General features: G+C 42.6%; 5 protein-coding genes across 10 annotated transcripts; 2 read left to right on the top strand and 3 right to left on the bottom strand.

Moving 5' to 3' along the window:
• Nucleotides 1-45,193: 45,193 nt before the first annotated feature.
• On the bottom strand, nucleotides 45,194-51,947 carry PSMB1 (proteasome 20S subunit beta 1). Its single transcript, XM_079971386.1, has 6 exons — nucleotides 51,767-51,947; nucleotides 50,295-50,402; nucleotides 48,417-48,498; nucleotides 47,850-47,979; nucleotides 46,602-46,708; nucleotides 45,194-45,482 (listed from the first exon to the last, which is right to left on the bottom strand). Exons 1-6 carry the CDS (start codon nucleotides 51,871-51,873, stop codon nucleotides 45,297-45,299), a joined length of 720 nt encoding a protein of 239 aa, XP_079827512.1. The 5' UTR covers nucleotides 51,874-51,947; the 3' UTR covers nucleotides 45,194-45,296.
• Nucleotides 51,948-52,612: 665 nt separating this feature from the next.
• TBP (TATA-box binding protein) lies at nucleotides 52,613-70,599 on the top strand. 2 transcript variants are annotated; one of them, XM_079971379.1, is made up of 8 exons: nucleotides 52,613-52,777; nucleotides 58,399-58,631; nucleotides 64,565-64,890; nucleotides 65,873-65,960; nucleotides 67,929-68,020; nucleotides 68,214-68,381; nucleotides 69,370-69,464; nucleotides 69,828-70,599. In XM_079971379.1, the coding sequence occupies exons 2-8, from the start codon at nucleotides 58,578-58,580 to the stop codon at nucleotides 69,905-69,907; spliced, it is 903 nt and encodes a 300-aa protein (XP_079827505.1). In that variant the 5' UTR covers nucleotides 52,613-52,777; nucleotides 58,399-58,577; the 3' UTR covers nucleotides 69,908-70,599. The 2 variants fall into 2 exon arrangements, with proteins under 2 accessions (XP_079827505.1, XP_079827506.1); XM_079971380.1 differs by lacking the exon at nucleotides 52,613-52,777 and adding an exon at nucleotides 52,793-53,227.
• Nucleotides 70,600-71,079: 480 nt separating this feature from the next.
• PDCD2 (programmed cell death 2) lies at nucleotides 71,080-80,357 on the bottom strand. Its single transcript, XM_079971372.1, has 6 exons — nucleotides 79,980-80,357; nucleotides 77,515-77,757; nucleotides 75,330-75,479; nucleotides 74,385-74,500; nucleotides 71,878-71,994; nucleotides 71,080-71,305 (listed from the first exon to the last, which is right to left on the bottom strand). Exons 1-6 carry the CDS (start codon nucleotides 80,272-80,274, stop codon nucleotides 71,147-71,149), a joined length of 1,080 nt encoding a protein of 359 aa, XP_079827498.1. The 5' UTR covers nucleotides 80,275-80,357; the 3' UTR covers nucleotides 71,080-71,146.
• Nucleotides 80,358-82,278: 1,921 nt separating this feature from the next.
• On the bottom strand, nucleotides 82,279-102,842 carry GNPAT (glyceronephosphate O-acyltransferase). 4 transcript variants are annotated; one of them, XM_079971349.1, is made up of 16 exons: nucleotides 102,655-102,842; nucleotides 98,381-98,572; nucleotides 97,620-97,796; nucleotides 96,175-96,304; nucleotides 94,644-94,771; nucleotides 94,337-94,412; nucleotides 93,997-94,148; nucleotides 92,718-92,848; nucleotides 91,064-91,287; nucleotides 88,506-88,751; nucleotides 87,145-87,224; nucleotides 84,919-85,059; nucleotides 84,008-84,107; nucleotides 83,822-83,915; nucleotides 83,560-83,621; nucleotides 82,279-82,842 (listed from the first exon to the last, which is right to left on the bottom strand). In XM_079971349.1, the coding sequence occupies exons 1-16, from the start codon at nucleotides 102,703-102,705 to the stop codon at nucleotides 82,799-82,801; spliced, it is 2,028 nt and encodes a 675-aa protein (XP_079827475.1). In that variant the 5' UTR covers nucleotides 102,706-102,842; the 3' UTR covers nucleotides 82,279-82,798. The 4 variants fall into 4 exon arrangements, with proteins under 4 accessions (XP_079827475.1, XP_079827476.1, XP_079827474.1 ...); XM_079971350.1 differs by having other exon boundaries at nucleotides 98,381-98,569; XM_079971348.1 differs by lacking the exon at nucleotides 102,655-102,842 and adding an exon at nucleotides 99,384-99,534 and having other exon boundaries at nucleotides 98,381-98,569.
• Nucleotides 102,843-102,898: 56 nt separating this feature from the next.
• On the top strand, nucleotides 102,899-113,416 carry FSAF1 (40S small subunit processome assembly factor 1). 2 transcript variants are annotated; one of them, XM_079971377.1, is made up of 7 exons: nucleotides 102,899-103,124; nucleotides 104,492-104,850; nucleotides 109,674-109,730; nucleotides 110,519-110,614; nucleotides 111,473-111,559; nucleotides 111,836-111,888; nucleotides 113,212-113,416. In XM_079971377.1, exons 1-7 carry the CDS (start codon nucleotides 103,004-103,006, stop codon nucleotides 113,339-113,341), a joined length of 903 nt encoding a protein of 300 aa, XP_079827503.1. In that variant the 5' UTR covers nucleotides 102,899-103,003; the 3' UTR covers nucleotides 113,342-113,416. The 2 variants fall into 2 exon arrangements, with proteins under 2 accessions (XP_079827503.1, XP_079827504.1); XM_079971378.1 differs by having other exon boundaries at nucleotides 102,902-103,124; nucleotides 113,215-113,416.
• Nucleotides 113,417-118,792: the final 5,376 nt, after the last annotated feature.

Below are 118,792 nucleotides of genomic sequence, written 5' to 3'. Positions count from 1 at the left end.
TGTGGTTGTGTTTATTTTTATTTTTTTAAGAATGATCAATAAAACTGGAAAGATCAGGACACCTAGGACTTGGCAATCCCTGTTAATTAGTGTTCTTGGGAAAACCTGCCTGTGATGAAAATAAAGCCCCTGTCGTTAAAACCCACTGCATTTCCTTTTGTGCAGCTGAATGTTGTTAACAATGTTGCATTCTGGTTAAGTAAAAATCTAAAACTGCACTGAAGTGTTAATAATTGGTTCTTGAGCAGATTCCCTAATGCTATTCACTTTCCCCTGCTAATCTTCCTGTGTGAGCTATAACAATGCAGCACCAAGTGAGAAGGAAATGTCAGGTTATGTTGCAGGGCCAGCCTCCTGCCCACCCTCCATCTGTGCTGATGTCAGTGCTTATTGGAACATATGCTGCCTGTTGCTCACTGGCCATCTGTTAGCTGAGCTGATGAAGTGTTCCAGTTACTGTGGCAACGGAACCCTTGATTGCTAGTGGCACCACAAACATTTTCTGCTCGGGTTTCACTTTTATCCCTGCTCAGGAATGGCAGGAAAGGGAAGGGTGTGCGTTACAACTGCCCGGCCTCTCCACATCTTCCAGATCCCAGGTTAAAATAGTTATTAGGGCAGGAATTTAAGGCACATGGTTGTAAGGTACACTGCAAACCTTGGAGCCATTAAGCTGTTTTTTAAAAGCAAGGTGTTTATATTTCTTGCTTTCCTAGTTGCAGTTATCACCTAAGAAGCACCACAGTCATTGTAATGGAAAGATACCCGCTGGCCTCCAGTTCATCAAAGGCCTTCCACCCATGGAAAGTGGTTTCTAAGCACAGAGTGATGCTCCTTTCGGATTCAAGACTACTCATATAAAAGGGTGCTGTGCAATACTGTATATATATCCTTGGGGAAGGCACATGATCCTTCCAACACCCCACATATATCACAAAACAGATGGCACCTGTTTCCTTCTCCCTGAACAGGTGATCGTTGCTGACAATGCCAATCACTTGTTCATTGGGGAGAACCCTGAATGTACAGTTGTTGTCTTTTTGGTTCCTGACCAATATTTTTCATGTTTAACGTATGGAGTAAACAGTTACAAAAGACGTGATTCTTTGTGGGATCTGTTTTGTTCACCAGACTTTTGAGAAAGTAACTAGGTCCCATGTTTTGGCTTCACTACTCCGACACTTCCTAATGTACAAAGGCCTTCTCTCATTTTTCTCATAGTAACCCTAGGTAAACCAAGACCTACAGTAGCTATCACAGCTTGCTTATGGCTACCCAAGGCCATGTTCCAGTATGACAAAGAGGCAAAAATTCTAAATACTCTAAAGGACTGTGCCCTAGAATGGAACTGGCTGGATGGGTACACACCCTGGACCTGGAACAAGATGTAAGTGTTGTTGAACTGACTGGGAACAGTGACCACAGTGCTGTCAAATTTGGCATATCTTTAAGTAAGCAATTGCCAAGGAAATCCAACACAAGTACCATATATTTGACTTCCAAAGAGGAAACTTCTCCAAAATAAGGAGATTGATAAAAAGGGAAGTTGAAAGGCAAAGTCAAGAGGGGCAAATCTCTCAAAAATGCTCAGCTAGAATGCATGCCAGAGATCAAGAAAGGTACCACTAGGGCCAAGAGGTTACTTAAGATTAAAATCAAGGGTAACAGCTGTATCCAACACTGCAGCCCTCTTGCCAGCCTCCCCCACCCAAGCACCCTCAAAATCAGTTCTGGAGGTTTAGGGGAATACCAGAACAGATTTTAGAGCTATGCTCTAAGCCAGGCATGGCCAAACTTGGCCCTCCAACTGTTTTGGGACTACAATTCCCATCATCCCTGACCACTGGTACTGTTAGCTAGGGATGATGGGAGTTGTAGTCCCAAAGCAGCTGGAGGGCCAAGTTTGGCTATGCCTGCTCTAAGCTGCTTTAGAGCTATTTTTGTGTGTGTTGGAAGCCGCCCAGAGTGGCTGGGGAATAATAATAATAATAATAATAATAATAATAATAATAATAATAATAATGCTGCTGCTCAGGGAGGAGAGGGAAAAGAAGTGCTGTTGCATAAACATTGGATGCACCCCCAAGTCTCCCCATCTCTGTGTTCGGAGGGATTACCTCTTAATTAAATATATTTCGAAGTGAAGCCAAAATTCTGTTATTGCTGTTGTTATTTTGCAAGTGTACCATACCAATCCCCCATTATGTACATTGTACTTGAATGGTCTAAAGAACAGACAGTACCCCCTTCTTTATCTTTAGAGCTCTCATTGGCACCAAAATTGGGTGCTTCAAGCAAATATTAGATAGAATGCAAGTCCTCCGTTGTTTCAATACGACAACACGAAAAAGAAGAGAGGGGTACATCCTGATTAATGAACCTTGCTTATTGACCCAGGTGATTGTGCTAGACGATAACTTTCCATTTACTCTCTGCTGGTGCTCCTCACTGCTCGGTTCACAGTTCTTCCCCTTTCCCTTCTGCACTACTGCCCTTTGCATGACCTCATCTGCTCTGATGATCTTTCGTGCCACCACCACTTGATACTCCTCGCTCTCCTCCTTGCTCCCCCCTCCCGGCAATCACTTCTTGAATGGCTTGCTCCTTTTTCCTGCTGCTTTCACACACAAGGTGCTCAGTTTTATTCCTAGTCCTCCTCCCTACCCCATCCCATTCAGGAGAAACCATTTGCTACTAGGCTAAACGCTCCCAATACTCATCTTGTATGGAACCGAGCAAGATTGGGCACCTGTGGCAGGTCAGCTAAAGCAGTATGTAAGTTGGCAATTGCATGGGCGTTTCTACAGGATCAGAAGTCACAACGGAGATTCAAACACATGATCATTTACATTAGGTTATAGCAGTCCTACCACTGGAGTGAAGGTAATGAATTGGGCACTGTGTTATATCTGGCCGCTGTGAAGTAAGTGGTTCATTTCCTAACCCAGGGTTTCCCAAAGTCAGCCCTCCATATGTTTTGGGACTACAACTCCCATCATCCCTAGCTTTCAGGACCACTGGTCAGGGATGATGGGAATTGTAGTTTCAAAACATATGGAGGGCCGAGTTTACCTATGCCTGTCCTAAAAGAGCTGGATTTTAAGTTTGGGAAACCAGGTTCCAACCAATGGTTTGTCTTCAACAGAACCCCCTAGACAAGGGGTAAGGAGCAAATGTGCCCCCCCCCCCCGGCCTTCTCCTTTTAGCTCTGACAATGGGCATTCATTGTGATCTGCTTGCAGGGTGTTAATATGCCTTCCTGTTAATCATTCATTCAGCCCATACTTTCATTTCCCCCATCACTTTCCTAACTGCAAAGAAGTCTGTGTTTGCTTTGTCTTAAGTAGATCTATCATACTAGGGCAGCAGAACATTTTAATCCACTTTAATTGCACAAACCTACATTTCCAGTGTGAGGTTGAATTTCTTTTGTAAAATAGTGACAGTCTGGAGGCACCCCAAGTAAGCCTGAAAGCCATGCCTGTATTTAGAAAACGGTTACTACAGCTGCAGGTCATATTTAGAAGGCAGCACATATCATCTGGAAATCAACCCTGCCTGCTATCTCCTTTTTATTTCTAATTTAGTAGCAGCTATGCTTTCTCACTGGCTTAGATATAAGGGCAAAGGTCCCAGTTCACTGATCTGAGAGATCACCTTATTTGACTATAAACCAAGTGTACATTTGGAGAGCTGTCATGAAGTTGATTATAAATATAACAGAAGTTTTTTTATTCACATTTTTGTCCATTGTTTCTGAGCAATGTGTTTAAATGCAATAAACAGACTACTTGAAAGGCCTTTCTAAAGATTAATGGATGTTCATTAGTGTTTATAATAAGTTTGTTTTTATGTGGATATTAGTTTTTGTTGTTGTTGTTGTTGTTACAGAACATGACCCATAGGGTGTTGTTAATGGATGGTTAATGAATGTCAAAATGAATACATTAAAAAGGATACATTTGGGAGCAAATCTTGGATTTGTTGACATCATTGAGTCAATTAGCATTCATTACAAGTGCAAAAATTTTCTCAGTATTGCCTGATGTAGGAGTGGCAGACAAATTGCTGAAACCCCAATGACTGCATCATCAACACATTGTGAACTGGTAAGTTACAACTAAATTGTTTAGTCTGGTCCCTGTCATTAACAAGGTTTGCATAACATTTTCATGTTCTTGTTATGGCAGCCTGCTGTTGGTGAACATACCCCTAGGCTGCAGTCTCAGGTAATCCTAAACCTACCTTGGCATAAAACCAGTTAAATTCAGTGAGACTTAGGGTCAGAATTAATCATCATCATAATAATTTTTTATTTATACTCCACCCTTCCCGGTTTAGAAACCCAGGCTTAGGGTGGCTAACAACAAATTTAAAACACTTAATTGTAATACAACATAAAAGCAGCATAAAATACAGTATAAAAGCATGAATAATAATAAAATTCAAAGTTCAAAAATCAATTTGAGGGAAATCCATCCAATAAACATTAGATAGTCACCAGCAATTCTGAACATCCTTACCAGGAAGCAAGTCCCATTAAATCCAATGGATTTTACTTCTGAGCAATTATTATTATTATTATTATTATTATTATTATTATTATTTCTATATCCATCTGACTGGGTTTCCCCAGCCACTCTGGGTGGCTCCCAACAGAATATTAAAAACACAATAAAACATCAAACATAAAAAAACTCCCCTAAACAGCCTTCAGATGTCTTCTAAAAGTCAGATAGTTGATTATTTCCTTGACATCTGGTGGGAGGGCATTCCAAAGGGTGGGCGCCACTACCGAGAAGGCCCTCTGCCTGGTTCTCTGTAACCTCACTTCTTGCAATGAGGGAACCACCAGAAGGCCCTCAGTGCTCAATCTCAGTGTCTGGGCTGAACGATGGGGGTGGAGATGCTCCTTCAGGTATACTGGGCCAAAGCCATTTAGGGCTTTAAAGCTGAGCACCAACACTTTGAATTGTGCTCGGAAATGTACTGGGAGCCAATATGTATCCTTTAAGACCAGTGTTACGTGGTCCCGGCAGCCGCTCCCAATCACTAGTCTAGCAGCCGCATTCTGGATTAGTTGTAGTTTCTGAGTCACCTTCAAAGGTAGCCCCATGTAGAGCGCATTGCAGTAGTCCAAGCGGGAGATAACCACTCTGTACCACTCTGGCTAGACAGTCCGCAGGCAGGTAGGGTCTCAGCTGGCGTTCCAGATGGAGCTGATAGACAGCTGCCCTGGACACAGAATTAACCTGCACCTACATGGACAGCTGTGAGACCAAAATGACTCCCAGGCTGTGCACCTGCTCCTTCAGGGGCACAGTTACCCCATTCAAGATCAGGAAGACCCCCACCCTCACCCACCCCTGACCCCAAGAACAGTACTTCTGTCTTGTCAGGATTCAGCCTCAATCTGTTAGCCGCCATCCATCCTCCAACCGCCTCCAGACACACAGGACCTTCACTGCCTTCACTGGTTCTGATTTAAAGGAGAGGTAGAGCTGGGTATCATCCGCATACTGGTGAACACCCAGTAAACTGCTTTGAGATTTTTTCTTAAAAATATAATGCAGTATAGAACTGATGATGATGATATAATAATAATAATAATAATAATAATAATAATAATAATAATAATAATAACAACAACAACAATAACAACAACAACATGCATCGGATTGTGCAGTTAGGCTGGATGACAGCTTCTTGCTACATCTAATTACCTTCTTAGAAGTAGACCTATAGCTAGGCATACACAAGATACTTTTTAGTATAGTACCCAAAGTTAAACAAGATGGGGCCTCTCAAATTTCAGCAGGGAGAGAATTCCATAGACCTATACAGTGGTACCTAGGGTTAAGAACTTACTTCATTCTGGAGGTCCGTTCTTAACCTGAAACTGTTCTTAACCTGAGGTACCACTTTAGCTAATGGGGCCTCCCACTGCCACCGCGCCGCCACCGCACAATTTCTGTTCTCATCCTGAAGCAAACTTCTTAACCCGAGGTACTATTTCTGGGTTAGCGGAGTCTGTTACCTGTACTGTCATTAAGAAAGCTCACCTTTGCATTACCAGAAGCTGATAAGCATTGGACCACAGCAAGGCTCATCAGGTTCCACTGGCTGATCTGAATACCTTTACACCCTGTAATGGAGGGGAAGGCTGCAATCAAAGCCCTCTCTGTGCCAGGCCAGGTGAGGGGTTGGATGAGGCAGATGTAACCCTCTGCCGAGCCTTGACAGTCTCTCCCTGCTGAATGGGTGAGTGGTCAGCCCTCAAAAAGCATTTTAAGGGAGGAGAAGGGCTTAGTTGGCCCTATCCTCTTGGTGACTATGGCACCTGGAGTTTAGGTTTTATTGGAGAACTCTATGTCAGGTTACCTGAAAGACTCAGTATCATGGGCCAGGAGTCAACTTCGTTTGCTGAACAGCCTGAAGGGTGAGAAGGCAGAATTACTCCACCTGCAGCTGCTCAGCCTTCAAGGACACGGAGAAGAAGGCACTGGCTTCAGTCTTCTTACGCCGAGCTCTCAGCAGCAGTCAGAGGCTGGAAACAACACCTGTGGTTCATGGCCCTACCTTGCTGCTTCCAGCTCTCCATCTTTCGGCTCTGTGATCATCTAGATTCGCTAACCTCTGGACTGTCTGACTTTGTATGTGGATTCAGGCAAGTGTTCCTTGGAGATTCCTAACTCCTGCTTGCCCAACGGGACTCGATCGGGCAATGACACCCACACTGGCTGGGGCGGATGGTGAGGAGGGCAGGCAAATTGCTGGCACAGTGATTGAGCTTGGGTTGGACCTGATTCTATCACAACAGCAGTAGGGACAGGTCAAGATCTAGCAGATCCTGGTCTGACTCTGACTCTCCCCAATTGCAGGATGCCAAGTGCCAGATTTAACAATAAGCTAAACAAGCTATAGCTTAGGGCCCCACTCTCTTGGGGGCCCCCCAAAATTTAAAAGTATTTCACTATTAATATACTTCTTCTTAATTGTATTTCAGTTCAACAATTACTTTGATAAAATACATATTTTGTTATGTGCAAATGGCTTTAGATACCTTTTAGATCCATAAATTACTATACAGCATATATTCAACACAAAAAATAGTGACAATTTGTTGTTGACAAAGGACAGCTGGACATGATAAAGGGCTCCATTAACTTCAGTAGCTTGGGGCCTCATCAAACCTAAATCCGGCCCTGAGGATGCCTCATTTTAGGGCTTTTATAAATATTTCTGTATTGAGCAGAGGGAGGTGGGTTGGGCAGAGGGAGACTCTCCCCACTCCAGCTCTATGCGATGCTCTCCCTGTTGAAATTCAGGAGACCTCATCTGCATTGACATTCCAGCAGATCCTGAAGAGACACCTGTTTACACAGTAATTTTCCTGACCCCTTGACCCAGAGCTCCTGTTTTTACTGTTGTGTTACTTTTGTGACACTGTTTTATTGCGTCTTTTAATAATGGATTTTAATTGGCTTTGTGTATTTGACTTTTATATTGTGTAACATAGAAGCTGGTTCAGGCATTAAGCAGGATATAAATTATTATTATTATTATTATTATTATTATTATTATTATTAATCAGGAGAAAGGACCTCAAATGAATGTGGATCACTGTCTTCCATAGCCACCAATGGAAAGTCTTAGTCACAACCATCTTTCCCCCCTTCTGGTTGCTATACCAACTAACTCATATGTAGCCAGTGCCCCAAGATCACATTTTCATCAGTGGAAGAGATTGCTCCAGATTTACTGATGTAAATCTGTACTGACTTAACAAAAGTTGAGAACCTGGCTCCTAAGGCTTAAAGACTCACTCTGCCTCCCAGACTGGACATGAATGTGAAATAATAAGGTGCATATTAAAATATTAATTCTGATATAAATGCCATATTGATAATAGACATAGCTGATGACTTTGATCCTGCAGTTCCTTTTTCATGAGCATGCCACAGACATTAGTGGAAGTATTTGCAAGTCAAGTTATCGGCTTTTTAATTGCATATATCTGCGCAACAACTAGCAAATGAGGCAAAATAGCTTCTGATAATACACCCGGAGGGTTGGGTGATCCTTAGATTTTAAACTTGATCAGGGTGAGAATAAGAGTAGATGGAGCCTCTATGAGAGACTTAAAGAAAACCAAAAACCCTATCTGCATTCAGTGCCATCTGGTCAATTCCAAAGAGAAGCAGGGGGAAGGGGGGGGGAACCTCTATTCATAACTCATCTCCTGCACAGATGCTTTGCCATTATCCTGATGTGAACTCCATCAGCAGTAAATTATTCCAGACTTACCTGGAACAATGCACACAAAGTGTTTAGCTGCATGACTGAGAGCCCTCGGCTGCAAATTTATATGGCTGTGTGCTTAATATTACACATACATACATCGGTGCACACAATGTACAGTCATTTTCTACACCAGAAAAAAAAAGACTTCTGGCAGAAATCTAATTAATTTCTCCCTTAGTGGTCCTGACTTGATTTAAGCTTCAGGATCTTTGTTATTCTAGTGTGGGCTATACCTCTAACGCAGCCTTGGAAAGAGAAGTGTGAAGCAAAGTTCTTGGCCATTTGTTATTAAAGACCTTTATGGTACTTTTCACAGCAGTGGAAGTGTTAGGTGAGCTCTAACTGTTTGGCCTAACTCCCAATTTGGGCTCTTAGCTATTTACATTCCCATGCATTTTACATTCCTTTACTTCTTTCATCACATCCAGCACATGTTGAACTTCTGCACTTTCGTTTTTGATGTTTTAGCTGCAGAACGTAACAGAAGGGCAGGAAAGCTTCCTCTGATAACTCTCCTAAAAAGCAAAGTTAGTGTGTTGACTCACGAGAAAAAAAAACCTCCTTCAAATTCCTTTATTGTTGGGACCAACCCTGCCAAAATGGCACAACAGTGTGACATGCTTCTGAGTTCTCCAGAACTCTTCCAAAGAATGTAAGACAAGCCTGCTGGATTAGGCCATCTTCCCATATCACAAGCTACATCATCATCATCATTATTATTATTACCCCACCCATCTGGCTGGGTTGCCCCAGCCACTCTTCAGCTTCAAAAGCAGGTTGTCATGTAGCTTGAGGGGCCAGTGTTGGAGAAGTTCTTCCTTCCCCCTGCATCTTCCAGAATAGCAGGGGAGGTGTCTGTCTATCTCTCCATCTACCTGTCTCCAACCCTAAAACAAGCAAGGGACAACAAGCTAAGTGTGCAATGATTGGTTTATTTATGATGCTACTGGATGAAGCGCTGATCGCATCTTCTTAAGTGTACATGGCATTGCCTTGCCAGCCTGTGTCTAGAGGGATCTTGAGAGCTTCCTCATCATTTCTCTAATGGATAGCGGTTATGCCCAACGGCTGCCGAGTCCTGTAGATTTAGATGTAGCTCCTTACCCTATTTTCCAGAAATGCCTTTGATTACATGGGAGCAGCATTGCACAGAGCTGCCCCATGATGCTCTGTCTTCGTGGTTAAGGAATTGTTGCTGAGGTTCACCTTCAGGCCTTCTCCAAATAAAGGTAAGCCTGTCACTTGGCATTGCTGTTTGTTGTAGAAGGATCATGAATGCACAATGGTTTTAAAACTGTTCTGGTGTGGTTCATTGGAAGGCTTTCAGGGGCCGCCTGAACCAAAAGGTCAGTAATGGTGGGCAAGCAAGAGTGTGTCCTTCTCAGCTGATCTTCCCTCACACTACACAGCCATGGGATGGTGCTGTGTTCTGGAGCTTGTCTCATGGCTCATGAATGCAGCATGCCACAGAGCTTTCTCACAGACAAATGAACCCCACAGCAGACAACTTCTGGTGAAGATGGTTTGCTGAAGACTGAAAAGTTTGTAAACCTTAGGCCCAGTGCTTTCACCTGAAGATCAGAGTAAGAGAGGATGTTCGTCTCATGCACCTTCACCATGACCCATAGCCCTGTACCTTGGTTTTCAAACAGCCTAGTTCTCAAAACGTTTTGGCTTCCAAACGATCGAAACCCAGAAGCGACTGTTCCGGTTTTTTTAATGTTCTTTTGGAAGCCGAACGTCCAGCGGGGCTTCCACGGCTTCTGATCAGAAGCCGCACTTTGGTTTTTGAACACTTTGGAAGTTGAACGGACTTCCAGAATTGATTCCGTTTGACTTCCAAGGTACAACTGCATTAACTTCTGTATCTCTTACAGCCCATAGGACTGGGCTACCAGAAACATCCCCCCCCCCCATCTCTACATTTCTTTCATCACTACTTATGATAATATTATCTAGTATGCTTCTGCCCCACTTTTCCTTTAGGGAAACTCAGAATGCATTATTCAGGGGCTCACTGCCATATCCTCACAGATCAAATGGACATAGATACGTTGATTTTTACTGAGACAGATTATTGGGCTAGCCGGTTCCCTAGCCCAGTATTGTCTGTGCTGATTGACAGATGCTCACCAAGGTCTGCAGCAAAGCCTGTCCTAGCTTTGCATTTAACTTGAGGTGCTGGGGATTGGACCCTTCTGTGTGGAAAGCATGTGCTCTGCTACAAACCTCTGCATCCTCTTAGCTTCAAAAATGCCATGGCATTGGGTGTTCACCAGATAAACTTTATTTCTCCACCACCACCTCTCCCTGCTACCATAGTTCTATCCTCCATGTTCTCAAGGAGACTGCAAGTTTCCAGAAATGTGCTGGTACCACCAGGTAGTTGGCTTTTTTTTTTTAAGTGTGCAGGTGAGAGCTGTTGCCCCCCTACCAGTCTCTCAGAATATCCTAAGAAACAGTTGGAAATCTGAGAACAGTTTTCTCAACTCCCTTACCACGCCGAAGGATTTGGGTTTGGTTTCAAATTCCCTCACAAAACCCACAGAATGTTATAGCACAAAGCTGTTGCGGACTCTTCTGTAGCGGAAGCCTTTTTAAAGAGGGCAAGATACCTTTCCTTGGGGGAGTGCTAGCTCATATTGCAATGAGCCAACCCGTTGATAAAAGGCCCCAAACGCCAGAGAACATGGGCTGTGCTGTCACTGAGATGCTTTTCAAAGAGGCATCTGTGCTTAGCATATGGCAACTATTTATTATAGCTGTTGCATTGAGAAACAACAATTCCCATGACAATTGTTTCTCGTATATCAAGATGCTTCCATCTCTGTTTCCCACAACATTCTGCTTGTCTGGGATGCGTGTGCCAACGTTGCTACGGCCGTAGCAGACAGTTGTCTACGTTTTGTCATTACTGAGAGTAAACAGACATGACTTGAGTAGGGAGGTGACCTGCTAATTTAGTCTGGCTTTAATAAGGAACTGTGAATGAGGTATTTGAATAATTGGTCTGCAATATTTACCAACCTCCCTTTTGCTGCCACCACCCTTTCCTCCAAAGCATGCATTGTTTCTGAATCTTCATGCTTATTATTTTGCCAGAATGTGGTATAGAGGCACAATACCGGGGGAAACGTCTCGTGTGTTAGAGGTTTCTTGGCAATTAATCTTTGTAGTGATTTTGCCACCAAAGATTGACTATGTTCCATTGTGGTCGGAGTGCAAAGACAATACTCCAGATATAAAGACCTTGGTTCTGTGGTTGAGATCCACATGCGCAGCTGATGCAAATACGCACTGCTGTGCTCTGTTGCTTCCCACTAACCTTGGTGGACAGGTCTGATGTAGAGGGAGGAGGGTGTGCATGTTCAAGGTCACGAATTGCATACAAGAAATCTCATCTGGAGCCATCCTTGTTTAATCTCTAAACAGTGGGGCCATGGCTCCAATATTGTCCAGTTTATGAAGCTATTTTTATTCCGTCTGGTGTGTTATTAGGGAACAACATAAAGGTAAAGGTAAAGGGACCCCTGACCATTAGGTCCAGTCGTGACCGACTCTGGAGTTGCGGCGCTCATCTCGCTTTATTGGCCAAGGGAGCCAGCGTACAGTTCCAGGTCATGTGGCCAGCATGACTAAGCCACAGCGCACGGAAACATCATTTACCTTTCTGCCAGAGCGGTTCCTATTTATCTACTTGCACTTTGATGTGCTTTTGAACTGCTAGGTTGGCAGGAGCAGGGACCGAGCAATGGGAGCTCACCCCGTCGCGGGGATTCAAATCGCAGACCTTCTGATCAGCAAGTCCTAGGCTCTGTGGTTTAACCCAGAGCGCCACCCGTGTCCCTTCTAGGGAACAACATAAACAGGGAATAATACAGTGAGCCTGTTTTGCTAACAGTGATCGGCAGATTTTGTTTCTTGATCTCATTTGCCCAGTATCAAAAAAAAGCACCTATATTTTAACAGAGACACTTTTTAAAATTAAATTGATTATTTAGGAACATAGGAAGCTGCCTTACACAGAGGTTGTGTACACAGAAGTGGTTTAAATAGGATTTGATGTGTCCCATGTGCATGTTTGTTGCATCGTTCGCTCAATGTAGTCTTCACCCAAGTGGCAGCTCACACTCCTGCTCCCTTAATTTAGATTTTCTCAGTCGACAGATAATGCAGCAATGTGGAGGGGGCGGGGAAATCCAACATCAAATCACATCAATTGTAGATAGGCGTTGCGATGTTTGGCTGGGTACCATCTATCATCGCCACACACTCTGTATCCATTGCAAAGGAACTCCTTGAATGGCTGCTGGTGGGTGTGTCACACACATTTTTTAAATAAAAAAGTTACCTATGCTTTGTGCAAGTCTGGTATATCTTGTATTTTTATTTTTTTTAATGGTTGCACGCACAGATAAAGAAATTCCTGCCCACAGTGGACCTCAGCCAACTGAAGAGAGGAATCAACAACAAATTTTGCAGATACATTCCATGAAGCTCCACCCACCAATGTAGATGGGGAACATTGAGACCGAGTTCAGCTGAAAGTGCTGTGTATGGACAAATGTTGGCAGAAGGGCACACGGAAAAAATGGATCTGGGCCCATATGTGTACTAACGCTCTGGTATGTACACAGGCCAGGCCATTTGTCCATGTAGCTCTTGTCTTCTCTACACTGACTGTCAGCAACTCTCAGAACTTCAAGGTCTACTCTAGATGACAGCCTCTTTCTGTGGTTTGTAGCAGAATTGTCTTTGCTGCCATGATGTCCGCAATTGGTGTGGGGAAGACTGAGGAAATGAACACAGGAGACTCTTGTTGAGTTGAATAAGGCCAGGAAAGAGTAGGTTTGGCTAAGGCATTGGGCATGCATCTGGCATCAAGCAGCCCGCATGCTGGCTGAGAGGAACCCAGCGGGTCGACCCTGTGCTGGGGAGTCACCTCTGGCATGGATCAGGTGCCATGACCCCTTGGGTATTTTGGTGTATCAGACTCCCAGACAGTCACCCCCTCCTGGACCCCTTTAATGGGGTACCCTTATCTACCCTTGTGACTTGATCTTTTTAACTGGAGTAGTCGGGGATCCATTTTGGGATCTTCTGCATACAAAGTGTATATGCTAAGAACGTAGAAACCTTCCTGGATCAGACCAAAGGTCTGTCTAGCCCAACATCATGTTGACCAACAAGTAAGACATGAGGGCAAGAGACATCTGTTCTGCTTCAGTAACTGGAATCCAGAGGTGTGTTGCTTCTGATCCTTGAGGGTACCATATTGGCAACATTACTTATAACCATAGATAGAGCACGTTGATATCCTTTGATACACAGTGAGCACATTGCTCTATCACTGATTCCTCTGATTCATAAAATGACATGATGTTTGCAGGGAAGGAGAGCGTATCATTGAGAAAGGGCATAATGCAAACAGCAAAAGGACTTAATAGCAAGTGGCCCACTGTCATTTTTGGTTCCATATTTGATATTCAGTGTTAAAGGTAGCAGGTCTAGATCTGCCTGTCTCCTATTGAGTTAATCTCATAACATGACATACGTTAAGCCCGTTCAGCTCCGATACACTTTGGGGTGGGAGGGGGGTGACTGCCCATTTTTATTCTGTGTCTCAGTATGGTCCTACATTCATGCTTAAGTATGGGATCTGAAGGCAGCAGAAGAGCCGTTCTACTTGGCACAGTGCAAATAGTTTTCACTGGAATCGGCGGCAAAGCTGCTCCGCGAGGCGGGATGAATATGTAATCAGTAGAAATAATGAAAGCAATAGCCAGTCAGCTGCAAACTGCTGCCTGGTCCCAATATGCACATGGCACTTTGTTTTGCTGGCACATTGCTGAAGTCTATTAAGTCAAATTATGAGAAGTGTTTTGAGGCCTTTCAAACAAAATGGTGAAGCTTTTGATTCCTTATTTACATGTGACAATGTATATGCATGGAAGATTTTCAACCCACGAATTAGCTCCAGAGAAAAACAAGCTGCAAAATAGACCCCCAAAAAGAGGCTGGGTTGTGGTTGTTTTGCTTTGTTTTGGGTTTTTTCCCCCCTAATCCCAAAGCAAAGAAACATCCTCATAGAATTTTCCTGATTAATTTATTCAAAGAGCTTAATTGATGTATCGCAACACGACGGCCTAATTTACATGGCATTAGAAAATGTAATTGCAGAGTTCTTCACACTGACAAGCAGCCAGCTGAGTGAACCGTCTACCATGTTGGCTTTGGAGGGTCATTTTTGTGAAATCATCAAATGCGCCATTCTTTCAACCTCGCCCCATACTGCTATTTTTAATAGCATGTGCAATGGGGAAGCAGTGTTTTAAATTGAAATCTCAGGCCTCTTCATGAATAGGTAATGTCCTTTCTGACGACAACTGTGGAGACTCCTAGAATAAGGTATATGGAAGGGTCATTTGTTTTATTATATTTATTGGCGACCTTTGTGAATCATCTTTCAACGAGAGTTATCAATGCTGTTTGTAGAATAAAACAACGAAAAACATAACTGAAAACCTAAAAGCAGCTTAAAACACAAATACGTGTGCACACAACTGAAACAAACCACAACCAGCTCTCAAAGCTTGACAATTATGATGTTTAAAGTTGTTTCCAAAATGAAATAAGAGAAAGAAAGGAAAGGAAAAGCCCCAAGGAGAGCATTTTGAGAGCCACCTCAGTGAAGACCATGCTCCTGAGAAATTACAGTTGGACATCCATGCAGAATTATGCTTGGCGAAGGCTGGGCTGATTTTTATTGGGGATGGGGGGTTAACATGGGGGGAAATCAGCCTCTTATATAATTACTGACCTATTAAGTTATTTGAAAACTGGAAAAAGGTGGTGGTGGCTTCCTTCTGCCATTTATCAGGCAGCTGTATTCTGTACTTTTGAAGTTTATATCATCTGAACTAAGCAAAGAGTACATAACCCAGGAGTTTCAACACACCCCAGTTCAAGCACTTCAGTATTGCCCACCAAGGCTGGGCAAGGCCTATCTTACTATTATCCTGTCTTCTGAGATACTTTCACTGTGTGTGTGTGTGTGTGTGTGTGTTTAGATTCATTTTTTGTTTTGTGTGCAAGAGATTCTGCTTTAAACACCACCCTCTGGTTCTCCCTGCCCAGCTGTGCTGTTTGAGTTGTTCTACCTAGTTTAGGATTTAAATTACGGCTTTCAGTTTTTGTTCCCATAAGTATGGGCTAGTCTCTATGTTTAGAAAAAGCACGGGACTGTAGCACTTCAGAATGCAACTAGAAGATAATTTGAGTGCACTTCCATCATGAGTTGAAGCATAGTCAGAGCGCAGAAACCCAGGATGGTATGATAGTTTGATGTGGGAAGCTCATGTACAAGTCACCATGGTTCTAAGCTATAAAGTTCTAACTGTAGGATTACACAAGTCTAAAATGCCATTTTGAGCTCCTTTAAGGAATCATAGGGTGCAAATGTAACCAACACAAGGATTTGAAATATATGACCCCAGCACTGTTAAAATATGTTCCTGCCACTTGATCACAGCCAACATAAATAGCTTCATTGCCTTCTTCCGCTACTTTGGATACATCTTTCTGGGTTCAAATCAGGAGATGAAACTTAGGTTGTAAATGTTGTCTGCTGCCCTCCTTTCACACTTGGAGGAGTTAAAATAAAAAGCACAAAAAGGCAGGCAAGTCCTCAGCCCCCAACTAAAATCTGTGGTGCTGACCACCATTGTTGAAGGTGTTAGGGTAACATTCTTGTGCTGATGGCTTTTCTCTCTCCTTGAGATCCCTTCAATGGAGGGGGGAACTTCCAGGGCTTTGAAATGCTTCTCCTCTCTCCTGTCACACACATGGCAAGTAGATTATTAGAAGTGGAAAGAGCAAATGCAAAATTGGGGGCGGAGTTCTGGATGTCACACTTCCAAATAATCTAATAGTAGCATGGCCGCCTAACCAAGACTTGTCACAGCCTAGGCCTAAAAAATGGCAAGTGGAACAGAAAAAATGAGTGGGAAGCAGAGGATAAAGTGAGAAATACTCTTACCATGAGGAATTAGAACTGCTCTTGGAAACACCAGCAGTTATAAAATGCTGGTTACAGGTTGCTGCTTTGCACGGGATGAGTAGAGCATGTCATTTGTATTTTGCATGATTTGCACTGGCTGCCCACATGCTATCCATCTCTGGTCTCAGTTCAAAGTTCTGGGTTTTGTTTTAAAGCCCTAAATCAAGTTTGAATACCTTAAAGGCCACCTTCCCTCAGATCTACTCTACTGAGATCTCTGTTGAACGTCTGAGGCCTTGCCTTATCAACAGGTAATGAAGGTTGCAATCCTGCCAACACCTACCTGCAAGTAAGCCCCAGCGAACATAGTGGGACTTACTTCCCACTACAAGACAAACTACAAGAATTATAAGCACTATAAGGGGGGGAAGTGGGATTGTGAAAATTATAGATACATTTGGATTGGTAGCTCTCCACATGAAAATGGTTCGCCAATCTCCTTACAAAACAGAAGTAGAATTTGGAATTATGATAATAGGAGATTGATATTGGAGAGTTGGAGGGGTCCCTGAGGGTCCAAGCCCTGCAGTGGAGGAGTCTCAGCTAAAGCATCCATGACAGATGGCCATCCAGGCTCTGCTTAAATACCTCAAATGAAGGAGAGTCCACCAACTTTGGGGGAGTCTGTTCCACCATCAAACAGCTCTTACTGTCAGAAAATTCTTCCTGATGTTTAGTCAGCATTTCCTTTCTGATAACTTGAATCCATTGTTAAGAGTCCTACCCTCTGGTGCAGGAGAAAACAATCTTGCTTCATCTTTCATGTGACAGCCCTTTAGATATTTGAAGATGGCTAACACATCTCTTCTCAGTCTCCTCATTACCAGGTACAGTGGTACCTCAGGTTACGAACTTAATTCGTTCTGGAGGTCCGTTCTTAACCTGAAACCGTTCTTAACCTGAGGTACCACTTTAGCTAATGGGGCCTCCTGTTGCCGCCGCACCGCTGGCGCACAATTTCTGTTCTCATCCGGAGGTAAAGTTCTTAACCCGAGGTACTACTTCCGGGTTAGTGGAGTCTGTAACCCAAAGTGTTTGTAACCTGAGGTAGCACTGTATATGAATGGAATTGAGGTGCTTTTAACTTGACTACTGTGCTGTTTGCATCAGACAGTGGTGAGGGGTAGGAGCTCCAACCTTACCACCACCTGGCCTGGCCCTTGCCCCTCTACCTGCATCAATGGTGCACCTGACTTGAGGTTAGGTGATCATCATACCATTCACTCCTGATACTCTTCCTCAAGGGTGTTTCTGTGAGCTGGGAAATGGCTTTTTTTTCCCCTGGGCCTTGAGGCCCAGAGCAAATGCCCTACAGCCTTCCACGGTAAGGTCTTCACAGATGATGATGTCGTCGTCGTCAACATCATTAGAATTTATGTACCGCCATATACTCATAGAATAAAATCAGAATATAAAACCACAAAGTACATAATGTCCATAATGTCTTCTACACTGGAGTAGAAGACTATCTTGGAGGACAATGATAGACAACTGGCCCTAAAACACTGCATAATGTGGTGCTGCTGAAAATGAAAGTGTGAAACACAGTAAAGCTAAATTTAGTAAAAAAAACCCTCGTTTTGGTGGCATTACAAGGGCGGCTTCATCTCTCCCAGCCTGCAGTAAAGCTAACACAGGTTCATTTGTCCTTCCTTGAGTAAAATTAGAGGGAGGGTGGCAAGCAGAGAAGAGGTGTCCGGCCCATTATAACTTTATCATGACTTTCTAAAGAGGCTCTGCTCCCTGCTGTGGGGCTGTTGTCGCTTTAGTGTGAACAAGCAGCAACCTGTCACCTGCAAAGCCTTTAGGTGAGTGTCTGGTGACACTTCACTATTCACAGCACTCTGGAAAAACCAAAGGGGATTAGGGAGGAGGGTCATGCACACAGAGAAAAGAATACTGCAAAAAATGCCTATTAAAAGCTTCCATTGTCGTCCCTTTATTAATGAAGGGAAGGTGAGAGAAATGTTTGAAGGGACCCCCCAAGCAACTTCACATGGCAGATCCCTCAGATCTCTCCCTGCTCGTTCTTCTCTGATAATAAAGACTGGCCAGAGCTGGTGTGTGCAAGATGGCCATTCATGGGAGGCTGAATTCGTGAGCCTTATGAGAAGATCTGAATGATGAGCATAACAACAATGCACCTTACACTATTGTTGTAAGGTAGGGGAGAGCAACCTGTGTCCCTGGAGCCAAACAGAGGCCTCAGGCAACCCTTAGTCTACTTCTACTTTTATCTGGGTGGCAAGGAGGGTTGAAATGAGGAAAACAGGGGTGCCCCCCCACCTATGTTAGACTCTGACCCTGCCCACCACCAGAATGCTGCCCTGACAGATTACACCCTGCGAGAATGCTGTATGTCCATTCACCCCTGCTGTAAGGATTTGTTTAAGATATGTTAATATTGCTTTTCAATCAGTGTTCCCAAAGTGGAGCACATTTTTTTTAAAAAAGGAGCATTCCAGCTCTCCAGGGCTACAACTGAATAAATATATGCTATAAAGTAAAATGGCATATTAGAATACATGTTAGCTTTAGACAGGCTGTGGGTAATCTTGCCTAAACAAAAATGGTTTTAGCAGGCACCAAAAACAGTTTGGAGTGTTGATGAGTACGGAATTTCAGAGTGCAGGTGCTGCCACTCTGAAAGGGCTTGTTCTGCAGATCGAAGACACGTATGAACCAAAGCAGTCCCTCAGGTAAACAGGTCCCAAGCTGCTAAGGACTTTATATTGTAGCAGTAACACCTTTAATAATGGCTCAGTATAAAAATCAGCAGCCAGTGCAGATCTCTGAGCAGAGGTGTAATCCATCGTCAGTGCCAGATTTACGTATAAGCTAAACAACTCTCTTGGGGCCCCCCAAAAAAATTTAAGGGAAAAAACCTGGATGTACATTTCCAAAATATAAGATAAAAAACAAATAAAATAAAACCTACATACAGCAACCATGTTTTATGTTGTGTAGGCTCCTATTTGTTATGTGCAAATGGCTTTAGATACTTATTAGGTCCATAAATTACCATATAGCATATATTCAACACAAAAACAGGAGAATTTGTTCTTGACAAAGGACAGCTGGACATATAAAGGGCCCCATTACCTTCAGTAGCTTAGGGCCTCATCAAACCTAAATCTGGCCCTATCCGTTGTGCCCACTGGGACTGGAAGTGCAAAGGACAGGGAAGCTAAAGTGGGCAGGGCAAGATGCACCTTAACACACATGGGAGGCCAATGTAATATGGCTCCTGGAGGGCAAAGAGTGATCACCACAGCTACAGATTGCTCACACAAGGAAGTCTGTAGATGGCCAATAAGAGACCTATATGCCACAAGCAGAAAAGGCAGCAGAAAAGGTGACACACTTAAAAAGGAAGCATACTCGATCCTGGCTATGGCAGGAAGTCAGATCTACATCACTGCTTGCCCTTTCCAATGCTGTGTAGTGTCTAGAGTAAAATCACTCTGAACCAGGTATCTGTGTGTTCACTGTTGCACACATTAGGATGGTACTTTTTCACACTTTGTAGTTGATTTGTGGCATACTTGCCAGACAGATTGGCCCCTGCTTTTCTGTTTTCTTAACCCTGAGGCTTAGGTTTAGGATGATGCTGTTCATCTCCCCAAACCCAGTTCTATTTCTTTGGATTTCACTGAGATTATGGTATAGCCCCCAAGTACGCCTAGGCATCTCTTAACCATTTTAGTGCTTCTGATTCTGGTCAATGCATGAAGCTGACAGCATGATGTGTACAGCCTAGTAATCTGTACAGTTGTTTGTATACTTTGTGCTCAGGGCTGTAGCTGTTCTTGGTTGCCCCCAACTGGATGTGCAGGAAGCTGCACCCTGCATACTGTATGGAGCACTGTTTTGCTAATTCATCAATCTAACAAGCTTGGTGAGATCAGAGCAGGTTAGACATGTTCTTCATAAGCAACAGCAGCAGCAACAAATAATGATTTTAATCCACGCCTATAAACCAGTCCTTTGCTTCTCTTAGGGATCTGCTCTATTGTCATAGTTGGCCTCTCCTGGAGGTACTCTGAGAACTTTTCACATCCTTGTTAAATGCTTTTGGCCACAAAGCCTGCTATGAGCTCCCTTGATCATGTCATTGCTATGGTGTAAAATTGAATTACTTTTACAATGCAAGTTGTACCCAGGCAAAGAGGATTTTTTCCCACACTTGACAGAGAAGGAGCCAGCAAAATGGGTGCCTAAGGTTGAAAAGCCGAAGTAGAAAATTGCATTTAAAAAAAAAAACATAAGGAAAATAGTACTTAAAGGTTCAGCTTGAAAGATAACTTGAAACAGAGAAGTAAGCAATATTATGGGAAACAAGACTAGTGCCATCTCACTTGTCTTCTAGAGCAGCTTCTTTTCTTGAAGGGTTTTAGGAGAGGAGGTGCAGCTTCTTGTTGTGGAAGGAAGGAAATATTAAGATTGTTCTTGGAAAGTGGTGGAAAGAGAAGATTGTAAGGCGACCGTTCTCCATTACACACACCCCAACCCATTCCTTCAATGTGACCTGAGATTAGATGGCCCTTATAGTCTCTCCCAAATCTACAGTTCTATGATTCTAAGTCTTTAGACTCTTCTGAACACAACTGGGGGGCAAACATACCATGGGAGAGCCAGAGGCTAATAGTAGTAATACGACGGGGTGAGCTCCTGTTGCTCTGTCCCAGCTCCTGCCAACCTAGCAGTTCAAAAGCACACCAGTGCAAGTAGATAAATAGGTACCACTCTGGTGGGAAGCTAAAAGGCATTTCTGTGCGCTCTGGTTTCCGTCACAGTGTTCCGTTGCACCAAAAGTGGTTTAGTCATGCTGACCACATGACCCAGAAAGCTGTCTGTGGACAATGCCGGCTTCCTCGGCCTGAAAGAGAGATGAGCACCACACCCCATAATCGCCTTTGACTGGATTTAACTGTCCAGGGGTCCATTACCTTTACCTTACCTAGTAGTAGTAGTAATAACTGCAGCCAAAATGTTGGCTTTGTAATAAGTCCCTGAAAATAATGATGCCATCATCACTCTCTCCCTCCTTCCTTAGCCTAAGGGGCAGCACTGATTGGAGGCATTTAGCTTTTTAGGGGGCAATAACAGTGACCACATGCTGCTGCTTTCGTTCTGTTGACTTGAATGACAGGACTACATTAGTCAGTGAATTTTCCCATAAGCCTCTTAAAGAACAGTTAACCATAAAACTGTTAAATATATACAAATCCCACATACCAAATGGCAGACTGTAATGAAAAGCCGGAGAACTGCTGTTCAGCAGCTTAATCTGTGTAATTTTGATAATTTCATCGGATATCAGGGAATTGCTGTATGTGTGGCTGAAGGGCGGGGAACATTCTACCAGCTGAGGGCAAGAAAGCAATACCAAGCAGGCAATCGGAAGATTAGGAGATTTTAAAATTCTGGCCAACGCTTACATGCACACACATACAGCCACAGAGAGAGACTAAAAGAGGATATTCTTGTAATCTATATTTATAGAAAATGAATGTTAAATATTGAAGGCGTGATTCAGTCATAGTTTAAACACTTCAAAATCACATCTGTTTTGATCGGCAAGCTCAGTATGTGTTTTGCTAGGTCCCATTTAAATTAAAAGGGAGACAATAAAACAGTTAGGGTGCTATCCTAAATTAATCCAAAGTACACTCCCTGAAACCAGTGGGCCTTAAGTAACCTATTCTATTGATTTCAGTAAGCCTACTCTCAGCATGATGTAGTCAGATATCACCCTAATACAATAACAAAATGCAAATAAAAACAAAGCTTTAAAAACTGAAGTAGCAAAGGAAAGTTAAAAAAAAAGGTAAAGGACCCCTGATAGTTAAGTCCAGTCGCGAACGACTCTGGGGTTGCAGCGCTCATCTCATTTTACTAGCCGAGGGAGCCGACGTTTGACCGCAGACAGTTTTTCCGGGTCATGTGGCCAGCATGTCGCGGCCAGCAAGCCACTTCTGGCGAAACCAGAGCAGTGCATGGAAACACCGTTTACCTTCCCACTGGAGCAGTACCTATTTATCTACTTGCACTTTGACATGCTTTCGAACTGCTAGGTTGGCAGGAGCAGGGACCAAGCAACAGGAGCTCACTCCGTCACGGGGATTCGAACCACCAACCTTCCGATTGGCAAGCCCTAGGCTCAGTGGTTTAGACCACAGCGCCACCCACTTCCCCGTAGCAAAGGAAAGTAAAAGGTAAAGGTAAAGGTACCCCTGCCCGTACGGGCCAGTCTTGGCAGACTCTGGGGTTGTGCGCCCATCTCACTTAAGAGGCCAGGGGCCAGCACTGTCCGGAGACACTTCCGGGTCACGTGGCCAGCATGACATCGCTGCTCTGGCGAGCCAGAGCCGCACACGGAAACGCCGTTTACCTTCCCGCTGGTAAGCGGTCCCTATTTATCTACTTGCACCCGGAGGTGCTTTCGAACTGCTAGGTTGGCAGGCGCTGGGACCGAGCAGCGGGAGCGCACCCCGCCGCAGGGATTCGAACCGCCGACCTTTCGATCGGCAAGCCCTAGGCGCTGAGGCTTTAACCCACAGCGCCACCTGCGTCCCAGCAAAGGAAAGTACCCCCCACAAAAAACCCACCCCTCCCTATTTAAAGGGCACTGGAAAATAAGAACATTTATTGGCACCAAAACCTCACCAGAGGCACCAGGTGAGCCTCTTGAAAGGGGAAAAAAATCCATCATCAGGGTGCCACAACATAAAAGGTCCCGCTTGGTTTGCTGCCCACCATCTCTGCACAGGTGGGGTCACTTGGATAAGTGCCTCTCATTAAACAGGCAGGTTCATGCAGAGTTATGTGGCCCCTCAGGTGCCTCAATCCCACGCTTGGAAAGGAGCAGGCAGTTTAGATCAGAGACATGGCATGGGAAGGAAGGGTTAAGAAAAAAAATCTTCCTCAGCATGGTGGCTTTGAAGTTAAAATAAAACCCATGGGAGATCCTGATTATTGATCTCCTGCGTCATGTTCAGTCGGGTGATGGTAAAAGCATGAGCTGGTTCCAAAGCACAAGTCCTGCATTTAAAAAGAAAACAAACAAATGCTACCTCTTGGGAACCTATATAATGATTTTTGGTGATGTTTTTTGCTTTGTGCTCCTAAGTCTGATATGCGTGGCCCATTTTTACTATGATAATAGATACCTCTCTCTGGGTGAGCCCTTTGAAGTGAATGAGAGGCGTACAAGACAACTTCCCAGAGGACTGGACCTTTAGCAAAATAGAAGATGCATTTCTAAGCAGGGTGTTTTGCTCAACACTTTCCAGAATCTGTTTCAATAATACTGTTATAAAGAAGCAAATATTGCCATCCTTCTGCCTCTTTAAGGAGCATAGAGGGTATTCCCCCTCCAAACAGATAGTGTTTCTATACTGTTTAAACATCCACCGTTTCCAAAGCCCATTAGCAATGGTAATGCTGTGCTGGCTTTTGTTTTGTAAATATTTTTCCTCTATTATGTTCCCAGACTATCTGAAGGCCATCAACACATTGCTGATGATGAACTAGGAATCTTCACCTACAATCATCACCTTTCAAATGACCCATGAAAGAGTCTTTGGAGATCAAAAGATCTGCCTCTACCCCCCCCCCACCTCTCATACCTCTTTGACTCAGATACTGATGGGATTTAGCACCCATGTGGGACATGGATATGGCCCAGGAGCTGAATTACCTGAAGGGGGGTGGCAGAGGAGATGCTGTTGGATTTCTTTCCACTTTGGCTCCATAGTATCACTCGCAAAATGGTTAGAAACCAAAAGAAGAAGGTATTTGCATCATATAAATCTCTTAGTACGTTAGTTCACTCTGAATTGTTGATATTGGCTAGTCAATGGAACCTCATGCAAATTTATCTGTAGCAATATTACGTTGCATGTTTAACGGCTCATCCACACTTCTGCTTGTCCCGTACCTAGAAAGCACAGGTCTCAGAGGTTTTCCACTTTTCGCATGCCTCCTACACATGGGTCTGAAAGGTTTCTCATTTGCCCCACATCTTTCCTCCAGAAAACCTGCTTTTTACTGCTGAGCTGGAACAAAAGGCAACCCACAGAAAACCCGGTTGCTGTTTGTTGTGATGCAGCAGTAAAGGGTAGGTTTTCCTTGGGGGAAATGGAAGTGTGGAGGAGCCCTAAGATTCCAAGGTGTGACAGAAGTATTTCGGGTGAATTTTAGTTCGCCTTCTCCATTCATTATATGGTACATAATGGTCTAGGGTGCTTTTTGCAGTCCTATACCCTGGGATGTTTGGAGGTATCATGTAAGGGGGAGGGATGGCTTTGTTACACTCTGCTACAGCCGTAGGTCCAATTGCTGTAGGTTAAACTTCTCACAGATGCTTTATAGACTTTTACAGACATGCTCTTAGGATAGCAGCCTTAATGTTTATTTAAAGGATAGACATATAATCAATTCATGTGACCTAATGCTGGCCCTCATCAAACAGCTTAGTTCACATTACAGCTGCCTGTGCAGCAAAGTTGTTATCTGATTGTTCTATCACACAGATCAGTTTTCACTGCACTGTGAAGTGAGTGGGGAAAATTACTCCAGAGCATGTCCGTAGGACCACTTAAGGCAAGCATTTGGGGGGCTCCTGCTTGTTTGGCTGATCTCTCTCTTTCCAAAAGCACAGGCTATATCCACACACCTTATGCTATCCCTGTGTTTCCAGGGGGCTTGAGTCCTCGCGTTAAGGAATGAGCATGCAACTGTTGTTCTGGTTTAATTAATCCTGCATAAAAAGAATATGACTGTGGAGTGTGTCTATGTGAGAGATGGAGTCAGAAACACAGAGTGAGAGAGAGATGTCTTGGGCTGTGGAGCCAACTTTACAACATTTAAGGAACCGGGAAATCTGAAATAAGGTGCCTTGGCTACATCGTGTTTGATGAAGCTGCCATGTTTGGATAACAGGAACCATTCAGTCAAAATATGAAAGGGTAATTGAAGGGAACTGAAAGATGTTAAGTCTCAGTCAAAGACATCACTCCACTGAAGGAATTGCGTCAATGTTGGAGGCTTCTTCTATCTCTCTCTTCTTTGGCGATCACTCGTAGCCGAGTAAGATTATCTTCCATGAACACAGTCTTAACAGTGAGTCCATAAGTGACTGTCGAGGTCAATTCTGGATCCACAAATCCTTCCACAGCGGGGCCATATATTTCTTGGCGGAAGTTGATCAAGGTTTGCCAAATGTGCCTTCCTCTTAGCACGTTTCTCCCTTTCGTCCTGAGCTTGAGCATCTTCAAAGTCCATGACATCTTTGGCAAATGCTGTTCTCCAGTTGGAGCACTCGCAGGCCAGTGTTTCCCAGTTGTCGGTGTTTATACTACATTTTTTAGATTTGCCTTGAGAGAGTCTTTAAGCCTCTTTTGTGGACCTCCAGCATTACGCTTTCCATTCTTAAGTTCGGAATAGAGTAGTTGCTTTGGAAGGCAATAATTGCTTCAATGTTGGAGGCAGTATGTACCTGAATACCAGTGACTGGAAACCACAGGAGGAGGGAATGTTATTGTCCTTGAATCCTGCTCATGGGTTTCCCACAGGCATCTGGTTGGCCGCTGTGAGAACAGGATGTTGGACTAGGTGGGCCTCTGGCCTGATCCAGCAGGCTATTCTAATGCTTTTCTGAAAAGGTTAAGGGCTACATTTTGTAGGAAGCATCTCCAGGAAGCAAATATATATGGAAGCAAATATATATGGAAGCAAATATATATAGAAGCAAATATATATATATACCAATAAGCAAATGTATAGAGGAGCCCATAGTCGGCCACTTGAAGTCTGGGCCACGTTCTGTACAAGACATTGTGCATCGGCAATGACGACATTCCATTGGCTTTTAATAGAGAAAGAGCTGGGGGGGGGGAGGGAAGAACTGCAGTTATTCCCAGCCCAGCATGCCATCTTTGTATGTGGCCCCCACCCCCCAACAGAGGACAATGGTTCCCCTTGCTGTGAGAATCCCTGGGAAGCTGGAGTCTGACAATACTGCCCCATAGCTGCCGAGGGAGAGAGAGAGAGAGATTAAGTTAGGAGTCATCAGTTTTTACCACTTTCCTTTTATACCAGCCTCCTCCTCACTCGCCGCCCCCCACATTTCCCCCCTTTGTTGGCACAGGGTTGCCATCTACCAGCTGTTCCCAATTCCTTCACCCTTTTTTGCCTTTCAGCACCACACTACCATGAAATACACTTAAGAGAAATTGCTTCCACTTCAGCAGGCCCCGCTGCTTCCCCTGCCCTATTGAGCTGATTTAATAATAATAATGATAAAAGAAGACGAAAACCCTTTCTCGTTTCCAGAGCTGGCTTCTCCTAAAGCCACTTCCTAACTTGCAGGGGGAAGTTATTATATTTGCTATCGTAGCACAATTCAGATTTGCCCGTCTGTCGTCTTCTAATTGATTTAGATTGATCTCTTGAGTGTTTCTCACAGTCTGGGACTGTTTGTTCTCTCCTCCGCCTCTCGCTGGTGAGCTGACCTCGCCCACAGAGTGAGCATTGGCGTTTTCTGAAAAAGGTTTCTCCCACCGATTCATGAAACAGAGGTTTTCTCGCACGCCAACAAACTTATCCTTTTCTTCTCTCTCCCCTCCTGCTCTGGTGGCTTTTGCGGCATAATCGGATTATAATTCAGACTTGAACTGTACTCGGGTCTCCATCAGTCACACCTAAAGAAAAGCAGCTTGGGAGAAAATGGATAACCAAGAACCAATTGCCAGCTCTCATAGACTCATAGACAAGATGACCAGCTGCAGGGCGACGACACCTATAAACGTATAGGATGGTCCTGAGACTAGAGTGGCACCTGTCATTTTAGTAAAAACAACAACAGATTTGACAACCTGAGTAGGACCCAAAGAACTAGCTCCAGGTTCCTCAAAGGATGCCAGGCTTATGTTTCATGAACAGCAGTATCCCATGTCACATGGCAAACACCTTTTGAAATTGAGGTGAGTTTGCAATGTACGTAGCACAGGAATCTGCTGTTGGCTATGTACAAACCCATACATCTAAAGCACCCCCAAATAATCTTGGAAATTGTCCACCTTTAACAGTGCTACAATTCCCAGCAGCCCTAACAAACTGCACACTACACACACTCTACCTTTAAAGCACACACGGAGCACATTATTTCCCTCTGGGAAAATTCTGGGCGCTATAGAGTTACTGGGAATTGTAACTCTGTGAGGGGTAAACTACAGTGCTTGAGGGAAAGAGTGCTTCAAATGTGCTTTAAATGTATAGTGCAGGTGTCACGAACCTTTGGCTTTCCAGATGTTGCTGAACTACAACTCCTATCAGCCCCAGCAAGTATGACAAATGGCCACAGACAATGGGGTTTGTAGTTCAGCCACATCTGGAGGGCCAAAAACTCCTGACATCTGGTAGAGTGTGTACACAGCCTCCAGTTCCCAGGCTTTGGGGTTGTGTAGGGGTGTGATTTAATGCACTTTACATTTCTGGTATGTGTGCAGCCATAATTAAACCTGTCAAAAATTCAAAAATCAGGCATTGCCAAAGCTGAAGTGCTGCAGAAGTCTGCCTGTCACTCTCTCATTAGTATTAGGCTGAAAGCTGGTGAGTGCAGGAATGTCACTTGATGAGCATTGTGACTAAGAGTGGACTGGAATACACACACACACACACACACACACACACAGAGAGAGAGAGAGAGAGAGAGAGAGAGAGAGAGAGAGATATGCATGTGGTTTATAAATGGTTTTCCTTCCACTAAGTGGCAAGGCAGAAGAGAGTACTACTGTGGAAGAGGCGAAGTAACTAAGAAGGCAGAATAATCTTTTTGCTAATAGCATTTTCCAGAGGAGGATAATATTTCCATTTTCCATAGGTTCCATGGGTCCACTAGAAATCTCAACTTGCGGTAATTGTGTATCTGGCACTTCATAAAGACAAAGAACTTCAGTGGTGATGACTCTGTGAAATGAAGAATCGAGGTGTCACAGTAGCAAAAAAATCAAAAGCACAAAGGGAAGGAAATCGTCATTCACATTTGAGTGCAGAAACAAATATGTATATGCAGATGACAGGATAGAGATGGGCAGCGCACTTGAAACGTGCTCGATTATGCATATGCTGCTTCATGCACATCTGAAGCCAAAGGCAAGTGGATCCGCTTTCCTCTTCCACAGAGGCCACTCCAGTTTTCCATAAACAGCAGGATTCTATATTGGGTTGCATGCGCATAAAACAGATTAACACTTTCCCTGCATGCATGCAGTGGAATTGTGTAGGTCTGTGGGTGCTGCTATACCATCCTCCATCCTGCAGTTGTTTTGGAGTACAACTTGAGTCAGCCGCAACCAACACAAATGTACAAAACATCTGGAAGGGCTCATGTTGGCAAAAACTACGCTTTTGCAACTATTCTGCCATGCATCGTCAGGGGGCAACTGGTTGCAGCGTACCATTTTCCTCTAGTTTTTGTACAGCATATAAAGGGTTTTTTGTATACAGCACCCCCACATATCTGAGTTTCTGATCTTACAAACTGTGTCCGAGGTGGGATGTGAAGAAGTAGAGTTTGTATTACAAAACAGAAAGGGGCAGTAAGATGTCATAATCTGTGCCTTGTTTCTGCACTGAAAGCCTCAAATGTTGGTATTAACAAGAAGCTTGTTGTGTAAAAGTAGACTTGTTTCCATTTATCTTAGTACCAGGAATATGGAGGAAAAAATAATATCCAGGGTTTTTCTTTGGGGGTGGGTGGGACACGTGTGTGTGTGTGTGTGTGTGTGTGTGTGTAAAAAATGACTCAGGAAAATTATAACTTATTAAGCCATGTGTTTAAATCAGTAAATGGAATGGGTGAACACTAATTTAAAACAGTTCTGGGAGGAATCTCATATTCTTGGGAAATGACCCATTGAAAGTGGAACTCTTGGATGGAAAGCAGCTCTCCACTATTAAAAATTTCCTCCGGTTTTTCTTTTAGGCACAAATACAAACACGATAAAGTTTTCCCCTTTAGGAACACAAAACTTAGATATGCCATTTGCGTGTGGCTGCCATGTTCCACTCCGCCAGTTTTGATCCTTCTGTGCTGCGGTTGTGTTCTGGAGACATTCTGCATCTCCTCCTCCTCCCCTCCATCACCCGCCTCACTCCCCTCTTTTGTCTTTTGGTAACAGCATTTGGCATTTCCCGGACAGCCCGGACTCCATAAGGCCTCAGAGTTTGAATGCTAGAACGGCTTGAACATTGCCTGCTGAGACTGAAGAAGAACTTGAGTGAAAATAATCCTCTCCTTTGTTCTGCTTGGTTTGCTTTTTGTTTGCCTGACAGATGTTCGGCCCCTGAGCGTGTGCATGGAACGGCTCCTCCGAAGAGTCGCCAGGCCCTGTGATCAGTCAGCTTATTGATTTCTGAATATCCCCGTGCTGCTTATTGCCACCACTCGGCCCAGGACAGGCTTCTGGGCCTGAGACCTCTCTCTCTCTCTCTTTCCCCCTCCCCGTTTTCCCACTCTCCCTGACATACACAGACTGACACACAATTTGGGAGACCTCCCATTGCAAAGCTCCAGAGGAAAGCAGGTCTTCCTACTGTGCAACTTTAAATGGCAGTGGGCGCGGGCGGTGGCGGAGCAAATTCTGTCAAACGGGCAGATGTGATGATGTGTATTGATGCGTCATGACATGTCATTTCAAATGGGATGGAAAGCTCTGGGGCCAGAAGAGGCCTTGCGGTTCCTCTCTAAGCCTGTCTTCACTGGATCTGAATAATGGATGGATGAATGGATCAAAGGTATAATTCTGAGCACAGTCGCACACATCCCACAGATTCTAGGCTGGTGGTGTCTGAATCCCATTTATTTCTTTGTTTGTTTCTTTAAACAGCGCTGCATTTTGTTGCTCACTGTCCTACAGCTTGTCTGTACCAGAATTTACGGTGTGTTTGCAGCTGCTTGTGTAGTCCAAACGATGTCTACCCTCAAACAACGCCAATCTCAATAAATTGGGGGATACTGGGCTCCAAACTGCTCCACTCAGGGTTGCTTCAGCGTCTTTGGGTGGGTAGAGCGATCCCCACTTTCTGCTACTGCCCTTTCCACGCCCTTGGTGATTTCGTGTGTTTTTTCCAGCCTTGCTCATAACTATTTCTGGTGCAATGCTGAATGGAGGAGCATAGCTTTAGCAAACACATAAGGGGATGCTTCCTGGGAAAGGCTAAACTTGTTTCTCATACACAAATAAATGCAGGTGTGGACTTCTATGGTCTCATCTGAATGGTGGGGAAAGTGGATTAACAGCTAAATAATGCTCAAACGTGGACAATCCCCCAGCTGACACCTGTTGTTTCAAGGACATGAAAGAAGCAGCCTCCAGTTTTCCAGAGATACAACTGAGTTTTCCACATCTGATTTCCTTGCTAACACCCTGTGCTCAATTTTGACACAATTTTTGTCTCATATTTTTAATGATTTACCCCATGTTTACACCAACCTGTCAGGCAATGGAGGCCACAGGTTGAAGTGGCAAGGCTCATGGGAGCATCTCCTGGCTACGGAACCTGTAAAGCAAAGAGTTAATCAGAGACTCCAAGGATATCAGACACAAGTTATGTAAGCTCCAGAGTATCCATCAAATTAAGTAGATCCAATCAGCTATCAAGCTACTATAACTCCAGGCAAGTTGCACTAGTATATGCTGTCTTGATACTAATGGCTTTTATAGAGTTGCCACTCAGATATGTGCTGCTGTGCCACAAAGCTGTGATTCTGCTCTCGCGCATTCTATTCTGTAGTTGACTGAGCCTCGTGTTCAGGTGAATGTTTTGGTTCTTTTGTACAACTTTCCCTCCGTTCTTGTGGTTTTGCTTCATCAGAGGGTTCCACTCTGGTGGCCTGGGGCATGAAGGAAGCAGATTTTCCGAGCCAATGAGGAAACACAGGTCATTTGTGATAATAACTGGATTATGGAGAAGATCCTCATGGAAACTGATAGTCAATAGAAGACTTTATTTTGTGGGAATGTTGAGGCAAGTAGGAGAGGATATATTGATTAAATATTATCCCTCTTCACTCATGCTAGTGAACAAGTAGCAGAGCACATTCCCTTGCAGGGACCTGGCATGTGTGACAGAGACCTGGTTGGAGGAAGCAGATGGGCCTGTCCTTGCCACTGCTTGCCCACCAGGTTGCTCTTACGCACAGCAACCCAGGTTATATGGGCGAGGAGGGGGGGGGTTCAGTGATTTTTAGGAAGTCACTAGCTTGCAGCAGGTGTCCTACTGGGAAGATCCGGTTTTCCGAGTGCATGTTCTGGAAGCTGGGCGATAGGGGCAGTACAGGATTCCTTTTGGTGTACCGACCTCCCCGCTGCACCAAGGATTCCTTGCCCGAGCTGCTTCAGGTCATGGCGGATTTTCTCCTGGAGACACCTAGTTTGGTTGTCCTAGGGGATTTTAACATCCATGCCGACACGACCTTACAAGGGGCTGCTCAGGACTTCGTGGAAAGCATGGCCTCCATGGGGCTGTCCAACTCATAGTCATGGACATGCCTTAGACCTGGTGTTCACCTCTAGTGACGTGGGTGATCTGACACTAAGAAAAAGTGAAACAAAAGAAGTGCCATGGTCAGATCACTTCCTGGTGCAACTGGACTTCTCTGCGACCCTTCCCCTCTGCAGGAAGGTGGGACCAATTTGGATGGTCCGCCCCCGCCACTTAATGGATCCAAATGGTTTCCAGAGAGTGGTAGGGGATGCTTTATCCCATGTTGATGGCCTTTCAGCTGATTCCCTGGTGGCCCGCTGGAATGCGGAGTTAACCAGGGCTATCGACTATCTGGCTCCGAAGCACCCTCTCTGATTGCATGGAGCCCGGACAGCCCCGTGGTTTTCTTCGGAGCTGAGGGCAATGAAACAATCACTGAGACGGCTAGAGCGTCGGTGGCAGAAAACTCACTCCGAATCTGACCGGACACAGGTTAGAGCTTAACGTCGAGCCTACCAAGTGGCGATAGCGACGGCGAAGAAGACTTTCTTCACCGCCTCTATTGCATCTGCAGAAAATAGTAGCAGGAGACTCTTTCAGGTGGTTCGCAATTTAACGGAACCACCTTTACCACCGGGGCCTTGTAAAGACCCCAAGATCTCCTGCAACGATTTTGCAAAGTTTTTTGCAGATAAAATCACTCATATTCGGAAGGAGCTAGACACCACCGTGGGAGCAGGGCTGGGGCAGGAGAATGCTAGAGCTCTGTCTGGTCAAGTTGCATGGAATCAATTTCAATCCGTTACCCCCGAGGATGTGGGCAGGCTGCTTGGACGTGTGAAACCAACCACCTGTCTCCTTGATCCTTGCCCATCCTGGCTAATAAAAGCAAGCCGGGAAGGGCTGGGCGATGGGCTCTGCGGGGTGGTGAATGCTTCCCTCTGTGAGGGAACATTCCCAGATCCGCTGAATGAGGCGGTCATTAAACCGCTTCTTAAAAAACCATCTTTAGACCCGGCCAGTATGGCCAACTATCGCCCAGTCTCAAATCTTCCATTCTTGGGCAAGGTGATTGAGCGCGTGGTTGCTGAACAACTCCAGGCACGCCTGGAGGATGCAGACCATTTGGATCCCTTCCAATCGGGATTCAGGCCTCATCATGGGACTGAAACTGCCTTGGTCACGCTGGTTGATGATCTCTGGAGAGCTAGGGACAAAGGTGAGAGTTGTTTCCTAGTTCTGCTGGATCTCTCAGTGGCCTTTGATACAATCGACCATAACATCCTTCTGGACCGTCTAGAGGGGCTCGGAGCTGGGGGCACTGTCATACAGTGGTTTCGCTCCTTCCTCCTGGGCCGTGTTCAGAAAGTGGTGTGGGGGATGAGTGTTTAGACCCCTGGGCCCTCACTTGTGGGGTGCCTCAGGGTTCCGTCCTCTCCCCCATGCTTTTTAACATCTATATGAAGCCGCTGGGAGAGATCATCAGGGGGTTTGGACTGGGTGTCCATCAATATGCAGATGATACCCAGCTCTACCTCTCTTTCAAATCAGAACCAGTGAAGGCGGTGAAGGTCCTGTGCGAGTGCCTGTAGGCGGTTGGAGGATGGATGGCGGCTAATGGATTGAAGTTGAATCCTGACAAGACAGAAGTACTGTTTTTGGGGGACAGGGGGCGGGCTGGTGTGGAGGACTCCCTGGTCCTGAATAGGGTAACTGTGCCCCTGAAGGACCAGGTGCGCAGCCTGGGAGTCATTTTGGACTCAAAATGTCCATGGAGGCGCAGGTCAATTCTGTATCCAGGGCAGCTGTCTACCAACTCCACCTGGTACGCAGGCTGAGACCCTACCTGCCCGCGGACTGTCTCGCCAGAGTGGTGCATGCTCTAGTTATCTCCCGCTTGGACTACTGCAATGCGCTCTATGTGGGGCTACCTTTGAAGGTGACTCAGAAACTACAACTAATCCAGAATGCGGCAGCTAGACTGGTGACTGGGGGCGGCCGCCAAGACCACATAACACCGATCTTGAAAGACCTACATTGGCTCCCAGTATGTTTCAGAGCACAATTCAAAGTGCTGGTGTTGACCTTTAAAGCCCTAAACGGCCTCGGCCCAGTATACCTGAAGGAGCGTCTCCACCCCCATCGTTCTGCCTGGACACTGAGGTCCAGCGCTGAGGGCCTTCTGGCGGTTCCCTCACTGCGAGAGGCCAAGTTACAGGGAACCAGGCAGAGGGCCTTCTTGGTAGTGGCGCCCGCCCTGTGGAATGCCCTCCCATCAGATGTCAAAGCGATAAATAACTACCTGACATCTTAAGACAGCCCTGATCAGGGAAGTTTTTAATCTGTGATATTTTAGTGTATTTTTGGTTTCTATGGAAGCCACCCAGAGTGGCTGGGGAAACCCAGCCAGATGGGCAGGGTACAAATAATAAATTATTATTATTATTATTATTGCAGATTGCTGGAAGCAAGTTGATAGATTCATTAGAATTTAAGTTAAGCAATCCAGTCTGGCTTGTCCAATCGGGATTGTTCCTTTTTATTTCCCTCTTAAAAATAATAACAACAACAGTCTTGTTTGGAAGTAAGAGTAAAGTTTATTTACATGCAGTGCTCTGAAGACAGGCTTTGTCTTGTGGTTACAGTTACATTTGTAGAGAAAAGAAGTCTGAGCTAGACCTCAGACTTTCTGCCTTGTGGCTTCCAACCTCTGTAAGGATGAGCCATGTGTGGCTAAGAGCCAGAAGAGAGGAAGATGGCAAAAGAGGAAGATGGCTGCATGGCTACCCCTTTTGTAGGGTCTGCTAGGGTCGCGCCCATCTACCTGATCATACACAGGGGAAGGATGCTCCATACCAGGTGTGACAGGAAGTCCTCCTTGTCTGGAGCAACATTCTCCTGCGTGTCCACTCTAGGCAACTGGAAATGTTGTATTTGACTGCTTCACTGATGATACATCCCACATATTTCACCTGCAGAGGTAGAAAATTGGTTGGTGTTTTGACACTAGCTGACTAATAACTCTTCACCAAGATATTTGGGAGCGATTAATCGGTGTTGTTCTGCTGTTTTGTTCTAGTCTTAACTTGTTACACTGTGTTTTACAATTTTAAGTTTTATGTATGCAGACCATCCTGACGCTATTTATGGTGAAAGGTAAAGGTAAAGGTACCCCTGCCCGTACGGGCCAGTCTTGACAGACTCTGGGGTTGTGCGCCCATCTCACTTAAGAGGCCAGGGGCCAGCGCTGTCCGGAGACACTTCCGGGTCACGTGGCCAGCGTGACATCGCTGCTCTGGCCAGAGCCAGAGCCAGAGCCGCACACGGAAACGCCGTTTACCTTCCCGCTGGTAAGCGGTCCCTATTTATCTACTTGCACCCGGAGGTGCTTTCGAACTGCTAGGTTGGCAGGCGCTGGGACCGAGCAGCGGGAGCGCACCCCACCGCAGGGATTCGAACCGCCGACCTTTCGATCGGCAAGCCCTAGGCGCTGAGGCTTTAACCCACAGCGCCACCTGCGTCCCTTTTTATCGTGAAAGGCAGCATATTAATTTACTGAATGAATTTTTCTTGCCAGCCTCAGGACCATGGAACCAGTGTCCTTGCAGATGTTGTATGAACCAAATTCCCATTGGCCCAAGTGAATATGGCAAATGGTCAGGTCTTATGGGTGCTGGAATCCAACATTTGTAGATCTAGAGATTACCCATTGCTGCTGCCCTCTCAGGGCTTCTTCACACATGCATATACTCCTCAATGCTGAATTACGCAGCACCTACCGACACTGTAGAATGCTTGAACAGACTCTGTTGACAAGAAATTACATTTGAATTGAATGTGAGGTGACGTGAGAGTTCTGTCTGTCATGTTAGGCTTGCAGTGGTCCATGCAAAGCCATCATCTGATCTTACTGTCATCAAGTGATGAACATAACAGTTTGATCCAGCATTTTGTAGGGGACAGTATTTTGCCACAGAAGCAGGATTTGACAGCTGTGGGGATGATGGCATGATTGTTATGAATGTATTGGCCATCCTGAGTGATCAAGTCTATTAAAGTCCCAACAAGCAATACCTTTTTGTGAAAACTCTGGCTATTTCCTTCTCTAAAACAGATGTATAAAAATCATTCATCCTTTTGACCCTGAGTGAAGCCAGTTTTTAACACACATGCCCATGACCTATCCAGCCAGATTATGTGAGTTGCACATCTCATTTTAATGTTGTGTGGCAATACCAAACAAGTACTGTGTCCCTTTTAATAGGAAGGGCACTGCCCTGAAAAATATCCCTTTAAAAATACATTCTGCCTAATTCTGGTGAAGTCAAACAGCCTCTAAGTGCAGTGTGAAGGGAGAGACCCTGGACATCTTTCAATCTAGAGCAGCTGTTAAAACTGTCAAACGGTCTCAGTGTCCATTTGGCTGTGGTAGTAAATGTGGCACTAATGAGATTGCGGGCCCTGCTTCTGCCCTGCTAGCAAATAAACACCTTCAGCCGCTGACATGTTTGTTACCACATCTGCTTAAGGGATGGGATTAACTATCTGCTTAATGTCACACTTCATTATGCTGTAGTTAAAATGCTACCTCCAGCAAAACTTTAGAGAGGGAGGGGAAAACATGAGATTTGTGAGGAAGGCCAGCTTTCCTGAAATCTAATATGAACAGAAATACCCCCTGTATGAAAGGTATGATAATAGCTTTGGTCATTGGCATGTGCATGATACCAAGTTACATGGGAAACCCACCACGTGGAAAGACAGCTTATTCTCAGAGATAATATAGAGCAAAACTGGTAAGGTTTTAATGGGCTGGGAGCAGAAAGGGGTGTGTGGAATTCTGTTTGTGCAGTTCCATGTAACCTTTAAAGCCCACAATGATCATGGTGTAGGTTTCTGTAGGGTGAATCCACACATCTGGATTGCAACACAACACAACAGCAGTGAGGTCACAGCCATATTCTATTACTACTTTAAGTTGAGAAATACGTAGAGAAAGAAGGTAGGAGAGAAATGGTATTATTTTTAAAGGGTGCAGATGTTTGCAGAGGTGACAGGAAGCTTTTCTTCTGTGCACCTCCTGAAGTTAAATTATTTCAGGACCCAAGCAGATATTTGTTAGTTGAATCTCGGCTGAGTTGCAGAGGGGCCATGGTTTCATCCCAGGTTTAATTCCAGGCACTTCCAGTTAATGGATCTCAGTTGGGAGGGATGGGGAAAGCCTCTCCCTGAGAGCTGTTGTTAGATGGAGTAGATGTTAGTTAGTGGGTAAAGATGGGGCAGTGGTCTGCTTCATTATAAGGCGGATTTGTTTGTCTGAAAGTAACTAGACCAACAAAACAGTTCAAATAAAAAACAAAATTTGATGTATAGATTTAATACACAAGTGACAATTTGGGGGGAAGTTATGCACAAGCCCTATTGAAATTTCTTCTTCTTCTTCTTCTTCTTCTTCTTCTTCTTCTTCTTCTTCTTCTTCTTCCTTATGTTTATTTGTTGAATTCTCCCCGCCCCCAAAATGAAACTCAGAGTAACTTACAAAAAATGAACATTTGAAACAAGTATAAAACAGTCCAAGCTACACAAATAAAATAATGACAACTGGGCTCTTGTGCGGTTCTCATTCATTTTAATAGCACTTATGGATTTTGTGAAGGATGCTTGAGGAATTCGACTTTTGCAAATTCCTACACTTATTTGTGAAATGTGTTGGAATATCTTGAAATATTTTGAAATGGAAATGCATTTTTCAAGGATTTGAATAAAAGTAATTTTAAGAAATATTCACAGAGCAATGAGGAACTGGGACTAAATAGACTTGTGGATCTTATGGGACAATGAAAGAGACCAGAAACAGAGAGTTTCACCTGCCCCTAGTTCCCATATTTACTTCCATTAGATTTCCTTTCTGATGTGCCTTTATGGGTCTTTTAAGGTTTTTAAACTGCAACAATAGTTAAATCTTAAGCAGAAATGATTTGATTGTGGTAATGCATACACTGATTTAATACTTATTTTAAAGTAAGTCATAGGAAATTCATCATTTCTCATGACAAAATCCAGAAATCCTCTCATCCAGTGTCAAGGATGGCTTCAACAAGCACTAAAATTCATTTTTGAGCCCTTCTGGAAGTGTAGTGTGATTCTCCACCACATCCACAAAGACGAGGTTCTGATCAGTTGAATATCACTAGGTGGCCCCAAAATTACACGCATGAGTGTCACAAGTCATATGAAACTCACCACCTCCCTCTCATTGCCAGCAACCTGGAAGTTCACCTCTTTTATTTCTGTGTACCACTGGTCAAATATTAACATAGCATAGTTTGCCAGTAGAAGGCAAATGAGAACATAGCCTATTAGTTTATTAAGTAGGCAATAAGCCATTAATCTAATGTCCCAACACCAGAGAGTGCTCAAAAAGTAAGGATATAATAGCTGCCTTGTTAGTTTATTTTCCTTGAGCATATGATAAATAGGCCTAAATTATGTTTCCCCAAATGAATTCACATTAAATACAAAAGTTCCTTCATTTTGGAAGTTGACAGCTTCTCAGTGATATACATTCATATTGGTGCAATAATTCAGGCTGAAAAATTTTCATTCTGGTGATTTCAAAGTAAAAACTGGAAATTCATCCAGTGAAATTATTAATTTTCAAAAGGGATCTGTTTCATTATGTATTCTTTATTGAAAGCCAACTTAGATCAGACTATATTACCTGTATAAGGTGAAAAATGTATCTGGAATAGGTAATTTGACATTAGAATGTAATTTTTACATTTGAATAGGAAACAATTCTCTCCTTTTTGTTGATAACAAATGTTCACTTTTTATTTGAAATCTAATAAATCTCTATTCTTACCTCACCCACAGTTTGGCTACCACCATAGTTGAGACTGAAGCCTCAGCAGCAAAGGCCCTTTTCACGTTAGATCTCAAAATTATCTTTGAAGATTTCCCATGCTATTTGGATGGGTGAATATCATTAATGTGGAGCAGAACAGGAACTGAAACTGAATAAAAGCTGCTCAGGTTGGTTAAATCTCTCTGAGTCTCAGCCCAAAGCATTTTCCTCCCTGAAGCCAGTGATAGCAACTCAATGCTGCCCTCTGATGGTAGCTCCTGGCCAAAATAACTTCAGATTCTGCTCTAAAATGGGAAGCCAAACATGTAAGTGGACTGACGTCACTAAAAATAACACTTTGAAATCACTGTTTGGATGCTTGAGAGCATTGACCAGTTCATTTGCTTAACTGCTGTTTTAAATAACTTGGCCACTTCATCCCATTCTCTGATAATTTCCAGACTGGATTATTGCAATGCGTTCTCTGTGGAGCAAACTTTGAAGACAACTCAGGAACTACAATTGGTCCAAAATGCAGTGGCTGGGGTTCCATTTAGATCTTGCATAACCCCATGGACCTTCTGGTGAAAGGCAAGTAATGAATTAAAGTAGCAATAATAAGTATTCTGATCCTTATTTATATTATTTTATTATATGTATTGCGTTTCAGTTTTACAACTTCTGTAAACCACTTGTGGATTTTGGGCTAAGTTGCGCAACTTTTAACTCTGCTTTTAAGTGGAAATGTTAGGTTTTCTTTCAAATCAAAAGACAAGACATCTGCACCAAAGTTAATGGAGCACAAGGTTTCTACATTAAGGTTACCAGACATCCCCATTTCCCAGGGAAATGTCCCTGGATTTACAAATCAGTCCCCATACAAAATCCATTGAAGCTGAAAAGTGTCCCTGGATTCATTGAAAAAAAAATATCTGGTAACCTTATTCTACATGCAACCGCGGGGGGGCGGGGAGTTGGTTTGGGTTGGGCTGGGGTCTGAGCTTAGTTGAGGTCAGTTCAGAATTGTGCTGGCTTCCATCCATAGAGCCCAAGGGTTGTTGGGTAAAGTGGCTCATAGTGTCCATGCATCTTCCTTGCCCCAGCAATAGTGAATGTGTTGTTAGAAGGCATTATGACATGGTTAAAGAACAAAAGCTAGCTGGGCTGAAACAGAGAGGGAGAGGGCTCCACCTTCTGGCTCACAGGAAATCCTCTCACCTGAACTAGGAAACCACACTGGGGTGTGCAAGTAGCTCAACCACAAAACCCTGAAGTGAGCTGAACAATGAAAGGTGCAATCTAATACGTTCATGGTCCTAGATTGTTTTCAGATCAGATTCTGTGGTGGTTACTAGTGCTACCTAACCCCACTTTTGTGGTGACTGTGGGCTTTCAATTAGGGATAAATAATAGTGTTCATATCTCCCTTCTTTTCATGTATACATGGAGGTCTTACAGAACTGCCAATAAAGGCTTAAATTGTAGAAAGACCTTGGTGCCTGTTTCTGGGCACTCTGTCAGTGGAATGCTCAAGCCTCAAGGAGGGACATAGCTCATATCATCTGTTGAGATAATATTTCACTCCTAGTCACATCCTGGTTGTTACAGCTGAAGCCTACAAAAAGACTGAAAAGTTCTAGTTCGCATTGAATGCAAAATATTGATTAAAAACAGACAATCAGGACACGGTTTAACAATGCCTGCAAGTCCCATAGCTTTCAGTGGAACTTCTGCATACAGTGGTACCTCGGGTTACAAACGCTTCAGGTTACAGACTCCGCTAACTCAGAAATAGTACCTCGGGTTAAGAACTTTGCTTCAGGATGAGAACAGAAATCGTGCTCCGGAGGCGCGGTGGCAGCGGGAGGCCCCATTAGCTAAAGTGGTGCTTCAGGTTAAGAACAGTTTCAGGTTAAGAACGGACCTCCGGAACGAATTAAGTACTTGACCTGAGGTACCACTATACTAAAATGCATGCTGAATTTAATAAATGGGACTCTTCCCAGTATTGGGGACATTGGGGATTGGGATGATATGATCAAGGAAGAGAATGGCTTGACTGATGTACCAGATGGCCCACTTAGGAAGATGATCCATTAACTCAGAATAAACTCATTATCCCATTAAAAAGCAGGATTTTCAGTCCCTTGTTTTATAACTGTGATGAGTTGGCTTTGGTGTTTACACAGAATGGGCTGAGTGATTAACTGTAAGCTATACGGATGCTATTAGGTCTGTTTGACAATCATAATGACCTAGGTTTGTTTGAGGAGCAGTATTGCCAAGGTGCTGGAACTAGTCCTGTACAAGGCGTTATGACAGCAGCACGATTGCTTTCGATCTTCTTGCTATATCGTATGAGACATGGGACATAGTCTGTTGCACTAGCAAAACAAAATCAGGCACAATTACTTTGTAATTGCTTCAAGGTATTTGATAAGCTGCTTTGCCTTAGCATGACCAATATATTCATGTAAATATTGGATGAAACATGTAGTTAATCACATAGGACTTACATAGGTCTTAAGAAGCAAATATCATGTCTGCTTGTATTGAAAGCCTCTGAAATGGATGTTGATTTGCATTTGCAAGGCAGCAATTCCACATTCATAGTCCCTATGCAATCTTTATACAAGTTAACAAAAATTCATTCCCTTCTTGGTTTATCCTCACAACTCAGTAAAGCAGGTTCAGCTGAGAGTGACTGAACCAAGGTTGGTTTCATAGTTAAGTGAGGATCTGAATGGCTCTACTTTTGGCATAATACTTGAACCACTAGAACCACATCTGCTCAAATGTATACCCAGTTTCAATCAGCACTCAGCTCTCTAAGGAAGACCTCAGCTTTCCATGACATCAGAGCAGACAAGCCAGTTGCATACTTCTGGGCTGTTGATTGTGGAACGTGCTAGGTTGTTAAAAGGGGCCTTTTTTCTATTGAAAATGCAGCTTTGAGTGGAAAATCTGCAAGGTGTGCCATAATATTCCTAGCTCCACCCCCAGTTCTTACGTTGTCACTCTATTATGTTCTGACACCTTTGTGGTTGGGGTTGCAGGTTGAATAATAAGCTGGCTTGTGGACTGATGCAATCACGACTCTAAATTCTAGGTGAAAAACAAGATTATTAGCTTTTCCAACTTTTACTTTCTTGCCCCAGCTAGCATGGCCAAGTCAGAGCTGTAGTCCAGCATAAACTGGAAGCAAGTTTCCCTACAGTTTCTGGAACAGTGTAGTTCTTTGCCTCTTCCCTGTATTTACCAGCAAACTGATCAATTCAGCATAGCCTAGTCAAATCCCGTAACACTTTGCTCCAGACTATATTTCATCTCTCTGCAGATGCTTGGTCTTTAGAAATGCAAGTCTTGGGTTGCATAGCAATACTGGGCAGGTGGGAATTTCTCAGATAAGGGAAAAACCAAATTAATTGAAGCACTTGAACTAGGGATGATGTGTGTGTATGTGTTTAGTAATTTGAGTTTATCAGGCAGCTTAAGGTGAAGTAAAGGATGCTACAGGTCTCCAGTTCTATTCCTTATTTGCATGCTCAAGGTTGCACTCTTCCTCAACACTGAACTATTTTATCTCAGTTAATGCTTTGACTTTGCCACATTCCCATCTCTGAACTTCTGTTATAAGATGAAATTGCTGAGCAGAAGCCAGGAATTGAAGGTCAAATGCTCTCCGTATTAAATGAAGTTAAACTTCCTAGACGGTTTAGGGTAAATGATTTCATATAGCAATTCTTATATAAGCAGTCTTACTTCGAAAACTGTTAGGAACAATTCCATATTAAGAGTAACATTTTGTATTTTAACTTGCCAGCCATTTGTTCTATCCAAACACAGATGATCTGCTGTTTCTCCTAACCAGGGAAATCTTAATTCACTTCAAAGGAACAGTAATGCCACCTCGTGGTGGCCAACTCTACTGCAGGAAAAAACTTTACAATTAATTCATACCCTCCCGCACAAAGAATATTAGTCAGAGTTTCTCATTCATAACCTGTAATCAGAGTGAACATCTGCAGTCAATATATCAAACTACGGATGTTTGATGCCTATACACAATATTAATTATATTAATAATTTGCCAACTGGTATACAGAAATGAATATACTTTACTCTGGGCCACAAAGTGAAAAAAGGGGACAAGGAACCTGCAGAGGCATAAAATATGACCTCCCAAGTTATTTTTTTAAAAAATAGACTAAAACTACCAAGTTTCAATTTAATCTTTGTTAACGTTAGGACAGGACTTTATCCCAATTTCCATTACTTTGATAGCATCAATCACTTTTTGAGTTTGGACACCTTTTTCTACATTTTCGAATAAGTACGATGGGAATGTAGTGTCAAAAAATAAGGTACAAATGCAGATCTTTTTTCATCTATAAAAGGAAGCTGATGTGCATTTCATTTTGTAATGAATATTTTCAGGTTGTGTTCAACAGGGTCACTAGGCTAATGGTAATTTGGCTTACCAAAACAACGGAGACAATTTTTGGAAACTCCCTCCTCACCCCTTGCAACTTCCATATCTCCCTAAATATGCTGCAGAGATCACTGGATATTGTTATTATTTAAAATAATTTATTATTTATACCCCGCCCATCTGCCTGAGTTTCCCTAGCCACTCTGGGCGGCTTCCAATAGTGTTAAAAACAATACAGCATTAAATATTAAAAACTTCCCTAAACAGGGCTGTCTTCAGATGTCTTTTAAAGATAAGATAGTTACTTATTTCCTTCACATCTGAAGGGAGGGCATTCCACAGGGCAGGTACCACTACCAAGAAGGCCCTCTGTCTGGTTCCTTGTAACCTCACTTCTCGCAATGAGGGAACCGCCAGAAGGCCCTTGGCGCTGGATCTCAGTGTCTGGGCTGAACGATGGGGATGGAGACGCTCCTTCAGGTATACTGGGCCAAGGCTGTTTAGGGCTTTAAAGGTTAGCACCAACACTGAATTGTGCTTGGAAACGTACTGGGATCCAATGCAGATCTCTCAGGACCAGTGTTATGTGGTCCTGGCGGCCACTCCCAGTCACCAGTCTAGCTGCCGCATTCTGGATTAATTACAGTTTCTGGGTCACCTTCAAAGGTAGCCCCATGTAGAGCACATTGCAGTAGTCCAAGCAGGAGATAGCTTCAGTTCCCATTCTACAGATCATCATCTGAGTGACACTGTTGAATAGCGTCCTATAAACCCATGTTCTGCCATAGCTTATAAGATAGGCATTATGTTCTCAAACAAGAAAATTTGCTTTAACAAATTGCTACTTTAGAGCATAGTGCTGTAGAAAAAAGATGGAGTGAATCATAGGCCTTGTTCCCACATACAGTAAACCATGGTAAATCGTTTGCTATATATGCACCAATCTCACCCACTTCGCTCCCCATAATTAGCACAGGGGAAAAACAAAGCATAATCCCTGATTTAACATCAAGGCTGAATCAGGGATCAGTTTGTTTCATTCAAACCAACTTTGATCATTAAGCCACAAATCTTCTTTACAGATGTTTTATTTGGAACAAAATTAATCACGATCCCGAGTTCAGACATACACTAAAGCCAGTGATCATGGTTTGTTTTATGCACTAGCAGAGAGGAAGGAGCAAAGTGTTCATCATTGACTTGTTTACAGCAAATCATTAACCATGGTTTTCTGTGATGGGCAAAATTGGAATTACTACATGTGCTGAACTTCTGTAGCTTCAACAACCAGGAATGAGTATCTGACTAGCAAAGTACTTTCACCAAAATGCTAGTGCCAAATTTACTTCTCCACTGTAGGATAAACTCAAGTAAAGCATGTGGATATTCTGTAGTGAGCTAAATATATAATTAAGTATGCAGAGACCTTAAACATACTTACTATCTGGGCCAAAACACTTTTTAAAGAGTTTTTTAAAAAAACAACCACCACCACCACAGAACATCAGGAGTAATAATTATCAGAATTTTTATCTCCTTCAATGCTGTGATCCTGAGGAAAATCCCTCCCCTAAAGAAGATACTTGCATTTCGGAGAAAATTCCCGTTAGTGCCAAAAACTATTAGCCCCTTCCCATGTACCTGATATTCTTTGCAGTTTTTTTAAAAAACACCCTACATTAAATGCAAATACACATTTAACACCATGCCTTCATTGGGCCCTCTCTGCACCACGATTCAGAGAAACAGAAGGGACAGAAGGCTGGCTACCTTACTCACCCAAAATAATGAGAATTTGTCCAATAACAGCTGTCACCATCTTAACTTAAGGTATAAATTTGTATCATGCGTTTGTGCAAGTCCAAAGAATTAAGATAAATTTAAGTGGTTGTGTAGTAGACTGCGCTGACATAATGATCATAAGTTATTCTCTTCTACCATTTACCAGACTGCAACTTACATTTGAATAACTGAGCCTGTTTTTCCTTGACTGGCCTCATGTGACTCAAATCCCACTTATGCTGCAAACAATGAAATATAAATGATGAAAGACAGCTTTGGTGTCTTTTTTATTACATCAAATATCATACCAGCAGTATATAGCCTGCACAAAAATTAAGGTTGCACACCAAAATTCTTTAAATGCACAGTGCACTGATTTAGTCTCTTCGCAATGGAGTCATTTCTTCTTTAATTCCATCTTTTGTGATAATGCAGATTTTTAGTGCATCCCCAGTGTATACATCTCTTTCTGCAGCAGAAATAAAGACATCCTTGACTAACTGCAAAGCCTTCTCCAGAGACAAAGACACATGCTCCACATTCTGCAAGTTCTTCAGACCAACCTTTCAAAAAGAAAGACATTTTAATTAACCTTTCTGTTCTCACTTTCATTCGACAATTAAGATGAGGGCTACTTTGTTACAGGCCACTACAGGTCTTGCCACTAAAAAAAAAAAAAAAAATCAAAATAATGTGTAAGGAAGTCATTTGGTAAATGATCACTACATTCATTTGGAGGCGGGGGCAGAATAAGGGAATAAATTAAAGGCCAAATTCGCAAATTTACTTTGGCTGCAATTGCTGGAAATCAACTATACATAAATGCCATGACATCAAAATTACGGACAACTGATGATGAGATGACAGCAGTTTCACATGTGCAAGCATTATCTGAATGCAGTTATGGCAAATAAAATAGTCATCCTCTCAGAATTAATAAAAAAGAAACTGAAACAAGCACAAAGGACCAGTAGAAATTGTTTCCTTTTTATTTAAGTGACCTTCTAATGCCTGTGGCATGATCATGCTTGGTCAGCCAGAGCAGCACTGCTTTATAGAATGACAACACTTTCAGGAACTCCCAACCGAGCAAACAGCCCACCTGCTCACATAATATCTACATTAGTCATCAGTAGGCTAAGAGGAAAGAACCACCAAACTTGTCTAAAGCTATGACGTCTGGGGTTCTGGAAGCAAATCCTAATTGTTCCAGGCTGCCAAGAAGGTAGCCATTTACAAGTTTGTTCTTGTGTATGGAAAATTAGTTGATAAAAGCTTGTCTGTTTCTTACTCTTAATTTTCTATTAGATGAAAACTACTGTATGTCAAACATGGAGGCCATCAGAAGCACAGAAGAAACATTAAGTGCTTCAGAAACAATTCAACTACAATCTAACCTTGGTTCTTGAACAGCTTAGTTGGCGAACAAATCGGCTCCTGAACACCGAAAACCTGGGAGTAAGTGTTCTGGTTTTCAAACGTTTTTCGGAAGCCGAACATCCGACATGGCTTCTGCTTCAGTGCAGGAAGCTCCTGCAGCCAATCGGAAGCCACGGCTTGATTTTCGAATGGTTTTGGGAGTCAAATGGACTTCCAGAACGGATTAAGTTCGAGAACCAAGGTTCCACTGTACTTCTATGTCAATGTAACCGCTAACCAGAGAGTCATGTCTGAAATCTTACCTGGTTGTCCAGCAGAGGCTGCAGCATGGCACTAGCTGATCCACCAGCTTTGAAAGTATCTCTCTGGTAGGAGCCTACCGGATCAAAGCTGTACACTGCACCCTTTCCTTAAGAAGAAAAAGAAGCTGACGTTAGAATCACAAGCAGCAACCATGAATAAGGTCTAATAGCTGGAGCAGACACACACACAAAAGGCAACGGCAGCCACTTCAGTTTGGAACCAGATGATGTGGATTTAACAGAAATCGAGTAATGAACTGTCATCTTAGATAAATCTGGATGAGAAATTATATAGCTACCAAGGCATAACAAAATTAATCACACAATCCAAAAGAATGAACTCGAAACACAACCCAAAAGAATGAATTCCAAAAATCCAACAGGTATTGGCCCATTTCATATGCAACTCTAAGGCAAACCACAACTTGCCATGAATGAACATTGTGTGGGTTCCTGGAACAAAAAGTGCAGTTGCAGTGGTCCATCCCTGGCCCTGATGCCACCATGCTACCTAGGGCTGAGCTATGATTTGTCTTAGCATTAAGTCTCAAGCTGTGCTTATGGTTTGTGGTAAACCATGAACTGTAAACCAAGAACAAACCTTAGTTTACAGTTCATTGTATGTGTGAAACATTTTAAATCAATGGCCTGGTTCATACATTATGCCAAGCCATTCTCTGCCTAGCCAATGTATGGTCTGTTTGAATTGAGGAGTGGCTATTCCAGAGTGTTGCAGAGCAGTAGAAGGCTTGGGGCTTCATGGGCATGAATGTCATGGTTCCTGAAATTTGTTCTGATTGTGCAGATAAAATTTCACGGCTCTACAGTGGTACCTCGGGTTACATACGCTTCAGGTTACAGACTCCGCTAACCCAGAAATAGTACCTTGGGTTAAGAACTTTGCTTCAGGATGAGAACAGAAATCCTGCTCCGGCAGCAGTGGGAGGCCCCATTAGCTAAAGTGGTGCTTCAGGTTAAGTACGGACCTCCGGAACGAATTAAGTACTTAACCCAAGGTACCACTGTCATTCTACAGAATGTGTTGCTAGTGTGTGAAAACAGGCAAGATCCAAGGATCCCCAGGCACGCACCTCCAGATGGTGGAGACGTCAGGCGCCATCCTGGCACCCAGACATCTTCACTTTGTCACAAGCACGATAGCCAGGTACAAAATACATTTGGCGCCTAGAAAATTTTGAATGCTGCAAGAGAGACTTATATTTACTAAGAATTCAAATTAGACTTTACCTTCTTCATCTAATCCACCAATTATGTTGTAAACATAGTAAGGGAAGAATCTTCGAGAATACAGGATTGTAGAAAGCATGGCTGCAATAGCTCCAGCACTCATGGTCTTGTTATTGGAATGTTTGTACATCTGGAATCAAATGGCAAAATTGTTATAACAGAAACAAGGTGGAAGTTCATGCTGAATGTTTCCCTGAAATGAGCTGCAGAACAGGCAAGATGGTCAGATTCAGACTACCACATAAGCAGGCTACTCTACCAACAGGCAAGAAAAACTAGTTATCATTAAAGGGTAAAGGAGTTCCTTAAAACATCTGGCATCACCCAATGTTGTAACTGTACACTGGAACAGCCACCTACGTTTTATACACACCCCTGAGGTTAAAAAACAACAAAAACGCAAATTTACTTTCTAATCCACAATGCTTCAGCTGTTGTGCAGAGAAATTATATTTGATTCACCACTATGCCACAGGTATTTCTAGGCTTAAAAATATTTTCTTCGCATTTTTTTATTAGCGTTTGACCACCTCCATTTACAAACATATATAAATAAATATAATTTACCTTTAGCCTTGCTTCAATAATTTTAGTAAGTGTAAGGCAGTCTCCGTGAAATCCACTGCAACCAATGACCGTTGTATCTGTCCTGTACAAATGCAACATTAATATGATTTTAAGTAATCTTGACATGATGAATACTCTCAGATAAGATTTTTTTTTGTTAGTTGTGACACATTAACTGTAAACAAAAACATCAAAGAATTCCTCTCATTCAAATTTTCATAAAGTGGTGTTGTACGAATTACAACTTTACTGCTTAACATGCAGAACCAGGACTGATTCAGTTGTGCACTGATACTTTTTCTATTCAACATGATGATAAGCAACCGTGCTCACTATCACATGGGCCCATGCAATTTGAATACAGTGCTACACACAACTGGAGCAATTATATGGAATGCATTCTTGTAAGACGTGATGGTGATGTACTAGCTGTGAAGGCAAAGTACAACTTACATCTTCACAGGCCACATGCCACCAAATACCAGCTGCTGGAGACTTGTTGGCTTCTCAGAAGCATCTGGGAACACATGAACCTTTGGGTCTGATTTTGCAAAGCTTTGCTTATGTTCTTAACTCCATGTACTGGTGCCTGAGTATACTTTGGTTCACTTGATATATTCTCCACCAGATCACAGGTTCTCGAAGACACCACAGAATCACATAAAGGAAAAGTGGCAGTAATGCACAGCTGGACCAGCCCCAAGACTCCGCATAGCATATTATATAGCATATAGTAATTTGCACAAACCCTGCCATTTACAGAGAAAGCTATGGAGACAGTATTAACAAGTACCATCATCACAAAAGACCAACTGATGTCAATAGAAGGTTACAAGTCAAATGTTTATATCTAGACAACCATTTAAGAACTATTCTACTATAAAGCTAGCAACACAACCCTATGCAGAAGTCCTACTATGTTCAATGGGGCTCACTCCCAAGTAAGTGGATACATAGTATGCCTGCCTAAAACAGTAAAACTAAGTCTACAATTCTATATCCACTTACCTAGGAGTATATCCTAATATGCTAAGAATGCATCCCCAGTTGGAACCTATGAGACATGTCTATTAAGAAAGCTAAAAGGCTATATATTTCATGCATCAAATGAAATGAGTTATGCAAAAATGAGTGGTTTGTGGTACTACTCATACCTAGCAAATTTATTTCCTTTGCCCTGGAAAATTCTGATGCAATATTATAGAAAACATTTTTGTTTTGTAGTCTGAAATGTCCATGACGTGCATAAGCATGTAACTGGGTGTTTTTCCTATTTCACTTTAAAGAATATTACCCAAGAGAAGACACTGACATGTTAGTGAAACATGTTAGATAGTGAAACTAAAACTACTTATTTAGAAAAGGCTGGGCCTACCAATGTTCCAAGAGCTACTACAGCAGCACAATATTTTACTCAGAAGTAAATACTGCCATGTTCAATGGGGCTTACTCCACAGTAAGCGTGTTCAGGTTTGCAGCCCACGTGCACTCAAAAGCATGACCTAACACAACTTTTTCTGTACTTGAATAGCAGGCACACTGCAATGTGCTTTTAAACCGCTCTTTCATTTTCAAAAGCTGCTTGCCATGAAGGATGGAGGAACACAGCCAGAGAATTTCACCGTTTTACCAGATGGCATATTATGTAAGCTACAGCCAAGTTAGGCAAAATCCTTGTGAGTTATCATCCTTCTAGCTAAAAGTTTGAGATACTTGAGTTTATAAGAAATCAAATGAAGCTTATGGAAACACCAGGCTTCAGTGAAGTCCTGTTTCAAAAAGCAAAATTATAAAGAATTAAGTTAGCTGCAACGAAGATATGATGCTCTTGATGACTAAGGAAAATTACAATTTTAGGTTCTATCAAGTTAAACTTACAGTTTGTAGCATTTTGGACTGTCCCGGCTATGAATTGCATAGTCTTCACTCAGCCGGGTGTCTGAGGCAACAATAGAAAAGTCTTCACCAGCAATTGCCAATATAGTCCTTTAAGACAAAAAAAGGAACAAATGTTTCTGGGTACTAAGGATTTAGCAAACAATTCAGCTCGACAACACAAAAACTAGAAATCCTCCAAGTACAGTATTATAGATTTTGCTTTGGAGTTGTGATTGTTCCAATAAAAACCACATCTAACAAGTATTTGAAGACATAATCACATAATGCATTGCAGTAATGCAACCTGCAGATTACCAGAGCATAGACAACAGACGTTAGGCTATCTCTGTGCAGATAGGAGCACAGCTGAGCCATCAGATGAAGCTGATGTAAGCACTCTGTGTCACCAAGACTACCTGAGCCTCAAGGAACAGCAATGAATTCAGGAATACCCCAAATAAGGTACCCACTCTTTCAGCAGGAGTGTAATTCTGTCATTTATTGACTCTTGTCATTCTACCCTCAGTTATCGATCCACGTTTATACCAGAGAATCAGATACAGGCAACCCCTGATTTGAACAGGGGTTGCATTCTGGGTCATTTGTGCATGTTAGTGGAGTGCGTGCAAGCACGCCACACTCTTGCCCGGATCCAAAAACAGCCTGCACATACGTGGTTGTGCATTCTTTGAAAGCACTCAAAACTAGAGTTTCACTGACATAGCAGCCAGATCTCAGCAATTTTGATCAAAAACAGGATGCCAGACTAACAGAGAGTCTCCCCGCCCCCCAAAAAACCCCTTGGTTATTGTTTTTCCTTAGTGCACTTGTACAACTGAAAAAATACTGACAGCACTCTGAATTAAAATAAAAAGAAAATCGGATATACGTAAGGTTAAGAGATGAAATACAACTGAGGGAATCAAGGAGGAGCCACCCTCACCAACGGGAAAACCTAAAAATCCATGATAAAAAGGCAGGGTAGACTGGGAGGGTGGGATTAAAACTATTTTGTACAAGTTTTGATCTGGAAAAGCACACCGACTCTGTCGAGACCTTCGGGTGAGCATATGGAGGCCGTGATAACTGTGGGCTCTCACAGGAGGGCAGCGATTTGATGCTCTTGGTGATTGCATTCACCTTTAAAGCTGTTCTAGTGTTTTAAACTTGGAAGCCGTCTTGAGGGGGGGGGACTTTCTACGGCCATAAGGCATAGCTGTCAATTTTTCCCTTTTCTTGCGAGGAATCCTATTCGGAATAAGGGAATTTCCCTTAAAAAAAGGGAAACGTAGCTATGCCATAAGGTGGGGTCGGATTGTAATAAAACAAGCACGTCTCGAAGACATAAAAGCCAAACACTAGGAAGTAGGGCTGATCGCGTGCGCCAAGCAAAAACCGCCGTAATTTGGGCAGCCCGGACCGAGCAGCCGAATACAAAAGGAGAGGACAGGAAGCGGCTGCCAGATACTCACCCGCCATTGAAGGTGTAAGGGGAGAAGCGGTGTTGCACGGCAGAGCCCTGCTTCGCCTCACAACCCAGGCCAAGCGCGGGCTCGGCGTAGCCTGCTGTCGACAGCATCGTTAGCTTCAGAAACCCCGCCGCTTCCCGGACTGCTGCTGCTGCTGTCTCACGGCAAAATGGCGTCTCCGGAAGGGAACCGGTTTCCCAAGCCCTCTCTGGGCGGGATCCTCGACGACTTCCGGCGTCGGCACCTGCGCGTCGCAGCGCCACCTGCAGGCGGGAGGCTGCTAGGACTCACAAGGGGGCAACGGAGACGAAGGAGTGGGGATTCATTTCAAGCTTCAGACCCAAGCGCGCTTCCCGGGTAGATAGAGGCTGAGGCGGCGCCGGCGCTGGGGAGCCCGACTCCCATCCGCGCCAGCCAGCCAGCCTGGCCAATGTTCAGGAGTGATGGCAGTTGAAAAGTGCAGCAACATCTTGTTTTCGCTTTCCCCTCTTTCGTGGGTGGGGGGGGGTCTGCTTCTGCTGTAAAGGTCGAGGCAGAAAAAAAGACTTGCAGTCAAACGGGAACACGGGAGTCAGACGCAGCACTGCGCTGAGTGTTGGAGGCCAGCGTAAGGGGGGTCAGGAGCACCTTCGCTTTGCTTGGAATCCCTTCTTATCCCTGCGGTGCTCTGATCCATTTGCCTAGGCGAGTAGCAGGCGGCTTTGAGCGCCGATGCCTCCTAGGGAGGAGCTGCGCTTGGCATCCCGATGCTCATGCTCACCCCTCCTCCCCTTTATGCCCCATTCCTCTTTGGGACACGCCAGCCGCGCTCGGATTCTTTCGAACGCGCCTGCGCGTTCCTTCCGCTCATTTTTCTCCCCACCCCGCCTCCTGGCCGCTGCCGCCCTCAAGAAAGCTGGCGCCCGAGGTAACCGCCGAGCGGCGCAGCGGCTGCTTCGGATGACGCGAAAGAGGCGCGCCGCTCGATGAAGCGAGCGAAGGGGCACAGCTCGGCTCGGGAGAACTTCTGGAGCGGTAAGTTGCCGGTCCGCCAGCGTCGCCCTCGAGGGGAAGGGCAGCCCTGGGAAGGAGCCCAGAGCCGCTGGGCTGAGGGGGTCGGAGGAGGCGGCGCCGCTACGACTGTTCGTAACGCTACGGGCGGCAGGCAGGGCTTTCTCCTTCCCGCTCCCCCTTCCCGCCCTTCGGACCCGTAACGTCAGGACGAGGGTTTGGCGGGTCTGTGGGCCGCGAGTTGGGCCCGGTAGCCCGCCTGCCTGCCCCCGCCCGCCTGCCTCGCTCCCGCTTTTCCCTCCAGCGGAAACGCGGCCGGCGGGGAGGGGCGCCCTTCTCGACACCGCTTTCCCGGCGGCTGCGGGATGGCCATGTCGCCGGTCTCCCGCCTCCGCCCGGCTGCGGTTTCTGCTGCCCGCGCGGTTTCCCAGTCCATGGGAACTAATGAGGAGGATCCTAGCTAGTGGCCCTAAGGTAGGTTGCTTCTTCTCGGCCACATGTGCTCCTCCTGCAGCTCCTCCCGATTCTGTGCATGCTCTCTGCTTGGAAGCAAGTCCCACTCCGCTGAATGGGGCTCTTGCACCGTTGTAGGAGGTGCTCAGAGGGAGAGAGGTGAATAATCACCTTTCTGGTTCTCTGCACGTTTTTCTGCAAGTCGTTTTGGCGCACACGATTCCGAGAAGCACGCGATGATTCTGTGCAATTTAGGAAGCTGTCCTGGTCCTTTGCCATTCTAAAAATGTTTCGCAAGGAAGGGCCAGTGAAATGCACGGTAGTTTGCTGCGTTACTCTTTAACTAGTAGCAATGAGTCCAAAATGCCATAGTTTAACATACTTAATTGAAACAGGTTACATTTCCGTGGGCTCAAGATCACGGAATCATAGAATTGTAGGGTTGGAAGGGACACCGAGGATCATCTGGTCCAACTCCCTGCAGTGCCAGTCTGATGCACTGATCCATTGCGCCACAGAGATTGCTAGGCAGTTGTTGCTTAGGTTATAATCCTAAACTTACTGGCAGGTAAGTGCCATTTGAACTGTTGTAGTGTGTAATAGATATCAGTGAAACTCAACTATTGGGTGGTTGATGTCAATCTCTTTAGAAAGATATTTAATTGTGAAACCTGCAGTGGGTACTTAACTGTCTTGAACTATTTCTCCAGCTCTTTCACATATATTCCTACACAAACATAACTTTCTCTAAACATATGAATAGAGGGAGCTGTAGACCACAAGGAGTGGTGATTGACTGTGCTCATTTTATAAGAGTTTATACATGTTTATATTTCTGCTTAGATGTCAGTATTGTGTGTGTGCACTGTTAATGTATGTTGAATGTTTTTTGTATTTGATGAAAGTTATAAATAGAGGATGACAAAGTCAATTTGCAAACAGCTGTAATATGCAATGGTTGCACTCCTTTACACTCGCCTAATTCTTTCAATCTTGACGTGTTAAATTCTACCCACACTTATTATGTAGCAGTATAACAATAACTGTAGGTGTATCTGCAGCTGGAAAGATTATCCTGCCTTGACACCGATATATTTGTGGCATTTGGCAAGACTATTCTAATCCCTGGTGTAGTTCTGTGTCAGTGGAATAAAAATAGTGCTGTTTGGATGGCAGCCTTCAGTGAGTACTTCTATAAAACACTCCTTGAGGAAGCAAGGTTTGTATAGCTTCATTACTGAAGCAATATAGTCCATTCTGTAAAATAGCTTATTCAAAGTATTGATGTATGGAGGTGCTTCACAATGTTTCTGGGTTGTTTTTTACTAGGCCTTTAAGCTGTTGGTTTCTGGATGAAACAATCATTTCCTGGGATGTTGACAAATGGTGCTACTAGACCAGGGGTTTCCAGATTGCGGTCACTGGACCACCAGTGGTCTGCGACATGTCTGCATTAATTACTCATACTGATTTTTATTTTGCTGCCTTTATTTCTATATTATATTAGATTGTATTACAACTTGAATTCTGTGGAGTTCAAATTGCAATAAAATACAGGCAAGGGGGAATAAATTAAAACACACACACAAAAAATGCATAGTACCACACATTCCAGTTGCTACAGCAAGCAAAAAAATCATTAAGTGATCTGCCAAGGCCATAAATAATTTTCAAGTAGCCCATTGGCTGGGGTGGGGAAGCGCGGAATGGAAACCACTATACTAGATAGTGATGTTCTCGTGGTGTTCATAATCTAAGAGCAGCCATGCTGGAATCAAAGATCTGTGTACAGCAGCTTATTTTATCCAGTCACCAGCCAGATGCTTTTGGGAAGGCTGATGGAGGGCATGTAGGCATGTTGTCTCTTCTTCCAGGCCACTGTTATTGGGAGGCAGGCTGCCTCTCAGCCTGTATGATCCACATAGAAATGATTGGCTGATAGCCATTGATAGACTTGTCCCTCATAAACTACTGGTAGCTGAATCCTTCTTTAAAGCAAGCTGAGTTAATGCTGAGCTGTAGCAGTGAATTTCATTGAAGTACAGTACTAGTTTCTCATTTCACTGAATCTTCTTCCAATCAGTTTTTTTAAGGGTGTCCCAAACCCAAGTGTTAGGTGAACGAAATGAAATGCACTCTTTCATTTTGTCCACACTATGCATACTTTTATAAATGTGTATTGTGTTGCACCTTTTACAGTTATACAATTTCTTCCCAAGATGGGACAATCAGAAACCTACACAGTAGTTCAAGTGAATATATGCAGCCATATACTTGTACCCATAAATTATAATATTGACAGTTTTTTAACTGACATTTAATATGCATACACGGAACATATGTTATTTCTTAATTCAATTTAAAGTACATTTGTTGTTGTATAGTTGTTTAGTCGTGTCTGACTCTTCGTGACCCCATGGACCAGAGCACGCCAGACACTTCTGTCTTCCACTGCCTCCCGCAGTTTGGCCAAACTCATGCTGGTAGCTTCATGAACACTATCCAACCATCTTATCCTCTGTCGTCCCCTTCTCCTTGTGCCCTCCATCTTTCCCAACATCAGGGTCTTTTCCAGGGTGTCTTCTCTTCTCATGAGGTGGCCAAAGTATTGGAGCCTCAGCTTCACGATCTGTCCTTCTAGTGAGCACTCAGGGCTGATTTCCTTAAAAATAGATAGGTCTGATCTTCTTGCAGTCCATGGGACTCTCAAGAGTCTCCTCCAGCACCATAATTCAAAAGCATCAATTCTTCGGCGATCAGCCTTCTTTATGGTCCAGCTCTCACTTCCATACATCACTACTGGGAAAACCATAGCTTTAACTATACGGACCTTTGTTGGCAAGGTGATGTCTCTGCTTTTTAAGATGCTGTCTAGGTTTGCCATCGCTTTCCTCCCAAGAAGCAGGCATCTTTAAATTTCTTGGCTGCTGTTACCATCTGCAGTGATCATGGAGCCCAAGAAAGTAAAATCTCTCACTGCCTCCATTTCTTCCCCTTCTATTTGCCATGAGGTGATGGGCCCAGTTGCCATGATCTTCGGTTTTTTTTTTATGTTGAGCTTCAGACCATATTTTGCGTTCTCCTCTTTCACCTTCATTAAAAGGTTCTTTAATTCCTCCTCACTTTCTGCCATCAAGGTTGTGTCATCTGCATATCTGAGGTTGTTGATATTTCTTCCGGCAATCTTAATTCCAGCTAGGGATTCATCCAGCCCAGCCTTTCGCATGATGAATTCTGCATATAAGTTAAATAAGCTGGGAGACAATATCGTACTCTTTTCCCAATTTTGAACCAATCAGTTGTTCCATATCCAGTTCTAACTGTAGCTTCTTGTCCCACATAGAGATTTCTCAGGAGACAGATGAGGTGATCAGGCACTCCCATTTCTTTAAGAACTTGCCATAGTTTGCTGTGGTCAGCACAGTCAAAGGCTTTTGCATAGTCAATGAAGCAGAAGTAGATGTCTTTCTGGAACTCTCTAGCTTTCTCCATAATCCAGGGCATGTTTGCAATTAATGTTAAAGCCAACATATTTCTACTTTCCTTTAGTAGGGAGTAGGTTTTATTGAAATCATTGGACTTATTTCATAGTAAACAACCTTAGAATTGCATTTTTGCTCTCTTAAACTCACTCAGTTTTATTGTGCAGTTTTGATCTATTCTTTCCATGTAGGCGTTTTTGGAGTTTGCCAGCCTTTGGCCATAAGCAGTCATCAATAAACAATTATTAAGGGATAATATTCTCTCAATACAGGTGCATGCACGTGACTTCTCAAAATAGTTTCACACTCAGTGATACAGCTAGACATTTTATTATTATGTTTCCTCACAATTCTTGATGTCTTATTTTATGTTCATTTCCAAATAACCCATAGCATGGATTTTTGCCTTTTTCTTTCCTGACATGCCGTGAGTTGGTTTCATTGAGCTGTGCAACACAACCCCAATATTTTTTCTGGTTAGACAACCAGCATTAGAAATGACACCTTAAACCTATGTTGTGGTTGCCACCACGGAATATCTAGGCACCATAGTTTTTTTAGAATGAGACTTATTATTAATAATAATAATTCCATTTCTATGCCACTTTATATTTTAAAGAAAAAATCTCAGACAGGTTGATAACACATTAAAGCATCAACTAAAGCAATCCAGTATAAACCAAATTCAAGTTTCAAGGAAAACATTTCAGATCCTTTTCTAACTGTTGCCTATTATTCAGCCAAGGGATATAATAATCAGTTTCAAGCTTTATTCCAAAAAGGATCTCTTGATGTAAAAGGTCACTGTCATGCCCTTTTTAGAGGAATGCTCTTTGAAGGATGACCTTGTGCTCTCCAAGGCAAACATTCAGGAGAAGCATCCTGAATCAAGGGACTGCAAGGCAGAGCAGGGGGGTGCAGACACTTCAGGGGTCACATCAACCCACTCTCCTTTCAAGTTAGCTAGCTATTTATTTCTATTTTCAGTGTGAAAAATGTTTATGTAATCTGATACTTATTATTTACTTGTTGCACTCCTGATTTTGGCTTTTTGCTTGTCCTGGCCAGGCTGGTGCAGTGGCTAGTATGTTGAGTTTGGACCTCCAAATCTTTTCTCAGATAATGAATGTCATCGAAAGACCTTGGGAATAACACTCTGTCTCTGCTGAAGCTCACCGTCTATGGGGTATACAAAGTAATAAAATAATAACCTCAGTTTGCTTATTACTTAACATTCTTTAAAAGTTCAGGTATGAACAGAATAGAAATTTTAAGTTGCAGTATTACTGGGTCAAAGAAGAAACCAAGTTGTAAGTACTTGATTTCTTTTTAGGTATTGTTATTTTCCTTCCAAACTGAGCTATTTGGGTTGGGTAGCTAAACTGATCGTGTATTCTCCATTGTCCTGCTTCAAAGGTAATTGTCATCACAGATCTCATCTGTCTGTTAGGCTTATGCTTTTTGCTTACTTCAAAAACCAATTTATTCAGTATGTGGGAGATCTGAAAGGCGATTTGTCAAGCTCTTAGAACTGACACCCAGAAGCTATTCTGCAAGCAGGCCCATGCATATAATACTGGAAGAAGCACACTTGACAGCATTGTTTGGACAACAGAAATACATTTTGTGACTATAAAATACAGCAGTGTTGTGTGTTTCTTAATTTTACTGCAAGGCATGCATTTCATTAAACTTGTTTCTCTCTTTCAGACTTATGATCCTCCTCTTAGACACTTGGAAGCTGAAGTCCTTTCAAATATGTCAAGACAGGCTGCAAACCTTGTTGGGATGCTTTAGGAAGTGACTCTCAAGGCAGATGGTGTGAAACTGCTTTTCTGGACGGGGTTTCTGTAAATACTTGTCACTTGACTGGACACCGGACTGCTGCCATGGATCAAAACAACAGTTTACCACCCTACGCCCAGGGTTTAGCATCCCCTCAGGTAAAGATGTGCGAATTTTGCAGCTTATTAGGAAACACAGATTTCAAAATTATTTACCCAGTGAAAAGTGATGCAATGTTGTAGGCACTAGATCTTCCTCCTCTCATTATCTTTTTTCTCGGTGGGCTTGCTTCAAACTCTTTTGAATCACATCTTATCTATCTATCTATCTATCTATCTATGCCTGAGAAGATCACAGGGTGGTTTTACCTCTTCCTTCTCAACAAAGGCCAGAACATGCTCTGGCCCTACCTTTTGCTATGCCTCTTCAATGGCCTCAGTGAAAGGGTAGTTGGCAAAGGAGGCAAGAAATACCACTGGCCCTTATTACAGCCATTGCCCTAAGTGGCGGCATGCTTGCTGATGGAGCAGTCCCTACCACAAACTTACTACAGCCTCCTTCAATGGTAGCCAAGAATGCTTTTCTTGGACCCTCTCTGTTTTTTTTGACTCTCTGGAAGCCAGTTCCTTGGCAAGAGCTGAAAATATTGGAGGCACTTCTTCCCTTCCTGCTTCATTCTTGTTTACTTTTTGAGTGGGTGAAGCATTAAAGACACAGACTCCTCCATACTGACTTCCTAACTACCCAAACTCAATGTCCAGCATTTTGTGTCTTTGATGTACCCTTGGCCTGAAAGGTGTCTGTGTGTGTGTGAGAGAGAGAGAGAGAGGGAGGAGACTCTTATTTCATTTAATTTCAAAATATAGTCTCAATTTATAATTATGGTTTAGACTTGAATCCTTTTTCAAAATATCTCAGTTAAAGTGAACAATGTGTGTCTAGATGGTTATTTGTATTCTGGAAATTCCGAACTCTGCCCTCCTTCTGTTGTTTTGTAATTTTGTCATAATGCAATTTGATTGAAGGGAACAATAAGCAAACAATAGTTTGTTTGTTTATTTAGAGTATTTATATACCGTTTTTCAGGTGGACTTCACATAAGATTATTACAACAATAAGCATCTCCTTAAAAAAGAAGCTGCAATAGAATGGATGGGACAACTTGTTTAGAAAAAACTGTTACCGCTTCTTCTCCCCTCAGGGCAAGATGGTCCTTCAGACATCCCTGTGGTGAAAGTTGAGAGAAGGGAAAGTTGCAAAACACTGCAGGATTGCTTAAAAAGAACTGTTCTGCATACTTGGAATTTGCTGATCTTTTTAAAAAGAGTATGACATGTACAACTGAATTTATTTTAATTAGCTTCAACTAGTAATTCCCAAACTGTGTCCCAGGCATGGGGTATACTAGTGTGCCTTGAGGGATACATTTTGAAATAATAGATGCAATTCAGCATTGCACTCTTCCAGTTGTTCCACCTGCAAAAGCACTTCAGCTTGCTAGACAGAATGATCCCACCTCTCTCTCTCAACCTCCCCAGAGCCAATGTTGGGGCACAAGGGGAAGTGGCGGGGAGCGCCATGATGCAAGCAGAAGTTATTGTGCAGGGCTTCTGCTGATCTCACTGAGTAGGTGACTCCTGCCCAACTGCATGTTCTGAACCCAAAACAGCTGTCCAGCAGGGGCTTCATTGCTTCATGTTTTTACTGCTCTGTTCTTCCCTTGATTTTATTTTGCTTTCTGGTTGGCATTCTCTAGTGGTGGGCAACTCAGACACCTCTCTACATTGTATTTGGATAATTCGGGCAGAAATATTTGGGACACTTACTTAGGAGCAAGCCTCACTGAACACAGTTGGGCTTTCTTCTGGGTAAACATGCATAGGAATGTAGTGTCCGTCATCCCTGATGCAAAGACACAGAACTACCAGCCTCAGGGAAGGAATGCTGAAATGAAAGGGAAGCGCTCCTTTGAGTAGGTAGTTATTACTTTTACAGGTTCTGAAAATCAACCATTAAGGATATAAGAGCACTGCATGCCTTTAATTTTAAGGGAAAGTTCCTCAGCCAAAGAGAAGCACTGATTTAAAAGTATCCTAGTGTAATGAAAGCATATTTGTTTTTTTATATATGATTTTTATTAATTTTCCAATAAAAACAAATTTATAACATCAAAAACTCATCACACATCTTTTTTTCTTTTTTCAATAATATTTATTCCAATTTTAAAGATTACAAAAGAAAACAGTAGATTTAACAAAACAAAACAAAAGCGAAACCATGAATACAGACAAGCAAAACTAAAGGGGGGGGAAGCCCCCCCCAAAATACAGGGAATTAAGAAAAAAAAAAAAGAAAAACGAATCAAATCTTCCCATAACTTATTTTCCATTTGCTTATTTCATTGACCTCCTCACACCTCCCTTTTTTGTATTCTAGTTCAATTAGATATTTCAGCAAATCCTTTCCCTCTTTGTCTTTATCCCAATACTTTATCTTAACATACTGTAATTTTACACTCTCTTCTTTCACCATAATTTATCTTAATGTACTGTAATTTTACATTATCTTCTTTCACCAATTAACAAACCATTTTTACTTTGTTTAGTCTTATTTTTCATTAAAGTTTATATATTTGAACTTAATCTCTTAAAAACATTTCCCCATGGGTCATAAAATTTCATTCCACGATTTTTCCATCCCTCATTAAATTTTTAAAGTCTCCTTATAAACACTTTAAATTCCCAGTCTTCTTCCACCGTCTCCTCTCCCTGGTCTCGGCCCCTGCCATCACTTCCGTCAACCCCCAACAGTCCATCAACCTGGAAATCTTATGTCCAAGGCTCTTAACTCTTCTTCACGTCCCTTCTGCCGGATTTCTTGATGATCTTTGATACTAACAAACAGATCTCGGGGATGCTCCAACCCAACCATACTTTTATTCCTTCTTAATAAGTCAGCCAGGTCTCCATGGTTAAAACTGGAGCCCATAAGGCATTCCAAATCTTGTTTTGCAATTCCTCCAAGTCCAAAGGCCCCAAAGGCTCCAATCTTCTCCTGGCCCAAATCCATATCCCAAAAGTCAATTGATCCCTGAATAAGGGAATCTCTCCAACTTTCCATTTCCAGTTCAGGCGAGGCTCCCATCTTCATAATCTGTTTTTTTCTAGTTACAGTCATATAGGGCCTCAACTTGTAATCCTCCATTTGCATCTGTAAGGTTGAGGCTCCCCCTTGTATTGCTTTATATTCAACATCAACAACTTTCTCCTTCTCCAATTCATCCATTTGTTCCATTAAAGTAGATTCCTGTGCCGGATCAACTTCTGCGCTGATGCCCACTTTTGTTCCCAAGATATCAATACTAGTAGCCATGTTCTCTATCTGTTTATGCAGCTTTCCCAACAGATAAATTGTCTTATTCAATACAGACACTATATCTTCTTTTGCCGACATTCTTGGGATGTTCAAGGTCAAAACCTGGTTTCCCACAGTCTTTATCTTAAAGCCAAAATCTCCAGCTGCACTTTTGTAACAATGTCCCAAAACTCCCTCTAGAGGAAGACAGTCTCCATTTGTATCAATCCTTTCCAGCACAATTCCAAAGGTAAAATAGTAACACTTTTCAGTTACCTTTTCTTCTTTTTAAGCGCAGAAGCGGACGATGGAAACAATGTCTTTCTTTTATGGCTAGCTGTCAAATTTATCCTGTTCACCGTCGAAGGACTTTTTACAAACCATTCCCAGGTTCAGAGACACGATTTTTAATTTTTCACTTTCTCTTGCAGAATCACTTGGTCAAAATTCACCCCTCTTCTCCTACTTCCAAGGGGGTTAAGTAATTTCAATCAGTGGAGTTTTAATCCTTTACATGAGACTTTCCAAGACCTTAGTTAACAATTACTTTGCCTCAGTCTGTTTACAGAAAGGGAAGGTGGGCTTCCTGTTTGAACCTTCCCCGTTTGATGCCAAATTAAGTTGTTTTAAAAGTCCAAATTTCAGTTCTACTCACGGGTTGCTGTTTAAAATCCAATTTCCCACAGGAAAAAAGTCAGCGCTCTCCGACAGCAGCAATGCAGCTTCACTCCATGAAAGAAGCGGTCGATTCAAAGCACCGCGCCACTCACCCCACGTCGCTCCGGATTCCCGATACCGGGTCTCCCCGCGAGTAGGGGAGGCGCAAAAGGTGCCAGCCGAATCCCAAGTTCACAGGCTTCTCCACCTGTGATTTCTGAGGGTCTCCGCCTTCGCCGTGGCGGTCAGACCCTGTTTTTCACGGAGCAAGTTCCTCCCAAATGGAGGAGCTCCGCCATTGCCGGAGGCGCCAACCCGGAAGTCTCCGCACATCTTTTTTTCTTTTAGACTTCCATCAACATGTCTGATAATTTCCCGTAATTACCACAAATCTTCACATTTCTTAATTTATATTGCACTATATATATGTTTATCTTACCATGTTGTTTAAACAATATGTCTTCAATCGTAGGCATTTCTTCTTGTTTCCATTTCTGGGCCAAAAGAGTTCTGGCTGCTGTTACTGCATACAGAAATACTTTCTGATCGTTCCTTTTTATTTCACCACCTAATATTCCTAATAGAAATGCTTCTGGTTTTTTAACAAATGTATATTTCTGTATTTTCTTTATCTCATTATATATCATTTCCCAGAAGCACTTCATTTTTTTACATTCCCACCACATATGATAAAATGTCCCTTCTTTTCTCCTTACATTTCCAACATTTATTACTCACCTTATACATCTTACTTAATTTAACTGGTGTTATATACCATCGATATATCATTTTCATAACATTTTCTTTAATTGTGGTACATGCCGTAAATCTCATCCCTTCCTTCCACAATTTTATCCAATCATCAAATTGAATGTTATATCCAAAGTCTTTGGCCCATTGAATCATAACTGATTTAACCTCTTCATCCTTCAAATGCCATTCTAATAATAATTTATACATCATAGATAAATTTTTAACTTCATTATTCAATACTTCACAGGCTAGAATTAAAATGTCAGTAGGTTTAAAGTCCGTTGCTGCTAATTGCACAGATCTTTTTAAAAACGAAAGTAGAAAGCTCTCGGAGTCTTCTCCCCCGACGTTTCCCACCGAATCACTGATAAGACTATTAATTTTGCTTTCCAAACGACTCTCCCCCTTTTCTCTATCTTTATAGTCCTTATACTCCTTATAGTCCTTTAGAAGGCAGTCAAATAAATTATCAGTTTAATCTGTTTGCATTGACTTGCGTTTTTGTTCCGCTCTGAAGATTGTTCTTGTGTGTAGTTTAAATTCCAGGCAAGGCTGGCCTCCTTTTTTCCACCTTACCCACTTTGAGTTGGCTCTAATCCATAAATTTGTATTTTAAAAAGTCCCAATTCGGTTTCTTAATGTTTGAGAGCTGATCGCTTCTGTGTGCAAGCTCGGAGTTTCGCTCTTGAGGGATAGAAATGGCTTCCCGCTGTCCGCTTCTCTACCCTGCCGCTCTCGTCGCCTCCAAAAAAGAGGTTACTTGGCAGCTGGAGGATAAACTCATGGACCGTGCCAGGACCCTGCCCCTTGAATATCCTTTCAAGGGTGTTTGGGGGGCAGCGGCGCTCTTGCAGCACTCCCTTTTCCCCTCAAAAGCTGGATTCTCTCAGCACTGAGGAAGACCGCTTGCTTTCACTCCCACAATCACCGGAAGCCTTCTAATGAAAGCATATATTAGAGAAGTCCAGTTTTGATCTACCCGCCCCTTTCCTTTATTATAGTAACTGAATGTCAATTTCAGCCCTGTTATAAGAGTCCAAGTAAAATAAGGTGATAACAATGCCTTGGAGAATACACATGGTAATATACTCATTCTGGAGGATCCTAGCTACTGTTTCAGTGCAATCCTGTGCATGTTTATTCAAAGGTAAAGCACATTGTGTCCAGTGGGTCTTACTCCCAGGTTAGTATGCATTGGATTGCACCATTGGTATGAAAATAGAATTGGCTGTTTTTAAAGCAACTTCACTAATACTTAATCCTCTTCTTGATGGTTCAAAAACATCTGTGTTCGGTAGCATTCTCTAATTCTCTTCTCTTTTTTTAGGGTGCGATGACTCCCGGCATCCCTATATTTAGTCCCATGATGCCCTATGGCACGGGGCTCACACCCCAACCTGTTCAAAGCACCAACAGCTTATCTATTCTGGAAGAGCAACAGAGGCAACAGCAGCAAGCAGCAGCACAGCAGTCCACATCACAATCCACACAGGGTGCATCCGGTCAAACGCCGCAGCTCTTCCACTCACAGACACTTACTACAGCCCCTTTACCAGGAACCACACCTCTCTACCCCTCTCCAATGACCCCCATGACCCCAATAACTCCTGCAACACCTGCCTCTGAAAGCTCTGGGATTGTACCACAGCTACAGTGAGTGTGTAGTCTTCTCTTCTCCCTCCCATGACCCTGCAATATTTTTAAATAATGACTGTAAGCTCCTGTAACCTTCTGATCTTGGCTAGCAAATCTATCTATTTTGATTGACTAGGGCCAAGCAACTAGTGTTAAGCAGCAATAATAAAGTACCTTTTAATGGCAGCTACTTAACTAAAAACCACTGAATAGTTGACATATCCCTCGCTTCCCGGACATCTCAAATAAGCCTCACAACATTTGCAAAAGATGTTCAGGCTTTAGCTCATGTTTTGGAATGTGGAACTTCTTAAGAATGTGACAGCTATAGAGTTCCTCTGCATCTCTGTGTTCTGAACTGGTTCACAGATGGGGAGTTCATGAGCACTCTCAATTGTTTGATTGTTCTTAGACAACAGGATAGGCTATAAGGCAGGAGGTGCCCCTAATATGTTGACCATAAACTGTTAATGCACATCAATGTGGGACTGAATGGGCTGCTGTAGTTTTACAATAGTTCAATTCTTTGTTGTGTTCAGAGACAATACGATAGCACCCTTCAAATATTTGTCACAGCTCTGATGGACCAAATGTATTTCCTGCTGTTCCATAGGATAGGACCCAAATCAATGGGTTCACTGTGCGAAAATGGAACAGTTCATTGGGGTGTAGTAGACTTTCCTTTGTTGGAGATTGAGTGTGTGTGTGTGTGTGTGTGTGAGAGAGAGAGAGAGAGAGAGAGAGAGAGAGAGAGATTATTCTTGAAAATATATATTCATAATAACTGTAACCATATAAATCAGTAGGGTGTGTTTACATGAAAATTGGCACGAGACAGTAACTCATGAGTCAAAGTTATCCCGGTTGTAAATCTTATAAGGCTGAGTTGCGTCCTGGTATTCTAGTTTTTACTTGCTTAAATGCAATTGCATAGTAGGGGATACATTCAAAATTTAGGGAAAAATCTAGCTTGCCTAGCATGTCTTTGAATTGTCTTTAGGAATATTGTGTCTACAGTGAATCTTGGTTGCAAACTGGACCTCAAAACCATTGCCCTTCGTGCTCGAAATGCTGAATACAACCCCAAGGTAAGATATAATGGAGAGTCGATAGCCATTACCTGATGCTTCTGTTTCTGATTGCCCACAGGTCCAGCATGAATCTCTTTTAGCTTTCTCATGGTTGGGGGAGCCCCCAGTCTACAGGTCCCAAATTGGTCTGTGGGGCTGTTTCCCCAAGCCAAGCCCATCTGCCCCACACCTGACATCATATGTCAGGAGTTGGACATAGGCAGTTCCACTAGAACAAATAATTCACCTGTTGGATCGAGTTTGGCAATTTCCTATCTTTACTCTTTAAAGAAGGTAAAACAATAAATCTAGCAGAATTGGTAGAAAGAATGCAAAAGTCACTTGCAAAGGTATTTCTAAAAGGGAAGTGACAGTTTTCACCTCTCCAAAAGCTCCTTGGCAAAAGTAATATTTTGAGTTGTCCATATTCAGATGGTATGTGAAATCAGTTTAGTGTGTGAGAAGTGAGCCTTGAGCTCACATAATTCTCTCCCGTTTCTTTCTCCTGGGATGACTGCAAGGAGTGGAGAATCTTTCCTTCCCATTTTTGCTTATTCAGTTTGTGCTTTCTGAACTGACAAGCTGTCATGAATATTGACTATGGTTAGTTTGAAACAAGTCAACAGAGCCTGGGGTTAAATAAAAAAGGAAAAGGTCCATGAAGTTGTGAGGTATTGTATGGTGATGGGAAGGGGAGTATTTTTCCTAGTGTTTACCAGTTCATTTTAAAGGATTAGTGGTGGAGAATGCAGTCTTTCAACTGTCCAGGGGAGTTCTGCACCTCTAAAGAATTGTTGGGGAAACCCAACTTCCTCTGCGTCCTATTTCCTGGAGGGAGAGGCACAAATGGATAAGACTGGCACTTCTCTTCTGCTAGATAACTGTTGCTCACATTTGGAGATTAGAGTCTCTATATAGTAAAAAATGATACTTTGTTGAAGAAAACTTTTTTTTAGTGTTGAATCTAAGGACGAAGAACCTGCTACAATAAAAATCTTATATAATGAAACACTTAAAACAATTTGTAGCAGAGTGAGCTTGCAATACTCCTTGCAATATTTTTAACAAGCCTCCTGAATTTGGGCTGCAAAATATGGCTTATATACAGTGGTGCCCCGCAAGACGAATGCCTCGCAAGACGGAAAACTCACTAGACGAAAGAGTTTTCTGTTTTGGAGGTGCTTCGCAAAACGAATTTCCTATGGCCTTGCTTCGCAAGACGATAATGTCTTGCGAGTTCTTGCGGGGTTTTTTTCCTCCCCCCCCCTTTTTCTAAGCCGCTAAAAGCCGCTAAACCGCTAATAGCACTAATCCGCTAAGTCATCAATGGGCTTGCTTCGCAAGACGAAAAAACCGCTAGACAAAGAGACTCGCGGAACGGATTCTTTTCGTCTTGCGAGGCACCACTGTATCTTAAAGTAGAAATGAGGGCTGTTTATACAGCAAGATAAATAATCCCTTTTGGAATGTGAGGTCCACACTCTTATTCCTGAAGTAGTTGATTATAAATGATTGCAAAATTATAAAGATGAGGAGTACAGTGGTACCTCGCAAGACGAATGCCTCGTAAGACGAAAAACTCGCAAGACGAAAGAGTTTTTCGTTTTTTGAGTTGCTTCGCAAGACGGATTTCCCTATGGGCTTGCTTCGCAAGACGAAAACGTCTTGCAAGTTTGTTTCCTTTGTCTTGCAAGTTTGTTTCCTTTTTCTTGAAACCGTGTATTCAGGGGGTGCAGTTGCGACTTGACTTCGAGGAGCAACTCATAGCACGCGTTGTGGTAGCCTTTTTTTGAGGTTTTTGAAGACTTTGGTGATTTTTGAAGCTTTTCCAAAATCCGTGCTTCGCAAGACGAAAAAAATCGCAGAACGAATTAATTTCGTCTTGCGAGGTACCACTGTATAGAGGTTGTTGCAGCTTCAAAAATTACTTACTAATGTTTCTTGGGATTCTTGTAGTAACCACCTTTTTTTTTTTTTGTATTTCAGCGTTTTGCTGCTGTAATCATGAGAATAAGAGAGCCACGTACCACCGCCCTCATATTCAGTTCTGGGAAAATGGTGTGTACAGGGGCGAAGAGGTATGTGAGTCCATGGAGTATCTGCCCATTAATCTCAATGCCCAGTATAGTTTTATTCTCATTTCACTTGGGGGTTGACAGTCCAGCTCCCCAAGCACATTTACTGCACACACATGTACCATATAAAACATTTTGCTATTATTTACTTGGTAAATAATACTTGGTAAAATTACAGTGACTTCTTTTTCCCCAGTGAGGAGCAGTCCAGGTTAGCTGCCAGGAAGTATGCCAGAGTTGTGCAGAAATTAGGCTTTCCAGCCAAATTCTTGGATTTTAAGATTCAGAATATGGTGGGCAGCTGTGATGTGAAATTCCCCATCAGGCTTGAAGGATTGGTACTAACGCATCAACAGTTTAGCAGGTAGGTAAAAGGTTATTGTACCCAAGTGGTGAATAAAACCTGCCACAAAATACAAAGTGGATACGGCAACATATTCTCTTGTTATTATCTCCGCCATTTTAATTTTTTTTGTTAGTATGTTTAATCATTGCTTTGGATCTTCCATAGTATCCTGAATTAGGTGTATGCAAATGAGAAGGATTGCTTGTCAAGCTGTAGCCAATTTAGGACATTCTGTGGGTTGGATCCAGGTAAAAGTGCATAGCAGAAGGCTGGTTAATTTCCCCACACCTCTCACCAAAAACCTTCTCCATGAAGGACAGGCATCCACAGAAATCGAGCAGAGGCACTTTCAGTGAGCACTGCTCACATTTGCAAAAGGTGCATGTATCCAGTTTTTGGAGATTTCCTATTCAGCAGAGTCCCCTGACCCCTGGGAGAAGCACTGACTCAACTTCTGTCAGTGTCCTACTACATACTTTTCTCAGATCCAACCCTGTATCTATAAAGTTTTGTAGACAAGAATCACAACACTTGAGACTTCTTCCATTTGCTAATATTTTATGATGTAATGATTTTATTGTATATAGCCGTATTTTAAATAATCTGGTGGTTTACAGACAAGTGTCTCTCAAAAAGGGGGGGGGAATAGACTGGGGGGGAATAGACTGGTCTCATGAAGTCTTGGGGACTAATGGTGTACATTGCTAGCTGAGTTGCCAAAGAAATCTGTATGAAAACCTTTTTAAATGTCAGCTCCCCATAAAGAGCTTGAAACAGGAGATGGTTCAACAGTTAGCTTAAGCCGTATTTTGTCATTCTTATACAAAATATGTCGTATATTTTGCAGGAAATGTCTGCTTTGGTGTATCAGCCACAAGATTTAGTAATAACAAAAAGTAACATGTGGCAAGAGAAATAAAATGACTTTCACTTACAGACATCTCATTCAACCCACACTAGCTTAAGTTTCATTTAAAGATTTTGCCTGTTTATTCTTTTCTTCCAGTTATGAGCCAGAATTGTTTCCTGGTTTAATTTACAGAATGATCAAGCCAAGAATTGTCCTGCTTATATTTGTTTCTGGGAAGGTAGTTTTAACAGGTAAGTTACATATGACATTTCTGCATTGAGTTAAACTGTAGTGCCAACAGGGGTTCCTAATAGTAATGATTTCATGAAAATCCAAATTATTTTAATGTCCGCTTCGTCATTTTTTGAAGTGTTGGTGTTTTGGTATTGCAAATGTGCTACAACTTCTGTCGATGAACTCTTCTAAGAGTCTACAACTATGGACCAACTGCACAAATAAGAGATTTGAGCCATGCAGTTCCTCCTTTTTCCTGTCCACATTACAGGAAAAGAATAAACCAGGCACCCTACCTCATGCCCTGTAAAAAAGGGGGGTACATTGTAGTTTCTTGGGCTTTTTTAATGTGATTGTATAACTAGTGCTTTGCCTTCTAGGTGCAAAAGTCAGAGCTGAAATCTACGAAGCATTTGAAAATATATATCCTATTTTAAAAGGATTCAGAAAGACAACGTAACAGTTCCTCGTGCTCATCCAAGACGTTGGGGAACATTTTTAAAGTTACTGATTATGGCACAGAAGTAAAAGGAGACTTACAGACTGTAGCATCAGGCCTTGGAACCTTTTCCCAGTTAGTGCCTAATTACCAGATCTCCATGGGGAGGGTGTTTGTGTTACGTCTATACTCAGTTACCGTGAGTTGCTTCACTCGGCTCTCCTTGGAGAAACAACTCGACTTATTTATATTTCTAGCTTTTAAACAGTTTTAACATCTATTTTTTAAAAAATCGGAAACCTTACGCTGGCAAATTGGTTAAACCGTGTTACTCAACATTTAACAGTTTTCTTACAGTATTCTTTCAACCATGAATTTTATAATCAGAAACTTTGATTCTACATTTTTAGACCACCTTTCACATTCCCTGTTTTCAGTATTCAGCAGGACAGAAAGTTGCTAATCAAAACTGATGGTTGTATATATATTCCTCTATTTGGGAAGCAATTTTTTGAGTTCTAAATGTATAAATACATACTGCTTTTGAAAATTGGGGAAAGAATTTGAAGAGTAAAAGCCTGTGATTAACCTGATTGGCTTCTGCTGCTGTTTTAATGTGCTAAATGCATGCTTGTAGCTTTCAGTGTATTGAATTGGTTTTTATAAGATTTCTTAACAATCCAGTATTAAAGCAATGTGTTTTGCCTTTTAAATTACTTTCTGTGTGTTTCTTAAGTATCTTTTAAAAAAAAGTTTAGCATATAAGCTATAGCTTAGTTCACACATTTTCTGGAACTGGTGGTCAATTCATGTAGTGGTGGAGCAGGCTTGCAGCCCTATAGGGATAAGAACAATTTAAAATGGGTAGCACCATTTAAACACCTGGTCATATGAAGCACCCAGTTACCTCCATGGTGGAGGGAAGTTTGTTCTTTTACTGAGCATAGGGGGATGCTTTGGAGAAATCTAGCTCTAAAATTAAAGGTATAAAAATAAGACAACTGTCTGAAAAATCTTACCCAGCTGCCGGCATGGCAAAGTTTCACTACAATATAATAAAGCTACCTTAGCTAATGGTTTTATTAAAACAAAAAGGCAACTGTTATCATCTCATCACTGGATAAGCTCTTGCTTCTTTTGTTTTATCCATGTTTTGTGTAGATGTCCCAAGGGGAATAAACACAATTACAGGATTAGTTATGAAGTGAGATATTTTAATGATGCGGAGTTAAATGTCCTGCCATTTAAATTTTGTAGATATTAAATAGTGCTAGAAATATCCTGCTTCCAGACGAATTCTTCTGTATAGTGGTTGCCTCTGTTACAGCTGTCGGCACACGTATAAATAGCTAGTGTTCCCCAGTCGATGCTTTCTCCAAGGCTGTCAACTTTTAGGTGATTCAGAAGTTGTGGCATAATCTTAAACAAAACACAACAGAAATGTTAAGTTACCTTTTAAGCTACATAGTACTTTTGCTGTACTACATAGTTTAGAAGGCACAGTGATCAATTCTTTATAGTCTTCAAATCTTCGCTTACAGCCCCCGCAAAAGCAACAAGATTAGTTGGGGTGGGGGGAGAGAGAAAAATAGCACCATTCAAATACTTCAGCAAAATCTGTAGAAAAATTGCAGCAATTACCTGTCCTAAAAAGTTTATTTAGCACTTGGCCAATAAAGCAAGATGAGCACCGCAACCCCAGAGTCAGCCACGACTGGACCTAATGGTCAGGGGTCCCTTTACGTTCTAGTCAACAACCCGTTTTTAATTTAAGTAGACTATAGTTCAAAAAATGTGTATCATTGAACTCCTGACTTCCACAATTCAGGCTACACAGACTTTGGCAAGGATTGAAAGAAAATTTAAGTAGAACTAAGAATTCAGTCCTAAAATTCTCCTCTGCTGCATATATATATATATATATATATATATATATATATATATATATTACACACACACTTATTACACACAATTTAACCAGATTTCCATACCTGGAATTCAAATACTCTCTTACTACCACATAAACAGTTGGGGATGTCCGTCTCCTGAGGAATGTTTTCTGCAGAAATCCAGAGTGGGCCTTCTCCATCTCTACAGTATCTGATAATCTGAGATTAAGAGAGATCACAGATGGAGTTTTAAATTACATGGAAAGGCCCCAAGACTTCAGTCCCCTTAAAATTAATGAAACCTGAATTAAAGCTCCATTAATATCAATGCCAGTAAGCGCAATTTAACTTCTCTGAACTGGGGCAAAAGGTTATGAACGAAAATGAAATATATATGTCATCCCTTCTGTGGAACAATGCTGTGCTGCTGGTCACCCCACTCAAATCTTGTGCCTCCATGGCAATCATGTTAGCTTGTTTGCTCTACAACCTCTAGAACCAATCCTTGCTTTATTTCAGGATGCTAAGAATCAGAGACTTCCTTCAGAAAATGGAAGTCTTACTCAAATAAGAACATCCTTACAAAACAGTAAGAGATGAAAAGGAAGCATACTGCTGAAACCACTGATTAAAGTATAAATATGTCAAATACAGGCAACCAGCTATGGAGGCAATTGAACCAATAATAACAAGGGTTTTAAGGAGATTGCTGAAAAGTTAATTAATGTGTCTTCACTGTGGAAGACTTGGGACAGAGGCAACTAGTGACAAGAGGTGAACTTCCAAGACTTCCTTCTCAAGAAATTAAAAACCACAAGGTCTGAATGGTTTCTAGTCAAAGGTTCTAAATGACATCCCTTAGCAGCCATGGGATAACAGGACAGATCCTCCTCTGGATCAATAAAAAGTTAAAGAAAGGGTAGCAGAAGGAATAAGCAACAGGTTGCACAATAAAGGGATGTAAGAAGTGAGGTAATAATAATAATAATAATAATAATAATAATACTACTGGCTGGGTTTCCCCAGCCACTCTGGACGGCTTCCAATAAAAGATTAAAAATACATTAAAACATCAGACATTAAAAACCGGGCTGCCTTCAGATGTCTTTTAAAAGTAAGATAGTTGCTTATTTCCTTGACATCTGATGGGAGGGCATTCCACAGGGCGGGCGCCACTACAAAGAAGGTCCTCTGCCTGGTTCCCTGTAACTTTGCTTCTTGCAGTGAGGGAACCGCCAGAAGGATCAAAGTTGGAACCTGTGCCTGTTCATAATTTTTCAGGGGCAGTGAAGTGGCTATGCTTGCTGACCAAATTATTCTGGTTGGTAAAAACAAAAAGGGATTGAACAGCTTGAAAGGGATCTCCAAACCAGATGAATGGGAAATAAAGTGGCAAATGCGGTTTGGTGTACAATGATGAACACTAGAGCAAAAAAATCCTTACTTTACACTGATGATGTGTTGTGAGCTGACAGTGACTGACCAGGAAAGGCGTCATGGTAGGTAGCTCAATAAAAATGTGTGTGGCAGCTGTTAAAAAAAGGCAAATACCATGGTAGGGAGCCTTAGGAAAGAATTCTGAAAACAAATCTAATATCACAATGCCTTTATAGAAATCTGGCTGCAACCACATTTTGAGAACCATACAGTTCTATTTGTTGCATCTCAGAAAGAGATTGGGAGGCACACGTATGCCTCTTGTCAGGAAGAAAAAGGAGGAATGTAAGATGATGATTATTAATAAATGTAGGAGTAACAAAAAATGGTCAGAGAACTGTAGCAGTTCCACTATAAGGAAAAGTTACAGAGTTGGCTCTTTTTAAATTAGAAAAAATGAGTAGGGCGAGGGAACATGATATGGTGTAAAACATGCATAGTGTGAAAGAACTGGATCAAGACATCTTTCTCCATCTCTCGTGATACTAGAACTTCATTCAATGAAGCTGAATGATGGGACACAAACAGAAGTACTTCATCACACAGCACATAATTTAACTAAAAAAGAACTAGTTGGATATGCTATACAGTGGTACCTTGGTTTACAACCATAATCTGTTCTGGACGCCCGTTTGTAAAACCAGAACAGGTTGTAACCCAAGGCGCGCTTTCGCCAATGGGGCCTCCAAAAAAAAATTTGTTCATAATCCCAAAAAAATGGGTGGAATCCAAAAAAAGGTTGCAAACCGGGACACGCACTTCTGGGTTTGACGTGTTTGTAATCCAAAACGTATGCAAACCAAGGTACCACTGTATATAACAGCAGGAGAGAGCTATTCTCATGCCCAGCTCATGGGCAAGCTCTCCACTTCTGCCAATTTTATCATTTAAGTGTTTTTTTTTAAAATGTAAAACAATATTACTATTTCTCTTAGGTAGCCACCCTAAGCGGTGCCACTACCTAATTCCCCTATTACTTATAAGATTTCATTTGGGCCAGATTTCTGATCTTCACCACATATTTTAGTACTTTAGTGGCATGAAGACCTAGTGGTTAGAAAATTAAGCAATACTGACAGGATTCTAGGCTAGGTAACAAATGACAAACAGGCATTACTATTGAACTCATATTAAAAAAATAGAGGGAGCCACAGAAAAATGCATTTCAAAACCTGTTCTGGTTCCGAAGAAATTTTCTCTTTAAACTTCTGAAAAATCTTGTCATCTTGGGTTTCGTGTTTTGCCATTGCTTCCAATGAAGTCTCATCTAGAGAATCTGGTGCTTCATCTAAAACCCAAACAGATTAAAACTTTATAGTGTTAAAATCAGCAATACTATAGTTTTAATAAGCAAAAGTAAAATCTTCAGAAGGTTTGCATGAGAAATTAGAACAAAGTACAGTGGTGCCTCGCAAGACGAAATTAATCCGTTCCGTGAGGCTCTTCGTATAGCGGTTTTTTCGTCTTGCGAAGCAAGCCCATTGACAGCTTAGCAGATTAGCACTATTAGCGGTTTAGCGGCTTTTAGCAATCAGCTGTTAAGCGGCTTATCAGCGGATCAGCTGATAAGCGGCTTAGCGGCTTAGGAAAAGGGGGGGAGGGGAAAAAACCCGGCAGGAACTCGCAAGACATTTTCGTCTTGCGAAGCAAGCCCACAGGGAAATTCGTTTTGCGAAGCGCCTCCAAAACGGAAAACCCTTTCATCTAGCGGGTTTTCCGTCTTGCGAGGCATTCGTCTTGCGGGGCACCACTGTATGTTAAGATGAAGAGTCTGATTTTCATAGTGTAACTTGTTTAAAATATTCCTTTTTGTGAAATGTTTTTAAAAGAAAAGGCTGTGTCTTGCCAGGGAGATTATGCATGTAATCTTTTTCAAGTTTATGTACTTTTTGTTTATTGTTAATCTGTGTTACTTTTATACTATGCATTCCTTTGTTTGTCAAACGTTTCCTGATGACTAGAGCTTCCTGCAGCCAATCAGAAGCCACGTTTTGTTTTTCAAACGCTTTGGAAGTCGAACGGACTTCCAGAACAGATTCCGTTCGGCTTCTAAGGTACAACTGTAGTATAATTTAAAAATAGGTCTTGCAGCAAGGAAATTTATTCATACTACTTACCTGTATTGGCGGCAGGTGTCAATTCTTTTTTGTCCTGATCTTCCTCTTCTGTTTCACTGACGTTGGAGGAGTCAGTTTCTTCAGGCTCTATCACAATTTCATACTCGGGGAAAAGAAATTTATGATCTGGAATAACAACATCCAGCTCACCTACAAAACAAGAACCCAAAATTATTTTGATCATTCTTCCCTATTCTATTTTGTATATCAGTCTATTTTCAAATGATTTCTTGGGGGTGGGGGGCAAACTTTAAAACTAGCAAAGACAAATATAGAATGAAATGGCCAGCAGAATAAAGCCAGAGCAGAAGGCACCATTTTTTTATACAAAGCTGCAGTGTCTCAATTTTTCGATTTCTTTAAAAACCCTGCTTGTCTCTAGAAGCAGAAATGTCCCAAATTCAACAGTAACACCTCTAGCATTACTGTAGAGTTTTTATGTCATTCTACTCACAGAGACAAACAGGATTTTAAAGAAACTGAGGCACTGCAACTTTGCTTAAAAAAGAAACTTGTGCTGCTGGAGATGTCAAAGACCAAAAGTGGACTTTGCAGCAACGCCAGAAAATATGTAAAAACTATTTTGGAAAAAATTTCTGAATATAATAGAGGATATGATGTTTAGAATTCGTAGGTGAATAACAACAACAACAATGACTACTGTGTCACCTCCTTCAGGCCAGACTGTAAAAGGCCTTGCACTACCCAGGAAAGCCCTGTTGGATGACACAATGAGGAGGCAATGGAGGCAGCAAAGTATACCTTCTTTGCTGCCTTCACTGCCATTTGGTAGGCTTGATGATGAGGCCTCACTAGTGTTTGATTGCATTTGACTGGAGTTTTGCTCCACTTGCGTTTGAGCTGTCTCCCAGCTTGCTTCCTCATCCTAAGCTATGGAGTGGTACCTCGGTTGTCGAATGTAATAAGACCGTTCAACTTCCAAAACGTTTGACAACCAAGGTGCAATGGGCGGTCGGTAAATTCCATTGAGAAAATGGAGAAATGCGCCTCGGAAGCCGTTTGACTTCCAAGGCGCGTTCGAAACCCAAGGTTCCACTGTACCAGGAAGCCAAATGGGCTCCACAAAATGGGAGAGGGTGCTGAAGGGCAATCATGTCAATGGCCATTAGGATATTCCAGAGGCTGGCCAGGGCTTTGATATGAGCACCAGTTATATCAGCCAAAAAAATTCTCAGAGCAGTTTTAGAAATCCATTGGATTCATCAGCCACCAAGGGCAGACAATCCTAATAGATACCCAGCCTCTGCAGAGAGAAAAAAGGTGCTAAAAGTCTAAATCTCAATAGGAAATGATTAGACCATGACCAGAGACTGATGCCAATAACCTCCACTTTCAGATAACCCTCTTCACAAGGTCCCGAGTGTGGCCTGCCACATGTGTTGGGCCAATAACATATTGGAACAGCTCCATGGCCGCTATGAAGCACTGAGCCACTGTAGAGCCATTCACCTCATCATGGATGTTGAAATCCCCCCAAACCAGCAGTCTGTAAGCCTTCAACACCACCTGAGACTAGCTCTTGTCAGCTTAGGCAGGCAGACTGCTGTGGAGCTAGGTGGACGGTAAACCAGCAGAATGCCAAATCTGTCCCAATTGCCCAATGCCAAGAACGTGCCCTCTAGTTCTCCTGCCCCCAAATAGACAGAGAGCCTGGAAAGAGCTAATTTCTATAGATCACAACAATACCCCCTCCCTGACCCTCAGGTCTGCCCTGATGCTGCTCCAAATACTCAAGTGGACACAGCTGGGTAAGACCAACCACACCTTGCTCAGCCACCAAGGTATCAGTAATATAGACCAGATCAGCCTCCTCATCCAGAATAGGATGAGGGATGTCTTCCTCAGAGCTAACCTGGCATTCAGGGCAGCAGCCGCGGACCAAAGGGCTTGCTAACAGGATGACTGCAATGCCTCATGTTGGAGGACGGGCTTGCACACAGCATAGTCACTAACTGTGTGGGCCATGTACCCCTTCCCTGAACTGCCCCACATCCCATACCATACCTCCCCCTACCCTGAAACATTGTGATTGCACTCCCCTGCTCTCCCCAATTATAACAATTCTTCTTGGACTGCTCAGTTCTGAAGTAATCAAAGCCGATCTTCAACTGATAGAGACCCTCCTCTAAATCAATGCAAATTTCTAGAGTTTCAAATCGCTTACCAGACTGCAAGCATGAAAGCTTATGTCCTGCTTTCCAGTCCTTAACTTGATGGTCTTTGCTACAGTAATGAGCCTTGTGGCATTTGGAGCATGTTTTGCTTCCTAAACACCCACAGACTCGGCACAGCTTCGTTCCACATTTTAGCTGTAGATTTGCACAAATCGGCTCTTCATGGGGTGGCTCTTCCCGTGGTGGATCATAAGAGTAGGTGTCATTCTTCCTTGGCAATTGATTCCTAAAAACTTGAAAATAGAAATAAATTATTAAATTATTATTATATAAATATATATAAATTATTATTATATAAAAAGTATTTGTATATGCTTTTTGTTTGCTCTCTCTGACCTGGCTACGTCAGAAACTATACAAGTTGCTACACTTCTCCTTAATCTTTACCGGAGAAAAGACCTCTTATTCCAGAGGATCCAAAGCTCCTTAGGGGAGGGAGAGATCCACTAATTTTGTGATATTTATTTGGCAGCATTTGAGTGTGGTAGAACAGCATGAATGGCATGTATATAATCTGAGAGAAAATTCACTTCTCAATAGTGTCAAACTAAATTGGAGCTCCAAACATGCTCCAATTCTAGTTTAACAGTACCACACATTTCAGTTGGAATACAAACTGAAAAATCTCTAGCCACCATCTGAGGTAAGACTCACACTGCTAATGTTTTCTTAAATCCGTTTTTGATACTTTAATTGCTCCATTCAACAGACCAGTTCTGTCATGAAAGTATCAAGAGAAAGGCAAACATTGTCAGTTTAGGATCTCAGAGGTTGATTAATGTGTCACATTTTAAAAAAGCTGTTCTTGTCAACATCAAAGCCAGCCAAGACGTACCAGATAATACCTCCCTTTCCTTAGTTCCACTTCACCAGTTTTTTTATTTTGACATTTAATTCAAACATGGTGATTTATGGTGCTTAAAGGGCAGCACTTTAAGGAAAGGGAAGAAACATTCCCATCTGATATATAACTGTTGACGTGGGTTGTTGGTGAAAAAAAAGATTGCCTGACTCGCTTTATTTTTAAGAAAACTCTACCAAATGACATACACTTTATCCATTCATCATTTATATGCTGTAATCTTGCAGTTGGTTACTCACACAAAGATACTACAGATTTTAGTAGGGCCAAAATGACATGTTCCCGAGCACAAGACAGAAGCCACTGACAAGTCTCTGTCTCTCTGTCTCTGTCTCTGTCTCTCTCTCTCTCTCTCACACACACACACATTTTCAAATTCTATTATAAAGTTATGAGCTGGCCTTGTTTATTCTTTTTCGACTGACTTCCAGTTTTAGAACTTCTTCACAGCATTCTAGTTAAGTAAGTTGTATTAAGCCTATTTATTGAACTTTACCTGTACTTTTTTCTTTGTTTTAAACACTAATTTATTTTGAACTATGGATTCTTTTATTGACTGTTGTGTAGACTGCCTTGTGAACATCTGTGGTGAATAGCAGTCTATAAATAGTAGAAATAAATAAAACCAGATTTTTAGCTGTGCACCTAAGATACATTTGCATTTATTTAGTGAAAACATTTACCTCCCACCTCTTTACCAGATGTGTTGCAAGGCAGAAGCAAACCTGAAAGGATACACCTGACAAATATGAATCGGGGTGCACAGGATGTGAGCCAATGCAGATGTTACCACACATCTGTATCGTGACAAGTGGTAGGACTGAAGACACCTTGAATAAGCAAAGATAAGCAAACTCCTACAAAGGGAGCTCAGTAGCAGGGAGCTGGGCAAAGAAAGCTGCATTTTTATTTGAAATGGGCTGTACAGTACCTGCTTCCCCCATGTTCGATCGCCATCATCTCCAGGTAAAGGTAGGGAAGAAGACCCCTGTCTGAAACCCAGGGGAGCCACTGCCATCACCAGTATATGATACAAGCTAGATGGGGCAGTGATTTGCCTTCAGCTAGGGCCGTGGTTCCTAATGCGGGGCACACGCCCCATGGGGGGGCAATTCGAGAATGAGTTATTTACAATGAATGGCCTTTTAGGCTTCTTCCACGTGAATAGGACTTCACTTTTTGAATAATAATAATTATATGTCGCGGGGGGGGGGGTGCATCAGGATTTCAGAGATGCTTAGGTGAGACATGGCCCAACAAAGGTTGGGAACCACTGGGCTAGGGCAACAGTCTGTCTTCCTCAATGGAAGGGCCCAAATTTTAATAGGCACAAACAACAAAGAGCCCAGGGATAGGGAAACAGCCGGTCCACCCAATAACTCCTATCACCCCTAACCACTGGCCATGCTGGCCGGGGCTACTGACAACCGCAGGTTCCCGAGTCGGGCCTTGAGGGCTTCAGCTGCAATCCTAACTTGCCCCGCTGGGTTTAAGGGGAGGGGACTTAAGACGTCCAGCATCTCCCTCCTGCATGCCTTTACGACCGAGAGCCCTTCAGACGACACGAGGCCCCTCTCTGCCCGCGCCCCTCACCTCTCAGGCAGCCCGGGGAGGGGCCGGCGAGGCGGTAGCAGGCGGGCCGGCGGCAGCCGAAGAGGAAGAGGCTCCGGTGGAAGGCGTCGGCCCGGCCCGGCCGAGGCGCATAGAGCTGCAGCAGAAAGGCGCGCGGCTCCCCGCACGCGCCGCACTGCAGCTCGGCGGGGCCCGGCAAGCCCGCCTCACCCAGCCACGCCGGCCTGCCGCCCACTTTGCAAGGGAACTGCTCGCTGCGCAGCCGCCAGGCCGCCGCCTCCTCCGCGAAGCCCAGCTCGACTCGCCGCGAGGCCATGATGTCTCCTTCCCGGCCGAGGCGGTGGAAGCCAGCGGCAATGGAGTCCGCCTGGCGAGGGGAAACAACAGCGCCTCCGTTGGAGAGCAGAGGCACCTGCGGGGGTTGGGCTGGAGACGGTTCTTTCCCAAACGGCGCCTCCTTCCCCGCAGGACGGTCCTTGTTTAAAGTGGCGGGCAGCGGGGTGGTTTTCTTCCCAATTGGACCAGATTCACAAGACCCTCTGGTGGTGACAAAGAAGTGAGGTGGCTTCAATCCCCACCGCCTGGAATTAAAGGGATCAGAATCCTAGCTGGAATATAATCGAACCGAATTCCTGCCCCCTTCCAGATCCAGAACAAACACGAGCTGGCTCTGGGCTGGCCTGATTTTTACTCCGAATCCTAATACTGAATCGGGTTGTGTTTTTTAATGTCAGGGAACTCTCCCAACCCCCAACCTCATGGGCAACTTTCTGAGAGCCACATGCCAGTTGTGGGCAAAGCAAAAAGCCAAGGCGTGTGGGCAGCCTGAGCCGACATGAAGGAAGCTATGGACGCAAGTTTGTCGGGTGGGTTGTGTTGCAGATGATACACACAGCATACTCCATCCAGGAAAGCAAGAAACATTGTCGTTGGTCAAAGACACACTTCAGCCAGATAAAAGCTTTCAAGGAGGGTGCAGAGCATGGGCAGTGTGACCTAGCTGGGTAGGGGTGAGACCTGGGATAAACCCTAGAACTGGATAGGGACAAGTGGGCCACCAGGTTTTACACAGCTTCCTTTTCACCAGCTTTATGCAAAAGCAAATTTGCCTAACAAGCAGAGGCAGGTACCTTTAAATAATTGTGAGGAGAGGATATGGGACAGTGGAGCTTGTAATGAAGAAAAGCTGCAATTAATAGAATCTCCTTTTCCATAGTTATTCAGGTACAGGAACTATGTCTTCTTCTAGATATGACCAACCCAAAGTATGTTCAGATGACCACATTATTAAGGTGCCAGTTACAGTCACTGTTGTGTCTATTAGATTTGGGAGGTGAGGATTCGTTTTTGGTCATATGAATTAGCTGCATGAAAGAGGAAGATAAATAGAGATACTGGGGCAAATGCTAGTCTTAACTCATGCAGTATCACATATTATACTGCAGCTGGGTCATGCTTCTTAGAGATTGATCACCTTGGGGGGGGGTGTACTGATCACTTCCCTGCAAGAACAGAATGGTGTTTCAAGTTCGTACTGATGCACTGGATACTAGGTTAATACTTATGGTCATTGTACATTAAGGAACAGTTTGCATTATCACAAGAGCATGAAATTCAGTAACTCTGAATACCTTCCACTTCTCTTGTGGGACTGGCACTGTTTCCAATTTTATTTTCAATTCTTTTCAACATACAGACATCCAAACCAGCACAAAGACAAGTCCCTTTTATCTTCTCTCCCCATCCCCATTTTTAAAATCAGAAATTATTTTGGTAATGGGACAAAATGTTAGCTTTCTTTTATATTGCTCCCTCCCACTCCTGGCAAACATATACTGTATAAACAGATAGTATTGTTGATGAGAGCAAAGGCTAAAAATCAGCCATTATCAGCGACTCACATTATTTCTAATAAACACACAATGAGTTTGCCCAATTTATGAAATATACCTAGTATGTATAGGACTGCATACTCATGTCTTCTCCCCACAACCAGACGAAGTTCAGGTCCTTCCCTTATTTAAGCTTTCCAGTGGAGAAGTTACATCCATACACCAACCCTCAGTAGTCTCAGCCAACACAACTGTAGCCCAGAACATCTGGAAGGCACCAGGTTGCAAAGGCTGCAGTAGGAAACCCTGTTATATTTGGTAACACACAGGCACATACTCGGATATATAAATGTACATACCATTCATACATGAATAAAAGCGTAAGTGACAATATGCTTTTATAAAACCTTACAGCAAGAGAAGAAAAACAACGCAATGCACATTACACTGAAGTCATCAAATGTGCAACAGTTGAAAGCAGCAAAGTATTCCGTTCTTAGTTTTTAATACTTAAAAGTTGCAAAACCTGAAAAAACAGTTACAGCATTGACATTTTGTGAGAATTACATCCTTGAAAGGAATGAAATAATCTCTTCCTATGTACAACAACAGCCAATGATGCTTTTCCTTAAATATTGCTTTTAATGCTATGTCCTTAGTTGTCCAATCACATTTCTTCACAACAACAAAATAATTATATAAAAGCAACAATTTCCTTATGGCAAACATTTCAGACGTTAACAGTGTCATTCTGTTAAATGCTAACTGGGTGAAGGAAGGAGTGACGTTTATTAAAAGAGAATGTTAATCATCAATGCTGACAAAGTTATCTGAGTGGCGATGGAAATATTCTGGACGTCAGGGGTTTTCTCCCACAATTATGTAGCAGTAGTAACATTTCAAGGTGGGAAGTGTATCCCAAGTCTTCAGTTAGCATCCTGTTCATAATCTGCCTTACTTCCAGCCGTTCACAGTTTTAGTGTGCATAAGGCAAGCCACTCAAGCAGCTCAAAGTCTTGCAGCCATCGGTTTGCTTACAGGTATCCTAGATTCTGTAACAGGAATACAGAGTGCATTAGTTCTGAGAGAGAAACACTCTACCATTCCTTTACAAAAGCTGTTAAAGAAAACAAAAAGTTATGCAGGGAAAAGACTTGTTACAAAACTACCTCTCAGAATCGGAGCTTAGAAGGAAGCTCTGTTTTGGACTGGGAAAAGCAAAGGAGCCTCCATTATTGAACTGGGCAGGCAGGGCATGTTCAAGCAAAAACTACTTGCAGTCAGCTGCTACACCTCATGCTAAATCCACTGATGTAATGCTAAGTCTTTGCCATCATTACTTCCATCACTTTTAAAATGTAAAGGTAAACTAAAGAATATCAGACATATACTCCTGAAAATGTTAAGCCAGGAGGCAATCAGCTGAAATGTAATAAAAAAACTCCTATTTGGCCGTAAAAGCTGCTATGGAGAGTGTTAACATTTTGGAGACCATTCATGATTCACTCAGTCTGTATTTCTGATGAACTATTGCGGGTCAGAGATGATCTTGACAAGGTGAGACTCTGTCAAGACAATATTGCAAGGGCCCAGTTTTCAGCATGCTACATTTTACATTTGAAAAACAGCTCCTACTCTTGCACGAAGTTTACAAACTGTTCAGTTACTGTTGACTTGGGAAATAACAAAAAGAGGAGAAGACACATGCAAAGTCTTTGGCAAAAAATCCCCGTCAGATTTCATAGTACTCCATTAGCAGAGACACTTACCAAACATTCCTGCGGTTTTACTTAGAGCTTCTTTCCTTACAATGTAAGAGAATCCATCACTCCTGGGGAGAAAAGGAAAGAACTGAGCTGTATAATTAATACATTCACTGTTGTGAGTCCAAGCCTACAGAAGCCCCTCCTGACTGAGATTAGACTGGCAACCCTCCTTGCTGAATTTCTGGCACTGCTTAGTTGTGCGATCTCTGTATAATTTGTAAGAGACTTTATACCCCAACTTTCTTCTCAGAAAATTTGTACTCACGTTTTCGTTCTTGATGCAACGCCTTGTCGCACGAGAGCTTGCAAAGCATTTTTCTGCATGTCTGAGGACAGGACATCGTAACACTGTGTGCTTCCTAAACAGGAGAAAGGGGAACAATTAAAGCTTCAGTTCTTTTACCCCAAGTGCTAAGTAAAGAATTGCATCATCCAAAGACAAAACACACACCTGCTTCGAGAAGCTCAGAAGCAAAGCTTCGGACTCCAAATATAAACTGCTTCTCCATAAAGGTCTCATTCGATTCCTTTAAAAGGTACTTGCAGATTATCTAGTGGAGAGAAACCCATTAACGTCTTTGGTTAAGAAGCACATTAACAAAAGGATCATCCCTCTTGCATGAATAGTCAATGGAAAACTAAACTTGTAATAAAAATGTAACATTCTGAGTTGAAAAATACTTCATAGCAGTTTAAAGAGTTGATCTGCTTTCTAAAGAGCTACTTCCAAGGGGCAGCCAGATTGGATCTCCCCCCGCCCCCCTTTGAATGCTAAGTTCCTCATGCCATAGCTCTGTTTTTGAAAGCCACTTTGGGTTTCAAAGCAATTTTGTAATATGGCATGGGGGGGGGGGGAGAGAGATGATGCTGTCAGAACACCACAATAGTTCTTCTGAAATAAATATATGGGAACCCACACGAGGGCAGGGGGAGCAGAGCTGTAAGCGCTGTACAGCAAGGCTTCATTCCGCAGGTAATACCAATTTCAACTTGTTTATTCAATTTTTGTTTCCTTTAATAAATGACACCACCCAGTTAAATTTTAAATGTCAGCTCAATAAAGAGATACAAACCTAAGTGGGAGAGGACATGTGTTTGTTTGACTTCTAGTAAAATCTGTGCTACAAGTTTTAACCTTTTTGCTTAGGGTGCGTGTAGGCCATTTGCTTCTATATAAACACCCACATGTTAAGATGTTCACCATAGGCCCTTCTCATTTTCTGCTTTATATATTTATCTTTTTTATCCTACCAAAGGCCCTTCTCTGTGGGCCCCAGCATCAAAATATTAATAAATAAGTCACTCCCCACAAAAGGAATAGAAGACAGACTGGTGAAAATAACATTGCAGTTGATTTTGTACCTGGTAACCTTCCACAAAAGGCTTGAACATTGCTGTCAAGAAAGAGATTATATTGTTTCCTTTCTCAGTAACGAAAACTTGCTGGGACGTGACTTGAACTGCATCACATTTTGTAAGCAAGAAACAACCTTCTTCAAAATCCTGGGGATTAAACAAAATTGGTTATGTTTTTTCAGTGGGTTTAATGCCATGCAGACAATTACAGATATTCAACACCTGTATTTCTCCAGTAAACAGGTCTAACGTATCTCAAGTCTGTTTCTAACTTTCAAATTATACCTAAATGAATCATAGAATCATAGAGTTGGAAGAGACCACAAGGGCCATCGAGTCCAACCCCCTGCCAATCTGATGCAAGATAAAGTTAATTGCATACAGTGGAGTCTGGCTACACAAATCAAAACCAGTTTTTCAAGACAAGACAGCCAAGGCATACACACTCTGGAACTGGGCCTATAAAATTTCCTGCAGGCCCTCCAGTAGAGCAAGCATATGCATGTATTGTACAACCTGCCATCTGAAGAAAATGTCTGTGTACTGGACTCTGGCGTACAAAAGCTGAGGCCACATATTTTGTCACTGTCTTGTCTGTAAGCAGACAAAATTCTGCAAACAGCACATGGGATGCACAACCAAAAGTTTTGAATTATGCCTCTAGGTTACATAATAACACTAATTGCAAACCAAACTTTAAGTGTTGGAGAAATTAGTTAGAGTGCATGCTTGTTAAATATATATGTATGAATTTCAGAATGGGAAATTTCATTTAAATCTATGCTCCAAACTGCTTTAATTTAAACAATTCAATCTGCTTAACAGTAATTATAATCAGGCAATCCACGTTGCCTGTATTATACCCCTGGATTTTTTAGCACCAAGTTAGCCCCAACAGAACAGCTGTTCCCAGCCAGCAGCAGAAGCTAATTCTCGGTTTGCATTGCGCAACAACTGCAAATAGTCCTGCTTGTTTGAGCACTTTGCACACTACATCAAGATTAAGAGGCTGGGATTTGTAATTCAAAGAGATGCTCCTTGAACATCTTAGAACCAAACACCCTGTACTCTTAGATGGCCAAGCATTCCTGAGTTTTTGTACTGAGAGTGCATGAAGTGCAGTTGAAGACCTGACCTTTCAAGAGGCAGGGCAAACAATTCATTATTGGGCTTACACAAGAGCAAACTGAACTACAGACTAGTATGTAATTGTGGCCGTATTAAGAACGGCACATGGAAGATAGATCAGAGAAAGTTTGGGCGGAACAGACTTCCCCTGTTAAAAACTAAAAAGAAGGAAGAAAATAATTGTGCATGCACTTCTAGCACAACCAGAATGGTCTTCCTCCGCACCATGATGGGACAGAACATAAATGTAAAGATAAAAGCAGCCCAAAACAAGGGGTGGGAGAGGGAAAATCACCCCAAGTAAGGAATAAGACACACCTGTATGGCAGGGATGGGGAACCTGCGATCCTCCAGATTGGACTACATCTCTAATCATCCATGCCCACTTGTTGTACTGGCTAGGGCTGATGGGAGTTGCAGTCCTAGAGGGCCACAGGTTTCCCATCTTTGCTCAGGGGATGTGAGTAGGGATAGTGAACTGACACTCTCCAGATATCTTAGAAGGACAGAACAGTGCGGCAAGGTCAGTGATAAAATGCTGGTAATAGAGAAGCAAAGATAAATGTGGTGTGTGTTTGTGTACACACAAGGTGTATATGCCACCCATGAAAAATATATTTTAAGTTTCAGACCGTTAAAGTTTCAGACTGTTAGTTGTCAAGCTCTTTCAGGTGTATGTGTAAAAATTAGGTTGTGACATCTAGAATGAGGCTATAAGATGACATTACATAGCTTTGGTTTTACAGCAAAGGAAGTCATAACATCTTAAAACATTATAGATGATGTCATTTTATGAGAAGGAATAGAACAGGGATGAGGAACCTGTGGTCCTCCAAGTGATGTTAGACTCCAACTCGCATCATCCCTGGCCTACTGGTGATGCTAGATGGGACTGATGGGAGTGGGTTTTAGCCATGTTGCTTCAAGGAAAAGAGGGACTAGCAACTGAAAACTCACTCAAAATTACAGCCAAAAATACTACCAACAGCAGATCATAACAGCTTCAAGATCCCTCTCTCTATTCACATTAGGCTTCACTATTTAGTGAAGTCATGAGAAACTCCTGTAGATATTAAGCTACCAGGACCGCACACAATACTTTACCTTCAGGGGTATTCCAGGAAAGAATATAAACTCGTCAGAGAAGACATCACGCCAGAAAGCAAAATTGCTATAGACTTCCTCTGGAAAACAAAATGCAACTGCCCATGAATAAACCCTTTTTGCAAAGTGTTTCACTATTAAAAGAGGATGTCTGCAAGGTGCTCATTTTTTAAGATAATAATGTATGTTAAACGATGGCATAAAAACTGAACATGTACACAAGAATGGCAGAGTCACTTGGAAATGGTAGGTGCCATCATCAGAAGCTAAAGGTAAAGGTAAAGGTACCCCTGCCCGTACGGGCCAGTCTTGACAGACTCTGGGGTTGTGCGCCCATCTCACTTAAGAGGCCAGGGGCCAGCGCTGTCCGGAGAGACTTCCGGGTCACGTGGCCAGCGTGACATCGCTGCTCTGGCGAGCCAGAGCCGCACACGGAAACGCCGTTTACCTTCCCGCTGGTAAGCGGTCCCTATTTATCTACTTGCACCCGGGGGTGCTTTCGAACTGCTAGGTTGGCAGGCGCTGGGACCGAGCAGCGGGAGCGCACCCCGCCGCAGGGATTCGAACCGCCGACCTTTCGATCGGCAAGCCCTAGGCGCTGAGGCTTTAACCCACAGCGCCACCTGCGTCCCCATCAGAAGCTACTTCTGCGCAAAGTCTACTGAAATGACAGGGGATTTTACAACCCAGAATTGTTGATGGATTGCGGTTAACCTTAACGCTAAATTATGCAATGGAAGTTGTCAGGGCATGTACCATCCCCTTCAATCAACAGCTACTGGAGAATTAGTTCACCAGACAATGACAGTTCACTGGCACACATCATAGCTGTTAAATTAAGGATGATCTGAAGCATGACCAAGTTAGTCAGGTCACAGGAAGTGAAGCAGCTATAACCACAGAGAGCCACTGGGCATTACCTTCATGAACTGCAAACTAATATAAGCTTCACATTTTATTTACACTAACTAGTCTGCATGCATGATGAACACTAGATCATGGTGAATAGGCATATTGGGTACATGAACTTCCCAGCTTCCAGTACAGCTTATAATATAGGAAAGCACTTTATAATTGTGCTAAATATCTGAACAATCTATTTATATATTTTAAGAAAGAGGGTTAAGACATAAACCCTAATCCAGAGCACAGGAAAAGGAGCATGCACAAAATGCTCTTTATACCCTTTCCCAATCTGTAGCTCATCCAGACCTGCTCAGTCTAACCATACATAAAATGCTTGGGGAACAAGGGAATAGCTCCAAAAATCTCATCACAAGCCTGTTTAGCAAATGACATAACTGCATTATAGGAACAGATTTGTGGCTTTACAGATTTGCTATATTAGACAATGAATTTACCTTTTCTAGAACAGTGTGTCATTTGCAACGCGAGTGCTACAAGGGCTGGTCGCACAAAGACGTTGAGCAGCTGGTTCCTGTAGGACCCGCACATGAGGACGGCGAGCGCTTGCTTAAAGACAAGTTCTTCCGTAGCGCCAGCTTCCATATCTTTGTCATTGAGAACCACTTGCCCGTTGACAAGGCTCACAATGTTGGAATGTAGAGCAAGACTGGATCGCACCGCTTTGTTAGCACACAGATTATCTAGGAAAAGACAAATTGGGAATAAATGCCAAAACTGACACCATCTCTTATTTTAGCTTTGAATTTTTCAAAAAAAAATACCAAGGAAAGAGGCAGGAAAACTGAACTGTTTCAGCTAGTGATGGGCAAAATGCGCCTGTCTCATTCAGAGCAGGCTGTGCCTATCTTAGCCTTTTTTTGGAGAATCCTCAGAAGCAGTCGCCCAAGCTTTTTCTGACAATTCTTCCCAAAGGCTCAGAAGAGCTGGTCTAGGGGAGTTCCTCCACTGAGCAACATAGGAAGCTGAGCCAGGTCACTGGTCCATTGAGCTCAGCATGACTTACAGTGAATGGCAGCAGCTATCCAGCATTTCCAGACAGGTGACATTCCCACTCCTACCTGGAGAATTCAGGGGTTGAACCTGGCACCTTTTGCATGAAAAGCAGGTGCCTTGCCACTGAGCCACAACAGTTCCTTATGTTCCCACCTTCCTAGGTCCCACTAACACTAGCCCTACTTCCCATGCACTCGCAATTTTACTAAGTTGCTGGGACGGGGAGGTAGAGGAGGAGAAAAAACAAGCAGCTGGAGTGTCTTGCCAAAAAATTTCCTAAGTTTCCAGTTCTCTAACGTGAAGGCTTCAGAAAATCTTTGGCTCCTCCATTGCCAATGGGGACTCTGTTCAATGACTTAGGAAGAACAAACAACTGCAGTCCTCAGAATTCACACTGGTAATGCTGGAACAACTGTGAAGTGGTCTTTGGCTATTGTTCCCCTTCCGCAACCTCACCCTACAACTTGGTAAGTTTGAGAAAGGTTGGGGAAACAGGCGGATGAGAGAGCCAGCAGGTAACCATTCTGAGTGGAGGCAGAATTTGGAAGAGGGTGGAAGCTGGTAAGGACAAAGAGATTTCTAAACTGGCAACTTTAAAAAGGCATGCAATTATTATCTGCCTTCCTCGAACAGGAAAGTGGAAAATTATCCTATTTTCAGACAACACAAAGTTAAGTACCCTTCATATTCCACTGCACTGCAAAGTAGTAAAAGCAACCAGAGCTTCTTCAAAATTAAGAGAACCGCAGACTTATGATCAGGTGAAAGATGGAAATGTGTTTCTTCCAATTTCTTCCAGAGGATTGGAAGAAATTTAAGGACTATCTTCAAAAACATTGTAAATTATATGAGTGTTAAGAAGGATGAGAGATTTGAAAACAACAGGGCACCATAAAGTTAGCGGAAAAGATTATGAGAATGAGTGAATTTCATGAGAAAGATAAATTTTGAATGAATATCATGTTAAAATTAGGTATTCAGGATTTTGATAAAAATATTCAAAGTTAGGGATAAAATATTGGAATAGTGTACAATAAGAATGAAAATAAGGTGATAAGTTGCTGGCTAAAGTTTTATTAACTTGGAATGTAGGAGCGAGAGACGTGAGGAAGTCCAAAAGGGAAAAATGAAGAAAAGATGGTTATTACAAGATGTAAAATCTTATGTTTGTTTTATTCTTTCGATGTTTTCTGTTTATTCTGTCTTTTTTTCTTTATTGTATTATTAAAACTCTTAATAAAAAAAATTTGTAAAAAAAAAGAAAGAAAGATGGAAATGTGAAAGTGGGAGAAAGAGAAGACCCCTGTACCACAAGGTAAGAGCATCAATTGTATACTTTCCGCCTTTGTGAACCTTATTTATAGCGACCAATTAATAAATGACTTATGGAGGCAGGCAAACTACAAGAACCTCGTATTCCAGCTCAAAATTATGCTGGCTTCAAAGCTCAGGTATTTTTCATATTTGCATTTCCTTGTAGAATCATCTCTCCTGCCCTGAACCACATGGCTCCTTGAGCAGTCATGGCAAGACACTGGTATTGTATGTCTGCCATACAAAACTCAATTAGATTGTGTCCCATCCCAACCTCAAGGCTCAAACAACACAAAATCAGCACAACTGGGTAGGGCCCTAGTGGGAGGGCTCTTGCTTAACCTTGCCTCATAGTTGTTGTGTGTGCATTTTGTGTTGATGGTTTTGTTTTGTTTTTAAAAACCTTGCTTTCTAGCATGTCTTGTTCTCTTTTATAATTGAGATGATCACCGCAAATATAAGTAACCTTTCCTGCAATTTTTAAATCATTTTTATATTGAGGAAGAACAGTAATCATATGCCGTAGTAACATTCATGTATTTAGGGGTGGGGGTGTGGGAATCGGACTGGTTTTAAAGTCCTAAAAGGAAAATTCTAGCCTCCCACTGTTCCCAAACACATAAAAAGTAACATAAGCTACATTGTTCTCAGAAAAGGAAATGTGTGTACAATGTTCACTGCATACCGGGCCAATCAAGGAATCCTCCAAATGTCTGAGTTAAACCTTTTAGCCAAAGTGTCTTTTCAACAAGAAGCTGAAAATCTATGGCTGGTAAATTCTGGAGTAGGACAGCAGCAACTAATATCCATGGGCTCAGAACCATGTTTTCTATTTGTAGGAGTTCCATTTTGTAGGCTACATCACAGGCAAATTCCTGGATTTCCTCAGATGGCTTTTGTGGAATATGCCTAAAAGGAAAAGTGTAGTGAGCAAAGGCATTCAAAGTCTTGTATTCCCATATAGATTCAGTTTGCTTTTGCGAAATTTCTTTTTGCAAAGGATATTCCATCCCTCCCACCAGGACCTCTGAGTGCCACTGAGTGAGGGACCTGTGAAATTGCATTTATTTTTGCATGGAATCCCTGCCCCCACCAGCAAGCAATACCTTCAAATCACTGATCATACCTGTCTGCCATTGACTGAACCATACAATTTAAAAGTCCAGTGCTTTTTTTCAGTGTTGTCATGGTGCAAAAACATGGATGCAAGGCATGGATCCTTATGGCTCCATGTAATTTTATAAGGGATTTCCTCAAAAACACTATCAAATCATAGGTCACAACTGCATCCACAGTGTTGTTGTCATCCTATGCAAAAGTACAGTGGTACCTCGGGTTACATACGCTTCAGGTTACAGACTCCGCTAACCCAGAAATAGTACCTCGGGTTAAGAACTTTGCTTCAGGATGAGAACAGAAATCGTGCTCTGGCGGCACGGCGGCAGCAGGAGGCCCCATTAGCTAAAGTGGTGTTTCAGGTTAAGAACGGACCTCCGGAACGAATTAAGTAGTTAACCTGAGGTACCACCGTAATGCAAAAGTAATGAAGGTTCCTGAGTATCTCTGCCTTGTTTTCCTGATACTGGGAAAAACTGGATCTGTGTTTTTGATAGTGAAGTCTACACTTTTTTTTTATTCAAGAGGACCTGTATTCATTCAACTAGACCCAACTTGTACCTGAACCTCATAGAAAAAAACACAGTGAGAGCATGTGTGTGAGAGAGCGTGTGTGTGTGAGTGCACGCACGCACCCACACGCACGCGCACACACACACACACAAACAAACAAACATAAATGCACACTTCCTCTGGAAAGGAAGTAACCTGGGGTTTGGAAGAAGAGAAACAACTCAAAAGGGTAGTGCCCATATGCCACTCTCTCAAAACTCCAAATGTGCCTACGGGTCCCAAATGGTGGGTGAATAATAATAATAACAGCAGCAGCAGCAACACCTGGGGGTGCTTACTTTCATATCTAAAACTTAAGTAACAATATTTTGAAGTTCATATTAACAAAGTGAAGTATGCTCATTAAATAGTATTTACATCTACAGGAAGTAATAAATGAGTTCAGGAATGCTTTATTTTGGGATCAGCATCCCCATGATGCATTCGCACTGTAATGCCCCTCAAATATTGAGATCTTACCAATGCTGAAGGTAGGACCAATGAATGATCTAATAGACTTGCCTGATACAGTAAAATTATGACTAAATATTGTAATAAAATGGGTAGCGTCACTACCCAGCTAATGAGCACTTTTAAATTTTGCAGTGAAAAACAGACTCATGCTAATTTCCCCACAAGCTAATATATATATATCTCATACATTGTAATACCTTGGAACCAAGTTAAATGAACAGGTATCGATTCTCCCAGCTGCCAATGATCTGAGTGATACAGGCTGTCCAAAGAATATGTGTATGCTTCCAAAATCTTCACTCAGGATTTTCCTGGCTTTCAAGAGTCCCTACAAAGGATAAAACTTGAGACATGTGCAACAGCAAAGATACATGCAGATATACTACATTTATTATTTTATCATACCTTCTACAGCATCAGTTTGCAATTTTTATGATTACCTTAGGATTCTTAGCCTATTCATCCTCACAACCTTGAGGTACATGACTATTTTTTTCTCTTCTATAGGAAGGAAACTGTGATTGAGGTAGGAAATTGCCCTTGACATCCAGGCAATGTTTAAATGCAACACTAAGTCATGGTTTGCATGCATCCACCTCCTATAAGCACAGGTGCAAAAAGAGCACCAGAAGTTGCTGCTTCTTTTACAGTTACCAGATTTTAACTATTGTTTGTTAAAATAAAGCAACTTCATAAAATATAGGTTGCAGCCAACTAAAATCTACTCAGAGTTGACCCATTAAAATTAATGGGCTTTAAGTCAACCAATCTCATTGATTTAAATGGGTTTACAGTGGTGCCTCGCAAGACGAAAAGAATCCGTTCCGCGATTCTCTTCGTCTAGTGGTTTTTTCGTCTTGCGAAGCAAGCCCATTGACAGCTTAGCGGATTAGCGCTATTAGCGGCTTAACGGCTTTTAGCGGCTTAGCGGATAAGCAGATAAGCGGCTTAGCGGCTTAGAAAAAGGGGGGGGAAAGGGGGGGAGTCGGAAAAACTCGCAAGACATTTCGTCTTGCAAAGCAAGCCCATAGGGAAATTCATTTTGCGAAGCGCCTCCAAAACGGAAAACCCTTTCGTCTAGCGGGTTTTTCGTCTTGCGAGGCATTCGTCTTGCGGGGCACCACTGTACTTCAATTATGACGAATGATGGATGTAACCACATGGCTTGCAGTTAGCTTGTTTCAACAAACCATACTTAACCATCGTTTGTCCAGGTCCAGATGTCATGGCAGGCTAAGTTTAGTTTAAAACAGAAGCAAAAGTTTCCAAATTCCTCCTTATAGCCACATCCAAGGCGGAGAGAGTAACAAATGAGCCCAAGACTTGTGGTGACCAGTTCTTGTAATTGCCAACCATTGTGCCGCATTATGACCAAACAAGGCCACAGTGAATTTAAGGCCAAGCAAGATATGAACCCAGAATAAATGCCCAAGATTCCATCCATTGGACTACAATAATTTGAACCTGCTTTCTTACCGATGTAGATTCCTTTGGTTTAGGGACTCCTAAAAGTTCGCGTGCATAAAGGGATTCTTCCAATACCCTCTCATAACTGATACTGATTGGGACAAGGTAAATGTCAAACACTTCCCTTTTAAGGAAAGGATCCATTACAATATTGAGGAGACCTGTAAGAAGAAAATTATGTTATTTAGTAAGAAAATAAATGCATAATATTCATGTAAAAATTAAATCAAGATTGTTTACAGAGAGCATGATAAGTTATAGCATGTCATTTGTGCTGAACACATGGCTCAGTTCTGAACATAAATTGTTTAGTTCTGTGACAAAGGCTGGAATTCTATGACCAACATACCAAACTTTGGAGTCAAAGTCTTTGCTGTGCGGCTTCTTGTCCCCTCAAGATAAAATTCAACGGGAGCATATCCATTCTTAGGACAAAAACGACAAAAACGTAACCATTAGCAAACACAAGGAAATCTATTAACTCATTTTTAAGTAAGTAATCTAAGTGGTGTTTATTTTTTTATTTTAAAAAATGAATATTTTAGAAGCTACTTGGGCCAAACAAAGTATAACCAAATGTGGCATCAACCACAAATAAAGAAATAAAGTAAACCTGAGCAAGTATTAAAACTCAACATAAAATTGCAGTTATTTACCTTTAACATAGTTTTCACATATTCAGCAAACACAGCCCAGTAGAGTTTGTTACCACCAAATGTACGTCGCATAAAAAAGGCACCTGATTTTCGTAGCAGCTCACCAACCAGTTTCATTCCCAAGAAATCTAGCAGAGGCACAGAATAGAGCAGCAAAATCATTTGGTGTTTCAAAGTGGTACTCCATTCAGAAAGCAGAATGCAAAACACACAGAGATTCAACCAACCACTTATGTGGGTAGCGTATCAGAAACAAAATTTCAAAAATATATTTAGAGGATATATTTTGGCAGCAAATTACATAGCGTTCATAGGGTGATAAGTCATAGAATAAGTCATAGAATAAGAATAACACCTTAGGCTATATCCAAGGCTCCCTGCTAGTGCAAAGGGACATACACTAGTGGAATGGAACTTTCCCGTCTCTCTTCTCCTGTAGCCCCCTATGGGCCCCCAAAATCAGCTGCAGAGGATTGGAAGGTGCTTTGGAGTTGATGGTGGGTTTGGGTGTGGGTGGAGCAGAGGAGAGAAAAGTTCTGCCAGTGCACATCCTTTGCACCACTGCAGGTCTGCTGGCACTCCTCTGGCTATGACCCAATGAATTCAATGGGCTTGCTTTTGTAAGGGGTTTGTGTTATGGAAGCCTTGGCATTCTAACCTGGTTTTCTGCTGGTTGTGTCAATGTACACAAGCCTTTGATAAATGACATGCATAATTGCATCTTATGTTTTAAATGCTTATAATTAAGCTTCAAGTGTATTAACACTCCTACTTGTAATAGAGAGCTATCTTGAAGATCCGAAAGGGTGATCTTCACACTGGTGATCTCATTGGCTCCCAGTACGTTTCCGAGCACAATTCAAAGTGTTGGTGTTGACCTTTAAAGCCGTAAACAGCCTCGGCCCAGTATACCTGAAGGAGCGTCTCCACCCCCATTTTTCTGCCCGGACGCTGAGGTCCAGCGCCGAGGGCCTTCTGGCAGTTCCCTCATTGCGAGAAGCAAAGTTACAGGGAACCAGGCAGAGGGCCTTCTCGGTAGTGGCGCCCTCCCTGTGGAATGCCTTCCCATCAGATGTCAAAGAGATAAACAACTACCTGACATTCACAAGACATCTTAAGGCAGCCCTGTTCAGGGAAGTTTTTAATGTGTGACATCTTAGTGTATTTTTGGTCTTTGTGGAAGCCGCCCAGAGTGGCTGGGGAAACCCAGCCAGATGGGCGGGGTACAAATAATAAATTATTATTATTATTATTATTCACAGGTTTTCAAGAACAAAATCCACTACGATTTCCCTCGGGATGGGCTATTCTCCCTCCTACCGGGGGATCAAGGAATCCCTGCATTCATCAGTTCCCTTTTGGCCTGACCTTGTGCAGCCTCCTTGCTGTACAAATCCATGGGAGATTGCAAGCACAGTAAGACAACCAACACACACGCAGTCTGATCCAAGCTCACGTTGGCCAATCCGGATTGTGCCATTACAAAATTCTGGCTATTTTAAGAATCTTTTGCTTAAAAGGAAATACTTGCCTATTCCTGCAGCAATGACAGGCAAAGCCAAGTCATAGGTGTACAGCACATAAGATAGTAAGAGAAAATCGATGTAGCTGCGATGACTGGGCAGCAGAACAACGGGATGCTCTTGTATTGCCTGTTGTAACTAACGAAGAACAAAATGCCATTTATCACTATGAAGGAATCTTGAGTTGTCTTTTTCTTTAATTTCAGCACATGGCCACAATATACTCTGCAACTCTTTCAGATTTTTCTTTAGAGAAGATGATTGAATAATAAACTAAAGCATCAACTTTTATGATGACTTAAACATAACAGAAGCAGGGAAGTCAGACCTCAGAAGTTCTACATCAGCATTTTAATTACTCTGGGTTGCATGCAGTCGTTGTGTGAATGAAATCAGCTTGGCCCACACAAGGTTCACCTAATTACTTCTGTGTAAGGCTGCTGTCCTAAGTATCTCCCACAGATCACTTAGGATTGCATAAAAAGATGACATGCCTGCAGTAGCACAATCTTTTTATATTAAAATGTTAAAAAAAGAAGATAAAGGACCCCTGGATGGTTAAGCCCAGTCAAATTCGACTATGGGGTGCAGCACTCATCTCGCTTTTCAGTCCAAGGGAGCCAGGGTTTGTCCACAGACAGCTTTCCGGATCATGTGACCAGCATGCCTAAACTGCTTCTGGCGCATGGAACACCGTGACAAGTGCCAGAGCACATGGAAACGCCATTCACCTTCCTGCTGCAGCAGTATCTGTTTATCTACTTGCGCTGGTATGCTTTTGAACTGCTAGGTTGGCAGGAGCTGGGACAGAGCAACGGGAGCTCACTTCGCTGCGCAGATTCGAAAAACAACCTGTTGACTTGTAGAGTTATTGGGCCATTGATTCCAACCCCATATTAACATTGGCGTGAAAATTCGTACAAACTCACGCTTGTTGATAGTTGCATATCAAAAGCTGATACGAGAGAAAAAATGGAAAAGGCGCTTCTACAAATAAAGAACAATTTTCCTTAGTCGTTTTTTATACATCTTAAGGTAAAGATTTTGGATCCAAGGAGAATAAGGTTCCCAGTGGCTATTAGCTCGGATAGCTATGCGCCACCTCTAGGGTTGGAGGCAGTAAGCTTCTGAATACCACCAGCTGCTGGGCAGCATTGCAGCAGACATGTCCCTAGTGTGGGCTTCTCATAGGCATCTGGTTGACCACTGTGAGAACAGGAAGCCGTCCTTGATAGGCTTTTTGGTCCACTTACATAGGGCCATGAACATGGTAATTCTTTAGTTATGGCTACAACCCAAGGGCTCTGAAAAGGCCACCTCAGGGAAAATCAGTATGTCAAACTGTCACACTATAATGTGGTTACTACAGTCAGCATGGCCACACAGATTCATTCTGATTGTGATGGTGTCAGGAGTTCCAGCTGTTTCCATATGCCTTCATACACATACTTACTTTCTGCATGCCATCTTCATTCACACAGATGCTCTTGAAAAGGGATTTAAATATTTTGCTCAGTGTGAAAGCAAAAAACCGTATAGCACCCATATGCATGCTATGCGCCATCTCGTCCAGAATTTCTGCTGCTTCTTCTTGTATGATGTCAGGTGATTCACCTGTCTCTTTCGATAGCTATGCGAAAGATGAAGAGCAGTAGTCAATAAAAACCAAATGTCTCTGACATTTTGAAGATTGTTTGGCACACGGTGGCCTATAGTTGCTTTGTATGTGGCAAGTAAGAATTGTTGAAGAGGTTTACTCTCTTGCAGCAAGAACAACAAGTGCAGGTGCAAAGGAAATTATGCCTTGGGGATTTAACAGCTGTGTGACTAGCACAAATAAAATAGGGTAATCCTTTTCTTTTATGGAAATACAGTTATGGGGAAAGCCCCACCTGTTGATAAAGTTATAAATCCCTGAAACACTCCATTTCAAAGCACATATGAATTACACAAATCATGCAAAGGCCGATCCAATAAAACTCTCTCAGCTGAAAAGACCACCTCCACCTGAGCAAGGCACAGAAAACAGTATAGATGATTATGCAATTTGAGGAATTTCTACTACAAGGGAAAGAAAAGAAACAAAATCCTACCCTGAGAAAATCAAAGCAATAGCCTCATGGGTAGAAAAAAACCTGGCAGTAAACAAGGGTGCTGCTCAAAGAAGACCTACAAATACATTAACTTCTGAAGTAAGAACAATTTTTTACTCACGTGTTTGATGACATATTGAACTTGTTCAGATTGCAGAACAATAGTTTTAATGGCACTTGGCTTACAGGGAGAAAGTTCTTTATAAACAACAGGTGTGTAGCATTTCATTGCATATCTGAGGTCACTGGATTGCCGCCTCTCTTCCAAGATATCTTCAAAATCATCTTTTTTCTTTGATGTGAGGTTTTTCTGCTGGGAACATAATGAATGAAGAATCAGACAGTAACTTAATCCATGCACAGTGCAATCTCATGCATATCTACTCCAAAGTTAAGTCCTTATAAAGTCAATAGGACTTATTCCCTCATAACTGTGTATAGGACTAAATAGCTTTCTGAGGTTTGTCAGAGAAAATGGTGTCATGACAGTAAAATGTACAATTAGCAACATCTCTGCTATCATGAAATCCTTTATCTCTGCTGTTATGAAATCCAGTAACTTTACTTTCATGAAATCCCTTATCTCTGCTATCATGAAACCATTTTGTAATATTTGCTTTTATTTAATTAGAGTTCAACCTACACAAATGAGCCACAAAACTTAATAGCTGAGTTTTACAATCAAGGAGCTGGCTGGCTGGTTTAAATTAGTTTGGCAAATTCAGTTCTTCACATGGTCTTTATTGTCCATAAGGGTTGTCATCTGGTAACAAATGCCGCCATGAAAATAGAAGGAACAATTGGCAACACTCCCCTTTTATACAAATATTAAAAGAGCATCAGAATCTAACTATAGTCTTAGCACCCCAGTGCTACCCACAGTCCCCAAGCTCTCCAAATCATCCTTTGCATATCCACTTCCTTCTTGTCAATAGCATACACAAATCCTTTGGCTTCTAGCTCCTTCAATGTTATGCATTGCCTCTGTCCTATTTTCTCCCTCAATTCCATCTCTCCATTGTCAATTGTTTCCTTGAGTACCTCTTTATCTGTCCATCAGTTTTGTTCCATGTCCATTTGGTAGTCCGTCTCCCTCCCCACCATAGCATACAGCCCTTACTGACCTTAAGTGGAGTTTCTTCAGAGCTTTTCTCCACCCTGAAAGCGTTGAGGCAGCATTGTCCCATGGGCAGTTTGGAACATTCACAAGTTGGAATGTCCACACCAATTCAGCCAATAACTGTCAGTGACCTCACTGCCACAAGTGTACAAAAAAAACAAATGCACTGATTTCTACAAACAGGAGAACTGTGCATTTCAAATTGTTGTGTGTGTCAATGAAAGAAGATTTACAGATTAACCTGCATCCCTTGGGAAGGCACAGTAGCTCAGTGGGAGAGTGCACATACTGGATAGAGAAGATCCCTAAGTGCAAACAGTGGCATTCCCAGTTAAGAGGATCCCAGACAGCAGAGCTGGGAGAAGATCCTTGCCTAAAACCTTGGACAACCAGGAAGAATTGATAGTACCAGGCTAGATGCATCAGTGGTGTGACTATATAAGGATGCTTCAAATGTGTCCATATATACATTATCCAATAGTGGCTTCTTCAACCCAGCATGAGATGCATATGTACTCACAAGTGCTGTTCACACTGTTGAGCCCCCAGTATCTTCAGGTCTGTGTTGATGAACTGAAGTATACCCAACATATGGCTCTGTTCTGCATCTGTAGGAATTCTTACACTAGCACTTGGGGCACATGGTTAGGAAGGGGTGGCAGAGGACTAAGACTGCAATCTTCTACAAGCTTCCATGTGAGCAAGTCCTACTGAACTCAGTCTGAGTAGACGTAAATAGGATTGCTCTGTCAGTCTTCCTGTTTCAGACAAGAACAACACTGCACAAGAGACATACTGGAGGCAAAACTTGCTACTGCTATAGAAAATCCCTACTGATTTGCTTATTCGATGAAAAAAGGCTCCAGCATAGAATCATAGAATTGTAGAGTCGGGTCATCTAGTCCAAACCCCTGCAATGCAGGAATAAATAAATTTGTACGCATAACCCATGTGCACACATCCCAATGCAATCTGAAAGAAATGGATTTGCGAAAAGCCAGCCTAGATGACTGGATCCATTAAAGCACCACCATACTGCCATTAACATAAAGACGGGACTAAGGCAAGGCAGTGGGACGCAGGTGGCACTGTGGGTTAAAGCCTCAGCGCCTAGGGCTTGCCGATCGAAAGGTCGGCGGTTCGAATCCCTGCGGCGGGGTGCGCTCCCGCTGCTCGGTCCCAGCGCCTGCCAACCTAGCAGTTCGAAAGCACCTCCGGGTGCAAGTAGATAAATAGGGACCGCTTACCAGCGGGAAGGTAAACGGCGTTTCCGTGTGCGGCTCTGGCTTGCCAGAGCAGCGATGTCATGCTGGCCACGTGACCCGGAAGTGTCTCCGGACAGCGCTGGCCCCTGGCCTCTTAAGTGAGATGGGCGCACAACCCCAGAGTCTGTCAAGACTGGCCCGTACGGGCAGGGGTACCTTTACCTTTACTTTACTGCCATTAACATAAAGACGGGACTAAGGCAAGGCAGTACAGAGGTGCTACATTAACAACTTTCCTGGCTTGCTGTAGTTTAAACCTTTGACATTAAGCTCCCTATTCCAGGATGGCAGTAGTCACAAATACCACCCCACTCAGCTTCTTTTTTTTGTGGGAATTTTCTTTGACAGAGCACTGAGAACAAGGAATTATAAATAAGTGGAGTTTGCAATTAAAAAATCCAAAGATACAGAACTAGCTGTAAGGAGTGCAAGTTTCTTTGGTTACTACAGATTTATCTGTTACCAAACGGACAAACTATTCTCATGAGAATGCATCCTTCCCTATTCTCAATTGGTTCTGAGCAGTGTTTGAAACTCAGATATGAAAGCTAGGAGCTAAATGGCACCTTAAACCTAGGTTATGGGCACAACAACAGAATGTCTAGGTGCACTTTTTTATAACAAAAATACATACAAAGCTGAAAATGAATGAACTGCAGCTAAAATATTTTCACATGGTCTAGTCCTTCCCCTGCCTACCCCCCCCCCCCGAATATTCTTAAGAGGGTCTCTTCTCCAGTCTTCATACAGTAGCTGGAAGTGGGGAGGCAGAAAAAAGCCCTCCTTTCCTTCCACTCTGCAGTTTTAATCTGAAATCGTAGGTGTAGTACTGCGCCCAGAGCTCAGAAACTGCTCACGTAAATGAAATTCCCTGTCACAAAAGGCACTTAGAACAATGGGAGTTTCAAACACTGCTTCTGAGATGTGGTTGGCAGTACTACATTACATGTTAGGATTTCTACCAATTATAAGCACTGGTCTGTACAGGTATCTCCTCCTACATTTCAAGGGAAGGGGAATTTTTAGCATCTTGATAAGCCAGCTATTTGAAGGACTGTTGCAAGAGTACATACAAGTTCAGGTGTAACAAAACTGAGTGAAACATACTACCGCAAAATTCAGCAATACCTGCAGCACTAGTTTATGTTCTGCAGCAGGACAGGGACTGTAGGAAGAAAATGCACACACTTCCCTTTCAAGACAGTACTGTCCACCTTCCTTTGACGCAGTAAAAAAAACCTTGTGATCAAAGAAGCAGCCTGGATTCCCATTCCTGTGCAATCCCTGCTGCCTGAGATTGCTCAAATCAGTTGTGTCCACATAGCTCAGGTTTATTCTCTGCTCTTGGCGAAGGAAAAGAGGCTTACAGGCTTTACAGTAGATGAGGGAAGGCGGTGGGGCGCCAGCCAAAGTGACAGTTCAGTGGAGCTTCCTCCCAAGTTAAAAACACTTATTTACCCTAGCAACCAAACTCACAGCCCTGCCACACACAGAGCCTATCTTCAAGCGACCATGCCAAAAAGGCTTCAACATATTAATGTCTCTTGTCTAAACGGACAACGATTCTTTCTTTCGGGATATCAGCGCCCATGCACAAAAGACCTTGCACTTCTGTGTTGTGACAGCCCAGTAAGCATGTCTGGCACATGAGCAGGCGGGCTCCACGTGAGAGCTGCCCGCTGTTTATGGCGTGGAGCGGTGGCCCCCCGAACAGCTGCCAGGTAGGCAGCAATGCAGCAGGTGCAGTTCCCCGCTTTCCTTTCCCCGTGTCCCAGCACTGAAAGAGCATGCACCCTGACGAACTGCAACCTGCCTGTCATCGCGCGGACCTTCTGCCCACGACCAAGAGACTCACGCGGAGAGGTCAGCGAGGGGCGGCCGCGCCTCCCTCCCAGCCCTGACGAGGAAGCAGGGCCCGGCCGCTCTCCTTTTCCCATGGGGCTTCCCAGCACACAATGCCGCCCCACCCTCCCCAGCCACGGAGGAGCTGAGGGGACAGGAGGCACTTACCGAGTACATGGGGGTCCCTCGCCGGACGGCGCCACCGACTGCAGCCGCCATGGCCAGCTTCTCCTGCCGGCAGCCGTTGCCTGGCTAAGCCCTCTCCTTCCCAGCTGGCTCCCTCCTCCGGGGGCCGGCAGAGCCCATGAACCCGCCCCTGCGCCCGTCCTCCTCGCCTCCCTGCCCGGCGGCTCTTCCAGCGCGGACTTCAGGAGGAGGGAGTAAGGAGAGAGGGGATGGGCGGAAGTGCTCTGTGGGCGCCGCCATCTTGCCGGGGTGGTGGCCGAGCGAGGACAAACCTCCTCCTACGGCGCGTTGCGGACGGACTAAGTGAGCCGGCGAGGAGGAGGACTCGAATATGGCGGCGACCCCGGCGGCTGGATGCGAGCTGAAGCCGGGGGAGGACGACAGGGAGGAGAAGGGCTCCGCCTCGGTCAGCTGCCTGCTCGACGCCGTCTTGAGCTCCTTGTACGACTTCGGTGCGTGAATGGCCGCGTGCGGGGAGTTGGCGCTTTGCAAGTTGCTCCAGACTCACCACCCTCCTCACCCCCGGAAACTTCAGACTCTGGCTGCTCTCGTTTCTTCGGCACATGCTGCTTTCAGACGTTACAAAATTCCCGTGCAGCGCTTCCCGGGCCGCATGCACACCATGCCTTTAGGAGCAGCGGTCCTGGCTTCCCACCCGCAAGGATTTTGGGAGCTGTAGTTTTAAGGGTGCTGAGAGTTGTTAGGACTCCCTTCTCTCCGAGCTCCCTACTCCCCTCTCTCCGAGCTCCCTAGGAAGACGAGCGACTGACTGTTAAACTACTCTGAGAATTGTAGCTCTGGGGCTTCCTGACCCTTCTCAGCACCCTTCACAAACTACAGCTCCCAGGATTGTTGAGGGGAAACCATGACTTGAAAGTGGTCTCATGCATGGTGCTTTAAGTGTATGGTGTAATTGTGGACCCAGTGTATAGGGAATCACGTGTGGTGCTTGGCTGGGGTTTGTTCCGTTTTGCCATCCCTGCTATTAGGCAGATACATGGAGGATTAGCTTTTAATCTCCACTGTGAAAGGCAGTATGCTTCTAAACAGGAGTTGTTTTGATCTGGTCCTGCTGTGTGCTTCCCACGAGAATCTGGTTGGCCACTGTGAGAACAGGATGCTGGACTATTTGGGCCATTGGCGAGATCCAGCAGAGTCATTCTTATGCTCTTACTTTGGTTTTACTTCTGGAAAACAGCTGAATCTTCTTCAGCACTTTTGCAAAGGCATGCTGCTTCAATGGAACATTAGAACTTCTTTTAGAAAGCAGGCAGCTTATGATACGGCTTAAACTAATTGGTTGCTACTAGAATTGTTAAAACAATAAAGTAGTAAAGCAGATACTAGTTCAGCAAAGATGTTTGCAACTCCAAATCCAGCAGGCCAGAGTGGATCAAAACTGGTGCAGGAAAGTAATCAAAATTGCCACCTTAGGAACCTCTCTGAGGCTTTTTAGTTCAGTGTCACAATGTCAGAACACAGGGTGGTGGTTAAGGTCTCTTTTCCTTAACCACAATCTATATTCATTGTTGTCCTATGGTTGCAGGTCACTCCCTGATTTTATAGGTTCCAAAATAAATGGTCTTTTCATATTTTCCTCCAGGGCCCCATCCACTTATAGATTCCCTGCACTTAAAACTAAAACATTTTTTAAAATTAAAGCGGGAGAGATTTTGTGTGTGTTTCCTACATGGTTTGTGGATGTGATCTCTCTAAATAGTAAACATTCATTTTATATTTAAAAAATGATCTATCCAAAATCATTCCAATGCCTTTGTTCCAATGCCTCTGCTAACCATTGTTCACTTTTAAACCACAGGTGAATCATTACCGGATGGGGGTGGAAAGAAAAAGAGCAAAAAGAGAAATTCAAATGAGAAGTTAACATTGGCGGTCAGCAAAACTCAAGTGGAAAATAAAAGCATGATTCCTGAATCTGGTGCAGTGCCTTTTGGTAAGAAGAATAGTGCTTCCAGTTTCTTTGAGAGTCTGAAAGATGAACTGGCTTATGACTGTATTCATCAGAAAAGCACTATCCCCAAATCCAGTTCCCCTGATGCTGATACATTTAAATCTGCTCGGTTGGGAAACACATCAGAGATTGAAGTTGTGACATTTCATGGTCGACCTAGAAAGAAGAAAGCTAAACTTGAAATTGCTGAAGATGGTGGTTCTAAGGTAAAGTTAACCAGATTTCAGATCATACCAGCTACAGGTTCTTATTCACTCCAGTTGACTAAATGAGTGGCTGTTTACAAGCCTGTTTCCGTCTACAGAACTCTAAACAAGTTGCCCTAAGCATGTTCACTTAGTAAATAAGACTTACTGGAAACATTTGGACAAACATATCTCAGCTTAAACCTTTTGCCCATGCGTGCAGTTCCATTGTTTCTCGTTCATCCAACTAGTCAAACCAAGAAGCCTCTAATTAACCACATTGTTCTGTTTTGTCTGAAACAGGGAGCTGTATTTTGCAGCTTTGGAACAATCAAAGATATTAAGACAACTGTAAACCATAATTTTATCATCTGGCTTGTTCCGAAGCCAATACAGTAACTATTGGTTCCCTAAGAACCTTTGGTTAATCAGACGCCTCCTGGTTTGACTGCTTGCACTATGAAGGGAGGGGCAAAGCAGCTGTATGAGCAGGCATAAGTCTCTGAAAAGGAGCAAGGCCACTGTGTTTAGTGGGACACATTTCATAATAAATGAGCTCAGGATTGCAGCCAAACAGAACTGAAAGTACTCTAGCATAAACTGTAGATAAGACTGTAAATCTACATGGTTTGCTTTTATGTGTATATTTTGGAATTGTGACAAAATTTGAAACCTCAAGGATACTTGTTTTATAGAATAAAGGCGAAATAACAGGTATAAGTACTGGCAGAACTCATGTATGTTTTATTAGTATATTTGTAAAATCCTGTGGATAAATAAGATAGTGGAATCGGTTATGAATTTCTTTATGGCCTCTGAAATGAAATTCTGCTCCTAATCTTATTTCTTTAGAAGGATGGCTTTTAAAAGTATGAAATCTGGGTTAAAAAACTCAGTTGGTTGGTATAACAGTAGCCTTTATATAATGTTCTGGAATTATATGTTTAATGGTAATACAAGACACTCCCCAGGTCTTTTTTTTTTTTTTTAAGAGGATAATAACAATTCACTATTTATATGCTGCCCTGTGGGAGTCATAAAGCTAAGGCAGAGGCTTGTAAATACTGCAGGGTGCCCCCTGACATTCCTCTGGGCAATGATTACCTTATATGGTAAAGGGGTAATAAAAGCTTGACCAGATGAGGTAACATGAGATTGGCAAACGGCCATGCGGCTGGACAGAACAAAGCACAATAAAAAGTTACCGGAGAGGAGAAGAAGTCTGAACGAGCTGCTCTCTCATATTATGGAAATATTGATGGCTTTCTGCGTCTTTATTTTACCCTAAAGAAGTGCCACTTGTGATGGCTGGCTCCAACACTGCCCATCTGACTGGGTTCCTCCATCCACTTTGGGCAGCTTCCAACAAATTAAAACACAATACGACATCAAACAGATGTCTTCTAAAAGTCAGATAGTTTATTTCCTTGCTACAGTGGTTTATATCCTGCTGAGTCAGGATTTTGGTTTATCTACTTCTGTGTTAATTCTTCATGCAATAAAGTACTATCTTATTTTACAGTGTTACCCACACTCAAGACTTCTGTGGTCCTATGCTAGATTCTGACCCATTTTTAGCAATGTTTGCATTAGACATTCCAGTTCCACTCCACTTCTTTCTTGTATCTCACGCTGCTGGTACAGTAGCCTCCTACTGAAACTGGCTTCTGATTGGTGGTTCAACAAGATGTCATGATGGGTGCTGGATTGCCAAACACAAGCATTGTGTAGTAATTAAGTCTAAGCTGCATGGTTTCATTCCCAGAATTTTATCATCAGTTTTTGGGTGTATAGACATGTTCTATAGACAAGTGCTTAGGGCTCTTGCAGTACTGGTTTACGTCATGTGACTGTTGCAAAGAGCTTTGTAAAAGATACAATGAGCATTGTAATTAAATTAGAACAACAGTTGAACTCCTGAAAGCATCTGTGTGCATGATGACTATTGTCTTCTAAAAAGAAAAATAATTGTGCCAATTTTGACACTGCAGAATCTCTTTACATGTTTGAAAATTAATAGAGTATACATTTGGTAATGTCTCTATCTGTGAACCATGTATCCTGACCCATGTCATTGCTAACAGGGCATATTGATGAGAGAGCCCAGTGATGCTTTCATTATATTCATTCATTGTCTGTCTACTTCCTAAGGCTATGAGAAGGTAGCATGTTTTATTTAATATCATAAAAGCCTTGAAAGATATATTACCTTTATTCCCATTTTACAGATGACCTACTGAGGCCATGAGATCATGACTTGCCAGCAGTCTAAGGCATGGCAGATATTTAAATTAGACTCTAGGCCAAAGTGCTGTATTGTATTGATCTGGTGCATAGATAAACAAGCTATCATTCAAGTTATCATTACATAGCTGTCGTTCAAGTTGTAACTTCACTTCTCTGTCTCTGGGCAAACAGAACAAAACTTCAGCATTCATGCACCTCCCACAAGGACATATAATCTCTAAACTAGACTGAATTCATAAAAGTGTGCTCATTTGACAGAAGAAATTGATTAGGACTCTGGTTATTGGGTTAGGGGTTTTTAATTTATCTCCCCCTTAATCTGAACAAATTCTAGGTTCAAAAAATGTGATGGGAAATTGCAGCAAGAATTCTTATTTTTGCAATCTATTTATTTTTGCAATTTATTAAAAATAGATTTTACACAGTAAATACTACCCTCAAATTCCGAACAGAGTGAATGAAATGTTTACCAATATCCCACCAGAATGCCTCTTAATTGCTTTCTAGAAGCTGTAAACCTGGGCTCAGGTAGACATCCGCTGGAAATATGTTACATAAAATTGATTCATCCCCTGCTGATCTTGCAGTGAAGGTACTCTAACCAAAGCAAATGAAGCAAGGTGTTCTCTGATCTAAAAAATATAGGGCTGTAACACTTTGCAGTGGTTCAAGTCCTATTTGATGAGCATCCAAAGGTCTTTTAACAAGAGTTGCCATTATGTCTGGCCACCTCCTGATGTGAGGGTGCAGGTTATTTGAAAATATTTGCAGATGCAGTTGAGATCTTAGCAACCCCAGCAACCAGGCTTTTATGTTTTGTCGAAAATAATAGCCATGGTAAAAAAAAGATCTCAGGTCAGGTTTTGACTGGGGGGAAATGCTTAAACAGTTAAAGTTTGTAAACTGTTTTGTAACCACTGGTGCTGTTTGTGGAGACATTGAGGGAATTGAGTGAACTGACTATTATGAGAAAAGGCAAAACACCTTCTGCTCTCCTTTCTTGCATGAAACGGACAGAACAGGTTCTGGGCTACATATCTGTAGACATAACAACAGCATTTTTGAATAGAACTGACTCCCAGTGCAATGTGAGTAAAAAATGGGCAGAGGGCTTCCCTGAAACCACATGGCACTGGTTGAGACATGGAATTGCGGAAGACTATTGTTGTTGTTGTTTAGTCATTTAGTCGTGTCCGACTCTTCGTGACCCCATGGACCAGAGAACGCCAGGTACTCCTGCCTTCCACTGCCTCCCGCAGTTTGGTCAAAATCATGCTGGTAGCTGCGAGAACACTATCCAACCATCTCATCCTCTGTCGTCCCCTTCTCCTTGTGCCCTCCATCTTTCCCAACATCAGGGTCTTTTCCAGGGAGTCTTCTCTTCACATGAGGTGGCCAAAGTATTGGAGCCTCAGCTTCAGGATCTGTCCTTCCAGTGAGCACTCAGGGCTGATTTCCTTCAGAATGGAGAGGTTTGATCTTCTTGCAGTCCATGGGACTCTCAAGAGTCTCCTCCAGCACCATAATTCAAAAGCATCAATTCTTTGGCGATCAGCCTTCTTTATGGTCCAGCTCTCACTTCCATACATCACTACTGGGAAAACCATAGCTTTAACTATATGGACCTTTGTTGGCAAGGTGATGTCTCTTTTTAAGATGCTGTCTAGGTTTGTCATTGCTTTTCTCCCAAGAAGCAGGCATCTTTTAATTTCGTGACTGCTGTCACCATCTGCAGTGATCATGGAGCCCAAGACTATTACAAAGGTGCTATGTGATCTTTTCATTCCTTTTGGGGATGGGTATGTGTGTTTGGTCTATCTTGTTGATAAGGTTAAATACTTCCACCCACAACGAACAGAGACTAGATTTCCTCCAGTGTAAGGTATACAAACAGAACATCCTGGGAGGGCAAACATTTTGCTGTTTGTATCCCGGAAAATGAGACCCACAGAGTAGGAAATGATGATGGTGGCTCTGAATTACACAGTTTTTAGTTTGAACAACATGCCAAATGGTATTTAACTTAAATTGGAAGTGGAAACTTTTGATCTCCTCGGAGGAACTAGGAAGCGAGATGTCCCATTGTTTTATGTCCAAACCAGGCAAATATCTGTGTTCCTTTCCTGCTTATACATCTTAGTTAATAGCCATGCCCTCCATGGCACTGTTCTACTTTTTGATAAGGGGTGATAAAAGGTCTGACCACAATTCTTGCACTACAGGGAACTTTAGATTCTCTTTAGGCACTGACATGATTAATATGGAATGGTTGGCATCTGGATTGAGCCTTGTACAATGTCTTTGATGTCTAAACATTGTGTGGTAATAGTGGTGTTGTTCTTCCACCCTAAACTCAGTTTAGTTCCAAGAAATTATCTGTAGGATTAAAGACTTAATATGTTTGCTTAAATAAAGAATCAGTTGTTCTCTTTTAGTAAGAGCTGTATTATAGCTCTTAATCAAAAGCTGTCCAAAATAAAAGTTTCCGCTTTTATGCCATAACCCTGGAATCATGTGACTGCAACCACTGCCATAATCTAGTTGTGTGGCAAAATGCACTTTGTTTCAAAATGCTGTTTTGTATTTTTTTTTAATAGGCAGAATTGACTGTTCAAGAAAAACATGCCGCTGACCAAGAATTTAACTTGGAAAAAGTAAGTCTTTATTGTTTTTCTGTTTCAATGCACGCAGATGGCTGATGTCTCAAAGAGACTGCAGATAAATCTGTATTGGGTATTGAATTATGAAATGCTTTATCCCTAAATGATTGCTCTACCAGTGTTCAACGTGCACAGTATTTTGATGGTTGCTAGAAAAAGGTGGTTGTATACCTGTAGGGATCCTGGGTTGTCAGAATGCTATAGTGACAGTCTCTATGTCAAAAAGAAAATCTATTGACCCTCCAAAATGAAACAGGGTACACATAAATGGGAGTTCCTTCTACAGGTATTAAGGTTCCCTGTGTTGCCCAAACTAATCTTGCAATTTTCTTTTAGGATTCTAGGGGATTTGTGTGGGATTTGGAAAGGGCATGCACAGAACTCTGAAAAAGAAAATCCATGAAAATGTGCTCTGGGAGTGGGGGATACAGAATTAGGCTGAGCTATGTTCAGTAGGCCCATTCCCAAATAAGTGGGCATAGATTTGCAGCCAAATGCAATTTATTTGATACTGGTAGCAAGTTGTCTTCCATCTTTGGTTATACTTTAGATAAAGAGATGTTTGTGATGAAAAATTGCTCTTGCAAACCCCAGAGGGAGAAATGCCCATAGAAGCGGATGGTAGATAATTCCATCAAATGCCTCATTCTCCTCATACTGTGTTTTGGTTTTGCCACATGTTGGTATCCTATACTGTTCCTCTGAAAACACAATTGCATCACGCTAATCATGCACTTTTAGTTCTTTTGAAGATGCTGTTAACCAATTTTGTAATGTGCTAGGCCCGTTTGGAAGTGCACCGGTTTGGAATCACCGGATTTGAGAAAAAAGAGCAGCGAGTTATGGAACAAGAACGTGCAATCATGTTGGGAGCAAAGGTATTGTGTCTCCTTCTCTGCTGAGATATAAAAGAGGACATAATTCTTCCCACCACAAGACTCTGGATAGAACTTGGCATGGCAGTTGCACACCCAAGAGATCACTGCCAAACAGCTGGAAAGTAGTAGCATTAGGGATTTTCCAGAGGAGGCGAGAGCAGGAGAGTGAGAATTGAACTTTTCCTCTGCCTGCCACTACCTTCAGCCATTACCTGCCACCCCTGCTCCAGTTTTCCTTCCAGTCACTGAGCCTGCAGGCAAGGGGGAAATGGTAGGGCTCTCTGTTTTCTGCTGGAAACCACTCCTCACATCACTTCTACTGCTGTTAGGCAAGAACTCTAGAATAAAAAATTATTCCGGTATTGCAAGCTCAACACACCCAGAGCTGAGTTTGAACCAGGGTTGTAAAGAGCTGAACTCTAGAATCAGTTTTTATTCTAGAGTTCAGTCCTTTACAGTCCCTGGTTAAAACTCAGCTCTGGTTGTGTTGAGCTTGCAATACCGGCAATGCATTTGCTTCTGACTGGGAAAATAGTGGGTGGGGGTTCTTGGTTGCATTTCTGGCAAAACAGTCCCCAGTTCATTTTTTTAAAAAGTTTCAGTGATACGAGTCAGAAGGCTGGAACCCAAGCCAATCCACACATCCCAAAAAGTCACACCTGTGTTAGTCTAGGGGGCCTGTTTTAATGGCATCCCCAAAGTAAATAATCAAATTCAGATGTTTTTAATATTTAAAGAAGCCAAGAACCCTCCTTTGGAGAAGGTTGCACCATCTGTTAAGTTTCTGCTTCAGACTGCCTTTACCTTTTGTATTTATTTGCATGTTAGTGAAATGAGTCATTTTTGAAATTGTTGCAGCCTCCTAAAAAGCAGTATTTGAACTACAAGATTCTGCAGCAGAAAATCAAAGAAATGAAAGCAGCAAAGAAGGAAGAAAACATGACGGTTTGTGTCAAATGTTTCCTATGAAAACAAAATGCAAAGTCCACCAGCCACTTGCTGGATAAAAGTTCAGGTTTCCACAAGGATGAACACTGGAAAATCTAGTGTGGGGGTTTCTGATGAAGCCACACCAGTGCCCACAGTTGGATAATAACAATGTCATGTCCCTGGCATAGTGGCTGTTCTAATCAACACTCGTTGCATTTGGGAGCCATGTTTGATTGACTCCGGAGACTACTGGCTAGCTGCTAATGTATACTTACTGCTTTTCATTCACAGGAAAATAAACCTAATTCTCTCAAGAGGCAGAAGAAAAAAGGGCCCGAAGAAAGGTGAGACAGTATTTACGGATCTACATCAATGAGTAGTAAAAAAAACCTGGATCTGTTTTCAGCTTTGCTAATGAAGACACAGTAACCAAATGTCAGGCTAGGAACCATAAAAATGCTCAAGGCGTGTGCAAGGGCCTAGGCTTGCCCCGGAGGAATGACTTCTTTTGCACATAATTCGTAACTAAATGCTAAGGAAATGCACCCTGGTGAATCTTGGATTCACATATATCCCTGCCCCTCCTCTGCTCTGCCCCTCTGTAGCTGCAAGGTCATAAGAAGGATATGCTTTTAAATTAACCGTTCTTCATTATGCCTTTTCATGCCTCAGGGTTGCATACCCTTCTGGGCAGCTTGCTGGGGACCACATATCAGTGGCGAGTGGGCCCAGAAGTAAAAGTGGATGAAACAAAGAGTGTCAATTCACCTTTGTACACTAGAGTAATTTCTATATGCACTCAACTCATCCCTCTGTCCTCAATCCAGGGAGGCAATGGGCATTGCCCAAGTTCAAGGACACGTTCTAAGCAGGCAAAAATACTCAAGGAGGGTGTTTAGGGACAAGCGGGAGTGTGGCTGGGGAGGGAACATGACCTGAGGATGGTCCTGAGGGCCATACAGAGAGGCTTCAAGGGCCACATTCAGCCCCTGGCTAGAGGCTCCCAAACCCTGGTTTAAATGAAAATTGGTTCTGTCAGACCAGGCTCAAACCATTGTTTATGATCCTTGCTAATAAACCACAGTTTAAGCTAACCAGCGTTTCACAAGTCTGGACATAACAGGAAACTCTAGTTAAGTGGAACAACATACTTCCACTGTCCTCTGCATGGCAACTTTAGGAGAGGGGGAGCATGTGAGCCTGGTGCTCTTTGCTTCTTATGCACCACGCCCTGAACTATGGATTAATATTGTGTGCAAAATGGGTCATTGATTGTTTCTTGGAACTGCAGCCTTCTAAGCCGTTTCACAATCTGCTTTTAGTCCTTTTAGTTTCAAAAGTGAATTTCCATGTTACATAGAGAGCTGTAACATGGGACATGTAGAACTAATTACAGGAATCTTTGGATCCTGAACTCAATTTTTTTCTTTAAGAAGAGAAGAATACAAAACAGGTTTGGTTTGGTTTTGAACACACTGCTGTGATCTCTTCACTATAAAACTCTGATAGTGTGTTTTCTGCCAGTCTTTTCACATCCTAAACAAGTAGTAATTTTAGCTACATTGTTGTATTTGGATTTAAAGTATACCTATCTTAAAACAGTTCTTGTGAAACCTAAAAATGGTTAGTATTTTCGTTAGCATCTGATGATACTTTTCTTTTAAAAGCAGAAAATCGAAAAAGAAGAAAAAGCAGAGTATGTTACCAATGGGGCAGGTTGGAACTTTTAAAAACGGCACTCTCATACTTCGAAGTTCTGACATAAAGAAAATAAAGTCTTCTAAAGTCATTAAGTAACATCACTGCACCATGTTCAAATGGAAAATGAAATGGATAAACTTTGTAGCAAAATAAACTTTTTTAAAAAAGAAACTTTTCTTTAATCTTTTTATGATCTCTTATTGCTTACCACTCTGATGTCGCATTGAAGAAGGGTAGTTTAAAATCTTTGTAAAAATAAATAAAAATGTTCTTCTTCTGAAATTTTGATAAACAAATTTGATAAATTTTGATTGGAGTCCCAGTGAACTTAAAAAAAACAACAGCACCATTGTCTACTGTTTTACAATATTAAAATGGAAAGGATATGTTGCTGTAAGGATTGTTGAGGAAATTGTTATACAGTTTAACAAACTAATTTAGAAATCTGTAATTAAGAAGAGAGTAAATTTTACAGCCTAACTGCCAATAACTTAGAGCTATGTCATCCTCTATATTTGTGTATTGGGTAGCAGAAAGAAATGCATTCACAGTGAATGTCCTGTGTTGTCCAGAGTTAATCTCTCACCACAGTAGATGTTGATGCTCCTCTGGAGTATCAGAGGAGTTGTGTGAACATGTTGTATGAATGTTTCTTGCACCTCTTTCATAGGAGGTTAGAAATTAAGGGTTCTAGCAAGCTGTGCCTGTGACCACTCCACTTCCTGGTATTGGCGTACAAAGACTGGGCACCAGTGTAATCTGTTTTCTGAATAGTAAAGGGTGTTAACTCCCTGCAGAAAAGATTCCAGTCTGAATCTATTCAAGGATTTCTGGATCAGTATTTCTGAAGTGTTAGCCAGTGCTGCTATTGTCTCTCACAATGGCAAAGTCGCAACCAAAATGTGGCATTCTCCTTGTGGACCAAGTTCCATACTGGGCTTCAGTGAACACAATTTCACAGCTTGAATAGCTATCTGTGTTTAACTCATAAAGAGCCCATGATTTCAGACTCACCTGCAATTTGATGAGCCAGTTTTAGGGAGCTCGTCTGCTTCTTAAACCTACATAATTGTTTGCATTTCTTGCCTGCCTAAGCCAATCAGAAACACTTAGCCTACAATTATGCTTTACTTTCCAAGCCAAGATCAACAGCAACCAACAATAAAACCACAACCTTTCTCCAGCTGTCTGCAAAGCAGCTCTGTTTTCAGTGGAACTCTGCCAGGTTCAAACATTTCCCCTCTTCCCCGGTTGTCCTGTTTCAGACTTTCCCCTCAAGTATGCCTCATCTCTGTCCTATGGAGGAGAAAAGTGGTAGTGCGGAGCTATGAACAATGGGCCTGACTCCATTAAAAAGCAAATCAAGAAAGCCAGTGGATTCACTAGCAGAAACTGACAATAACAGGTATAGAAAGAAGCCAGTCTGAGGGCCAAACTAGAAGGGACCTGCATAGTTTGCCACTGAATGTGTTCTTTGCTTAATAAATAGCCGAAAAGAACATAAGGTAAGGTAAAGGTAAAGGCCCCTGGACGGTTAAGTCCAGTCAAAGGCGACTATGGGGTTGCAATGCTCATCTCGCTTTCTGGCCAAGGGAGCCGGCGTTCGTCCACAGACAGCTTTTTGGCTCATGTGGCCAGCATGACTAAACAGCTTATGGCGCAACGGAATACAGTGACGGAAACCAGAGCGCATGGAAACACTGTTTACCTTCCTGCCACAATGGTAACTATCTACTTGCACTGGCGTGCTTTCAAACTGCTAGGTTGGCAGGAGCTGGGACAGAGCAACAGGAGCTCACTTGGTTGTGGGGTTTCGAACTGCCGACCTTCCAATCAGCATGCCCAAGAGGCTCAGTGGTTTAGACAGGCCAATGGCCCATCGAGTGCAGCATCCTCTTCTCACAATGGCCAACCGAATGCCTGTGAAAAAATAGTGCAGAGGCTGAGACAGACTGGGACTATGGCCTGAGGAGGGGCTCACACTTGCTATCTGCAAAGGAAGGAAACTGAGGAAGTTATTGAAACTTAATGCCCAGCCAATACAAATTCTGTGCTAAGAAAAATCCTCTTGTTTACCTGGATGGAGTGATGTAGAAACGTCTGGCTTTCTATGTCGGTCAACAGAGGTAAGAGTCGCTTAGTCCAATTTCCCCCCCTGGTCCCATCCACTTCTGGCATCTGGAAGGTTGTCCATGAGGGAATGTGGCACTCAGTGTTGGAAGAGGTTCCCCACCCTTGCTGTATATGCTGCTTTCAGCTTCTCTAAGAAAAGCTGGGATACAAATGAGGTCAAGTTTCCAATATCAGAGCTGTTGTTTTTATTAGGTTTTTTTAAAAAAGAGTTTCAGCAAGTGAGGGAAATGTGACAATTTTATTGGCTACAGGCAGCTGCTCACCAGGGTTTCAGACAGGTCTCTCCCAACCCTACCTGGGAATAGAACAGGGGACCTTCTGCTCCACCACTGAGCTACAACCCTTCACCCATGACAGTGCTTTGTTGCTAACTAAACCTTGCTGGGAGATCACATGGATGCAATTGTATTTTAGCAGAAAATAAAGGAGACGGTGTCAATGGATTTGTTGGCAGTGTAATAAGAATTTATTTAAAATTTGTAAAACAGCATAAACTCATACTTTATGTTTTCCAAAAGGGGCAAATACACAAAAGTTTTGACTTGGAGACAATAAGACAAAAATTGTTTTGTTTCCAATTGAAAAAATACAAACTTTGCTACAGGTAGAAAAATTAGAAAAAGTTAATTTTTTCCCCCTTACGTGATCTGGTGACATATGTACATTCCACCAGATCTAAGGATATTAACTAGGCTACATGACAGAAACAAAAAGGTCATGATTAGGGAAGAAAACAAGAGTAAATACCGTAAATGTATTCTTTATTTAAGCAAACATGAACATAACGTGACTTTCTTTCCAATTGTTTTTGCCAACATTTAAATTAACGTCTTCCATGCTTTTTTATAACAACTTGAGAAAAAACAGCAGTTCTACCTCATGCATTAATTCTATAACATTTTCATCATACCGTGTCTTCAGGCTGTGCTTCCATTCACTATTTTTTAACAGCTTGGTATTTTTATTGACAGCATTTACCTAACACAGGGTTGTCAACTCCCATGAAACTGAGAAGGGCTTCTCAGTCCTTTAATATTGCATAGCAAAAAAGGAATTCTGCTGATTGGCCCTTCCTTGTGAGAGGGATGCAGTGAAAAGCATCTGTACCTATTGACTTTTTTCTGTCATGCAGGTATCAATGGCAAAGAATCGGCTTTGAATGCCAACTCTTGGCAAGCCTTCGGACTGTTTACTATTACTTTCCAAGGAGAAAGATCAAGCTGGTATGAGCCAGAGGAGAATGGATGTTCCCTGCCTTCTCCTTCTGTTCATTGTGAAAGGAAAGTAAGGAGAACCCCAGGCTGCACTTTGTCTTTTGGCAACATGGTGTGTTTCTGAGCACCCAATCATCTCCTCTCATTCTTTCCTGTAACAGAGTGGGTGTCACAGGGTGGGGACAGAAAAGCTTGTACCAGTTTGAGGTTTCACTTTGGAAATTCACAAGTAAACAAGCTTATTGTCTTAAGACGATAAGTACTCTCAAAGGACAATGTAAATGTATGGTGATGAATACTGTTGTGCAATTTTAACAGATTATTGAAATCTTCCATGTGGGAGATTTTAATTTCATTTTAATTTCTTTCATTTTAATTTTGGCATGCTCTTGGTTATTTCTAATAGAATGTTCAGTGTCACATCGATAGACTTTTCACAACAATGGTGTTTAAAAGCCCTTCTGCACGACAATAACACAGGTACATGAAGTTCCTGTGCAAAGACTTTCTGGAACTGATCATGTGATTGGTTTCAAAGTCATTGATCTGTTTATAATAGCTATTACAACACCTCCCAATTTGAAATTAAATGTTGCATCCAGTGAACTCACACTTCTGACATATTTATTACAGTCTCTTTGCCTGCACTCACAGAAGAGCATGGAAGTCATCATACTTAAGAGTTTTAGGACAGTGGAAGAGCCCTGCTACATCAGGCCAAAAGCTCATCTATCCCTCCAGCCTGTTCTCACAGTGGGAAGTTCATAAGCAGGATTTGAGTGCAGCAGCACTGTCCCCACGTGTGATTCCCAGCAAGTGATATTCAGAGACAGACCACTGATAGCATTGGAGGTAGAACATAGCCATTTGCATGGCAACATTAAAGAGAGTGATAACAAGGCAAAGCCTTGATCATGCCATCAGCGGGGGCTTCCTCATTGGTGTTGACATGTGACAGGGCCTTTTCAGTAGTGGTCCCCCATATGTGGAATGCACTTCCTATTGGGGTAGATCTGTCCCCAGCATTACTTCTGGAGCAATTTGGAAACATGCCTGCATACCTGGACATTTGGAGGCTGAAGAACACTGTTCCTGGCACTCCTTGTATCACTGGACAAAACAATGTTTTCAATTGTAACCATTTTTATAAAGTTTTAACCGGTGCTATTTTTCTAGAAAAATATTTTTCTAGAGAGCCAGTGTGGTGTAGTGGTTAAGAGCGGTAGTCTCGTAATCTGGGGAACCAGGTTCGCGTCTCCGCTCCTCCACATGCAGCTGCTGGGTGACCTTGGGGCAGTCACACTTCTTTGAAGTCTCTCAGCCCCACTCACCTCACAGAGTGTTTGTTGTGGGGGAGGAAGGGGAAGGAGAATGTTAGCCATTTTGAGACTCCTTAAAGGGAGTGAAAGGTGGGATATCAAATCCAAACTCCTCTTCTTCTTCTTCTTCTTCTTCTTCTTCTTCTTCTTCTTCTTCTTCTAGAAAAAGAGGTGCTGGAACTCACCATGAATATTTCCCTTGTTCTCTTACAATGGCAATGGTGCCCACCTGAGAAGTGCCGGAAATGAGTTTTGGTGAATTCCGGCCCAAATAAAGCTCTGATTGTAACTGTTCTATAATCCTTTCTTTAAGGAAAAGTATGGCTGTGTTTGTTACTCTGGGCTCCTTTGGGAGCCAGGGCAAGGTATAAATTAAATAAATAAAGCTAGTGCCACATTTAAAATCTGTTGCCGCTTGCTATATGCAAAATAAGATTCTCTCCCCAACTCCGCAGGGCAGGGCAGATTTTCAAGTACTCACAATTTCCCACAACAGGGAATATGTGCTGTGGCCAAAAGCAGTCCAGTACTGTATATGGAACGGAAGCTGGTCCATAGTCCTTAGATTACTACACCACAGTCTGGCTGAGAGTGTTCATTCAAGTGTTATCCATGCAGATGGAGACCAACAAAATTACCTTCTTTGGATCTCTATGCAGCAATCTCCTGAATGCGGTAGATTTATCCAGTCCTAGGTTACAAACCCACTGAAATAATTAAATTAGACTGTGTGAGGATGTAGATATCATGGTGTTTGTGGAATTCTAGAGAAGCCTGGCTATGCGTATTTCATTTTAAATCAATTTGTGCTTGGTTTTGCTGCCCTGTTTGATTTTGAAATAAATATTGTCAATAAAAATAGGTAACTGCTCATTAAAAAA

This window comes from Podarcis cretensis (assembly GCF_951804945.1).
Source record: "Podarcis cretensis genome assembly, chromosome: 3".
NCBI lineage: Eukaryota > Metazoa > Chordata > Lepidosauria > Squamata > Lacertidae > Podarcis > Podarcis cretensis.
This window is presented reverse-complemented; position numbering and strand designations above follow the sequence as displayed.

Excerpts from the sequence above, each read along its gene's own strand:
- PSMB1 (XM_079971386.1), bottom strand. The coding sequence starts at position 51,873 with ATGCTGTCGACAGCAGGCTACGCCGAGCCCGCGCTTGGCCTGGGTTGT. Across the intron at positions 50,403-51,766 it reads CCTTACACCTTCAATGGCGG|GACTATATTGGCAATTGCTG; the intron begins GTGAGTATCTGG and ends TTTGTCTTAAAG. Across the intron at positions 48,499-50,294 it reads AGTCCAAAATGCTACAAACT|GACAGATACAACGGTCATTG; the intron begins GTAAGTTTAACT and ends GCATTTGTACAG.
- TBP (XM_079971379.1), top strand. The coding sequence starts at position 58,578 with ATGGATCAAAACAACAGTTTACCACCCTACGCCCAGGGTTTAGCATCC. Across the intron at positions 58,632-64,564 it reads AGGGTTTAGCATCCCCTCAG|GGTGCGATGACTCCCGGCAT; the intron begins GTAAAGATGTGC and ends CTCTTTTTTTAG. Across the intron at positions 65,961-67,928 it reads ATGCTGAATACAACCCCAAG|CGTTTTGCTGCTGTAATCAT; the intron begins GTAAGATATAAT and ends TTTGTATTTCAG.
- PDCD2 (XM_079971372.1), bottom strand. The coding sequence starts at position 80,274 with ATGGCCTCGCGGCGAGTCGAGCTGGGCTTCGCGGAGGAGGCGGCGGCC. Across the intron at positions 77,758-79,979 it reads CTCCCCGGGCTGCCTGAGAG|TTTTTAGGAATCAATTGCCA; the intron begins GTGAGGGGCGCG and ends TCTATTTTCAAG. Across the intron at positions 71,995-74,384 it reads TTTCTTCGGAACCAGAACAG|ATTATCAGATACTGTAGAGA; the intron begins GTTTTGAAATGC and ends TCTTAATCTCAG.
- GNPAT (XM_079971347.1), bottom strand. The coding sequence starts at position 99,446 with ATGGGACAATGCTGCCTCAACGCTTTCAGGGTGGAGAAAAGCTCTGAA. Across the intron at positions 91,288-92,717 it reads TCATTTAACTTGGTTCCAAG|GCATATTCCACAAAAGCCAT; the intron begins GTATTACAATGT and ends TTTTCCTTTTAG. Across the intron at positions 87,225-88,505 it reads GACACACTGTTCTAGAAAAG|AGGAAGTCTATAGCAATTTT; the intron begins GTAAATTCATTG and ends TTTGTTTTCCAG.
- FSAF1 (XM_079971377.1), top strand. The coding sequence starts at position 103,004 with ATGGCGGCGACCCCGGCGGCTGGATGCGAGCTGAAGCCGGGGGAGGAC. Across the intron at positions 103,125-104,491 it reads GAGCTCCTTGTACGACTTCG|GTGAATCATTACCGGATGGG; the intron begins GTGCGTGAATGG and ends TTTAAACCACAG. Across the intron at positions 111,560-111,835 it reads AGAAGGAAGAAAACATGACG|GAAAATAAACCTAATTCTCT; the intron begins GTTTGTGTCAAA and ends TTTCATTCACAG.